This window comes from Strix uralensis, chromosome 5 (genome assembly GCF_047716275.1).
Source record: "Strix uralensis isolate ZFMK-TIS-50842 chromosome 5, bStrUra1, whole genome shotgun sequence".
NCBI lineage: Eukaryota > Metazoa > Chordata > Aves > Strigiformes > Strigidae > Strix > Strix uralensis.
Window position 1 is genome coordinate 87,778,141 of NC_133976.1, and position 143,371 is coordinate 87,921,511.

At 42.8% G+C, this 143,371-nt stretch overlaps 2 protein-coding genes across 6 annotated transcripts; one reads left to right on the forward strand and one right to left on the reverse strand.

Annotated features, from left to right (window-relative positions):
• The first annotated feature begins 3,929 nt into the window (after positions 1–3,929).
• KIAA0930 (KIAA0930 ortholog) lies at positions 3,930–88,539 on the forward strand. Of its 4 annotated transcripts, XM_074872130.1 has the most exons (12): positions 3,934–4,356; positions 42,719–42,867; positions 63,095–63,202; positions 64,511–64,588; positions 67,306–67,407; positions 67,836–67,976; positions 69,840–70,034; positions 72,215–72,377; positions 75,553–75,708; positions 78,858–79,348; positions 80,500–80,582; positions 83,196–83,829. In XM_074872130.1, exons 1-10 carry the CDS (start codon positions 4,212–4,214, stop codon positions 78,896–78,898), a joined length of 1,278 nt encoding a protein of 425 aa, XP_074728231.1. In that variant the 5' UTR covers positions 3,934–4,211; the 3' UTR covers positions 78,899–79,348; positions 80,500–80,582; positions 83,196–83,829. The 4 variants fall into 4 exon arrangements, with proteins under 4 accessions (XP_074728227.1, XP_074728229.1, XP_074728231.1 ...); XM_074872129.1 differs by having other exon boundaries at positions 78,858–80,582; XM_074872126.1 differs by lacking the exons at positions 75,553–75,708; positions 78,858–79,348; positions 80,500–80,582; positions 83,196–83,829 and adding exons at positions 87,349–87,431; positions 87,676–88,539 and having other exon boundaries at positions 3,930–4,356.
• Positions 88,540–89,383: 844 nt separating this feature from the next.
• Positions 89,384–106,603, reverse strand: NUP50 (nucleoporin 50). Of its 2 annotated transcripts, none has more exons than XM_074872131.1 (8): positions 106,144–106,551; positions 103,306–103,384; positions 102,132–102,215; positions 99,757–99,952; positions 97,876–98,538; positions 96,785–96,863; positions 95,630–95,748; positions 89,384–93,461 (listed from the first exon to the last, which is right to left on the reverse strand). In XM_074872131.1, exons 2-8 carry the CDS (start codon positions 103,372–103,374, stop codon positions 93,259–93,261), a joined length of 1,413 nt encoding a protein of 470 aa, XP_074728232.1. In that variant the 5' UTR covers positions 103,375–103,384; positions 106,144–106,551; the 3' UTR covers positions 89,384–93,258. The 2 variants fall into 2 exon arrangements, with proteins under 2 accessions (XP_074728232.1, XP_074728233.1); XM_074872132.1 differs by lacking the exon at positions 89,384–93,461 and adding an exon at positions 93,468–94,229 and having other exon boundaries at positions 106,144–106,603.
• Positions 106,604–143,371: the final 36,768 nt, after the last annotated feature.

Genomic DNA, 143,371 nt, shown 5'->3' on the forward strand with positions numbered 1-143,371 from the left:
AGTGTAGGACTCATCCATTAGAAATAGATTAAAATGCTTAGATATTCACATACTACTTGGTCTTCTTAACACGCCCTGCAGACTATCACTATTAGCTGCTGCTAAAATAAGTCTAGTGAGAAAAATATAACCTTATATAAATAACTTGCTTGACTTTTGTGTAGGCATAGTAAAGCTTGACTACTATTGACTAACTCAAAAGACACACTTCACAGCATTAAGTCAGCTGGTTATTTACAGTAAACTTGAGTTTATGTATTGTTTTAGGTTTCTGCTGTATGGAACACACATCCTAAGTTAAAAAAAAAAGTATCCAGCCTATCCATCTTGTTGATCAACAGACATACTTTACATCAAGACAGAAAATGCATTATTAGATAAGAAAACACAGGGACCTATTGTCAGGGAGCTGAGGGCCAGGGAACTGGGGGGAGACTCCCAGGTTAGCAGGACCCTTGGAGGCCACAGCACTATAAAACCTAAGCAAAGGAACAGGGTAAATCAGAGCTTAGATCAAAAGGTACCTCTGTAGTTACGAGGCAGGTTCATGACGAAACTGAGAAGCCAGCCTGCAGGTCAGGGTCCAGATCAACAGCCTCCATAACCAACACAGCTAGAACAGAACCAGAAACCATCACACCTTCACCGTAGACCAGCTAGAGCCTCAGGGCTGAGACTAAATAGAGTCCTCAGCCTGTGAGTGTGTGAAGGCCCCAGGTGAGGCTGGTCAGGGCCATTAAGGCCTATTAGTGCCCCCAGGGCCCTGATACTCATTACCCCTTTGCAAGACAGGGAATTTATTATTTTGTGTGTAATTGAGTTGGGTGAAAGCATGCATGGTAGGATAGGGCTCCTGATACCCATTATAGTGATAACACGGTGCTCAGTGTTGGTGAAGAAGACCTTTAGGAGCAATATGTAAAGACAGAATGCAATCCCTCCTCTCCATCAAGAGTTTGGCTAGACAGAGGGGTTTGTTGTTTTAAAAAGTACCATGGGATCTTTAACAACCCAAATCAATTGGCATTTCAGATTTCTAACCAATCCTAGGGGTACTGAATCAATAGCCCCTTTAAGAAAACAGACTTTATCCCTCTCTCTTCTGATCAAGAGCTGTGATCTACTAGGAGGCCCGCTTGGCTAGGGAGGCCTACGAGAAGAAAAGCTGAGGTTTTTGTCCGTGGGCCTGTTTTGATAGAAGCCACAGAAAGTTGAAGGTAGGACTAGGAACTAAGTAAGGCCAGGAGTACCATTTCATTATACACAAGGCCTGGATGGGGCAGCAGGAGGTTTGCTTAATTGCTTTTTTTTTAAGCAGGCTTTCTGGAATTTTAAGGTGAGTGTTCAGGGCTCAGCAGAGGGGCTGAACTGCTGGAGGCTCTGGAGAAACTGCTGCAGGGTTGTCTACTGGCTGGTGACAGAAGTGTCAAGTATTTCTGTGTACCCCTAACATGGTCATGGAATCAAGCAGTGATCTACCAGGGAAAAGTGCCCGATCCTTAGCTAGTACAGCATGACACGAGGTAAATGGGACCGTGAGCTCCTCTGGCAGCAGAGAGATTCCTTCCTCCTGTCTCAGGTGTCATATCTTGGCAATGTCAGGAGCAACTTGGAGGCTAACAGTACAGGACAGTCTTCAGCTGCTCTTCCCCTTTGTATACCCACGGGATAAATAACTGAAGCACGCATTTACAGGGCCAGTGTGTGACTGCAAACCTTCCTTCTCTCTGAGAAAGACAACTATCAGATTTAACAGTGGAAGAGGTGCTTAAGTACCTTGACTGTATGTGCACTCTTTCCACTGCTTTGTAAAAAACTAGGTATTTTACTAGCAAAATGCTCAAATTTGTCTCATGTCCAATTCAGCATAGGGGCCTTCCATAGCAAATCCACCCCTGTAATGGGAAATCAGTATATGGTTGTAAAGAGCATTCAGCAGGTGTCCGATTGTTAGTTCATTGGTGTCAGAAGTTGACATGAAACTGAAATTGGAAACACAGCATAAATGTCTGTTATTCTGGAGAATGATCATGCAGCATTTGAAACCTTTTCTTTCTTATGAAGCCCTAGCAAAAAGCCCAGCTCCCACATGATGTCAACTCAAGTCTTAAGTCCTCTGTCCCCTTCTCTCTTTCACACCACCACCTTCAAGGCCTGCTAAGTTTCAAATAGGACTTCAGACAGAAGAAAAGGTTGCATAAGCCTTACAGTATTTTTAGGAACTGAGAGAACATAAAGTAATATTACAAACAAAAAAAATGTTGAGCAAGTTGTTTGCGGAAGAACTGGGCGGGCTGTTTTATTGCTCTCCATCTGTGGCTTAGCTAATCCTTAATTTATGAGCTGAGGAAGGTTTGGCCGTTGTTGGTATCTGCTGGGGACAACGAGAAGCAGCAGCGGGGCTTGGGGTCCAATCTCTGCAGCACAAGCTGGCTTAGTCCCCGAGATCACCCGTTTGATTTACAGTACACCTCGCTAGCAAGGCGTGCTAATGCTAAGGGAGAGGCGACCCAGCTCTTGGGAGAGACACTTCAGGAGATGCCTTGGGTTGGGTTTTGTCACCACAGTGCTGTACATGTATGGTTACAGCTGGCGGGGAACCAGCGAGCAAGAAGGGAGCAGCAGCTCGGGAGATTTGATGTCAGGGGGCAGGCAGGAGACCTCTGCCTGCAGTGGCAAGAGTCTGGGGACAGATCTGTGGGACACAGACGGGGAAGGATGGGGAAGAAAGTGTCTAGAAAGCCTGATGGGAAAGAGAGGATTTTTAGCTGGGAGGGACGTAGGACTGCGTGGGTGCCCTGGGTGATGATTGCCAAGCGTGTGGCTCTGCTCTCCTCACAGAGCCTGCCTGCGGGTGGATTTTCTTATCTTCTGCTTGGTCTGTGGGCTCACAGACCACCCGAAATACTATTCCGCATTTTGTGCTTGGGTGTGCTTGGTTCTTCCCCCAGGGAAGGGATCTTACCCCTGTACTCGGCACTGGTGAGGCCGCCCCTCGATGAGTGGGTTCAGTTTTGGGCCCCTCACTCCAAAAAGGCCATTGAATGACTCGAGCGTGTCCAGAGAAGGGCAACGGAGCTGGTGCAGGGTCTGGAGCACAGGTCTGATGGGGAGCGGCTGAGGGAACTGGGGGGGTTTAGTCTGGAGAAGAGGAGGCTGAGGGGAGACCTCATGGCCCTCTACAACTCCCTGAAAGGAGGGTGCAGAGAGGGGGGATGAGTCTCTTGAGCCAAGGAACCAGCGCCAGGACAAGAGGGAATGGCCTCAAGCTGCGCCAGGGCAGGGTCAGACTGGCTCTTAGGAAGGATTTCTTTGCAGAAGGGGTTGTGGGCGTTGGAATGGGCTGCCCAGGGCAGCGGGGGAGTCCCCATCCCTGGAGGGGTTGAAGAGTCGGGTTGAGCCAGCGCTGAGGGATCTGGTGGAGTTGAGAACGGTCAGTGTGAGGTTAATGGTTGGACTGGAGGAGCTTCAAGGCCTTTTCCAACCGAGATGATTCTGTGAAAAGGTATTTTTCACCAAGCTAGCAGGCGAAAAGCAACACTTGTGGGTGGGAGCATGGAGGGAATGAGGTTTTACCCTGGGCATGAGGGCTCTTGGTGTCCTCAGAAGCCCAACTCATTGTATGGTTCTGGATTTTCTGACTCAGTTTATAGGTCCCAGAGGAAGTTTTGCCTTCCTACCCCACACAGCTGAAGGGGGTTTGTGCAGGGGGGAGGCAGGTCTCCAGCAGGTTCGCGTCGCAAAAGGCTCGCGTGAATGTTTTAGGCTTAGATCCATTGATTTGGGCGGGAAAACCCTGGTGAGGGACAACGGCGCTCGCGCCGCGGGGGCGGGGCCGCCGGCGCGGGGCCTCGCCCACGGCCCGCCCTGAGGGTGGGTCGTGGGCGGGGCCACGCGCCGGCGGCCCCGCCCCCGCGGCCGCTGTAGCAGGAAGCGGTGGAGCGCGGCCGGGCAGCGCCTCTGGGAACGATCGCGGCGTCCCGGGTGGGCGGCCGGTCGGTCCCGGTGAAACTTTGGTGAGGGGGAAGCGGGGAAAGATCGCGCCGCCGGCAGCGTTTCTCGTCGTTTGGCCACTGGGCGGCCCCCCGGCTCCGCCCGCCGCCGCTGCCGGGAGAGCCTGTGCGGGCGGCGGGGGCGGCGGCAGCAGCAGCGCCCGGTGCCGCGGCCGCCTCCGCGGGGCGGCCTGACATGAGATCATCGCCGGCGGCAGCATGGCCTCTGCCAGGAGCGGCGGCCGCGCCGGGCCGAGGGACGAGGAGGCCAACGGCGACCTGGACCGCTCCCTGCAGCAGATGCTGCGGGCGATAGCGGAGGAGCGGAGCCGCGCTGGCCTCCGCCAGGAGATCAGCGGCCTCGGTGAGTCGGCGCCCGGGGCCTCCCCGGCGGGGTTGTTGTGGGGGGGAGTGGGAGCGGAGCTCCCCGCTGGAAACGGGAGGACACCCCCCCCCCCCCGTACCCCCCCAACTCCTCTCCCCGGGTCAGTCCGCGGGTTCGCCGTGGGCGGGCGGGCGGCGGTGGCCTGGAAACCTGTTGTGTGCTGCCGGGCTGTGCTGCTGTCACCGGGGATGGGCCCTTTTCCCTTCCCAAGTCCCCGAGAACCGGAGGGAGCAGCTGTCTGCTCCATTGTCTGAAATGCCCTTGGAGAGAAATGGTTAGAAGGCACCACGCGCAGCGGCCGATTTATTTTTTTAAAGTATAAACTACGCATCGTGTATTTTGGAATACAAGCAGAACGAATTTTTTGTTACTTCTGCCAGCGCGTGCAATCGTATGGCTCTCAAATGATCTCTGTACATTTTTTTCCTCCTCTGACTCAGACACCTCCCTTCTCTGAGTAAATGACTTGCCGTGGTCTAGTAAGCACGTAACGTCGTGGCTCTTGGTGGTCAGTTAATTTTTTTAAATTGTGGTGGTTTTCTTTAGCGTTCTGGTTATCTCGTTTATTTACATCGCGATCGATGAAAATTTTACATGGCACATCTTTATGTGGCTTTTGGCAAAGCATATGCGTTGCAAAATGAAAGTTTGAAGTTGCAATTCAGCTGGCTTTAGGCAGCAGAGTGGTAGACAGCTCCCTTAACCCAAATTCTTTGCATCAGGAAACTCTTCTGGCTGGGCTTATGAATAGAAATCATTCATTTTTATGTGCCACACCAGAGATCGTAGACAGAAGTTTTTGATGTGAGGAACGGTTTCTACCTTATTCAAAACTTTTGTCTATCCTATGCAGGACCTGTGCTCTAAGGGGGCGAATGCTCAGAAGTCCTTGCAGGATCAGAGCTTTAAATTATGAATGCTGATGAGTAATACTTCTCTTTGTTTCTTCCATGGGGCCTTTATTAACAGCTTCTCCTTGCTCACCTCATTTCAAAGCTCCCAAAAAGTCTTCATTTCTGAGTCTTCCTTAAAAACTCAGAACGAGTTTTCATTTGAGTTTTCCTGGCATTGTGATGTGGATTGGCATGGGAAATCTCTCTGGGTTCTCTGTGTGACCTTCATGCATCACTTTGTCTGCCAGCACTTACTGTGGTCTCCCTGGAGAGGAATGGGCTCTTCCTTCTTTATTTTTGCCTTGCACATAACAAAAGTGTGTGCAAACCAAGAGAAATGATAAATCTTTCTTGTTTCTTTACGCTTTTTTTCTCATGGAATTGGATCTCCAGGCTTTACTGTAGTGTAAAAACGTTACAGGGCCAAATAAATTGTTATGGCAAAGAAACTGTAAAGAAAAGAGGAAAAAAACCCCCAAAATCTAAGTGCCTGTGAGATCGCATTCATTGAAAAGCTGTTGTCAGCTCATGTTTGGCCGTATCATGCTTGAATGAAAATAAAGACTTGCAGGAATAGAAATATTACCATCGCTTGCTTTTACTGAAACTGGAAAAGGGAGTAACTGGTGGCTGGTAAGAATGGAGAAATGCTTCCTCTCCGCTTGTGTTTGAGCACGCATCCACAGTAGCTCTTCATGAGAAGTCCTGCTGTGTAACTTTGGGATAATCGCACGAGGAATGGGACGGTGTTGCACCTCTCTTCTACCAGATGAGGACTTGAAAGGGAACTGCTTAGCTCATCGCGCTGAGGGGCTGATCCTGGCTGTGGAGATTTGCCTGGGTATGTCTGTACTTGTGTGGAAATAGGTTATACGTCACCACCGGAGTGCCTCGGATGTTCAGTTTTTATATCCAGGGAACCGAGCTGAACTTTTAGCTGCAAACGCTGCAGTTTGCCAAACTGTTATGCCTTTCCTAGTACAATGTCCTGCAGGTGGAGAAGTGTAGATCTCCCTGCCCTGGGCAGCTGCGGGTGGGATGGACTGGTGATTTTAATACAGGGAGAATCTGTTCTGTGGTGGCTGTTTCTGAGCACAGCTGTGGAATATCAGCTCCCTCTGGCACTCCCCTTGCTAATCCCCAAGCGCTGCGGTCACAGAGCAGGACCCCTCTCAGGATTAGAGGTTGCAGACCCAGAGTGCTGTAGGGACATTTAAATTGTCACAGCATTTGACCAGCTTTTTTAAATCTATACATATTATTACTGGGGAGGAACATATCAGGAAGCTTCCTTAAGGTCTAGGAGACAGGGAGTCTCTCTGTGCCATAAATCTCCATTTTTGTATATTGAAGAATTTTCTAAGATCATCATTTCATTGTGTGCTGCATGTTACCTGATGTATGACATGGTCACTTCCTGTGAATGAGCGCTCTTTTTCCTTATTCTGTGATTTATTAATAGGGAAGTAAATAGTTTACATACTTCTCTTAAGAAAAGCATTAAGCTTTGGGAGTGGTGCTCAGTAGAAATTGTAGATGAACAAATGGTTAACAGGTGGCTTAAATAGATGCATGCCTGAACTGCACTAGCAAATGCTGTTGCAGGACATGCAGCATAGTCAGAATAGCCTGGGCTATTCCGGAATACGCTGGGCACTAGCAGTACAGCAGATGGAAAGGCTTTTCCTTGAGTTCAGTACCCATGGAAGCAGTCACAATCCTGTAGGGATTTAGGTTTTGTCAGAGCTTTTGTCTGCTCCTTGTGCCTGGGTGCTGTTTCTCAAAGCAGTCCCAGTGATCCCAGCTGTGGCATGTCACCTGCTGGGCTGCAGGAGTAGCATACCCTCAGCTGGTTTTTATGAGTGGTGTTTCTTTTTTTAATGACCAAATCTTTTTCAGCTGTGTTAGCAGGTGAAACCTGCGGTGACTTTTTCTGAGTTTTCTTGAAATCAGCTGGCAGAGACTTTGTGTTGAATTCTGGGTTTTCCCCAAGTGCTGTTAACCCCTCAACAATGAAATGGGACTCACTGGGTTGTAATTTGGGTGGCCCCTCTCCTTTTCTGTATATCCTTTAAGTGAACACCTACTCTCCAGCCGAAGGAGGAAATTACTATTTTTGCTGATACTGCATTTTGGTGAGAGGAATTGCTTTATTTATTTGTCCAAAAATGTAAATCCCCTTGTGTGGGATTTTCCATATCGTTCTGTTTGTGTGATGTAGAAAATATAGCAAATCTGACATTGTGTTTCAAAATAATGACTCATGCCATGACTCCTTACCAAGCTGCTTGGGGGAAGGATGATGCCTCTCCGAGAAGAAGGATGTTAGTGTCATCCAGTTGTGCAGGCTATTACACGAGTGTCGTGTGCCAAGCTCACTCCAAAATGCCGTTTGTTAGAACATTTCTCTGGCAAAATCGTTCTCCTGGGGGAATGCCGGACTTGCTGTATGTCTCCTCAGCCAGGCTGTGCGTAAGGCTCTGAAGTTGCCTTTTTGGTCAAATCCTTGAATTCTGGGTGGAGGGTATTTTTGATTGTGCCTGAAACTACTGTGTAATGTTGTCAGATGCTTCATTTCCCTGTGTCGTCCAGTGACAAATTGCCCTGCCTAATGAAGCTTGGGTGGAGGTGTGACTTTATGCACACTGGAACTTATAATGAGTAAGAAGAAATAAATAGGTAGATGCGGATAATGTCTTGAAGCGTGGCTGATGGGTAATGGAGATGGGTAGCCAGGCAAAAGGTGGAGAAGCCTTAGGGATCCTGAGGAGCAGGCGGCTGCCCTGTGGGCTGCAGGAAATAGGGAGTAAAGCAGCAGTTGAAAACTGGTGCCACCGGGCACTGAAGGTCTGTAATGGTGGTCACAGGAGCTGGTGGAGAGGCCAGACCCTGCTGAAGGCCGATAGTCTTACCAGTACTGAAGTGGTTCTTCTGCTTGCTTTCTAGAGGAGGTGTTCTTGTATTTACTAACTGCTGATGAGGGGGGTAGAGGAGGGTGTACTCAGCACGGGGACAGCAGAAGGAGGAACGTTCATCCTGAGCTGGCGGATTGCTTGGACTTGTTTGCGCAGCAGTGCACCTCAGGGCTCGTCATGTGAGTAAAGACAGAGCGATGATTCATGTGCCAAATTGTCTTGATGAATAAATCCTGGAGATAAATAGGTCTCTAGCCTTCCTGTGAGAAGGAAAGGTGAGGTGACGTATGGTAAGTGCTCGTGTGCTTGTGTTGTGAAAATATGATGGAAACGTGAAGACCCAAGCGGGAAAACGTGGGTAGAAGGATGAAGAACGCTGGAAAAAATTTTTGGAAAGCAGAGGAGGTTAAAATGAAAAATTAAAAAGAATGAATGAATTGGATTTGAAAGTGCTAGATTCAGGCCTTCGCTCTATCGTAGTATAATAACTTTTAATTAAATTATAATATTCAAGAAGGATGTATTTGCTTCTGAAACTTTGAAGAAAGTGTAGCCACTGAGTAGGTGGAAGTGTCTGTGGAGAATTCGCTGCAGTAGAGAACTGGTTTGACAGGAGTAGCTTTCTCGGAGAAACAAAACATACTCTTCATTCATGGCCCTTCCTGGAGTTAGTTCAGTGAGTTGTCCAGTCAAAGGTGAGAAACTACAAAAGCTGGGAAGCTTTGTTTTCTTTTGATCTGTGAATAACAAGGAGGCATGGAAATGACATCTGTCCTAACAAAAACTTGAGGGACATATACAACCAAATTTGCTAACTGTGGGTAATGCCCCTGTAATGAGTTAGTTTAATATACAAATATGTTTACTTTCTTTTCATCAAAACATTTAGAAGGATTTAATTTGAGTTTAAGATACAGTATTTATTACTTGTACCATAATATTTGTACAAGTTCTTTTGTCCTATTTATAAAACGTTTTACAGTGAATGAATATGAAATATTCAATAAAAAAATGAATAGTCAAATACTGAAGAGGAAAAAAGATACTAAAGTAACTTATAAATAGTAAAATAAAAAAATGTTTATAGAGTAGCTTCCTAATCAGTATAAAAAAACCAAAAAACCAACAACATTCCAGCCAGAGAGTATTTCATCTGTATTTTTTTTCCAGGAAAAGTTCTAGAAAGTGCAAATGCAAAGCAAGATCAAAACAGATTATTTAAATCAGAGTTAAAGTAGGTACTTTGAAGTCAAAGTGATTTGACCAGCTCACCCTGGTATCGACCCTTAGATTTGTGTTGGAGAAAAATAAGCAAATAGCAAAGAAATTCCAGTGCAAAAAATGGGTATAAGGTGATTTATTTATTTTTTTTTAGAGGTAGAAGGGGAAGCTGATTTTAAAGGTGCACTTTTTTTTTTTATTTTTTTGCCTGGCATAAAAAACTGTCTGGGAGAAATTTCTGGAATCAAGTGTGCATGTAGATCTTTTGATGCGGAGCTGAGTGTGTGGATAGGAGAAACCACAGCTGGAGCTAATTCTGAGAACCAGTGAGTTTGGCCGTGGGATGGGGATGTGTTTCTGCTGGTCCAGCAGCCCTGGGAGTGGGATGGGTGGGGTGAGGGACGAGCTCGCCAGGTCCTGTGAGGGATCTGTCTTGCTTTCTATCCCAGCAAGGCCGGGAGCAGGGCTGCCCGTGCTGGAGGACCAGAGGGTGGGAGAGAGGAGCTCATGGGGCTGGGCTGGGCCTCAGCAGGTAGGACTTGTGCGAGGAGTACAGCTCCGATGGAGGGTAATTTTGGGTGGTTATATCGGGGCTGGAACAGGTAATTTGAAAACCAGGGTGCAGCACCAATTTGTAAGGTAATGTCTTGTGCTGTACGACACTAGATAGAACAAAACAGTTGAAGGTGGCTGCTGGGAAACTTCCTTTCTGGCAGGGCTGTGCTGGGTGACATGCTTTTTGGTGATGAGATTTCTTTCTGTTCGTGTCACAACAGAAGAAAAGGCTGTGGTTGTGCTCTGGTGGTGGGGACTGAGAGAATCTCCCACTGGGACTGGGAGACCTTGTGATGTTGGGATAGGATTGTGTAGGGCTACGGACAGGCAAATAACGATCTTTAATATTAAGGCTGAAGAGAAAATAACTGGTGTCAGAAGGAGTATTGAGATCTCGTGCCCTAGGATTCCATCCTGCTACTTCTGCAGTCAAGGATGGAATATTTAGGAATATCCATATAGGATCAATGTGGAAAATGGCAGTCTGGGGTAAACTCTAGGGCTGCAGCCCTCCAGGGTAAATACCTTTTTTTTTTTTTTATGGTGCTTCATTTAAAATTCCATTTTCATTGTTTATTAGAACCGTGTTCATGCTGTTGTCACTAACGGCCTGTCAGGCTTTCCATTACACACCAGTGTTTCAGGGGATTTGTAATTTGGCTGTGAAGGTTAGCTTCTGTCAGAAGCTTGACAGACATTATCCCAGATCCATAATGTAACGTGGTCTCTTTTTTGTTACAGCTTTTACATATTTTTTGAGCAGTTGGGTTATCAGTTTATTCTTTCTTTTGAATGGAGATGAAGCTTTATGGGATTTTCATGTTCGGCTCAAGAGTATACATGTTCAAATTCTAGGAGTCAGACTGGAGATGCTGAAGTAAGGAGGCAAGATTTTATTTTTTTTTTGGAAAACAACAAAAAAACACCCCCAGATCCCACCCCAACAGAAAAAAAAACCCCTTCAGAACATTGTTGCCTCAAGTAAGCAGTTTAGTTTTTAAAACGAGTGTCCTGGTTTTGGCTAGGATAGAGCTAATTTTTCTTCTTAGTAGCTAGAATAGTGCTGTTAATTTTTGGATGCTAGCAGTAGTTGGTGGATGCCCTGTTTTTTGAAAATTAGTCCCTCAGGGCTGAATTACGAATCTGTATGCCTGACAATGGGAGTAGTCAGAGTATTTTAGAACAGCCATCTCTTATGTATGTAATACATAGTTTTAGTTGATACCTTAACTGTTTGGGTTTGGTTTAGCAGTATGTTCTCTAAATCTTTAATAGGGTACTAGTTACAAATCCTTTCTGAAGTCTGAGTTCTGTTTTGAACTTTAGGATGGATGGGAAGTCTGGTTTAGGGATTAAAAAATACAGCTTACCTTTACAGTTCAGGATGGATCTTTGAGGATTTAACAGTATGTCTGGTTGGATTCTTTCCAATGAAATGGAAAATTGAATTTCCTGAAGGATGAAGCATGTTGGTCTCCCCTCTCATCATCTGTGCTCAGGATGCTGATCAATAGAAAAAGCTCAGAGGACGCAAACTTTTCAATGATTGAAATACACTGTCTCATGTTCTGGCTGCATTTTAGGAAAACCAAAACCCTGCTATTAAATAGTTAGTAATGATTGTTACATCTAGTTACCCTTGTAAACAGGCTAAGTAGGATCAGGGGAGCAGCTCACTGACATTGAAAGTATTGCTATGAGGTGAATGGTGAGGTGTAAGGAGAGAGTCTGTACAAAATCAATTCATGGTCTCAGGAGCCCACTGAATAGTGAAGCCACTTTCTTCCAGTCAGTATTCAAAAGAATGTGAAACAAGCTGCTTTTGGTCTGTTTGCAGCCCCTTGGGCTAAACAGGGTGAATGTCAGAGAATCAAGGTTGCTCTTTTTTTGTGTGTGTGATCTCAAAGAATGTATTGATTACTTTTCTTGATGCGTGAGATAAAATACAGTCAGGATACAGAAACGCCAGACAGAGCATCGTACTGCTCTTGAAGAGGCATTGTGGTAACCTGGGTGCACTTCAACAGCAGTTCTGTTGACTGAAGTTAATCAGATGCAGCAACAGTCCTGAGTAATTTTTTTCCCTGAATTCTCACTGTTTAAGGCATGCAAGGTTTTATAGGGTTTTCTGCAATCGCATTTTAGAAGCAAGGCTTTATAACTGAAGTTCCTGTCATTTTGGTTTGCCTGGTCTCAAGTACTGTAGTACTGGCTCTGTGCTAGTACTGTGCAGAAGTTGAGCCCTGAAAACAATAATATTCTTTACCTTCCTTCTCTGGGGGTTCCTCAAACATGTTTCATTAGGGGTCTCAAAGTTAAATCCCTGTGAGGTGAATGTATTGTTTTGCAGGCAGACAGCATGTTGTGACATGAAGAGTGATTCCTTTTGGGGCCCTGTCCTTCCTGCCGCCACAGAATGAGGAAGCGGCTAGTGGTGCTGGTATTTAGGCTGTATCTGGTGTTTCAAAATATTCTTTGCAGAATTTTCTTCCTTACAGCTGGATCTGTCAGAAAGTATAGCACATGGCAGGTGGGCAGCAGTCCACATTAGGACCAATTTCAAAGCATTCCAGAGTGTTTGCAGGCACAGCGGTGTGCTCGGCGTTCAGAAGTGCATTTGAGGCCACCTCATCTGTCACACTGTGCCTGGTTTCCCCCATGGGAAATTGCATCGTTGGACTTTGTCTCTCCCCTTTAGTCAGGATGTGCTCAGTGGCTCTGCCTGAGGTTGCCCCTGGTTTTGATGGTAGTGTTGGGGTGATGAAAATTTTTACGACTCAGTAGGCTGGCTTACTGGCTTGTATTAGAAATAGTGTGACCAGCAGAAGTAGGGAGGTGATAGTCCCCCTGTGCTCTGCACTGGTGAGGCCACACCTGGAGTGTTGTGTCCAGTTTTGGGCACCTCAGTACGAGAGAGATCTCGAGGTGCTGGAGCGAGTGCAGAGGAGGGCAACAAGGCTGGTGAAGGGCCTGGAGAATAAATCCTGTGAGGAGAGATTGAAGGAGCTGGGACTGTTTAGTGTGAGGAGGAGAAGGCTGAGGGGAGACCTCATCACTCTCTACAGCTCCCTGAAAGGACATTGTAGAGAGGTTGGTGCTGGTCTCTTCTCACAGGTGATTAGTGACAGAACAAGAGGGAACGGCTTTAAACTGCAACAGGGGAGGTTCAGACTGGACATTAGGGAAAAATGTTTCCCAGAAAGAGTGGTCAGAGAGTGGAATAGGCTGCCCAGGGAGGGGGTGGAGTCACCATCCCTGGGTGTGTTTAAGGGTCATTTGGGTGAGATGTTGGGGGATGTGGTGTAGGGGAGAACTTTGTAGAGTCGGGCTGATGGTTGGACTCGATGATCCCAAGGGTCTTTTCCAACTTGAATGATTCTGTGTAATAGTGACCTAGCTGTTCGTAAGCTCCGGCACAGAGGAGAGAGGCTCTGTATCGGTCGTTGCCAGAGGCTGCCTCCACACCTGGATTCTCAGTTTCAGGAAATTTGCATTAGGCATTGGTACCGCTTTATCAACCATTGGGGCTGCAGCGTGTTGGGTCTTCTGGAGGAAGATTAGCAGCACTTGGCCTTTGAGCACTTGGGTGGTGTTTCCCTTGATCAAATAGATGTGGAAGATGTATTACTCCCAATTATATTACTTCCAGAAACAGACAGTTTTAGCTCCAATCTCTGTTTGCACGTCTAACCAAGCTTGGATAAAAAGAAGTGAGTTGGAAGTTCTTGGTCCTGTCTCAGAGGGCTCCATGTGATCAGCAGGAACGTGAGAAATGGATTAAAATGCCAGTGAAGCTTGAGCTGTCTCTGCATTATGAGGCATTTGATTTAATTGCCTGGAGATGCTGAAACATCATCAAGGCGAGGGAAGGTTTTGAAATGGATTTATAGTGTTCTGCTAAAAGCTGTGAAAGATTTCACCAGAAATTTATTCCTATGGTTTTTCAGAGAAAGAATACAGGAGTTCTCAAATATCTAGTAACATTAAATTTTCAATAAGAACTATGTTCACTTTCCTGCTTTAAAGGACCTTCAGAGGTGGATTTTAAATTTCCATAGAACTCAGTGCTCCCTAATAATGGAGGTGTTTAGTGTGATTTAAGTAATCAGTCTTGAGGTGATGAATTTATTGCCTCATAAGGGTCACGTCTACTTAGTTATTGCCTGAGCTCACCTTTTCAGAAACAAAGCAGCAAGTGCATCGCTTGGCGTTAAAGCTCTGTGTAAACCCAGCGGCTTCCTAAATAATCACGATATAGCTTTTTATATACTTAATGCTTAGGAATGCTTAACTATTTTTTTTGTTTGTTTTAACGAGAAGTTTAATTCTGCCTAAATAATGAAGATCTGAATGGATGACCCATGTTTTTCATAACAAGGGTGACTAAATTCTAGTCAAAGCATCATGTGAATTGTTAGTAGGCCATATTTTATGTGAGTAAAGCAGAACTAATTTCATCCTCTTTGATCTTTGATATTACAACCATAGGTTACACTATGCTGTGCTCTTTGGTCCGACTTGTCAGGTTCGTACTGGATTGTGTTTCATAAGCAGCTTTTTCTCCTTTCAGTTAAAAAAGGAACAAAGATGTAAAGGTGTGCATGAGGTACTTTGGGGATGCAGGCACTTTAAAAATGTTCCAGGATCAGAGTAATGATTGTGAAATTGTTCAACAACTGTCAGGCTAACTCATTTGGGTTTTTATATATATAGATACACACACACGTATACATATTTAATTCAATCTTATGACAAGATAAAAGTATTTTTTTTTTATGGAAGAGTGATGCCTTCGGTACTTGTTCCAGGTTTGAGCCTAGCTGCTCCTAGAAGCCAGTGGGGAAAAAGTGGTTGTGAGCCTAACATGAAAAAGTAAAAAAGCAGGCAAAGTGTGAGATCCCAAGTACGCTGTTTGCCGCTTTTAAAATGTTGCTGGTTTGCATTTACTTCTAAATTAACGTTTCTAGGTATCTCCAATATGAAGAGATTAAAAGTTTGGACCTGCTTGGAATCCTGTCTCAAAGCTCACTCCAACGGTTTGCTCTGAGGCTTTATGGTTTGGTTTTTGTAGCTAGTACTAACGACGTAGGGTTGCACTGAGCAGGCTGCTGTCCCCTTTCTGGATGCTGTGCTATCCTCTGCACGAGAGGCAGACCGCTCCTTGCTGGAGCGTGCCCAGGAGCACCACCTTCAGCTGGTGATATTTTACTGTCGTGAAACTTTTTTCAAGTGTTGCCAGGGAATAGAAGACTGTCATCCATCTGATGGTTGCTTGAGACTTGGAGTCCTCAGTCAACCTGAGGTTTTATCGTTCAATGTTCCTTTTACTGCATGTTTCTGGCACTACAGAAGGAGGGGGAGGAATGAGTCACTTTAAACTGGAGCACAGTGGAAGTCTATAACCCTGCACACATGCACTGAAGAGGGATATACCAGCCATTAATGCTGAACTTGAGATCTGGATTTACTGTCTGCTCTTCTGTGGATTTCTTTTGTGATTTTTGGGCAAGTTGCTGGCGCTCTTTGCAACTGTGTTCCCCAGCTGGTATTGGGAAACAATAAGCTGTTACCTCAGAGGGAAAACTCTCCTGTGGTTGACAACTCTACTGATATCTTAGGGACAAAGGGTGAGTGGGAGCTGAGAGCTCTCTCTAAGCCACATCCCCGAGGAGTGGGCTGTCGTAGCCAGGGAAAGCGTGGGCCCCTCCGGCGGGGACTGACCTCTTCAGTCCTCACTGGTTTGGCAGGAAGCTTGAGCAAATGAGCATAGCAAGGAAAACGGAAGACTGACAGTTCATCTGTTGCAGTGTTAAGTGATTTAATGGCTTTGTTCCCTGTCTGAACAAAAACGATGCCTGTAAATAATATAAATGTGTTTATTAACAAAAGCTGTAAACAGAGTTGTGTGGGTTTTGGGTCAAAACTTGAATTCTGAGGTCCTTTCCAACCTGAATTATTCTGTGTACCTGCCAGAGATGACGAGAACTCCAGGTTCAAATTTTTCAATCTGTTTTGTTCTGAATGGGGCAAAAGGGGGAAAATCAAACATAGACATGTCCTTCTTCTTTCACTTTCCTGGCAAGAAACTTTTAAGATGAATCACAAGTGTTTCTTCAGCAAACTGCTGTGAAAAATGCAGCAATTAAAGGTAATGCTTACCTTGTACTGTTTGTCACTGTCTCTTAAACCTGAGGTTGAGGGCATTTTCTAACATTTTCAGAAAATGAAAGTACGGAGGGGAAATTGGAGTTTCTGTGACTGTATCTGAAACCTTTATGTGTCTCTTCAAATATAAGATCTGTGCTTCAGTGCTTTGATGATTGAATGGAAGAATATTAAGATTTATATTCTTTACTTCAAAACTCTAGTGGCAACATCAAAAGGTAGTAAACTATGCAATCAAAATTACAGGGGAGGGTGTTCGTAAGCCCAGTGGTGAGGAAAAGCAGAAAAAGATATTGCTGCCTTGTGCTTTTGCTGAGGAATTTTCTAAATGAGATCTTTCTTTCTCAACTCACGTGTTCCTACTTAAGACCTTGTAACTGTCATGAGGAAGAGGTAGTGATTTCTCAACAGATAAAGGCTCTGACTTTCTGGTCTTATAAACCGTATTTTGTAACAATTTTTCAGTCTGGAGAGAGTGACTGGTTGAAGGGGATGTGGTGCGTGGGGGAGAGACCCAGGGAGGGAGGGCGGGCAGGAGAAACAGAGCTGCAGTGTCAAACCATAGTCATGTTGCAGGTTGGAAGCAAAAAGCTAGGAAGTCTCTTAAATATTTAGTCCTATCATATTCCCTGGGCCACTTCGCTGTAGTACACCCGTGTGCAAACCTTCCAGATCTGTAGGGATTCAGAGCTGTGCAAGTCTCTTCTGTGAGGGAGAAATTGAAGTCTTGATGTTGGTTACAATGGGAAGGGATGGCATGTTTTCAGCAGCGAACGTGTTCATGGTAGGCTAAACCTTCTCTGTCTTAAGGAGTAGGGTGCTGCTGGCTTAGGGCAGTTGTTTTGGGTTCTTTCTGACTGAAGTTAGTACATCATGGATGTTACTAAAATTCCTCCTTTATTTTTTTTTCCTCCTTTCTCTCTTTTAACCAATTCTCCAGAGAGCCACTTTTTCTTGTTTTCAATTGTTCTGTTGCAGACTAAATTAAAATCTTGTGCTTTACTTTGGGCTGTCAAGGAATGATACCTTTCCTCACACATACAAGATGCCTGCAGCCCAAAAGGCTGCTGTGCTGTCCGGGGGATTGATGGGCTCCAGATCTGTGGTTCTGCAAGCTGCGTGCAGCGCCTACAGCCTGGCCTTGGACTGCTTTCCTGCCCCTTGGATGGTTTCACGGTGAAGGGATAAGCTGTTAGAGGAAACATTTTTCTTCCTTGTATGAATGTGATTTGTTTAAAGAGAGGGGCCTGCTTTTGCAGTAAGAGGTTTCACTGAGATGTGAGTGGGCAGACACTCTTCATTTTTATTTTTAGCTAAACATCTATATTTGTGATCTTAGAAGCCTGTGTTAATAATGGCAATGCTAAAGGGAGTGCTGCCTAATTAACTGAAGGATCTGGGCACTGGCAAAGCCATTCAATTTCTTGGACACAACCTTGCTTTTAGCCTGAAAATTTTAGAAAGCAACCCAAAGCGGGACTTTTAAAGGGTGTTGTGTTGGGTTTATGTGGTGGGGTTTTTGGTAGCAGGGGAGGGGGCTACAGGGGTGGCTCCTGTGAGAAGCTTCTCAAAGCTCCCTGGGCTCCAAGTTGGACCCACCTCTGGCCAAGGCTGAGCCAGTTAGTGATGGTGGTTGTGCCTCTGTGATAAGATGTTTAAGAAGGGGAACCTGGGGAGGAGGAGTTGTGAGGGAGACACCTCTGCAAACACCGAGGTCAGTGGAAGAAAGGAGGAGGAATGGGGGGAGATGTGGCGGGGCAGGGACCCCCCTCAGCCCGTGGGGAGAGGGCAGCTGTGCCCTGCGCCCGTGGAGGGCACCGGGGGAGCAGATGTCACCTGCAGCCCAGGGAGGGCCCCACACTGGAGCAGGGGGATGTGCCTGGAGAAGGCCAGGAGGGCTCTGAGGGCAGCCCGTGCTAGGGCAGTCTGTGCCTGAAGGGCTGCAGCCCGTGGCAGGGACCAATGCTGGAGCAGTTCGTGAAGAGCTGCAGCCGAGGAAACATCAGAGAAGCTCATGGAGGACTGTCTGCCGTGGGAGGGACCCACACTGGGTCAGGGGAGGAGTGTGAGGAGTCCTCCCCCTGAGGAGGAAGGAGCAGTAGAGACAATGGGTGATGAACTGGCCACAACCCCCATCCCCTGCACCACTGGGAGGTTAGAGGTAGAGAAATTGGGAGCAAAGCTGAGCCTAGGAAGAAGGGAGGGGTGGGGGGAAGGTGTTTTTTAGGACGTGGCTGTATTTCTCACTGTCCTACTCTGATTGGTAAATTAGTGGTGGTGGTAAAACTAAATGGATGTTCTTTTCTTCGTAAATAGAGTCTCTCTTTTGCCTGTGACCATAATGGCTGAGTCATCCCTCCCTGTCCTTGTCTCGATCCCTGAGTCTTTTGTGGTATTTTTCTTCCCCATCCCACCAGGGGCAGGGGCAGTGAGCCAGCATTTGTGGGGTGCTCAGTTGCCCTCTGGGCTTAAACCATGACAGACGTGGTTTTTTTAAGAGGTACCTCCTTCAGTAGATCAGTTGTCTTGCATATGTGTGTCAAGTTGGACACCCAGTTGAGAGATGCAGTGTCAAACAGTTTTGGGGTTTTTTTTTTTAAATCTTGGCTGCAAGATGGGTGAAAGTGTTGGTTGTCGGCTTCTAAAAGTGAGTGGGTTTGTGGTTTAGAAGGTAAGTGAGAATTACGGCTTCCAGGGCTAAGTTGCTGTGTGCTCGCTCGGAAAGCTGCTGCCAATGTTTCTACTTAGAACAAAGAAACTGAATTTGGAAAATACCGATGTGTGATAGTAGGCATGTGTAGGAAAGAGCTCTGCTTCCCTGCAAACTGCTGTTGTAATAATTACTCCTTCCTTCTGCCTTGACAGCATGATGCTAACTAGCAGCCCGCCACAAAGATGCGATGCTAGGGGAGGCACATACATGAAAACATCAGTAACAACCCCAGTTTAGGTAGTTTTGTAATGCTGGAGTTCTTCGAAAATGTGATTTGCTGGTTTTACCTGATCTATCACAATAGTGTCTCGGATAGTGCTTTAACAGTGCTATTTATTGTGTGAAAACAGAGACGTTGGGTGTCATAAATTTACAGGACTAGCAGTCTTTGATTGGAGTGATTGCTCTGGCAGAGAACAAAAATAGCATGTATATATAGCATTGAAAATGCACGTTTGTCCTGTTACAGACAGGTTTCTGCACCCTGACATGCTTCATAAGTGATCTTCCCATATTGGATTTAGGTCTTGGAAAGTTTGGGACTGTTGCTGGGTGGTCCTGGAAGCGGCTGTAGGGAATGTGTAACCATTTGTCCCTCTTCACGAGGTTTGAGGTGATTGCATCCAGTGGAATCAAGGTTGCCTCCATTAAGGGAGGATGGTTACACCTCCACTGAATTCCCACAGTTATGTCAGTTAGGAAACACAGAAGCTTTCTGCGTTAGGCATAACTAGGTGATTCCGCTGGTGTTATCCTAGTGAATAAATTAAACCTGTGGAAGTGATGTTTCAGGCCCTCATGAGTGAGGTTTGGGTGCAGCTTCTGGGGAACTGAACTCCTGCACACTATGAGAGGCTGAAGTACAGCAAAGCAGCTGATGACTGTTGGATGAAAATGAGTTTATTATCTCTGCGCCCTACAGTTCAATAGCAGATAACTGTATCCTGTCAATTGAGTTGACCCCTGCTATGATCAGATATTTAAAATAAACTGCCTGTAAGATGATGTCTGGATTTGGTATTTCATACTGACATATGATATTTAATTATTTCTCTCTAAATTTAACATCTAGGATTGCTCTGTCTCAGAAAATATTTCTCAAATTATTTATGGTTCAGTTTGAATTCCACTTCTTAAAAGTGGATATCTGTAGCGAGTGCACAGTAGTTCATGCTTTTAAATCCTGTGGGCTTTGATTCAGTGTTAGGTGTTAATAAAACGATGATTTCCACAGCGTATGTAGTAATAGAGGGAAGACTGACAGGAAGAGGTGTGAACTTTAAGAATACATTTTAAGAATACATTTTACAGTTGTATTTCTAGAGGAGGTTGTGTTTGTGTTCTCAGCCGTGGTGATATTCTGCAATTTTCTGCAGTGGGAGAAGAACGAGTGCAAATGGGAATGGAGAATTGAAACAAACATGGATAAGAACAGTCTCCCCCACCTTCCCCTTCTGAGTAGTACAGAAACCACCCCAAGGAAAATAAAGGAGAAAACCACAGTGCCCAGGGTCCAAGCGCTGAGGCTTCTTGATGCTTTTGTATGAGCCAGCAGTTGTTTTCCTTCGATATTCTCATTACTTGCATGAAATGAAGTAACAAATAAGCAAGAATTTAATACTTTTTTTTTCAGGATGGGAGGAACCAAAAGAGTGTCCAAATTTGAGGAAGCTCTAAAACCCCAGCCAAACTTTGTGGCTAGTGTTCAAACCCAGGCGTGTTCAGTTTATACTTTGTCACTTTTAGTGATCTTTCAAAATACTGCACAAAGATTCGTATGTCCATTGCATTTTGGCAGTCAGTATCAAATGTATTACAGCACTGCAGTGTCTGATATTATGTGGCTGTCATGTAAAAACAAGCATGCACCTTAATGTTTGTGTTGCTAAGTACAGGTATTCATATGTTTAGAACAGACTTTAGTATGAATTGCAGGATCAGCTGAGTTGTTCTCTTCACATGACTTCCACAAAAACGTTTTGGGGATTTGAACTTAAATAATACATGAACTCGTGCTCGACCTCTGCAAAGGTCATTCTGTGTTCCTCGTGTTCCTCTCAGTGGGGAAAAAACAAAGTGAAAACAAGTATGATAAAGGTGATCAAAGTGGCAGGTGGTATGTGAAGTTTAAAAAGCAGAAATCAAAATGTTCCAGAAACTGAAGTTTTCTGAGGTGACCAGAAGTACTTTAGGAAGCAGTTGAGGACATAGATAAGATGTGTTATTGGTATCTAGAATGGTGAGGTGAGTACTGGGCAGAAAATCTTAGTTTGGTAAGAAAAGAGGAAGAAAAAAACCAGAACTACAAGAGGATGCTTACCAAGTCTAGTATTTGAACCACAGCGCCCTTCCTCTCACAAGGTAACAGCTCTTCATGGGAGTTGTTTTGCTGGTTTTTAGCTGTTTTCTGTATAAGGAGGTGCTCAATTTGACCTAGAAAAAGCAATTCAGTCTTTGAAAGACCTTCTGTTTGTGTTGTGTATTGTTCTCCTTTCATTGTACATTACAGATGTGCCTAAAGCCACACTCAGGATAACTTCTGTGAATCACTTCTCTTTTGGGTGAAATCCAATAAAACAGAAAATAGTGGAAAAGAATGATTTGAATTCAGAAACAGCTGTACAAGATCTTAAGAGCAAGGAGGCAACTGAGAAACACCTTGTGTTGGTTGATTGCTCTTCAGTTCCAACGGTGTTGCTCAGGTGGGTGGGATTGTTTCCCTTGCTGATGCAGAGGGCTGTTATGAATTTAATCTCGGAAAATTAAAACACACTAAATATTGAGCTTTCCTTTTTGTTAGGGCTCTTTTTCTCTGTTACATGTTGTTGATAAAGAGGTGTTCAAACCAGCGAGCCCTGGGCTGAATTTCCTTAGTACAAAGCTGTGCAATTTCATACTATGATTGTATTTTAAGTGTTGCCTATGAGGGCTCTATTATACCCTCTTCTAGGCCTGCTAATGTGTCCTCTGGTACAAGAGCACATTTGCAATCTTGACCATCATTCCTGGCTGTGCATGAGGGTAGATTCTTACTTCTAGTCGTGCTGGTGCTCTGCAGTGAGAAGATTTGAAGATCAGGCTAGAAGAGGAGATAGTTTTGTGGAAAGGCATGTGTGTGCCCAAAAACTGGTTGCGTTAGAAACTCTGCCACTGGATTTAGCTGATTTACAAACATTGTGTTTGCAGAACAAGTTGGTATTACCTGGTTTTGGAGCTGTAATACTTCCGTAATAGTTCCTCTGTTCACTGCAGTCAAAAGAGGAAGTCAGGTGTTAAAAGTTATGAGGGAAGGGGTAGAAATCAGTGTTTTGCCCCAGAATGGTTCCATGGCACATGCTCATTTTTAATACTGTAGACTTGAAAAGGTTCAGAGAAGGGCAGCAGAGGTGCTGTGGGGATGGCTTCCACACAGGGGATGTTTAACTGGTAGGCTAGGACTTCTCAACCTGGAAAAAAGATGCTTCAGGTCTGGTGTGTGATGGAGACTTGTGAAGTGGGTGCCATGAATACAGTGTATGGGCAGTTGTTGCTTGCTATATCCTTCTGTGAAGAAAGCTGTTGCATAAATCTGGAAATTGGCATGAAAAAACCCCAACCAAACAAAAAACCCCAACCAAAACCTCACACAATGTATGGTAAAAGCTGTGGGGTTCATGGTCACAGACAGCTATGGGTTGTAAAAGCTTCCATGGGTCCCAGGAGAGCATGAACATGTGAGCAGAACAGAGAACCAGTGGGAGCAGCCACTTACGCAGGTCTCTGGCACGGAAGGAAGGTCACTGACCTGCGAGTCACTGGGGACTCTGAGGGTGCCGAGGAGAAGGGTGATGTCCTCCTGCCTTCATCATCTCTCCTCCCTGCCCATCTATGATGCCTACTGTTTGAGACAGGAAACTGGGATAGACAAACTTTGGTCTTGACTCACAGTTCTTATGTGCTGGTTGAGTATTCCTTGCAACTGAAAGGAAAATATTGTCCAAGGGATTTCCTTGTCAGGAATGCCCTGTAATAGCATTTCACTAGGTAACGGCTTAATACAGAGAGAATCAGAAATATTTCTTCATTAATATCATACTTTACAATTCTTAGTTGTCTGAATTTAGCTTCTTTGTGCTATTTCTATGCTGTTCTTGTAATAACTCCATGGAGTTACTGGATATATAACTTTGATCATTAAACCCAATGTAAGAAATTGTGCTGCGGAGTAATACTCCAGTGTTAATCCCAAGCAGCTAATAAGAGATGAGAGAAATAAGCTCTTGTGTGTCACTGTTTAATTAGCCAAGGCAGATCAAGGTACTGCCATGGAGCTGGTTTAGGAAGAGGTTAAACTGCAATTTAGTGGTGTCTTGTCAGCACACCCAAAGCGGTAGTTCTAGACAATTGATGTTGATAACTGGTGTCTAAATAGATAGTTGTTATCTTTCCTCTGTTTCCATTGCTGCTCTTAGGCTCATCTATGCTTATGCTACTTTGGAGTCATAATCTACAACACTGAGAGCATTGTTGACAAAGGATAGCTTAAAGCATGTTTTCTTTAACTACAAATTAAATATTGGAGGATTTTTGTTAATGAACTGATCTGTCTCTGTGACAGGTTGAAAATATTGCCTCATCCTGACAGATGGAATAGAGTCAAGCAGGGCTGCTAAGGGACTTAAACCAAAAGAGTTGGTGACAGGGGGAGACAACCCTCTTCTGGTGGTTTTTGACTTGATCTTTCTTCTGGAATGCTAACTTTTCCACTAAAATCTTGGATTCATGTAAAGGGCAGCATCCTGCAATCAATCCCTCCATTAATGTCATTAATGTGTTCAAGGTTTGTTTGAAGTTCATGGATTTTTAAATTTTTTTTTTAATTGGTCAACTTTGCAAAAGTTGAATCTTTAGTAATATTATGTAGGCAATCCTGAAAGTGAGGATATCTAAGTTTTCAAGCCTCTTGTGCAAACCAGGATCATTTGGGAATGCTTCTTTTTGAACTTAGTGTCTATGTGAAAGAGCTCCTCCAGAGCAGTCAGGTGCTCTGGTTATAGCTGTCTGACTCTGCTCCCCATGGTGTTACCTCCTTCTGATTAGAATCTTTTCTCTTAGAATTTAGGTGTGCAGAAGTGTTGTGCCTTTCCCCCCCTCACTTTGATACTGATGAGTTACTTAAATTTTGGGACCCTAAAATAAATGTTGAAAAAGACCCTTCGACTGCGGAGTTGTTAAGCCCTGCTCTCTGCTGTGCCCTCTACTTCATGTTCCCTCCCTGGGGAGGCTTGCGAGGCCAGAACCTCTTTCGGCTTCTTTTTTGAGCTAGAGCCACCTTTTCTGCTTTGTTTTAATCCCAAAGTACTGTATTTTCTTGTTGGAAACCTGCTGAGATCTTCCCTCTCCCAAAGAGAGTGCTGTGAATGGTGGAATTGGTCCTCGTGTCTGAGGATTTTCTCTGCCCTATGCCCTTCTCTTCTTCCCTTTCCAAAAGTCTTTGAGTCTAGTAGTAACTTTTGGGCTGAATTAAGTTCTTAAATGCACTGGACATGCATGAACTGTTTGTATCTTTGACTAGAAGTGCTCTCACTGTGTTCCTGTGCACTCAATGTAATCTAGAAAGACTGCATGGGATTATATTAATGAATCTAGAAGCTGTGGTCTGGTATAATTTCTGTCCGGATGCACAGAAAGGAGGCAGTTTCTGTGAGGAGGAGGAGGAGAAGAGGTTAAAACAGTGGGAGCTGCAGGAAGAGGCAGGTAAAGAGATTGTAGGATTTACAAATGGTTGTAAGATAACAAGACCAACTTCTTTAACTTTCGTAAAAACATTATTTAAACATGAAAGGCAAATTAACTCAAAAACCAGCACCTAACATATGAAATGAATGTAGGAATTACTTTTCTAGTGATAAAACGTTTAAATGGAATAATTACGACAACCTCTAAAAAACTTTGCTCTAGAAGTCAGGAGAACAGCTAGTTACACCTGGTAATAGTAACGTATAATTAGGTGCCTGGACTATATTTAAGCACTTTGTGCTACCTTTTTTTCTATCCTTTGTGCAAAGTATTTCTTTTGCAAAAGTCTGCAAAGAGGAGGTGGTCAGTGCTTTCGCTGTATTTGGTACATCATAGCTGATGTTAATACGTTAATAAATTAGAAATAACTGGCAGATCCACAAGCTAAATGTCTCCTTTCCGCTACCGCGGTGACGAGTCAGATGAAAGCGGCTTTGCGGAGGAACCACGCTCCGATCTCGCGGCACTGGTTGTGTCTGCTCTCCTCTTCCTGCCTGCCAGTGGCTAATTAGGAGGTGGAAAGAAAGGCCCAAAATGTGTTACAGAACTACTATAATTACATTTATTAGGAAATCTGTGTACATGTGTTAGATTAGCACCAGCTATCCTTGTCTTTAATTATTTTATTTTGGTAATTCAGTTCTGCAGCCAAGCTTCCTGTTTAATCAAGGCAGATTTACACAAAACCCTGGTGTAATGCTTGAGTATGGGAAGGCAACTGGGGCAAGGGTTTTGGTGTTCCTCTTCCTTGCCTGTAGCTGTTTCGGAGGGGGCTGTGGGCAAACAGGTTGTGTGGTGGTTGAGCTATCGGGGTCAAGGCTTTGGCAGTGCCCCTGTGGAAGAGTTTCTCGTTGTGCTTGGGTAGCCAGGCTGGTTGTCGTGATCCCATGGAGTTAGGTTTTTCCCAAGACTTACAGCAAGAGCCATAAATGTCTCTAAAACGGACTAAGGGGTGTGATAGAGGATGGCAGCGTAGGGAAATCTGCGTGATAACACTGTGTGACATCTTCCGGAAGGGAAGGGAATGCTGCTTTACCAAACCTCTCATCAGGTTTGTTTTATCCCTCCTGTGAGACGTTCCCACGGTCAGTGGCACTGAGGCCGAGGCGGGGATCGCTCGTGTGGGACGCAGAGGAGAAGGGATGGCACCCGCCAGGTCCTTCCCTTGTCTCTTGACTGGTGAGGAAGGACTGGCTTTTGGGCAATTTGGGCTTGTGGGTACTTTGTTTTTCTAGGTGGATTCTGTGGTTTGCAAAGGTGAGTTCAAGCTTCATCCTTGCCCTGCACCAGAGCCCTTGAGCAGAGTTTCTTTATTGTGCTTCTGGGTAGATGTTGTCCGTGGGCCTTCCCTGCCCTGGCCAGGCGTGGTCAGAACTGGCCCAGAGGTTCAGGTCACAGGGGGAGATGGGTACTCCTGGGAGCCTGGCCAGGGGCCGGGGAAGCAGAGGGCTCTGCAGGGAGAGGCCATGGGGAAGGGGCTGGCTGGTGACCTCCGGCTCCCATGCCCAGGGCCCGAGGCCGTGCTGGTGGCCGATGTCACCATGCTCATTTGCATGTGGAAGCCCATCAGCTGCAGCATTTCCCAGGAGCCTTTGCTCCCGGGCACACCACTGGCCGGGCCAGTGTCCCTGGGCAACAGTTGCCTGGGCTCCTGGGGTGACTCTGGAGGTGGGAGGAGGCGAGCGAAGTGGCTCTGCGGTCCCACACTCCTGGAGCTGGAGGAGCACTTCCACGTGTCTTGGGCCACCACCAGCACAGCGGCTCGTCTGCGAGTGGCCTCGGTAGCCATGCTGCGGAGGGAAGGGCAGCGGAACGGCCGCCCCAAGCAAGTCCGGTTCCAGCTCCCCACCAGGGACTGGCGGGAGGAGCGTGAGTGGGAGAGGAGCGAGGCTGCTGCTGCCGACCTCTGGGCCCCAGCGGCTCCATCGGCTGGTTCCCCGCCTGGCTTGGAGGAGCATGGGCAAGCGGGCAAGGATGGATGGCAACCCCTCGGGGAGAGCAGGAGGAGGATGCTTCTCGCTTGGGCCCCAGCGGCTCCATCGGCTGGTTCCCCACCTGGCTTGGTGGAGCATGGGCAAGTGGGCAAGGATGGCCAGCAACCCCTCAGGGAGAGCTGGTGGAGGAGGCTTCTCGCTCGTCTGCACAGACGGAACAAGCCCTGTGAAGTGGAGACAACCCCCTTGATAGAGGAAACGCCTTTTGCGGAGCCTGTTTATTCTAGCTTCGATTTTTTCTTTTTGTGTCCAGTTTTTGGATGTATGTAATTTCATCTTTTTTTTTTTAAAAATAGACAAGACTATATTTTATTTATGTGACCTGAATAGAGGAACCCTCGTTCACCTGCTGTAAAACTGTTCTTGTAGCACCTTCTGTATTCATCTGTCTGTTAAATAACCTATAAAAGCAATTTCTCAGTCAAAAGTCTGTCCAAATCTTTAAAATCAGCATTGATTAAAATGAATGTATTCATGTTAAAATCAACGTCTGGGTTGAAATCGCTATTTTTACTTTTGAAAATGTTGGGCTTTTTCATGCTCTGGGATACATTTCGAGATGCCCCCTAAGCAGCGTCATTGGGCTGTTACATCGAGCTCAGTTAAGCCCAAAACACGTCGAAGTTTCCCTGACCCGGGGGTTATCCCGGGTGCTGGGAGCCGCTTCCCGGAGCCGCGCTGGTCCCGGTTTTCCCGGAGCCGCTTCCCGGTTTTCCCGGAGCCGGGCTCATCCCGGGCACTGGGAGCCGCTTCCCGGAGCGGGGCTGGTCCCGGTTTTCCCGGAGCCGCTTCCCGGTTTTCCCGGAGCCGGGCTCATCCCGGGCACTGGGAGCTGCTTCCCGGAGCGGGGCTGGTCCCGGTTTTCCCGGCGCCGGGGACGCGGGGTGGGGCCGCCCGGCCGCTGTCCGTGGTCCTGACACGCAGCAGCCTCCCTGCTGCTCCGGGGTCACCGGAGCAGGTTTCAAGGAGGTTTTTTTAGCGCTTGGCTTTCCTACCCCTTTCCCTACCTGCATTTTTCTGAAGTGTTTTGTTCAGTGCAGAGGATCATGGTAAATTTACTTCAAACTCTTTTCTAGAACTCTCCTTATTCCTATGTCATCTGTGTTTTCTACAGCAATTCATTTACTTTTTAATGAGGTTTTTAATGTGACTTATCTCCGTGTTTGGAACGGTTTTGCCATTATTGTTATAAACATGTGTTATACCTTGAACACAGGGACAGAGAGGATTTGCAGCCTGAGCAGGGAAAGTTGTAGATGAATTGTAGGACACTGTATTGTTCCTGACTGGTGGGTCAGAGCACTGGGAAATCTTTGGTGAAAGGTGGATGCACAGATCCCAGAGGAATGTGTGTGCTCAAACATGCCAGGTCACGGCCGTTGTCTGTGAAGTTTTGGGAGGCTGGAGGGACCTGGTAGAGCTTCTGTCTAGAGGATGAGTAAAAGAATCTGATCTCAAAGAGGAGGAGATGGGGGGGGGGGGGGGAGGGGGGGGATGTTGAAAATCACCTGAAGGCTGAAGAAAAGACAGTTGTTACACTTTTAAAGGCAATTTCTATGTCTTCAGATGTTTAGTCTTTATGCTGCTGGGTGGAGCAACATCAGAAAACCCTTTGAGTTCTTCAGTATCTGCTTCTCTGTAGTGGCACTTCCTGCTGATCTTTCTGTTTACCTCCATTAGGTTCTTTAGCCTCTGAAGCTAATGAAAAAGGGGAAAGAAGCTTATGTTGGCGGACTCAAGTGGAGGAAGGCAGGCTGATTGCTTTCTCACTTTTGCTCGGGGAGAGAGGGGACAACTTCTCCCCATTCTAATTCTCTCCAGATAGTTTGATTGGTATCAAGCCACAAACTTGGTAAGAGGTCACTGACGCTGTGGGGTGACTTCCTGAATTTGTAACTGCACAGCTTTATAGCGCAGTGTGTTGGTAGGGATTTCCCTGACACCAGTATTTGCCTGACTGCAGCCAGGTTACACGCCCTTTTAGGGATTTCTTGGCTCATCCGCAGCTGTCTCTGGGTAAGCATTAGAGATCTCAGTTTTTCTTGCTGGGGTAATATTGAGTCTAATTATTTTATTAGCGTAGTGCCTTTAATTTGCTGTCTTTTCTAGAAGGTATTTCTTCCCTGTAAGCACTACTTATCTGTGAGATTACTGGCTCGGGCTTCTAGAGAACAAGTACCTGGAATTAATGTGAAAAGACATGTAGTAGATGATCAGCAGACTCCTGCTGAGGGATTTGAGAGGCTGCCAGCCCCAGCTGTGTCCACCCTGCTGTCTGCTGGAGAGGATTGCCTCTGTAGCAGAGGTTGCAGAACGGTCACTGGGTCTGTTCCTCAGGTGCTCACAGCCTGGCAGACTAAAATAAAAAAAAAAAAAAAAAGAAATCAATGTTAGTTCATGGCAATACAGGTGCTGAGGTGCAAATTCAACACCTGTTCTGCTGTCCCCACTCCAAGAGCAGTAATTTATGGTGGAAGAAGGAACTATCAGCCACAGAGGACAACCTTTGGATTTTTTTTCCTATGTATTTGGAGTTGCCTTGTGTGCATCTGTAGTGGAAAGGTGATACCTCCATGTGATCCCTCCTATCCCTGGGCTACTTGTGCTCACATTCAGGATGTGAACTTTAGTTCATCCCGGGAGAAAATTTGTGATCCAAATAGTGCACTAGGCTATTTTCAGTAGGTGCTGTGCTAGAGGAAGGCTGTGGTTTTTCTTCCATTTTGTTTCATTACACATTTTAGTCAAGAGATTCACCTAACTGCAGAATTCTAACACATAGAAGTGTTTTCCTCATGGCAATTTATTGTCCTGATACATCAGGTTTAGGAATAACTTCTTCTTTATTCCGAGTATTACAATTATCCATGTTAATATTTGGAGGAGAGAGAATTTTGTACTTAGCTTGTGGTTTATTTTTTTTTTCTTTCTCCAGCTGGGAATTCTCTTTTACAATGATTTCTGGTATTTTCTTTTTTGTATTTTAATTTGACAGAAAATTTCTGACAAATGCTTTTAGTGCTTAAACAGGACAACAATAGTGATGTGGCAGTGATGTGCATGTTAGTCATCTTGACAGCTTGACAACTGATACACTGTGAAGAAAGCTCAGTTTTTTCCTGCAGAAAGAAATGCATATGTCAAAGGTATCAAGATGTCAGATTTCCTCCACAAAAGAAAGCTGGATGGGGGAGCAGATATGGATTGAGGTTTTTAATTCGTGAAGCACAAGTGCTGGGTCTCAGTGGTAACTTTTTTTTTTCCTCCTTCTTTTCCCTTTAGCAAATCATAAGCTGTTTATCCTTACTCCATTCTTTCTTTCACTACGTGCCCAAACCACCAGCCACTCACTCAGCTGCATTTGTTTAGGTGTATTCTCTAATGGAATGAAGTTCTTGTTTCACCAGAAGCAAGAAAAGTTGGGGTCCTTGTTAGTAAAACCAGAAATATTTCATTTCTCTTGTCTGCTCAGCACATGCCGGTCAGGGAAATGCCTGGCATTTCTAAGCTACGTTGAATAATTGTTATGTATTTATGGCTTTTAATACTAAATTCTTAATACTTAATACTGAATTCTCCCTTCCTTAAGTTATTTTTCTTGCTTTGATCTTTCAGATGTTCTGAATCTTGGCGGTCTTTGGCTAAGAATAATTGATTGAAGAAATTAATTTGTTCTATGTAGTCAGAAGTATTTGTGTCAAAAAGGTGTTCAAAGCCTGCTGGTAGATTCCATATTTTCCCCCAAATGTGCAGGCACATCTGTGGTTTGGTCCATGGTCTCAGGTGATACAAATACCAGAGGAAGCTGGATGTTGGTATGCAAGGAGGGTAAATGGATGCAGTTTTCCTTTTGCAATGGGGCCACAAATCTGGGTTTTATGGGGAGAAAACCAGCAAAATGAGGTTAGGAGATTTAAGATTAGTCATGTTTCCTTTCCTTTTATTGTTTCTGTTATCTTGCTTCTTTCACTGAGGGTAAGTTACACCCAAAATAGATGTTGCTATGCACTGCGTAGCTTGCTTTGGCTACCTGGCAGGTGTTGAGGGCTCTCCCCTGCCTGTTCCCTGCTTGTTGATGATGTCATCACAGTTTGTATTTTATTCATACCCTGCTTCAAACGTGCCCAGGTAACATTCAAGCAGTGTCCAATAAAATCTCAGTATGGTTTAGATTCTGGAGCAGTTCCACATACTGAGTTTGGAAAGGAGACTTGGTTCTGGCACAGTCTCACAGCTAGAAGGCTAAAAAGAAAGAAAAAAAGAAAAAAAAGCCATGAGGGATATCCTTTGTTATCCTTTGTGACCTGAGTGTAAGGAATTTTAGATATTCAGCCTGTGAAGAGCTGGCATGTAGTTCTGGTATCACTGGTTTTGCTCGGAACGGGACGCAGGATTGACACGTGCCAGCAACCGGTGGCAGAGCCAAGGGGAGGGGTGCCGACATGGGGATGGAGTGCATTTCAGTTTCGTCTGGTTTTTTTTAGCCAGCGTAGCTTTCATTGCATGTATTATTATACCAGAATGCAGAGACCGTTAGAGAAGTACAAAGCCTTGAAAAGGAAAAACAAAGTTTAAAAAAAAGTTGTATGGGAAGGGGAAGGGGAAGAAGGGAAACCAAACACAAGCGAAAGCGTCCCTTACCCTGTTTTCCTGAGAGGAAACTGGGCAGCTTCCCAGGTAGCCAAAATAGCCTGTGATAGAAGCCAAAGCAAAAGCCCTGCATGACGCAGCCCTGGCCGTGGTGGCAGCCCTCCTTTGGGCCACCTCTTGCTTTGCTCTTAGTGCCTTCTGCATGGTTGAATGGGAAAGTCAGCTTTGAAGGTTAGCATCCAAAAGTAGATTGCTGTGGTCTTTTGTTAGCATTGCAGAGCAAAATTATAATTGCCACCTTCAGTTAGCCGTTTGCTTTAAAGCCTTTTTTTTCTCCTGAAGTGTATGAACATAAGGATTTTTAAGACATAATCCTATTCTACCAGGGTGTTTATATCTCTCTGTCCTTACTGCTTGCTACCTGTGAGTGCTCTTTTTTTTACTCCTGTTTCCTGAAAGAGCTATTTCATGCATGTCTTTTGCATTACATTTTATAAAACATTCAACACTTCTTACCTCCATCACAAGGTTAAACTAGAGTTATTTACCACCCAGTCGTCGCTCCCAGGCTCCCTGCGTGCTTGCAATGACTCACGGTCCCTTTGACGTTCCTGTTTTGTAGCCAGAGGAGGTGTATTAAATGTAATACATTTAAAAGGTTATTTTTTGCTACGTTGATAATAACTGTCCATTATTATCTTGTTGTTTTAAGTGACATAGATTTTTAAATACATAGCTGCTAGAATAGGGCTAGAATTTACACCAATTCTGGTAATGATGGTGCTTGCAGAATCTGGCATCATTTGTGGTAGGCATTGTCTTGGCTCAGTAGATCTGTTAGCATTTCCAGTAACCTTTTCCTTCTCTTGATTTAAGCCTGCATTTTCATCCCAGATGCTTTTGTTTGCATTTAAAAAAAGAAAAAATCTGTTCGTTTCTTTTTATGGAAAAAAGCTGAAAATAAATCATATTTAATGGAGAAACGCAGGGCTTTGGAAGGGGAGAAAGTATTAATTTCCAGATTCTATGTGTGAATGTATTCAGGTTTTAAAGATTCTGTGCATTTATCTACTGTCTCTTAGCTGCTTTGATGTCCTGATTTTATTCTATTTGTGGTGTGTCTTCTCAGGGAAAAGGAGACGTACAATGGGAATTTTGAAATAAAGCCAAGGGGTAGAGCAGAGGGAGATGTGTATAATATTAATAACAATAATAATGTCACTTAATAAAGTGATGCTTAGAAACCCAAGTCCTTTGCCTTTCCATGAAACTTACACTTGCTGCTTGCAGTTGCTTGGAAATGGGATCTAGATTTCTAAGTTAGATGTGCTTTTAAAATATTACCATTTCCTGTGATAAGTGCATTTTGTTGTTTTTCCAGAAGCCTATTATGTGCTCAAATTGTACTTGCTCATGTCAATATGGAAGTGGCTATCTGTAGCAAAATCACCTGGAAAATATTTTGGCTGTACACTAAAATTTCTTGTGTTTGTCCATGGTCATTGCCCTGAAAATTATATATTTATCACCTGCTACTAGTAACCATGAGCTAGTACTGCTAATCCATTCCTGTGACAACACACTTCTTCCCTGTAAGCTGCAAGAGGAATTTTATCTTCTCCTAGGACAACCCTAGCTGGCTGTTTTGCAATGTATTTTTTCCAGAAGTGGCAAAGTTAAAGTTTTGATGTGAGCAGTATCACTTTTTCTGTTATTCCCCTTGTCAAAATTAGTTCTGCATGTTATGAAATATTAAAAAAAAACCCATCACACAAAAACCCCAAACCACAACAAAACAAAAAACCCATGAACTGCTTCCCCCCCAAAAAACCTTCCAAAACTATGCCGCTCTTTTATGTCAAAATTAATGAATTGAGTCTGAGAACCTGCTGAGTTTCAGAGATTAATTCCTACAGTCATAAGATTGCTTTTTTCCCCCAAGTTATTGAGGTGAATTAGGGTAATTCCAAAGTTCTAGGAAGGACAAAAATCTCCATGTTTTAAGGTGCAGCACAGGCTCCAGCTGCTAAGCCTTAGGGTGAGACTTGGGCGTGCGGTAGGTTATCCCATACCTACCTGTTGTGAAATGGTTCTCGCTTTGTCTGAGGCTCCTGGTCACTGTTAGAGACAAGATGTGGTTCTCCATGGTCTGCCAGGCCTGCGCTGGAATGGCAATTCTCATATTTTATCCTTCATTTGTTTTCCTATGATCTCTTCGGATTCGAGATACTTTTTTGTTTTAGCTTCATTGGAAAGTATTTTTGGTCTTCAGTAAGCAAATGTTCCACATGGAGAACTGGTGGTTTATGTTACTGTTCATGGTAACAGATACTATTTTTATACCGCTGGCAAGGGGGCAAACACTTTTTAATGCTAGCACAAAAAAGTAGTATCTTTGGTGTCACTGAAAGCATTGCAGTATTACATGATATTTGCCTTGAAACATTCAAATTTCTTTCTAATTTTTTGTAATGTAGAGAAGTTGGTCACTGTCATCTTCAAGTGATTTAATTGGACCTATAGGTCCTTATCCATAGTCACTCTTCATCATGTAACTTCAGTATTTTTACCATGTCTATGCTGCTAAATTCATCATTGTCATATTTGACCTGAAAAGCTCAGAAAGTACCACTTTGAAGCCTAATTCCAATAAGTGTTGCTTGCCAAAAAGTGTAAAACATCTGCTGATTGTTGATGTCTATACTGTTGATTGTTCCTTTTTACAATTGGGGGTAATCAGTAGCATTAGAGCACCGAGAACTGATCCCTCAAGATGGAGAATTTCCTCCCCATCTTCCTGATGCAGGTAGGAGCCACGGCAATGGGTGACCAATAGTACTAAGTTTGCACCCTTACAAGCTTAGTGGGTAAATTCAGTGAATTCCAGATTTGGCCTTCAATTTATAGCTATTAAAAAGTGGGTTTCTCCAAGCCCTTTCCAGAAATACATGATGGTGAAACTACTATCTTTTCCCAAAAAAATAAGTCAGGAAAAAGAACAAAACTAGTTTTGGTTTGGTGGTTTGGATTTTTTTGGTGTGTGTGTCTTATGAGGAGGATGTTGCTCTAAGTTGTAGGCCAAAATATGTGCCATTCTTGGGACAGATTGTTCCTCTGGAAATTGTTATCCTTGTCTTCTCTTGCTGTTGGAATGCAAGCAAACACAGTCGATATTAGAAGTGTCTTCTGCGTATAATGCACCTTGTATTATTTTATGCAGACCCGTCACAAAGGAGGAAACTTTTAAATAAATGATAGAGGGATGTAAATTTTCGTTGTCTGATTCTCATCTATGTCTGTTCTATTGGATATTTTGATAACGTACATTTTGTGGCATCAAAGTTATTTGTGGATGATTCTTAGCTGGGGGGAACATGCGCTCCTAACAACCTTGGGAGATACTGGGAAAGTTCAATTTGCATGAATTATTTTCTCTCGTAGTCAGAGAGGAAGAGCTTGTTTATGATACCCAAAGTGATGCTGCGATATAAATGAACTATTTCATATTTTCCAGGGAGACAGGAAACTGGTTGTAGTTGACATGCACGCAGCGTGGAAGAAGGTAGTAAATCATGGTGACAAAGATCAACTGTCTGTGAAGTGTCTGCTGTTTAGATGTTTGGAAATTGTGCTATATTGAGACCAAAGCCTCCTGTCTTAGCATTTATGGCACAAATCTATCCCATGAAATGGAAGAGCAAGCAGCTAGGTAGAGGTATGGTTATAGTGCAGGGAATCTGTACCTCCTAAAAGCCATCTCTGTGACAGATGTCCCTTGACACATTGGCCCCAATTATATAGCCTCTGTGGATAAAAAAGAAAACCTCAGAATCTAGGCACAGTCTGTATCTAATTATATGAATGAAAATGCATCGTATTAGGGTTAGGGGACAGCCTGAGGAGGAGCATGGGGCAGTGGAGAGCCATCACTAGCAAATGTCAAATATACTTGAAAGTTATACTTTGGTCCTCAGAAAAGTTTTTACATTGTGGCATTTTCCTTCTTTTTTTTTTTTCCCCCCAGAGTGATATAATTCCATCCTTTGCAAGTAGAGGATAGGTATGTGATGTGATGTGATTGACAGGTGCTTTACAAGGATGGACCATGAAACTGCATCGCTACAACCATGGCTTGACTTTATTTACATAGAGTTGCAAAGTTAAAGCTCTGTGGTGTAGGAGGGGAAGCTGTTACTGAGTAGGGTAAACTGTGATCCTTGGAACAGAATTACATTTTATCTGCTATTGTATAATTCAGCAGAGGCCTTAAGCACAACTTCTGTTTAGTCAGCTCTGAGTCATTTCTATGTTTTAGGAAATGGAAGTTATCAGCTGAAAACGAGCTTGGTTCCTCTGAATCTCGAGTGCTTTGAACCTGATATTCATGGAATTGTTCACAGGCCTTCATGGAAGACTTGATAGTCTATTCCTGAATGTAGAAACATGTTTATCTTTCCCTCTCCACACAGACAACCGCATTTGTCTTTGATCCAAGCGACAGCTTCTGGCTCATGTTGTTTTGGGCCTTTGAGTCAATTACCTGGTGAGAACAAGCTTTAAATTTAAATTTAAGGTGTGTACTGGAAGTGCATATTGATTCTGGGGATCTTAGCAATGCCTGCCATTGAGTTGTGCTTAGAGGGGGTAATAAATGAGAGACATGATATCGTCTATTTGTAAATGAGTAAATATGGCACAGCAGCTGTAACTGGCCTTTTAACGTTGTTGACTCAATGCTTGAAGCTCAGATGTTGTCAACTCCCTTATAGATATGCTATGAAGCCAAGGTTTAAATCAATTATATAGCTTTTAAAAAGTCTAGTATGTGTGTGCAAGTTTGAAAACATGATAGAGGATATATTCTTAAAATGCCCACGGAAAGAAAGGGAAGAGCAGCAACATTTCTATTTGATTTAGACTGTTCTTCATTCAACTTCAGATGAGCTTCCATCCATCCTCCTTGTAAATTACTGTCTGTTAGTAAAGAAGCATGTATTTGTTATACAATTATTGTCTCATCTTTAATTATATTGTGCTTATCCTCTTCATATGACATTAATGGATGTGTGCATGCAACACTTGATGGAGCAGGAGAATAGTTACCTCCATTTTAGGGTGAGGAGGAGGGTTGTGTTTGTGGCAGGGTAGGGCGTTTGATCTGCGGCATCTGGCTTGTCCCTGTCACTGCTGTTACCATGATGCCTTCCTTTTCGAGCTAGAGTTCTGCCAGAAAAACTTATGTTAGAAGTATATGTTGCCTTTTCTGACAGATTTAGGACTTGCATGCTTGCAAAAGCACCCTTCTCACTGTGCTGTGTCATTAGAGCTGGCATCAGTGGTGGTGCTCCTTTCCCAGCCCCGGTATTTATGAGAGAGGAATGCGCCACATGGATGTGCTCAGAGGGTCTCTTGTTTGGTGATGTCTTCCCTCTCTGTTGCCTGCTCTTGACTTGTTGGTTGCCAGTGAACTTCTGAAAGTTTGATGAAGTCCCGTGTTTGTGTGAGGTCAAACTGAAGGGATTAAATGATGTCCTTTTATGTAGGCATGGGAGGGAGACTGAACTTTAGATGTCTAATGATCTGGCTGGCGGGCAACTATCACTGGACAGAGAACACCCATTTGGATTTTATGCAGTCATAATTATAACTTTATAATATCAAAGGTAACTTTAATCTATGTGAAGCACTTCTCATATTGTCCTTGCATATTGTACTTGGCTAAACTCAAACCAAAAATTAAATATAGCTTGAATTGCTTAGAACTCTGGTTTGCTTTCCATGCTGGGGTTCTAAAGATCTTCATAAGCATTCAATTAACCCCTGAACATCTAAGGATGCTCATTTTACAGATGACAGCACTCTGGCAGAATTGGATGAAATGAGTTTTATTATGTTTCACAGTTAAGAGTAGCTCATGGCAGGCTAGAGGAATAAAAGCATAGGAAGAAACCCTGTCTGGCTGAAATTACTGTTCCTCTAAGCTCTGAGTGGTACATGCTGCAAAACTGATTATCCGCCAAATGGGAAATCTTTTCTTCTATTCCTTTGAAGCAAAATAATATGCTGACACTTCTCTTTATCCACTGATTTTTTGGAAAGCATTAATTAAAAAAAAAAAATCACAACTCCTTATGTGGATCTGGAGTCAGTTCCCTGGAATGAATGCTCAATATAAAAAAATCTAGTAGGTAAAAAGAAAGACATCCATTACATAGCAGCTGGCATAAATCTTCTAATGAGGATGAAATCCATGTAAATGAATCATTACAGTAAATTGTTGTAATTAGGATTTATTCATGACAAAGGTCTCATAATTATATAATCAACTTTTAGTGTATTAAGATTTATAGTCTGAACTCTTAATTCCATTTTATTCATTTAGAAGCAGAATTTGCTAGGGGAGGAGTGTTTTCAGGAGGCTGTCTTGCTACATGCTCTCAACTGTAGATGGAATTGGATCCCTTTGCAAATACCATCTAGTTCTGGTGTTGCAGAAGGCTGAAATTCCCCTCTGGCAACAATAAAACTGTTAGCAGTTTAAAAGGTCTCCCCAAATACTGAAGTCAAAGCTTCAAGGGCTTTTAAGTGCGAGGTGTTTTGTTAAGGGCCTTCCAATTAACGGTAGCGTCTATGTGTGCGTGGTGGGAAAACGCCGACGGCCCAACGTGAGAGAAAGCTGCTGCCAACTCATGATTGTCCAGGCTATGAAAAAATCACCTTCTAGTTTTGATCTCGGTCCTTGCCAGGTGGATGGGAGCAGCAGCGAGTGTGAGAGCAGAGGCTCAAAGTCATCCACAGTCCAACTGCGAGCTGGGTCCGTCCACTTCTCTGGTGGGTGGCACGTGGTGGGCACGGAACTGCTCTGAGCCCTACGTGCGCGGCAGAGGCCCCGCAACAGGCTGCTGGGGCAGAGGCTGAGAAATGAAGGCTTGGTGCTCTCTTCTATTGAAAATAACAACTTTGCTGGGCTGTCAACCTGACAGTTTCAAAACCATTACCCAAAACAATTTTAAAAGCAGTTTCCAAGTGCCTTCTCGGCAAAGCTGGAAGGCTTCCAGTGAGAGGTTGTAAACCACCAAAATCACTGTGCTTTTGGGGCTCTAATAGTTGGAGGCAAGCTTGAGTGGACATACTGCATCTGACGCTCTGGCTTGGAATTGGAATAGATTTTTTTCCCCCCTCTCAAATTTTAAGAAGTCTGGATTACAATTACAAATTTTCTTGTCTCCTTTCCAAGTTAACGCTGTTTAATAGATTTTAAAGGCTAATTCTTCTTGTGTGCTGTTCCCCATCCTTCCTGCTCCTACTAAAATTTAATAAGCAGCTGTGTTGCAGTGATTTGGCTCTTTTTGGCTCCAAGAAAAGTCCTTTACCCACTGCAGTCACAACAGTGAGAACATTCTCAGGCTGGTTTTAATTACAGCAATATCTGCAAATATCCCTGAAGCTTGGAGGACGATTTTACATCTAATCTGTTGCAGGTGGGGTGTGGAATTGACGGCCATCCAACATAGCTATAAGGGTTTTTAGTTGGTTTTTTTTCCCCTGCATTATGCTGCAGTGCTGAAGTAGCCTCAGTGCCGCAGCACTGTTGTCCCCTGGTTTTCTGTTTAGCCTGATGTTGAATACATTGAACCACTTTGTCCTGCGCTCCTCAGCAAGGGGAAGAGCACACACAAAGTCCTGGTGCCTTACCCCGTTCTGCTGTTCTCCTGCCTGTATTAATGCTCTGTTCTAACCACCCATAAATCATTCAGAGGAGCAGATGAACTCCTGTGCTTTTACTGTGTAAAATGTATCTGACGGTGTAAGAAGCTCATACGACAGCTTCTCAGATTTTTGCAGGTACTGCCAGAATCTAAAAGTGGTTTAAGCCTCGTTTGTAATGCTGGGTTTAGGTAACTTGATGATTTTTGCTTTATAAGGGAAAAATATTTCCCCCCAATAGAAAAACATTCTTATATAAATTTAGAAGTGGCTTGGCTAGGGTTATTTTGTTTACTTATTTATGAAACAAAACCAAAGTGGTGTACTTCTGAACGCTAGAACTTTTTCAGAGATGATTCTTAAAGAATGTAGATTTTTTTTTTTCTTTTTCCTTTGTTTTTCCTAGAACTCCAGATGAACTCGGTGCAATCTTCTTTCCCCCTTCCCTCCCCCCTCCCCATTTAATTAAGGCTCGGAATTCAGGTACTCAAAACCCATGAGATTTAATAAGTTAGAGGCCATTAATGAATCAGGATGAATGCATTCTCTGTTTTCTACTCTTTGCTAAATCTAGAGGCGGGACTGGGTCATGGTGTCTTCGCCTGTCGCTGGTACTACTGTGAATCTTCTTAATCAAGTCGAGTTCCCTACAGCTGTAGGGATTTTTGCCTTCACTATTCCAACTGAGAGGGCTGCTCCTGAACTTCATGGCTTGAATGGTTAGGAATCAGCTTCGAATTTCCAGCCTATGTATGTGTTGGTGGGTAGTTTAGAGCCACTTGCCCTTGTGTCAGCAGTATATCCTTAAGGCTGAAGAGTTCTTTTTTTCTTCTCGGTGCTTATCTGTGAATATACTGACCGATGATAATCCTGTCTGAACACATTTGGATCCACTCCTACACGGTGAACTCTCAGCTATAGCTGTTTGCCCTAGAGTCCTGTTCACCTCTGCCCACCGGAGGGGTTTAAATAGTGCAGGTGGCCAGCATCCCGTATCTGATTTCTCCTGTGCTTGATTCCCTTTCTCCACTGGAAAAAACTGGATAGTACTTCAGTGCATTGCAAATTTTATTCACCTTAAGTTCTGTGCCACCTTAAGGAATTGAAAAGCCTTCACTGCAGCCATGCAAACAAAGCAATTGCAATGTGGCCTGGAGTTAACCTGCACTGGGAGCTAACTACTTTGGCCTTTTTCTGTTCTCTCTCAGCCTTTTCATTAATTATTTTTAATATAATCAGCTGTATACATACTTTCGAATACCATCCTGCCTGATGTTGATTAACATATTCTGTGCACGGTCCATCAGTGGAATTTCATTGTTTTTTCATTATTACTTTTGGATGTAGTTGGAGAGACCTAAGATTTTGTTTTCAATCACCCGTTTGTCTGCCTAAAAATTTGAAAGTCTAATCTCCTGCCCACCACAGTAATTAAAGATTGGAAGAAAGATTTGCCTTGCAAATATTGCACATGCGATGAAGTAGGAAAATGTGCTGATTTACGCTTGTGGATTAAAAGTTTGATTGATTGCTTTATGAAGCCCTGAAGTTAGCCACCAGTGTCTAAGAAAAATCATGTTCATTGTTATGGTACGTGTCAGCTTTCCTGGCAATTGACTGGAAAATCTTCTAAAGCTTTAATGCGGGTATTGCTGTAAAGAACTGTCACTTCTATCTCGTGCAGGATTCTTCTCTCTGCAGAGCGATTCCATCCGTGCAGCGTACGGCTGGGAGGGAAACACACCAACCTCAATTGTAGCCGAGGGCTGGAGAGTGACGTGTGTACCAACCTGGCAGGCAATGCATAGCTTTTGGGGAAAAAAGCCGCTGTAAATGATAGATGTTCTGGGGGGACGGGTTGTCAGCTGCCTGCGTGTACACACCCCCGCCCCGTCTCGCTCTCTTGTACATAACACTACCATCCATCATCTGTTTCAGGTTTTTGCTGTTTCTCGGCAATATAATTATATATTTTTTTAGTGTGTCTGTCTTCACGGGTTTTAAAACAGCTAGACTCTGGCTAACAGCTGCAGTTATCTCTCAGGAGGGTGTCAGGGAGGGGGTGCAATTACTCCATCAAGGAGCCTCCAGTAGGGACTGAGCAGCAGTGGAGAAGTTCAGCTCCCTTCTCACTAGGCACTGTAGTGGCTTCTCTCCTTGTCTGTATAAATTTTGGTCTTCAACAGTGTGCAAGTATTATGGCACAGAAGAAATGCAGCACCTTTTGCTGTTTTATTAGTTAAATGCTTTGAAGAGTTTCACAGAATGTGATGTCACTTCTACAGTGCCTCCTTTTCCTGGTGAGGCCAACTGCCATGCTGATGCTGATGTAATTTGTCTGTCTCCTTCAACAAGACTTTTTTGCATCTTCCTCTTCCCGTTTTTCCCCTTCTCCCCCAACTTTTTCTTGTTTAAATGGGATTCAGGACTTAAACGCCTTGTTTCCTTGAGGAAGAGCTGAGTTTCGCTTCTTGTCAGAGAGAGGGTGAATTAGTTGCCCCTAGACGGGTACATTTACGTTCCTGCGTATTGATTTGCCAACTGTGTGAGTTTCAAAAAGGCCAAATGCCGGGTTCTGCACTTGGGCCACAACCCCCAGCAGTGCTACAGGCTTGGGGAGGAGTGACTGGAGAGCTGCCAGTCAGAGAGGGACCTGGGGGGGTTGATTGCCAGCCAGCTGAACATGAGCCAGCAGTGTGCCCAGGTGGCCAAGAAGGCCAATGGTATCCTGGCTTGTATCAGCAATAGCATGGCCAGCAGGGACAGGGAAGGGATCTTACCCTTGTGCTCGGCCCTGCTGAGGCCGCCCCTCGATGAGTGGGTTCAGTTTTGGGCCCCTCACTCCAAAAAGGCCATTGAATGACTCGAGCGTGTCCAGAGAAGGGCAACGGAGCTGGTGCAGGGTCTGGAGCACAGGTCTGATGGGGAGCGGCTGAGGGAACTGGGGGGGTTTAGTCTGGAGAAGAGGAGGCTGAGGGGAGACCTCATGGCCCTCTACAACTCCCTGAAAGGAGGGTGCAGAGAGGGGGGATGAGTCTCTGGAGCCAAGGAACCAGCGCCAGGACAAGAGGGAATGGCCTCAAGCTGCGCCAGGGCAGGGTCAGACTGGCTCTTAGGAAGGATTTCTTTGCAGAAGGGGTTGTTGGGCGTTGGAATGGGCTGCCCAGGGCAGGGGGGGAGTCCCCATCCCTGGAGGGGTTGAAGAGTCAGGTTGAGCCAGCGCTGCGGGATCTGGTGGAGTTGAGAACGGTCGGTGTGAGGTTCATGGTTGGACTAGAGGATCTTCAAGGTCTTTTCCAACCTTGATGACTCTGTGATTTAAGGAAGGTATCGGCTACTAGTTTCTGAAGGATTGGCTACACTCCCTGAGAGCATAAATAACCCTGTTGGCGGCTGATGGCTTCATGTCATTAACTGGAGTGTATATTGGCATCACATGCCTTTGAAATTACTCCTTGAGTGCTCCTCTGATGTATTCCAGCTCACTGCACTGGCCCTGTCCTCAGTGGCATGAGCATAGCCTGGGTACACTTGTGGGCCCTGACTGCTGTTTGCTGTGCAGGAGGGCAGATGGAGTGCTAGAAGGTGTTTTTGGTTGACGGTAGCCAAAGAGGGGTTGTGAGTTCATGCTGAATGTTAGCTGTGCTGTCCACTTCACAAAAACTTACTCTTGTACAGCTCAGAGTAGTTCTGCTACAGCTGGGCTCGACGGTACCACGTGTAGCAGACTTCAGGTGTCATCTGAAGCACAGTCAAATGTGATGTGCTAATTCCACAGCTCTTATTTCTCTTTTGTTTTATGCCTTTTAGGGTGTTTCAAAGATGACCGTATTGTATTCTGGACGTGGATGTTTTCAACGTACTTTATGGAGAAATGGGCCCCCCGGCAAGACGATATGCTCTTCTATGTCCGTCGAAAACTGTCCTATGTCGGTGGTGATAGTACAGAGGGGAAAAAGGTGAGTAATGATATATTTTAACCTGGGAAATTTAAAGTAACATGGGATTTGGTGTTCTGGAGTACCTGACACATATGAAGAACTACAGACCGAGGGTAAGGAGTCTCCAGCTCTGCCCCCCACAAGAAGTTACGCAAAATTGGCCCACAGAGAAATACAGTGGTTAATGCTGTGAACAGCAGCAGGCTAAGTGAGCTTCACTGTCACCGACTTAAGGAGATCAGAGACTTTGCCTGCTTTTTTGGGAAGCTTTCATGTTGGTCAGCCTGCTTTTAGGGGGAAAGGGAGGACAGCCGTGCTGATTTTTGTTTTGCTTTTCAGTGATGATGCTTTACAGTTTGAAAGTTTAAATCTGTAGAAAGAGAGGAGTAAAGGAGGAGGAAGATGGTCACTTTGGTATTTCTAGAAGAACCCTTCCTGAGATACCAGAGCATCAGGAATGAACATCTACTGGGTACTTAGTAGCAGACTACATGCAGCCTCCAGGAGCTGGGATACAGTAGTGACAAACAGGGGAGAAATGACGCTATTCTCATAATCTACATTTCAGACAATATGCCCTCCTATAGAAGTACTGTTTCTTGAAAAAACACATGATCAGGTAGCCTAGTGCTGATGCACAGGTATTTTCCCATTAGAGATTTGAGAAACCTCTCAGCATTTCATAGCAATTTTTATCTTAGTTGGGGGAAACAGGAGCAAGAGAAATGATTGTTTTATTGGGAATTAAGGAGACAGTTGCAGAGGATCAAAAGCAGGAAGGTAAATGGAGGAAGAAAAGACTGGGATTTATTTCCTGACATAAGTAAATAGTTTACACTGTTGTTGAATCACAGATGTATGCTCATGGTGTACAGGAGAGTGTTTTTACCAGGTATACCAGGGTTCTCTGCCTTTAAACATGGTGACATAAAGGCCCATAGTTGTCAACTCACTTGAGAAAAGGATGCCAGAAGATTTTCCCACATTTTTGTTGGAGATCCAGGAAGTAGGCAGATTTATCTTCTCTCTTCCCCCCACCCCTCGAAGTTCCATCATGACAACCACTGAGAAGAAGATGGCAAAACACTGTTCTTTCTCTGTCAGAGGAGTCGTTGAAAAGTCTTTGGTCAGCAGACTTGGAGCTTTAAGGCTTTTGGAGGAAACTTTCATCCTAATCATTGTTTAAATGACTCTAAATGCATTCCTGTTTCACATCAAACAATACTGTGGTTTTGTTCAGCCTAATAAAAGCGTGGGTTGTTTAACCTCTTGTCCTTCCCAACAAGGAAGGTGAAGCTCAGAGGAAGCCTGGTTGCTTAAATTCATTCACAGACCCCAGTCAATCTCTGTTTAACTTATTAATCAGTTTAAAGTGTTTGAACCTCTCATGGAGAAGAGACAGGGAAATAAACCCTTTCATTTGCTCTCAGAGCTTTATTTAAGCCTCTAAAAGCATCATAGATAATTTTTATATTTGTGAGGGCGTCTCATAAGTGGTAGTTACTACAAAATCAGCATTAGTGAATTGCTTGCTGTAACAACTAAGATGGAGAGCGTGCCTTATAGCACACTCAGTATTTTATAACTCCCCCTTGACTGTTTGCGTTTTGCTCAGCCTCTGAGAAATGAACCTTTCCTGTGACTTTGAAGTACTTTGGATGCTTTGTGAAACTTCATAGGTTGGTGATTCTTTTGGTATCTGTGCAGCTCTCCTCCTGTTTGATTTTTGCAGTTCCAGCCCCTCTTGTATCTAATTTTTGAGTCTGTCCTGTGCAGTGAGATGCCAAACAGCTATTCTTTGAATTATGACTAGACAGGTTTTTATTTTACTTTGTAGTTTTGGCCATTCTTTCTTGAAAGGTGATGTCAAAATACCAAAATCATATCATTAAAAGGGGAAGAAGCTGGAGACTGATATTTATAGAAGCCGAATATAACTTCAGGCATCCCTGCCACCCACCAAACTGTGTGCTCATTTACATCGCCAGAGGTAGACTGGAAAGGTGGGAGAAGGGGACAGGTTCCGAATTGTTGGGTGCTGTGAAGGGCTAGAACCAGCACTGCCCTGTTGGCTGCTGCCTTGTGCCCAGGCTGCGCTGAACACTCTGGCGATGATTCCTCCCTGAAAGTGAACTAGTAGGTAATCATAGAAGTGGGATTCTTTGTAGTTTGGGTATATAGTGAAGCCAAGTTCACCGTAGTTCTTCCATGGACACTATGTATTTGCCCTGCATTTGCCTGGCTGTTGGAGGTTTTGACTGAAGAATGCTGCCAGAGATGCGTGAGGTGAATCGTTGCCCTGTGCCATCTCAGAGCATTGGTTTATATTCATGAAAATAAGATCCGCACAGCTTTGAGCACAGAAATCTTCTGTAGGGCTGATGACAACAACAAAACCGGCTTGAGCGGGGAGGAGCTGTTTGTCTGAATGCTGACAATGGTGGTGTTTGTTTTCTGAGATGATGAGCTCATGTTCACATCATTTGCATGCCGTGGTGCGATGATTCATGTCAGCGAAAAGCAAGTGTCGATTTATCAAACGGTTTTCCGGTTTTGATGGCTGCCCTGTGTGATTTAAAAGTCGTTCCTGCTTGTGGGGTTTTTTCTGTGCTTACTGGAGCTGAAGAGTGTCAGCAATAACACTTGATTTTAAGTTGAAGTGTAACAGAGGATAAGCAGAAAAAACCTGATAGGATCAAGATTAGAAGTTCTGTTCAATTTTAAGGCTGTATGAGAAGGGCTTTGGATGCAGCTTAGTTGCAACAGCTTGAAGTAATAAATCTTGCAATATGGTAGGGACGATGGTAAACTTCTCTACCTTCACAAATTTTATTTTAAAAGGCCTTTTAAATGATCTGCTTCGTAGACCCCCTGCTCTAAGCGACTTTCCATTTGCTTCTCTTTTCCACCCCAACAATTTCTAAACTGCTCGTGTATGGGTGAAACAGCAATGGTTTAATATGGTCTATGCCAGGGCAGAACTGCCATGTTGAATTCTGGGCTATATCCATTACACAGACTCTTGAATCCCAGAGAAATGCGTTCAACTCCATGTCACGATAACAATCCTGCAGCTTTTCTTGCCAAGTTTTGAAGATACTTCTTCTCTCAGTGTCTTTAAGCAAAGCCACAGACCCCACCTGTCAGGATCTGTGCAGGCAGGACATTGTGGAGCATAGCTCTTGTCAAGGTTAAGGGATTTAATGGGCTTTTTTAAGGTGGAATCCCTTTGAGTTGTCACTCTTTAGGCACTGTTAAGACTCAGAAACCCCCTTTGCTGCTGCCTCACACAGCAGCTGATCTGACCTACTGGAAAACGTAAGCCATGATCTGCACTTACAAAGGGTCCTGTACATTGCCAAAACCTACAGCTTTAAAAGACTGAAGTGGTTGGGCTTGGGATTCTGATTTTAAAATGGTATTAGATCAAGATTTAATATCTCTGTCTCTTTCCAGTGCAAAAGGTGTTTATGAAGGATTATGCTTTTACAGCAGCAAGCTTCTAATCTTTCTGTAGAGAGATGCTCTACGGAAGATGCTGGCATGGTGTTAACAGAGATAACTGCTGAGTAGGGAGACTAAGGTAAAACCTCACAGCAGAGCTAGGTTGTATTAACCCCTTCTGCCTTGCTTTGTCACCTGCAAAGGGTGCTGTATTTGTAGGGCAAAGCAATAAAAAAGATAAATTTAAGACACTGTTGGTGTATGTTCAGAGCTTGCCTTGATTTTGGAGTAGATCCTGTTTTCTTCAGCATCCTATAAGTGTGGAGGAGTAGAGTTGCTGCCAAATGCATGGGGTAGTCATTCAGGCTGTTAAGTCTTCAAAAAGCTTGAGCTACTGGTGTTGTGGCTGTAGCTTCAGAAACAGAACTGAACAGGAGCCATGGTTTACACGTTTATGTGCATCTGGACCTGTGACACAACAAATATTGGCTGGGGTGGGAGACCAGTTAGTTTCCAAAGCTAAATGACTTGAGGCACATGACTCCTACTAAAAATCACAGGATTTTCATAGCTGAATCTCTAATTCACTGTCACCATCTGTCTGGCTGGAAGATTCAACAACCTGAACTCAGCATCTAGCAGAAATGCAAGTTTAAAAAGCTTATGTTGCTGCCTCTGTTGTACCTTTCAGAGCAGTGGGGTTTTTTTGGACATTGTAAGCAAACAGGACGTCTCCAGAAGAGCTGTTTGTATGCTTCACGGCAGTCCCACATCACCTCTGAATGCAACAGAGAAATAAACGGCCAAAAAATGCATCTCTCTGGCCAAATAAATTCTCTCCTTGTACGTGGATGGTATGTGGGAACAAACAAGGATTGCAACATGTGCAAGTCAATACAGAGAGACAGCTGTTCTGCCTCAACTCTTGTGTTGTGTGAAGTTTGTGGAGGTGTTGCAGTGAGTAGGAACAGGGGCTTCTGCAGAAGAGGACAGCAGTAATGCATTGCTCTCATTTTGAAACATGGAAAAGGAATGCTGGCATTATCAGATTGATACTGTGATTTTCTGTAAGTTGCTCAACTTCTTAAATGCAAAGATTTGGCTTTTCTGTTACAATTATCCTTCTCGTAAATTCCTGTGCACTCTCATGCTATTGTGCTGATGTTTGGTTGTCCAAGTATGTGGACACAAAGTGTTACCGTAAATTCAGTCTCAAAAGAACCCTCTAAGACTTAGTTTGAAGTTTTAGAAGGCAGGCATTTATTGCAGCGCTGGATGCATGGGGGGTCACTCCACCTAACATGCACACACTAAAATGAAAGTTCATCCTTTATATACCTTAAAGACGTGAATATTCATACATTTTCCAAGAAGTCTCTGCCTTTCCACCTTTCTACAACATTTACGTAACGCTGGCGTTGCAAAACTAGACTACGCATGCGTGGGGGTCTTGGGTGGTCGCTTGGGCAGTTACCCCCCTACTCCTTTTCCCCTTTTATGGTCGTGAGTCTTTTTGAGGACAATTTCTTCTCCTTGGATGTTTCCCAGCTCTGTTGTCCAGCCAAGTTGTTCTTTCTTACCCGCCTTGTTTGAGCATTTCTGCCAGGATGTATCTATTCTCAAGGTTAGGATATCTTCTCTGTACACTTTAATGACTCAGGCCTTGTTAAATACAACATTAAACATTGTTTGGTAAAAGAATTTCTTAACATTTCCCCTCTTTGAGACTTCCAGGTATATGCAATCGGGTACGACATGACCATATAAGGTATAATGGCGTGCTTCTCTTACCATTAATTGTTACAGGCCTCAACTTGCAGGCATCAAAAGGAGCTGCTCCTTGACATCCTCTGCTCCTGGTGCATTTTTTTGCAAGACTGTCTCTGTTTCCTACGTGTGCTGTGAAAGATTGCTGGGCAGAAGTGAAGAATGCTGCCACAGGTGTGACAAGAACATCTCTTTCCACACAGAACTGGCTCTGGGTGTCTGTGACCTGGAATATACTTGTGACGTACCTGGCAGGCTAATGAGCATTCAGGGTGGAGGTATTTTCATATTCTGTCCTATTTCCAGAGTAAATTTGTGTCTGAGGCAAAGTGAGCACGCAGCTGAAATATCCTCGTGGTGTCACAGTCGGTAAACTCAGGACTTGGGAAGTGGGTGTGGGCTGCGGGGGCATTTTTAATGAATTGCTCTTTATTGCTTCCAGTCTGAAGAACTCTTCTTAAGCAGTCAAATAGGGTGACAAGAAAGCCAAGATCAGAAGGGAGTTTTTAATATGAATTGCACTGAAACACGGCAGCCCTGGCTCATGTGGCTGAGAAGCTGTTGTATTCTCTGCGACAGAGAGGAACTTCATGGGGAAGAAAAGAAGCCCAGACCTGGTTCCTTCATCTGATAGGATTGTATTGAATAATTTAGTATCGCAAATGCAGCTTATCTGAGTCACTGGGGGTTTGAGGGACAGAAGAGCACTGCTGGGCTGGGCTTTGCACCCTGGAAAAGGTAAAAGGGTCTGCTTGGAGCTCCCTGAAAGCCTCATCAGGCTAGTAGTTCAGCAGAGCACTCGGTGTGTTTGATCTGCGGGTCACAGTCAGTGTCAGCTTGCTTAGCAGTGGTATAAAAATGTCTGTTTTCAGTGTAGAAATTAATATGCAATTGAATTGAATCTCTGGAATATCATAATCAAGTTGCTAATAACACTAGTAATTAGTACTTAAATGTCTAGTCTATCCACCAGTGTCCCTTTCCCTCCCATGCCCTGCTCCATTTTCTCGTAGTAACCCAGTTTATGCTTTTCCACATTCAGCAGAAATGGTTTGAAATATGATGATTTATTAACATTCTGTAATTTATTTTCCCCATGCCTTTGTCTGCCGCCTTCGTTACTGATGCAGCACGCCTTCTCTCGTTTTGCTGACTGTATTCTGCGGGAGGCACACTGCGTGTTGCTTCAGGCACTTGTGCTTTTCTAGGGAGGACTTCAGAAAAGCTGGGAAATATTATTACAGAAATAAGGTAACAGTGAGCAACCTGTTACATCTGAAAATATTGGTGACTCTGGTCTGGGGCCATGTTAGATAATGCTTAAATAGTCACACGTCTGTCTATCCTTTCAATTTTTGAAAGCTGATTTGGCAGATTAATGGAATGTTTGAATTGGGGAATGAAAGTTGGTGCGTTTCACAGAGTACAAGTGTCAGGGAGCAGATAGGGTTATTTTGTCAGTATCTCAAATAAAGTGATTTCTTGCCTTGCTGATACTGATCAGCGTGTTTTAAATCCCAGCCTTGTCTTTCTTAGCCACAGTTACAATGGCTTTCTTGGTGCCAGAGCTATGCTGGGGGAAAACAGTTTTCACACCCTGCCTGTGTGTCTTACGATTTGCATGCTGTTGGTTTCCCCTCATTTGTTTGATGAGTGTCATCAAGCGTTCAGACTGTTCCAGTTATTTGAGCAACTTGCACTTCCCTTATTTTTAATCTTTTATATCTCTTCTGTTGTTGCTAGAATTGCGAAGACAGAATTAGACTTTTTGGGTTCTTTGCACATAGGTCATTTCAGTTACGGTTGGTTGAAGCCAACTTTTTAACCTTTTTTTTTTCCTACGGATTGGTGAAGTGCAAAGGTTACAGGAGGGTGTTTTCTCTTTGGAGAGGGAGGAGGCTGCTGTTTCTAGCTGCCAAATGATGCTGTCCCTGCACGCCTTTCACTGTTGTCTCATTAGAGAGAAATGGGGTCTGTCTGTCTTAACATTTACCATTCAGCTCAGACCTAGTCATAGTGCAAAGACTGTTCTTCCCCCAAAAGCACAGTTGAGTGGAAGGGGAGGATGCCAACGGGTTGGAGTTGGGGGATGTTTGCAGTGATGCCTCATCCTTTCTGAAAGGGGTTGGGACGATGAGCAGCGCAATTAACCTTGAATTGCAGGGGCTGGACTTCACAAATCAGAGCACTTCTCGCTCTAAGGTAAACTAAAATGTTGACTTTAGGGCAGGCTTATCTCATTAAGCCATCATCTGCAACCAGATCAATAAATGACAGGAGAAAGATTGGGTTGTAAGGAATTACAGCAGCACTGAAACCCCGGTGAATAGTGGGAATAGCTTTGCAGAACTGAATATCAAGAGGAAAAGAAATGGGAGGGCGTAAAGTCTGCCTGTGAGTTGACTGCTGGTTTTGAGCTTAGACTGCAACTGCGCTTGTTCGGTGAACAGGCAATGAGTCAGCTGGGCTGGGGGTACAGTCACCTCTGCTCTCCCCAGCCTGAGCCTTTCAGCGTCACTGCGCCAGAGTTGTATAACGAAGCGGCGCAAGATGAGAATTTTAGCATATATTGCTCAGAGGTTTGTTCAAGAAACAAAGCCCTGCCTTGCTCTCCTTCACAGGTGTATGAGGCTTTCTCCTTAAAAGCTCTTGGTTAGCACAAGAAAAAGTTCATGATCATCTTATTCCCTTAAGGATTTAAGCCCTGTTTGATTGTTAGAGGGGAGAGCAGTCAGCCTAGTCATCTTTACTCTCTTTAAAATCCCAAATTAACTGTGAAAAGAAAGCATACTTCTAGCTCTTTGCCTGATAAAAGCTAAACTTAAGTGATTGGGAACCATGCTGAACTTTATCAAATATGGTGAAATCACTGCCTGTTTTAATTTCCTTAACTAATATCAATCCTCAGGAATAAAAAAATAATAGTACATATCATGCAAATCATGCTAATGATTCTGCTTGTAATGGCTGTCTTTCTGAAATATATCTGTCCAGTTTCATAATTGCAAGTGGAGTCTTTAAGTGACAACAAAACATAAATTGAATTTTTATAATGCAGTATTTTCCTGCCCTTTGTATTTTTGTACCAAATAGAAATGTTTTATAGAACCACATGTTTTGTTGTTAGCTTCTGCAGCACTCATTACCTTATTTATAATCATTACTGTTGCTTTACATATTTCTTACATGAAGACTAATAAACCTTACAAGGTCTGTGGCTTTTAGTGATAGACTGTAAATAGGTCTATAAATTCAGCAAATTACTTTGGTCTAAAAGAAACGGTCCTGTGTGGTGAATCTTCATATTAATGAATGTTATATGTAATTATTCCTTTTTGGAATCTGATCATAGTTACAGAGGTTTGCCTAGTTTTTAAACATTGCAATCTAGACTATTGTAGATACACCAACATCAAATTTACCTTGAGGTGTGAATAAGTTACAAATTCTTGGAAAATCTTGAGGTGAAATCCCAGCTCCTCTGAGGTTGCTGAGAATTTTGCGATTCGCTTCAGTGGACAAGAATTTCATTCCCATTAAGTATAGAGGGTAAAATAAACTGAGTTGCAGAATAATTACAGAATCACAGACTGGTTTGGGTTGGAAGAGACCTTAAAAATCATCCAGTCCCACCCCCTGCCCCAGGTAGGGACACCTTCCACTAGCCCAGGTTGCCCAAAGCCCCGTCCAACCTGGCCTTGAACCCTTCCAGGGAGGGGGCAGCCACAGCTTCTCTGGGCAACCTGTGCCAGGGCCTCACCACCCTCACAGGGAACAATTTCTTCCTCATGTCTCATCTAAATCTGCCCTCTGTCAGTTTAAACCTGTTACCCCTCATCCTATCCCTACCCCCCTGATCAAGAGTCCCTCCCCCCTTTCCTGTAGCCCCTTTCAGTCCTGGGAGGCCGCTCTAAGGTCTCCCCGGAGCCTTCTCTTCTCCAGCTGAACCCCCCAACTCTCTCAGCCTGTCCTCACAGGGTGGTGCTCCAGCCCCCTGAGCATCTTCGTGGCCTCCTCTGGCCCCGCTCGAGCAGGTCCATGTCCTGCTGTTGGTGCCCCCAGAGCTGGACCCAGCACTGCAGGAGGGTCTCTCAGAGCGGAGCAGAGGGGGAGAATCCCCCCCTCGCCCTGCTGCCCACACTGCTCTGGGTGCAGCCCAGCACACAGGTGGCTTTCTGGGCTGCCAGCACACATTGCTGGCTCACAGGCAGTTTTCCATCCACTACTACTAATACAGCCAGGCCTATGGGTATGTCTGATCTCTTTGAAAAATCCCCTTCAACTCATCTTGCTTCTTTTTCTCGTCTGCTGCGAGTCCATTCCTGCACTATTCCCTGGGCCTTTCCAAAGTGCAGCTCATCTCCCCTGTCTGCCCCCAGTGTCCCTCCAGCAATGTCCCAGCCCTTTAACCTGTGTAGGCCTTTTCTATCTTTCTGGTTGCCACCAAGGCAAAAGGTAGCCAGTGCTGTGGGTGGCTCATAGCAAATGGCATCAGGGAAAAAAACGGAACTTCCCTGGCCCTTCTTCAATAACAGTAGTAAGGTGGAGGTGTCTGATTGCCAGTTGGCACGAGGATGCCATCCACGAGGCCTCTGTCACACTTGTCTGAAGTTGGCCAATGTGTTTGGAAGATGAGTAGGAGTGGGAAGGAACTCAGTTCTGCAAGTCCCATTTTCTTAAACCAGATGTTGTATTTTTTCCCCATTATATGCACCATTATGTTTTTCATGCATATGGCCAGTTTGCTCTCAAATGACATCTGTCTGGTAATTCCACATTCACGTGAGGTGATTGCTGCTGTTGTGAAGTCCTGAATACACACAAGAGATGTGAGAAAGAGGACAGGAAGGGAGAAAACATTTTACAACAAGCTCAGCTGCTTATTTAAACGAACACAGCTTCTTCAGGATAGGAAATATTGGAGCTATTCTTGGAACCTAGTCTGGATGATTTTGACTTGAATGGTTCTCTTCCATTTACAGGTAAGTGTGACAAAACAGAGTGAATTGTTTGTTTAAATTGTTTCAATTTAAAAAGCAGGTTTGCTGGTAGCCACCGGTGAACCCTCAGTTCCTGATTAGCACGGGCTGGAGTAGGAGCGGTGTCTGTTGCAGGAACACCTTTCACGTGTCGTCAGGCATCCTGCAGCTTGGGTGATGAAAGAGGATAATCCACTGCCATTCCCCAAGGCTCTTACTCCATCTAAAAACACCTTCCCATGTCCTTGCCTACAGATACACGTAGCATTTGCAGTAAATCTTCCCAGTTGAATGTGGAAGGTAAACGTCAGTGTGGTGCTGGCAGAGGGAGGGCATCAATTCTGCCTGTTGGGATGATCTGGGCTGCAGAGTTTCTCGCCTGCAGGTCATGAATGAGTAGCAGAAGTTACAGCCACTCACCATTTCTCATGCCAACAAATGGAAGAGGGAGTCCAAATGAATAGACTCTCCTGGGTAACTGCATCATGGAAGAGATGAGCAGCAGCTGCTGGGCACACAACTTGTCCCACTTGGACCTTGGAGGGAACCTCTGCAAGACACTGGAGTCTGAGATATCTTCTTGCTGCTCTGATTTATCCAGAGACGCTAGAAATTACAGTCAGCTTTTTAGATCATTTACTGCTCTTTCTGTTGGCTTGGCTGTTGATTAATATGAAGTGGTTGTGGGGAGAGAATTCTAAGTCATTAATATTGAAGGAAATTTTTAGAGAATGCATGGTTTTGTCTGTAGCTGAACTTTGCCTCTTGCACAAAACATTTACAGTTGCTTTATTGCAGGGGGCTTTGTTTCAGCTTTATAGCTAAGGTGGGTGTCGAGTTGCCATAGCTACTGGGCATCATGCTGCCTTTATGTGGGCTCCAGAGTGTGTTCCATGAGGATCAGGTGCAACTTCTGAATAATTAATAGCATCCAGGAAAAGGAAACTGGAATTTTGTTTTAGAGGGCTTTCTTCTCGTTGTCTTCCACAGTTAACTGCCAGTGAAAATTACAGTAGCCATAATCCTAAGAAGAAAGCTCCCTATGACATCTGAAAGAATCTTTTCTTTTTCATTTTAGCGCGTTGTCGCATTGTTAAATACAGTTGTTCCCTTTTAAATATTATCTTGGATATAAATATTATAGGGAAGGCTTCTAACGTAGTCTGTTGTCAGTGTCATTGTTCCTTCTGCAGCTTCTCTATGTGACAGGACTGGGGCTGCACCCTGCCCTCAGGCCTTCTCTGCATGCTCCATAATACCAGTCTTCTTTGATTTTCTTCCCATTTCATAGAGACAGGTCTGTCGATGCCGAGCGGATGAGTGAGCAGATGGATTTTCATGGGTGACTTGGTCGGATCAGTTCATGTTGTCTTATCGGGTGTATATTGTACAACGATTCTTGGCAGCCTGTTCCAAAACAGAAAAACACTGCTTCACATACAGGACTGGGTTATTGCAGCATCTCCCAGCTTGTTAAACACACGTGAGGCCAAAGTCTTTGGAGATTAGTGACCTCTGTGCCATTCGTGGTGATTTCTTGTCCTGAGAAAACACCCAATTTCTGTGCCAAAGAGTCCTGGCAGCTCCTGGGATATTGTCTTTTCCTTCTGAATTGCATCATGTTGTTGATCCCTTTTAGTACATAGGCAAGGAAGGAAGGAGTGACCTGTGTCTCGGTGGTCTGGAGGTGGAGGGTTTTGGCCCAAAGAAGCGAACGCTGTTGCGACAACAGCTCCATGCTGTAGGGAAGGTTTGGATGTCTTCTGGCAGATTTTTGGCAGGTCAGTCTCTGTGCAGCCAGCCTTGCTCCGCTGAGCTGGAGTAGGTGCTAAAGCCAGAGACATTGCAAAGATTTCAGCATTCGTCATAGATCTGTATTGCTGCAGGGTTTCAGGCAACAGTCTTACTTTCCATATTTCCTTGTTTGTTTTTTTTTTTTTAATTAATTACCTTCACCCCCTCCCCAAGAGCAAGAGGAACAGAAATCACTGCGCACAAACCCTCTTCTGGTGCTGGGTAGCTTTGGCTCAGACTGAATTTACCTTCTAATATCTCCTAATCTCAGACCTGACACCTGCTGGTAAAAATACCATAAAATATTCAGACCAGGGTAGAGTGCTCTGCATTAAATCAGGGTCATGGAACTTATTGATTAATTCTTTTAATTTTTTTTTTTTTTTCACATGCAGAAGTCAATATAACTCTTCCTTTTGCCATCACCAGTGTATTAAATTAGCTTGAAACATTTGTGAGGCTGATTCAAAACTTAGGGTTGTTACATCTTTAAAGTAAATAATATTCTGAAAATTATAAGGTTGTGTGTATGTATTTTTTTCCTTTAGTTAACACTGTTAGGAGCAAGCCTACTGGGATTTGAAGTGTTTCAGAGCTGCAGTGGAAGTAAAACATAGAAAGTGAATGCCCTTTATCATTTGCATACTAATGGAGGTCCACTTCTTTCAAAGGACCTGCATTTTTCTCTTAATGCTTTTTTCTGGACTCTTCTAAGCTTCCAGTAGCTTATTACAAACGCAGTTTGGAAGCAGCAATCAAGCTGTATCAATGACAGCCTTGGTGATGTTAGTCATGGAGGTGATGCAGAAGTCCACGAGGATATTGGGTTTTGAGAGAATCCAGTGAAGGTACTGTGTTTTCAGGGGCTGGAGAGCTGAGGTTTTGGAGTGAGAATTGATGTCTTTGGGTAGGTTGGGAAAAAATAGATTTGTTTTGGTGGCGGAAGGAGCCAAAGATGACTGTTTATGCCCCAAAGTTTGACTTGTCTAACTAGTTCTAATAAAAAGCTGCTGTAGTCACAAATTCTTTCTCTTTCACAACCATAAACTGTCTTGCTATAGTAGCACTACTGGTGCTATATGAAGTATTTCAGGTTACTTGTGTGTTGGTGTGTTCAAAGGATCCAGAGAGAAAAGAGGTTTTAATGCTCTGCCCAGCTTGGGAATATAACTAGAATTTACATTAACACTGCAGTTAAATATAATTTAAATTTTTTTGTCCTGACATTGTTTGATGGCTAGCATTTAGCACCACTTCTTTGTTGTACTTTAATTATTTTCTCTCCTTTTTTTTAAGACATCTTTCATTCCCCTAAGAGAAAAACTTATTTAACTATGATTATTTAAACAGGTAAAAATGTAATCTTTCACAGTCCAAACTTATAACTAAATGCCTTGTGCTGTGTGAAGCGTGGTGTGTGTTAATTAACTATGAGTCTGATATGAGTATCTCACCTGCACGGAGGGGCTTTTCTGATGCCCTGAATCCTGGAGAGCCAACACTTCTGCTCGGGGAGGGTCTGGATGGGCTACGTGGGTGTCTGTAACTCCTTACCTCCAGCTTCATGCTGCGGTAGTGGTGCTGCTTAAATGGAACGAGGAATCCTGACAGCTCGAGTTGCTGCCTTGTGCCAGGTTCAGGCTGTCGCAGCTACATCGGTACTGGCACCAAAGCTGTCTGGTTCCCTACTGCTGGAGGGTTAGTTGCTGGGGTGAGGGGACAGGTTGCCACACAAAAATCCCAGCTGTGTGATTAGGTGCTTAAAGAACTGCCTGTGGACTTATAAAATATCAGGTGTCCAAGAGTAAAGCATCTGGAAAATGGAGACATGTAATGCTTCTGGTAACACCAGTGTGCTCTCTTAATGTCCATCTGGGTTATACTGTTTACTTAAAGCTACTCAGTGCTGAAAAGAGATTGTTAAAGTGCAAGTAAAACAAGTGGCTGGATAACGCACAAGAAAAATGCAGAACAAACTGTGTTTGGGGGTGGATCTGAAGGACGGGGGAGGAGGACACTAGTTCCTTTGGTCAGTGAATTTAGAAAGACCGTTTAATTTGGTTAGTATTTCAGGTACCATTTTGGAATCATGCTTTTTTGCTACAGGGAAGACTAGTAAAAGGAAATACTTGGATAAATGTGAGAAAGGTACTTCTAACGTTGAAAGCCATTAGGCTTCACAGTAGTTGGATGCACTCTGATGGGGGCTTTAAAGACTGCGCTGGTGAGCACATGCTGGGAGATAATTCTGCTTTTGTAGAAGATGGACCTGTTTTTGAAAGAAACGTTTTTCTTTTGCTGATTTTCCTGATCTTTTGAACCAAACCTGTCAATCTGAAATCCTAAAAATCAATTTTCGGTCTCTGTGTTGCAGCTGGCTCTGGAGACAGGAATATTTCCTCGTTGAACTTGTATTGTGGAAAAAATCTTGAATTTTGTTCACTGCATCTTCTTCCTGTCCCTTTTCGCGTTCAGCCCCTTCACCTTTACTGTTTTGTAGTGAATGTGGTCTGGAAAAAAACCTAAAAAGTGGTGCTGCTACTAGATAGACCTGTCATCCTATTAGACTTCTTTTTAACAGACAACCAGAATCTGCTTTTTTTGGGTGGCTTCTGAATGCCAACAAAATAATGCTTCCTGTAAACCCTGTTCTTATTACCCTGTGCTTTACCTGCTGCCCAGCTGACAGCCTGGATCGATTTTGACTGTAGATTTTCTTTTCAAAGGCTTGTGCATTAAGCTGTGCAAACAAGGTGATTTTCAATTCACACGGGTTTCGTCAAACAGCTCTAATGACTTGGAAACTATATGGAATTAATGCCCTCCTGAGTGAGGGTTTTTGGGGGGGAGGACATAAATATCCCAGTGTTCATATTATTAATATCAATTTAAAAGATTGATTGTATTCTGGAAGTTTTGGGGAGCAAATAGGCAGAAAAAGTATCCAGTTTATCACAAAGATTTTAAACCTAGACTGGGATCTTAGATGGGTTTTTCTGGGTTTTGCGATAAAAATGTTCTAGCTGTCTGTAAGTGTATAACTTAACACGTGTTATATTGGCTTCCAGTAGAAGATCCTGTATGGCTTGAGTTCTTTTGTAAAGATAACCAGTCCATAATCTCTACATCTCCAAAAGGCGTATTTCTGTGAATAAAATACATCAGTGTTAATAGAGGCTTTGCTCCTTTGCACTTAGGATGTTCTTTTTGTGCAGGTAGTAACTCCTGATGACAGTTTTAAATAATGTGGGAGTAGCTGTGAGGCTGTTGTGACACAGAAGCCCCTGAAGTCCCAGAGATGGACCATTCTAGTACGTGAGAGCTGTGCAAGAAGGTAGCCAGAACATTTGCCAAGCACGGAAAAGAAAAAAGGCTGAGGAAAAGCAGGATGATGGTGGGGGTCCTGGCTGACAGGAGTGGTAAAATGAAGCTGGCCAAGGGGGAAGGGATCTAAGGTGGAGGTGTTTGTAAGGGGGTTCTGCAGGGCTCAGTGACTGGGATGATAAAATTACAGTGGATTCAGATTTGCAGAGAACATTGGTGCTTTATAAATTCTGAGGGCCTGACCATCGGACTGCCTAGCCTGATTCCTAGGAAACGTGGTTCCATTTATTAGTAGAGTTCAATACTTCAGTGCCAGGAGCACACACAGCCTTGTGAGAAGGATGGGCAAGGCACAGGGTGCAAGTTATTTAGCTTGCAGTCATGTTGCTGTGCAGAAAAACTGCAATCCTGAGGGAGTGGTGAGAGTGTGTACTCCCAGTGCTGTGCCGGTACCAGAAGGGTCCGGTACTGGTGAAATACTGAGGGAGTGGAAAAGGAGCACAAGTTCTGCAGAGGTGCCTCAGAGAGGCACGGAGACCAGGAATTTTGTCTGGTTTATCTGAAAGATTAACAAATTACAAAAACAAACAAGCCCCACAAAAACCCCCAAACAAAAAAAAAACCAAAACAACAAATAAACCCAACCAAACCAAAACTCTGAGTATTAAAGAGCCTCTTAATGCAGTGGAAATGGGCGTGACAGGAACCAGAGGCTGGCAAAAGGAAAGCAGCTGAATGAAATGAAGTGGCACACTTTCAGCCAAGAGGGTGATTAATCATTGGAACGAGTTCTCAAAATAAGGTATTTTCCCAGGCACTGTCTAGTCAAATGTGATTAACAGGCTTTTGTGAAGAAGTAACAGGGTAAAATGTCTGTGACACGTAGGAGGTCAGCCTAGCTGATGTAATTCTCCTTTACAGCCTTAGCTCAGTAACGCCAGGAAAACTTTAGAAAGGTGGCGTAAGAGATTTCAGCTTGCTGAAACTAGACGGGTCATCATCATCACTTGAAAGAGGGAAATATCCAGCTTGGCTTTTGGATTTCACTGGGAATAAATAATTAGTATTTACATAGTTCTTTCTATTAATAAATTTTCATGCTTGCAAGGCGGCACATCTAATCTAAAGCCAGATAAACAAGCGTAGAGGTGAGGCATGGCCAAGTGAATCAGCAGCAGACCTGGAAAAAGCCCCAGTGTCTCCTGTATCCCTGGCTGAGACAGGCTTGTTTTCTTGGGAGGACTCAGCTGTCTGAAATCCAGCGTGTTCTCCAGTTCAGATCATTTCTTAACTCTGCAAGGCCAAACATGACAACATGAATTAAGCCTCAAATATCACAAAACAGTGTTCTGATGAAGAGCGTGAGGTATACTGAGAAACTATATTTTGTGGTTTTTTATTTATATATATTGTCTTATAAATGTCGTATATATATATAAATAATTAGGTTCACATTTACTCAGTGATTTCTGTGTAAATATAAGGCAGGTGTTTCTCTTCATTTAGGAAGCGCTGCGCTCAGCACTGGCGATACTGACTTACCTAAACTCACGTAATGGTTTGTTACTGGGAACTCATTGAGATTTTGACAACGCTCCTATTTGATGTCTGAGCACCTTGAGGTCAGAACAGTGAACATGTCGGTCTCCTGTTTCCCATGCTGTCAATCCCAAATGCCTACATTCACTTGGAGTGATTCGCTTAAGTGTAAAAGGGAAAAAAAAATCACCCCTTGATTTTCGGGTTGGGACTTAAATGGAGAAAACCCCTTGGTGACAGCTATGGTAGCTACTTCCACAGTATTTATGTGATGTTAGAACTGCAGTTCTTTTGCACATAAGGAGCCTGAGTAATGGGGCTTTCTGAGGCTTCAGGTCTTGATTTTATGTTCTTGGCATATATGCTGTTTGCACATAGTACCAGGAAGACAAGCGTAGAGATGCTGAGCAAGCTTCCTTGGGATATGGACAAATTAGGTCAGCCTGCTAAGAGATTTAGACTGCTGATTTTAAATAATAGTGATTAAGATCTATAGAACGGTGAAAATTTGTGTTTAAAGTTCTTTGTGTGGGGTTTTTTAATTTTATATTTTTTTAATGATTGATTTAGATGCTTCCTTTATTGGCTAACGCTGCCTGCAGGGTCTGAGTGGAGTCAGCCCCAATCTCTCCTACATCCTTGGCCCTGCCTGAGTCTCCACGGCGTGCCAGCGACGGCGGGATCGTTTGCTACGAGTTGAACCGAGCCTGTTGATTTATTTCACGTAATATCGCGTGGCCACCTTCACATCAAGCACCGTGACAGTAGAGGGTAGCTGAGATTAATCTGTGAGCTACAGCACTTGCAGGGGAAATTGAGCCCCTGGAAAGTGCTGTTTGTTTTGACCAACCCAGATTTAGCACTTTGCTTTATGCTGAGATGCCTTACGGATGCTTTTTTGCTATTTCTGGATGAATTGTTTAGAAATGAGTAACAGAGATGTTGCAGTTAAATAGAGGTGTTTCTGAGATAAGGGGTGAGATATTTTGTTTTTGTAAGTGACTTGTAATTTGGGTGCCTGCACCACAAAGCACGTTACCAGTCAGATGGGGAGCGGTGCTGCTCCTTATAGCACCCTGGCGAGGGCTCGTTGTGTTTTATAAAGTGAATCCTTCGCTGGTGTGGAAAGTAAAGCATCCAAAACCTCAGGCTGCTGCAGCAAACGTTGGCTTCTTGGTGTAACTGCTGCCCCAGTGCTGGGTAGAGCTGGTTTGTTCACCTGACGTTCACCAGCGACACTTACTTGGGCATGAGTAGGAGCTGCAAAACACACCCAGCAGATGCCATCGCCGGGGAGAGCATTTGGAAGCCCATTTTCTGTCTTTCTGAGGTTTTCTTTCTGTTGCTTCTGGCTGCTGACAGCTCCTTTTTCTCTAGGAAGAGGTCGGCCCTGCCCTGCCTGGTTTGACCTGTTGAACAGAGATCTATACCCTGTGCAGTTTATTGCCTGGCAAAAAATTGAATTCCTTAAACTCCCTAAATTCATTTCTTTTGGTATACAGCGTGGCTTGAGCACTTGGCTCAGGCAACAGCCAGGGCAGTGATTCATGGTGACCCGCCATGCCCTAACCCACAGGTTGTACCGCTTGGGATTCTTACCCTAAATTAGTGTATAGGGTAAAAGTGATTAAAGAAAGGCACTTTTTCTGTCTGTGACAGGGTTGGGAGGCGTTCTGTGGAAGAGCTGTTGTGCAACGGCTTTGTAATTGCTGGGGAGTAGTAGTTCAGTGTGTGAATTAATTTCACCAGCAGAAAAAATTAGTGGCTGACTTCTGCAAAGGGAGGTTTAAACTTTATCATTGAGAGATGATTAAAATCTGCCTGGACTAAAATAGAGGCTCCGCAGATACGGAGGAAGAAGAGACTGAGGTGGTTTCTGTTGAGCACATGGTCTTGCTTACCCTGGTGTGTGTTTTCCTTCTCTTTCCTTCAGAAACAGGATGGCTTTTGTTTCACAGGGTAGTTCTGGAATCTTGAGACTGTGATGGTTCTGTGCTTTCAGGCACAAAAGTGCAAGTATCACCTTTGTTTGTTTGGAGATAAATTTAAAATAGATTAAGACATGAGCAGCTGAGGGAAATAGTTTTTTACAGTAACTCTCATTAGTTTGTGTGATGATATTGCTAATAGAAAAATTCATGGTTAGGAGCTTCAGAAGAAATAAAATAAATTATATGATGTGTGAATCTATAGGCATTTTAAAAAGATATTCGTAAGTTAAAAAATGAGTGCTAAAAACCAATCCATTTGTCTTTCGTAGTATCTGATGATAGTGTCAATCCTGAAATATTGTACTGTTTCACTCTTCTTCACTGTATTTTGGCGTTGTAGCTTAACAAATGTAGCTGAATGTAGCTGAAATAAATGCACAGTGACTATAAGACCTAATCTTGCTCCATTTGATTTCATTCACATATTCTGACTTCTATGACAATCTGTTTTCTAACAAATCAGCTCTACCCTTCTTTCTCTGCCCCGTCCAAAGCAAAAAAAGGTTCATGAATTGCCCTGTTTACAGCTGTGTCCACTGGTCACAGTATTCCAAATATTTCTTAAACATCTGTTAAGGTATGTTACTGTGTTAACAAAAAAAGATATTTGACAAACAAAGAGAAACAAGTGCTTTTCCAGGTATTCTGTCAAGACAGTGGTAGCTTTGACGTCTGTTAAGTGTGCTACTTGTCACCCTGTTTTTTATCACACACCAGTTCAGAGATTAAGCTGTGCTGCAGATACTTTTTTTTTAAGTGTCAAACTACTGTTCAACTCTGTGTACTACATCAAGTCAAGTTTTATAGTTATCTCAGTTGTTTCAATTTGTTAGCATTGGTAGAGTTGTTTCTGCATTCTGAGATTATTTGAGATTTTTCATTTGCTTGTGTTTAGTACAGCTGAAAATCACACATGTGGTTGGGTCCAATCAGTGCTGTCAACATGAAACCTTTAGGAGAGGGGTTACCAAAATGTCATCTGTGAGGCATTAATTAGTGGACTTCATCTTCCCAGAAACTCCCACCCCAGTGGGGAACAAGCAGCAGCTCCCTGCTAGACAGTGTTGAGCATTGGTCTGGTGACGTGTTTGATTCCGAGGGATTGTATTAAGAGAAATACATATGTGTGTGTATCCCTGATTTTATTAATTTCATTTTTGCTAAAACATACCTGTTATAAGGAATATATAAAGCTGCTGAGATTGCCCTGCACACACCTGCCTTTCTCACCTATTCTTCATGTGCTGTGTCCCCCCAGCTTCACTTCTGTACAGAGCCTTCCACGATCAGCAGAAGCTGATCTTGACAGAAAAATACAGCAGGAAGCTACACAACAGGCAGCTTCTGGTGTCAGTTTTATGGATGCATATAGGTCATATTTTTCAAGGAGATGTGATATTTTCTTAGCAGGTTGAAGTTGAAGTTTACCGGAGAGATTCTAAGAAGCTTCCTGGCCTGGGAGACCCCGACATTGACTGGGAAGAGAGCGTCTACTTGAACCTCATCCTACAGAAGGTAACGGTGATGCTTATCTAAATTTCATGGGCTATTTATTCTGGAGAGGTTTCAGGGAAGGCTTTGATCTGTCCCCTTCCCTCCCTAGCTTGGGGGATTTGAACACTTCTGAAGGATAGAAAGAAAACATGGTTTTAATTTTGCCTTTCAGAATCTAAATGAACATAAACTGAGATGTTTATTATTTTTCAGTAGAATCCTAATAGCTTTCCTTGAAAAAAATTTAAATATATATCTAGTGAAGCTGGGCTGAATTTTATCCTCTGTAACAAAGTTTTACAAAATGGAAGGCTTTGTCAAGTTTAATAGTTTTTGAGAGTGAATGTGGCTGTTAGTCAAGCAATTAGAGTTCACAATACTGGTACAGCTGGGAGAGGGAGCTGCTAAGTAGAAATGAGGTGAAGGTGTTGTGTACTGCACTGGGAGTTTGCTGCTCTTGACATCAGAACTTTAGTAAAACGTTTTTTTTTTGGTTGGTGGAAACATGAAGCTAGCACAAATTATTTCTTTAATCAACTCATAGGTTGTTTAGTTATTGCATATGTTACATTGGTGCTTAGGAAAGCTGAACGTTACTATAGTCATTTGAGATCCCTTAAGTTTTGTTGATGATGATCTCTGAATGAGAGACTGCTGGCTTATTGCACACATCCTGGAAAATAAATTGTTTTCATTCTCTCTCCTTCCTCCCCAAAGTCTCGTTGCAGAACTTCTCTGCAGAGAGCAGTTTCTGCCTTTATTTGATGCTGAATAAAACCAGACTCTGCTTGCTACAGTCAGAATTCAGAGATGCTGTTACAGCTGGATATTGCTGTCCAGAACTGTCACGCTTGCTCCTTACAAGTTTTTTCAGGTTATTTGGCAGGCTGCGTTAATGGTTTCTGACCTCTCTAACGTGTTGCTTCTGCTCATTAGTGTTTCTATTTCTCTCTTTCCGAAGGGAGGATATCTTTTCCATTTCTACCTTAAAATGTGCTTGTGTGTGTGTGTGCCATGCTTATTCCCCCAGCTGACCAGTAAGCTAGTGTGAAACAATATTGACAGGAGGATTTTTACCCATAGGTTGAGCGCCTCAGCAAGCATCTGTGCAAAAGATTTCAGCATCTCTGAGATAATAAACAAATACCAGCTTGAAAATTGTAGTTTCAGCACAGTAAAGAGAATAAAGAAAACAGCAATACTGAAACATCTTACTTTCTAGCCAGACAGCTAGAAAAATTAAGATGGAATGTGTTCTGCTTCATGCACGTGAATGTTTTGTTTTTCTAACTCTAAATCTTTATTTCTCTGTCTGGTACCCGGTTTCAGCTGGATTATGTGGTGACATGTGCTGTGTGCACGCGCTCCGATGGAGGAGATATTCACATTCACAAAAAGAAATCTCAGGTGAGATTACCCTGTTATTACTCTGGATAAGAGGATGGCATCCAGTATTATCTAATCCTAAAGACTGTATCAAAACCAGGGCAGTGGTTCTCAGGCTGTTCTCTGACAGATGCACCCTTGTGAAGCATCTCAAATCTTTGTCTAGTGACATTTCCTGCCATTCATCTCAATGTGAGATCTAAATGTCCTTTATAGCCCCTCTCAAAAAATTTTAAAATCTCTGCATGCTTTTGTGATTTCTATCTTTGCCTACTGGATGTGAGTGGGGGGGTGCTGAGGGGGGAGTATGCCCAATCTGAGGGTAAACCTGAAATGGTATGAGACCTGAGTTATAAGAAGCCTTCAGGGAAAATCTGTAATGTAGGGCTATTAAATGGTAGACAACTTACTGATTACCAATTTATCTTTTTATTGTTTTCTCTGCTAAACTGCCTATTCCTTCCATCTCCACCCCAAAGGCTTTTATCATTTGCTCATGTGCAGCATTCAGTTAATCTCGGCTTTAGCGCAGTGGAAGAGACTGAATAATAAGCATGGAGGACATGGGAACAAGAAACCCCAGACTTCTTCACTCAGTTTCCAGCAGATCTTGCAACAACTTCTCCTAGTTGGCAGAAATGCTGCTTTAAAACACCCCTGTTGCTTTTAAAAGGCTGTTTCTCTGAGGCATTTCCATTCATTTAGCTCATTCAGCTGCTTGCATGGCTTTACCTACAATAAACCAATGCTCTTTAATCCTTTAATTTTGTTTTACCATTTTAAAACAGTTGTTGCTTTGCTTGCAAACAAAACTAGCAACGCTGATTACTGTATTTGTAATTTGCATTAGTTAGGTGCATAATTCCCTTCTTCTGGTGCTGAGACAACACATTACACCACTGATGCAAGCCTTTTATTTCTCATTGCTTTTTCCACTGTTTATTGTCCAAATTTCACCCCCAGTTAACTTCTGCAAAATTCTTTTGAGAAAAATCTGTATTACTTGCAGATTTGAGAACTGGGAAGATGAGGGACCTGCCCTCACCACGTGTGAACAGTGTTCAGAATCAGGAGGGGGGTTTCTGTTCCTCCTTCCTAGAGGCTCGCACCATGGGACTGCTTATAAATTCTTCTTTGTCTCCCCTTTTCTAGGAGAAACACCTTAAAACTTACCAATGCATACTAATAACATTTCAACATCATGAAGCTGATCTATGGAGAGAGAGAGAGAGGGCAATTCTATATACCCTGGAAAGCAGCAGGGCATTTCATTGTAACGTGCACCAGTGAGGCTCTTAGTTTTAAACAAACAAAAGCCAGCTTTTTTGGATCTGTATTACTGCCCTGATGGTTCTTGCTTTACCTTATTTCTGGTTTTTGTATACATTATCCTGTCAGTGTGCAGCCAGGTGTTGAATAGGTAGACCTATGACAAAGCCACTGTGTTCATACCGGTAGAGTACCTGAGGCACAAAACCAGTGTAAAAAAGGCCGACTTTCCCCTAAATTATTTTGCAGTCTACGTTGATTCTCTGCTGGCTTGACAGTAAGATCTCTACAAACTGTGTTTTCCTCAGGTGTGTCTGACTGGAGATGAGTTTGAGGGGTTTTTTTTTGCTTTACAGTGGATGGCATGAAAACAAGGATGCCTGGAAGATGTCCTTGTTTCAGGCGTCGGTGCAAGTGCCATCTTTGAGGAGTCTCGTTACTTCCCACTGCTGTTTCTTGTCATGAAGCAACCTTTCTTTTTAATAATCTGTATTTAAATGTGCATGTAAGCTTCATAAGTACAAATAAGGAAAAGCAACCCTCTCATGAATATCTAATACCCTCCCTTAGTCATGTTTCACGTTGAATGGTTTGTAGCAGGAGTATCACCAGCCTGACAATCTGGGCAGATTCAGAGCTTTCACCACATTCACAGAGGGCTAAGATTTGGCAAGGTTCTTTAATTCAAAGCTTTGTTTGTGAACAGAGGTGGAAGCAAAGAAGGCTGCTTGGTATGAATTCTTCTCCCTCCTTACCTGTTTGCTAATCTTGTTGGAATGATAAAATCTAAAGCCTTTAGCTATTTAAAGAGAGGTTGTTTTGAGGAGTGAAGTGACCAAAGGAGTTCAGGAACTGCTTCAGAGGGAGGAGCGTGCAAGAGGAAGCACAGTGGGTAGAGACAGAAACAGAAGCAGAAGATGAGGATGAGAAATGAAGTGCTTGTCCTCCTGAGGGCCGTGCTTCCCTTTACTGAGTGATGTTGATCTTACCCTGGTACTAAGCAAACAATAACAATGAAATTAACTGTACAAGCAAATAGTTAGGTCAGCTACTCCGGGGTAACTTTCTTGCTGTGTGTGCTTTTACTTTGCAACGCATTGCAGTGACTTAAAGGCAGCTCAAGGTGGTTCTCTCTGTCAGTGAAAAGGAGGATACCTTAGCTGTAGCACACGGTGGTGAGAGGTCAGGAGCACACAGGGACATTTACTGTGGAGCAACTAGTATTTGATAACTTGCATGTGAAAACTCAAGGATTTCACAAGTGGTGTCGTCATTGCAGAATGGGCTGTAGTCAGAAACCAGCTCAGCTTTGCCAGCAGGGTATCTCGAGCCTAAGTGAAAATGTTGGCTGGCTGAGCAGTGTTGGACTGTGGTGTTTTGGTCTTGCTTGCCTTGTATTCAGTGCGTCCGTTCCTGAGCGCATTTAACTGAGAAGATGTATTTTATTTTTTTTCCCATATATTTCTCAGCAAGTGTTTGCATCTCCTAGCAAACACCCCATGGACAGCAAAGGAGAGGAGTCAAAGATCAGCTACCCCAACATATTCTTCATGATTGACAGTTTTGAAGAGGTGAGTTCCTTGTTGCAGCAGCAGTTTTGTCCTATTCTAGTCTTATGTCCTGATTAGCCTTGTACCTTTTGAAGTAATCTTCTTGGCTAATTGAGGGTTATCTTCTAGTAGATTTTATTTTATTTGACCTTTCTCTTTCTTTAATGTTTGAAATCTGAGCTTAAAGCTGGATTTTGGCATCTGTCTTTACAATGGGCTAAAACAAGACAGGCTGATGTGAGAGCTGCTTATCTCAGCACGTGATTTGCAGTGTGCACTGCCTGAAGTCTGGTTTTTTGAAAGGCTGAGGTGGAGCTTACAGCTCCCTTGCTTTCTGCCATTTACATTGAAACTGCCTTGGGCCTGAGGAGAGTCGTGGGAATCCAAATATATTTAAACTTCAACAGCTGCAGTTTGCCTTGAAGTGTTTCATCTTGCACCTTTGGCAGGTTTTCAGTGACATGACTGTGGGAGAAGGAGAAATGGTCTGCGTGGAGCTGGTGGCCAGTGACAAAAGCAACACCTTCCAAGGGGTGATTTTTCAGGGGTCCATCCGCTATGAAGCACTCAAGAAGGTCTATGACAACAGGGTAAGGTGCTTCTGAAAAACAGCATCCTTTGCAACCACAATACTCTGACACAGTTTTTCTTTGCTGCTGAGGCTGTGAGCTCTTTGTCTGGTTAGATCATCTGCATCATAGTCTGTCTTTTTTTGGCTTTGAAAGTTACCTGAAAGCTAATGCTTTTGGCTCAGACAGCTGAGAGGATTCAGATCAGGATAGGTTGCTCTGGTGTTTGCCAAAAGGAGTGACACAGAAATGGATCTGAATAACAGAGTTTTGGGAGCCTCTTCATTTTCTTGAAAGGTCATAGATATTTCTAGTTATGTCAGAGAAAGCATGTTTTGCAGGGAGACCTTAAACTCCAATAACTACTTTGCTGTATGTAAAACATGTTTTTCTTCAGTGTGTGTTGTACTCACAGCCATTTTCAAAAGACCACTGTAGTTTCACTGCCCCAGAAAGAAGCTTTCTTTGATTTCCTCCAGAAACACAAAATGCCAGTGCTTTCAGCCTCAAATTCAGTACTTAGTGCTGAAGTCAAGAGTGTGCAAGAGCCAATAAACTTCTCAAACAGTTTGTTGTGAAGAGAGTCCTGAGAAGTTTTAAAAAAACGAAAAAAAATCCCCACAGTATCTACTGTGACTGTAAACTTCCTTTCCCTTTGTTCCTACCCTTGTCAGGAGAGGTCCTGAACAATTTCCCTTCTCCTTGTTTTAAATGTGAGTAGTTATACTCTTTTAGCAGTTTTTTGAGAGACCATGAAACTGAAATTGTTCTTCTGTCCCACAATTATTGTATGTCTCACACAATCAGCAGGTGGGTTATTAAAATACATGGGAATGCAGAGTCACTGAAGACAACGTAAGAAAAAAGCCCTGCGGTGGAAAACCAACATTTGATCTTGTAGAGTCACCTCATAGCCTAGGAAATGTCCTGTTTGACCACACAGCTATTTTACATTGTTTTGGTAGATGAAATAAAATTGTTAGCACTTCAAATACTCAATTATGGCTGAAGGCAAAACTTGAAATTTGGCTGGACAGAAGCAATCTCTCTGCTTTTGAAGGTTATGTCATTTCAGCTGTGTCTGTAATAATTCTTAGTACAATAAGAGTTGTGTTACAGGATGAGCATCTTGGCCCTTTCAGGTGATAAAACTGCTGAAAGTTGTGATAAACCACTTAAATTTATGGCTAAGTCCTACTTACTTCACTTGGCAAAACCTTGACTGTTTTCATATTGGTCTGTTCCTTTTTTCAGTTCTCAGTTCAGTTTTCAGTTCAGTTGTGTTAACTGGAAATTGAGCCCTCCTGTCTGTTGATTGGGTTCAAAAGCTGTCAGGGTTTTGCGGTGAGCAATGCAATCCAGGTTAGTTGTGCGTGGGGGCTGTTTCTTTTTCCTTTGGCCTTGACAGTGTGGACACACAAGTGTCCGAGCTGACTTGCCACATAGTGCCAGAATTGTGCAGTGTGCTTTGTCAGTTTGAAGCATCTCGTGTGTGTGTGTGTCTGCTGCTTTTTGGACTCAACAAGTGTCCCTGTACAGGCTGTGTGGAGTTGTGCACGTGCCTGCTCATGCTCTGCTGTGCCACGTTGTGTGGGTCTGGATAAAAACCGTTTGTTTTATCTCAGCGTGTCACTGGGGTAACTCTGCCTTTTGGATAGCTGAAGGAGTTGATTCTTCTCTGAGCCTCTGTTTTTGTATCTGTAAAATTGCTTCTCTTTTGGACATCGCTTCACATTGTGGCTTTAAATGCTTCTTAAGAATCAAGATCATTGTCCACTATGGTTTTGACTTATTCTGAGATAACTGCTTTCAGAGAACGCTAGTTTTTTGAAATATGGAGATGATATTACATGATTTTTTCTCTCCTGTCTTGATGCGTTGTAGGTGAGTGTTGCAGCTAAGATGGCTCAAAGAATGTCTTTTGGCTTTTATAAATATAACAACATGGAGTTTGTCCGAATGAAAGGGCCACAAGGGAAAGGACACGCAGAGATGGCAGTGAGTAGAGTTTCTACTGGTGACACTTCGCCATATGGGACAGAAGAAGATTCAAATCCAGACTCCCCAGTGCATGAGAGAGTAAGTAGCAGACAGAAATAGTGACCTACGGTTAAGCATGGACACATTTTATTCCAAAGCCAGTGGACGGACTGAAGCTGGGATTATCCCACATCAAGGTTCTGAACTTAGATTTGCTTGTGGAGATTTTGATTATACTCAGTATATGCAGATGGATTTTTAGCACAGTTTCCCTTGAGCAAATACTGAATAGAGATGACTGGATGATTCATACTTGTGGAGGTGTGTTTTGTTGAAGCGACAGCAGTGTTGATGCCAGGGAAAATGATGATTCTGCCTGTTTTCTATGAAAATTAATAGATTCCATTTCTGTACAAGATGGGATTTACCTAGAAACGTGGAATTTGTATATTATGTAGGGTGCTTGCTAAACCTCACAGGAAACGATACTGCTGGGAGATTTTGCCACTGAGGAATAGTGCCAACGTGAAGCCTGTAATATTAAAGCAAAGATTATGACTCTAGATGCAGTACCATATTTATGCATATGCTTAATTTTAATGCAAATGCAGTAAAATACCAATAGAATCAGTCCATAGGTGCTGATTTGTCCCTTACTCAGTCCTCAGCCTTGTTTTCCTTTAAGGCATTTTACCTAGTTAATGGGGATTAGGCAACACGTCTTCAAAATACCCGCCCAGATGTGTCCTGACCTGGGCTGGGAAGTTCCTGAGGGATTCCAGTCTGGTTTCCTGTGTAACGTAGCTAATCCGTGTAGTTCAAAGGTCTGCAGGACTGCTTCTAAAGGTCTCCATGCAAGCTGTGTGACTTTTGTTTCTGGCTTCCTAAAAGGCAGAATGAGCTGCCAGCAGAGAGCTGGTTAACTGCTTGTGCTTGCTCTCAACAATAGAGATACAGCCTGGAGAAATCAGGCCTAGAGGGACTTCCTGATCTTTTGGCTCCCAGACTTCCAGTGTCAACTGGAAACTGTCAAAATAGATAAGGTATTATCATTGCTTTTTGGTAATGGTTTTAATGGCGCTTTGTCTGTTTCTGGTTTTCCCTCCAGGTGTGGTATGAAATGGCTGCAGTATTAAAAATAGAGACAAGCACAAATCAGAGCTCAAGTGCACTAAAAATGGATCAGCTGAGCGGTAGAATGCTTCTGCTGGCTTGGCTTTTAACATTAACGATAGAGGGACAACACAGAGTGTTTCTGCAGTGCAACATCATCCTCACTCACATGTCACCTCCCTCCCTATTTGTATGGACAGATATGAGCAATATCAGGTGTCATCTCGGGGAGAGTTATGGGATTGTTAAATTAACTGTGTGAAGAAGGAAGGGTGAGAGAGAAATTGCTCATCTCCATTAGCAAAGCAGTTATCCCTATTTTTTTCCATTTGAAATGAAACTATTAAAATATTACTGGCAAAACCACCAGATAAGCACTGGATTTCAATTCTTTCTGAAAGAGATACGGTTGACTATAACTGTGGTTTACTCAAGAGCAACTACTGCTCTGAAGGAAAGATGTCTCTATAGCTTTGTCCTGAACCTGTGTTTTACCGTAGACAATTATATCCTTGTATTTGTCATCACTTAGACTAATCAAATCATCAGGGGCATCTCAAATTGGTTTTTCCCATCCTATATTGAAATATGATATACATGTAATTATATGTTGACTTCACTTTTGCGTCAGCATCTTGAGTTAAGTAGTTGCCTTGTGACCCTGCTTCACAGAGACACTGTGACCTTTCACAGTGATCCCACGTGCATCCTTCTAAGCAGGGAGACTACCACCTCCTGTTTGCCAAAGAAATTAAGATGCACAATTTTAGCGTGTCCAATACCATACTTTCTTAGCCTATTAAGTATTCTGAATTTCAACATGTGAAAATAAGATTCACGTTCTTGCTACCTAAATTATTAGTTTGTTCCCTTATGACTAGAAATCCTTCTTAAAAGTGATCAGCTGAGGAGAGAGTTTTTTCATTATTCACATAACAGTTGAGGGTGATGATGTATCAAAATATTTTCATCTTGATGAACGTCTTGAAGCTGAGATGACTGTTCAGTTGACATTCTCTGTCCACTCTGATAAAACTTAGCGCTAAGGACCAGTCACGATTCTGATTTTTACACATGTGGCTGCCAAGTGGCACATATTTGAGACTGATTATTTCTTACTAGAAGCACAGAACTTTTCTCTGACATTTCTTCTGTTTCCCTTTCAGGTCACTTCTTTCAGTACACCGCCAACCCCAGAACGCAACAATCGCCCATCCTTTTTCTCCCCATCCCTCAAGAGAAAAGTGCCCCGAAATCGAATCGCTGAGATGAAAAAATCCCACTCGGCAAATGACAGTGAGGAGTTCTTCAGAGATGATGATGGCGGAGGTGAGAGAAGTAATGTCAGCTAAACAGACTGGTCTGGGGAGGGCACAGAGCTATGGAGAGGGATCCCAATACTGCATTTTCCAAAAGGTTTGCAGCGTGAAAAACCTAGCTCCACAGAAAGTCCAACGCTAGTGCCCCTCTGAAAATGTGGCTGAATCACAGGCTTAGCACTTTTTGAAGGCTGGAGACCAGCAATTCCTACATATGTTTACAACTTACCGCCCCCTTTCATATAGACCCATTTGAGAAAAACTTGATCAGGAAAGATCCTCCCCCTTTGGCAGATGCCACATTCTCAGGTGGCACTTTCCCAGATACCACAATGTCACAATGTCCTGGAGCACAGGTCTGATGGGGAGCGGCTGAGGGAACTGGGGGGGTTTAGTCTGGAGAAGAGGAGGCTGAGGGGAGACCTCATGGCCCTCTACAACTCCCTGAAAGGAGGGTGCAGAGAGGGGGGATGAGTCTCTTGACCCAAGGAACCAGCGCCAGGACAAGAGGGAATGGCCTCAAGCTGCGCCAGGGCAGGGTCATACTGGCTCTTAGGAAGGATTTCTTTGCAGAAGGGGTTGTTGGGCGTTGGAATGGGCTGCCCAGGGCAGGGGGGGAGTCCCCATCCCTGGAGGGGTTGAAGAGTCGGGTTGAGCCATCGCTGAGGGATCTGGTGGAGTTGGGAACGGTCAGTGTGAGGTTCATGGTTGGACTGGAGGAGCTTCAAGGGCTTTTCCAATCGAGATGATTCTGGGATTCTGGGGTCAAGCTCTCATGGACATGTTCTCTGAATTCCCTGATTTGATTCAGAGTTGGTTAAAGTTGGTGAAAAGTCATCTACTTCCAACCGGCTTTGGATCAGTTCTGAACTCTCTAAAAAGAAAATCTAATGAATATGTTCATATAATGGTTTAATGCCTTGCGGAACTCTTCATTTGAATTCTAATTACTCGGTATGAAACAACCAACAAGATGAAAACTTGAGTCCGATTCAGAAGATAGTGTATAAATCCAGTCATACTACAGTTTTGTTAGGCAGGAAACTCACAAATATCAAAGTCCAAACTGCTTTTCATGTGCTTAAAAACAATCCAGTAGAAAACCCCAAAAATCTAACTGTCTTTTGGCATGCTAATAGATAAACACAAAGGTAATTTCCACGTCACAAGTTCTGTTTGTAGTAGTGAGAATATTACCGGTACTGGATCGGCTTAGCTAATGAGGATTTGCACGTTAAAAAACAAGCTTAAGTGATAATATTTCATTCAAATTCTGTGCAGCTTAAACTGGTTGTAACTAATTCAGTGTTCCATCAATAGAAACCTTTCCTCATCTCTTTTTCCTTAGTTTGCCTCGTTAGAACGCCTGTTATTTCAAATGAGAAGTGTTTTAGCGTGTTTTCCTAGGCAAAGGGTAGGGCCTGGGTCAATTCCTTCCTAGTGTGGGGAGGGCGAGGAGGGCAGCCTTTGATATCTTCCTCCCGGAGATTGCTCAGGGTAGAGTGGAGTTCAAGGCATTCATCTGGCAGCCCTCATTGGTGGTGGTAGCCTCTGCTCAGTATTGTTTTGCAGGGTCTAGTCCTAGCTTGCTTAATCATAATGTTGAACATTCTTATTATTTTCATTTTCTTTTCCTTCTAATATATTTATAGAAGCAAACAAATTGCAGGTTTTCCAGACGTTTCATAGCATGCATTATAAAATACCAAGAAGTGTGGTTTCACTTAGTTCTAAATGTTTTGACCTTATTGTTCCTGGTCCTAAAAATAGAGGAATATTTTAACAGCTTATGCTAGGAAGTTTAATGTATTCAAAGATGAGATTTCTACAAGGAGAAGTAACTAAAATGAGATTTCTTTACCAATTTCAGAAACCTGAGTGTCCTACTTGCTCAGGAGCTGCTGTGATGTTGGAATCCTTGTTTCAGAGTGGGAAAGCTGACTTCACCCAGTGATGGGGTTTCGTAGAAGCGGGGATGTTCTGGGGCATCTTGGCTTCATGGGTGGAGGATAGTCCATCATCTAAAGATCAGCAGTGGCCTTGGCCTGGCCACAGCCTTACCCGCAGTGCAGACAGATCTGTTGTGGCCCCTGAGGGCCCACTTCACTTGCTTTTACTGTGTGTGGGCATGACACAGCAGAAAAATTGTACTTATTCCAGCTACTGGAGTCAGGTCCTTCTGACCTGATCACCACAGTGCTCTTGGTAATGCGTGGGGCGAAGGAATGGACTGCTTGGCTATACACATTTTCAGGGAAGGAGGGAAAACAAGATACAGATTTTTTTATTTTGTTTTTTTTCCTCCCTCATTGTTATACATATTGCTAGAGTAGCTGTCGCTACATATTTGCTAGGGCCTCTTTGGCCCATATTAGAACCCACTTTTAAACAAATGAGTCCAAGAGCTTGGATTGCTCTGGATAAGAATTGTTGTGTTCACTTAAACATCTGCTTTTAGCACTGTGGGACAGGGCTGAGTTTTACAGGGGACTGGAGGGAAGGTTTAGAAACACAAAAAATATATGGCATGTGCATTCCTGGCTGTGGGAGAGACCTGGAGCTATAAAAACCTCCTCTAACCTACAGTGGATCCGGCATCCTTTTGTTTTAAAAGTTATTTGTGGACCTCTATAAACTAATTATGGGAAGAATGGCACTGCTGAAGGGCCCCAGGTTTGGCTTGGGGGATGCATGGAAATCTGCAGTAAATTGGCTTATTAACACTGACTCTCCCCCTGTCTTGTAGACGTCAATTTTCTTCATGAGATACAATTTTCCTTCTGTTAGACTTGTGAATTTCTGCATGAGTAACTACTTAGTTGCAAGGATATTCTATTATTTATATGTGAGGGAAGGCTGGGTTAGGATTCTGTTTGTGCAGCGTGGTAGCAAAGGCTTCATTCCCTCTCCTGGCTGGTCTGTTAGTGGATAATGGTTTACTGCTGCTGCCAGCTGCTGATATAATTCACTGGCTTCAATGTAAACGGTGAATTCTATGCTGGGCAAGATCTGAGTAATTTAAAAAAAAAAATAAAAAAAGTAACAATAGTGACCCGCATGTGATTTCTCTCTAGACAATGAATAATAGGCTTTTCTTTTTTTGGCTTTCAGAAGCTTTAATTGGGTCTTCCAGTAAAACACAGAAAGTACAATCCCTTTAAGCTTGCTGTCTTCTGCCTTTACAGATCTGCACAACACGACAAATCTGAGGTCGCGGTCCTTGTCTGGAACAGGACGCTCTCTGGTGGGCTCGTGGCTGAAGCTGAACAGAACAGATGAAAACTTTCTACTCTATGCACACTTAACTTACATCACTTTGCCATTGCATCGAATTTTAACAGGTGAATTTTAACATGTATTACGCATGACGTTCCCAGACAGCCTTCTGCGTTGGGGGATTTTGCTGTTAAGAGAGGAACAAGTATTTCTGTGTAAAGGATCATCACTTCACAGACCTCATTTGCTGACTGTAGCAGCAAATCAGTGTGAATAAGTGGAATGGTGTCAGCCTGTTCTCTGGCTCTGGGCCAGTTTTGCATGGTGATGATTCAAACAGGTTGGTAGTTTGTACTAACAAACATCCAGAGGAACACTAGTTGCCTGAATACTGGAATATAAAGCTTGTCCATCTCATGAGTGCAAGGCAACTCATTGTAAGCCCATCCACTGACAGCAGTAGTTGGAGCAGAGACCTGTGACTGGGAAGGTTACAGAAAGGCAGCTCAGGAATTTGGAGTGACCTCATTTGCCAGTTTTGACTCTTAGATTTCATTTCCATGAAAGTTCCTTGGACTGATCTGAGTGCCCATACTAATGCCCCTAAGTCTGTCAGGTGCCCAGTGTCTTTAACTAGACATATGGATGTTAGCGTGTCATTCCATGAATAAGCAGAGGCCCCCACACTGTTGGTCTAGCAATGCCAATCACTACATTGACTATGGCCAACTCTAGCTGGGCTAGGGTAGCACAATAAGTTGGGTTTTACAATCTGCAGGCAGTAATGTTTTGATTTTTCATCCAGATAACTCTTACCTGCCTACATATACAGGTGGACTAGAGAAAACAACTGGTCTGTTTGAACTCTATCCATCAGCCAGCCTGCTAGCCTGTCAGGGACACAGCCTGCAGGATGAGGGACTCTGGAGATACTTCTGAAAACTGAGAAAGCAGCGGTGGTTAAGGGTTCTCTCCTCTGTCTAAATGTAGTGGTGACTTCTTTCGTACAGATGTTGGCAGTGGCTACTACTGAAAATACACATTGACCACCTTCAGGCAGAAAGGAAGTTTGATCCAGCTGCAGAGCAGTATCTCAGGAAAAACTATTGTTGAAATCCAAAATCTAGACTGGAATGAAGTGGCGATCCCACTGCAATGTAAAGTCCTGTCTCTAACCTTGAGGAAGTAACAGTTCTAAGGCTCTTCCAAAGAACTTAATCTTCTTCCTTCTCTTCCCATCCAGCAGATGGGATGACTCTTGAATGGGTTTGTCTGTTGTGGGCTTTTGATCAGTGCCTGCTTTTTCTGAAGAGGGAACACACTTGAAAACAAAACCAATCTATCACACAGTGGTTATTCCGAGACCATTCCTGAAAGGAAAGCTAAAAGGAAAGGAAAGGAGTTAGAAAATCTGTTGTTAAACAGGTTAATCTGCTGCTGAAAGAAGATGAGAAGATAGTATGGGTCTTAATGTCATTGGTTGTATTATGCTAGTGTACTAGTAATAGCTGCAGTCTTGTCCTCATTTGCAGGCTGGGATCTCAGAGCCTGTTGCAAAAGTAGGTTGGCTCTTACTCTGCAGAGAAGGAAATCATAGCCTGTAAGGTAGAAGTGGAAATTATACTTAGCAAAGAGGTGTTTCTGCATTTGCCTTTTCACTGTATGTAGAGACTTATTTCAATTTAGAATTACAGATTCCAGTAAAAATGGATCCTCTGTAATTAAGGGTGGATTTTAAACAGTGTTTCAGCACAATACATAATTACTCCTTGTGATAATTATGTCGATAATCTTACAGCTAGTTAGCTGGCGTTATCAAGCTCACACTCTCACCACAGGCATTTTGGAGTTCACAGTAGACGTATTGTTCCTGCTGGCATTTAATACTTGCTCAAGTGGGTGGCGTAAATGCCTCCATGCTCAAATATTTGCTTTGAGCTTGAACATCCTTTCTGAGACTTAATTTGTTTAACATAAGGTTGCAGGAATCGGTGTATATATATTGAGATGCACAGAAATAGGACAGGAAATGTCTGGGCTGTAAGGCAGAATTTTAATCTGCAGTTTTTCACTACCTGCGTTTGCTTTAGGTTGGCGCGTGGCGTGGAGCCCGTTTCCAGTGCCTTTTTGTAATTAATGCATTTGCGCCAGAAGCAGCTTTCCAGCAAGCAGGAGCGTTGCACGTGGGGCAGGGTGAAGTGGGAAGGATACTCATCTCCCTTGGGTAGTTCAGGAAGCCCGTACTAAGAAATTAAAAACCCAGTGATAGCAATCAAAGTACATTTTAAAATGTCTGGAGTTATACATATTGATAAGACTTCCTTTGCTCTGAGCCTTTTCTCCACGCTAGATAATCGCAGTTCTCTCAGCCTTTCCTCCTATGTCAGAGGCTCCAATCCCTTAATCATCTTTGCAGCCCTTCACAGGACTCGCTTCGCTGTGTTTCATTCTTTACAAGTGTGGCTAGAGCCCTCTGGAGCTGTGGATCAATTTTTACACACGTCATCCTCTTTGTGCAGCTGTATGTGATCAGCCTCTTAATTAAATGTGTGCTCCTTTTCCCCATGTTCTTTATTCTCTGCGTAGCCTTGGAAAGGACGTAGCGGCCCAGTTTTCAGATATTTCTACGTATGGCCATGACAGCATGCTGGGTTGGCTGTCTACGTTTGGAAAGATGTCCATGATTATGACAGATATGTTACAGGTTCATATTCTGTCATGTTTGGACAATATGGAACTGAGGGGCCAACAAAAGGAGCTTTTTTTGTGGCAGCCTTTTGGGTGCAGAAGTGTAGACTTCAGGCTGTGGAATGGATGAAATGGTTGAATTGCTTACGCCCGCATCTTCAAGCTAAAAGTCTCTTTGAGGGTCTTGGGAAGGGTGTGTTTCTCTTTGAGAAGGGGAAGACTCTTGGCATCTCCTGTAATGGCACTTCCACTGGATTCTCTGGAAGACGATGCCACTCCCTGTCTGACACATGTTGCTTCATCCCCCAGTAAATGATACTTCGTAGATCAGCCATCCCCTCTCTGGGATGGGATGTATTTGTGGCTTACCATCTCTCACCTAGGACGCAGCTGGGGAGGAATTAAATTGGACTTTAATAGGCAAAGTTGCATACTCGTCGTGTTTTAAATTCCTTTAGCAGTGAAACAGGGGGATGGTGCTGCAGTCCACAGTTGCATCTCTGGTTCTTCATGCTTTCTGGTACTGTGGCTACTTTCAGGAGCCTCCTAAGTTTGCTGTATCTCTTTGTTTCTCTCCCTTGCCCAGATATCCTGGAAGTGCGGCAGAAACCAATTCTGATGACATAGCAGAGAGCGGGCACTGCCTTGGAGCCTTGTTGCCAAGTGCCTAACCACAGCGGTTTTCTGTGCTAACACTACCATCTAGTGTCAGGAACATAAACCTCCGCAGGAAAAAGGGAAGTCCAAGAATACCAGCCGATCAAAAGTGCCTCTTTCTTCCTTCCTCTGCTGTCATACACCGTATGCCCACTTGCAGTACATCACTTGAGTGTTTCTGACTGGAAGAGGACTTTCAGCAAGATAAAACGAGAAGGGGCTGTGTTTAAAACGAGTCAACGCTTCATGGACAGTTTGTTACTGTGTTTACTTTATAACTAAGAAACCAACAATATGTACAGAATGTGTTAAACTTTATATTCTTTGAGAGAAACAACCAGAGAATTTCGTAATGATGTACTAATGAACGTCGTTCCATAGACTCTCGCCCATACACTCTCCGCGTCGGTTTGGCTTAACGTGTGTGTGAGCATGTGTGCGTGCGTGTGGGGATTGAGGGGAGAGAGAATAATTTCCTAGTGAGGGAGGAAAAGGGAAAAGATGCTACAAAGATACGTCGCCATTTTGGTACATGCAGCGGGGTCAGGTCAGAGCTTAAAAGAGGCTGAAAATGTTCCCATTTGTTCGTTTGTCAGTGTTAGGACAGGTGAACTCTGCTGACAGATTTCTGTATCTACCAAAGAACAGCAACGTTTTCATCCTCAAGAACTGGCTAAGAAAATGAGCCAGTGAAAAGAAGGCTAAAATGTGCTGCTATAGTAAAGCCGAGGTTCATATCCAGAACTAATGCTGCTTATCTCTCTGTTAGCTGAGTCGATACAAGTTTGAGTCTAAAGTGGAAAAACAGGAGACCATAATCGGTCTCCAAACCCTAAAAACCTTACCAATACCCAACATCCTCCTGCATGCACTGGAATTCAGAGGACGTAGGGTTGTCCTTGTGGTAGCGTTTGTAGCCAAGGAGGCCATGAGAGCTGGTTAATGGTGGGGCAGCTTGCCCGGATTCTTCGTCTCCTGGTGGTGTTTCGCTGTACTGTTACATGCCGAAGCACATTGTTTTCTTGAAAGACAAAAGACTGAAATATAACTCTGCTCTGAAAAGTGACTAAAAATTGCATAGTGGGGGAGGGGGGGGGTGTCTGAAAATGGTGTGTCAGGAGCTCTCAGGAAAAAAGCTTTATGTTTACAGCCAAAATGCAGCTTTCTCTAAATAGCAAAACTCTGCTGTCCTTGCCATTGAAAGCTAAAGGATTGAATACTGACACTACTGCAGTCTGGTTCACTTTTTTGATGCGGGACCCAGTCAATACTTCAGTTTATTTGTGACAGCATAAGTAGCACAGCAATGGGTGGGGAAGCGTGTCGCTTAGAGCATGTGAGACTCCATTACATGCACAACGGGAGAGCAAAGATGCCATTTTTGTCACTTTTCAGACTCTGAGCACCTCAACACCGTTGCCACCATTACCAGATGGCACGTGCTCTGAGCCTGGACCTTTGTCTCCCTCATACCCAGCTTTTCCCAAAGTGCTTTGTTGTTATTCTCTCAACAGCATCTGATGACTTAACCTCTCAAATAGGACTTTCTGATTTTTTTTTTTTTTCCTCAGGCCAGGTTCCATGGGAATAGCTTCACCTCAGCATAAAGGTAGACTAACTTTATCATTGAGCCCAACATGGTGAATCCAGCATGGTAAGGAGGTCTCTTTTTTTTTTTTTTTTTTTTTTTTTTGAGGCTAGGCCTGGAAGTAGTCACCTTAGCATGGAGAGCGATGGCGTTTCTCACGTGAATGACAGGGATGGCTGACCAGTTTTTTAGTTCGTTTCAGACGTGTCGCAGCAGCGTTAGGAAAACGTTCCCTTTGTCATTACCAGCACAGCAGCTTTTTCACGTTGCAGCCTTTGAACTTTGCTCCACGGGAGCCTGTGGTTGTGGATGTGAGGGTGTTCACACAGTCTGACCTGAGGTGTGTGAGCTGGGTGCCTAGGCTTCCTTCCTGAGCCGGGGGGAGAGCTGGTGTCCTGAATCAGCAGCTGAAGTGCCCTCTCAAAGAACTTGCCAGGCAGCCTGGGTGGTTACCCAAGATCCCCAGGCAGTGTGCCTGGTGTCAGTCAGTACAAATATTCTCCCTATGCCCGTGCTGAGAGCTGAACCACTCTGCAGCCAGAAGACCAGCCCTGTTCTGAACCCTCTCAAGATGCACCTAATTCTGCATTTTTACTGCTGGGCTGGGCAAATCAGTGCTTGGTTTTCCTTTAAACATTCACTAGGAAGGGAAGGGAGAGAGGATTAATATTTGTACTACTAGTGACAACTGCTACCTTTCCTCAAACAGCCAGAGGAATAACACACGTGAAAAGGAAACGTATCCAGATCGGAACCCGAGTAGTAGGTGCCTGAATAATTCTCAGTCGATGGTAATTTGTAACGCTTTCTTGGTATCGTGTATTACCTTTAGGTAGCTTAATGTCATGTGATCTGAAAGACTGAGCAAATCTTGCTGTGAAAGATTTCAGAGCAAGTGAAGAACGATTCTAAACTAGTACATTAGTACATAAAGGCGACGTTACAGAAAGTGCAGGTCAGATCCCACATCTATTATGCAGGAGATATTGTCTGCTTTGTTACGCCTACGTGGGTGGATTTTTGATGTCTAGTTTTTGAAGGGTTGCGATGTAAATGTCCTAAAAAAAGTCAGGTTTTTTTCTTGTATCTTGCTAGTGGATGTGCTTACAGGTACGTTAAGACTCACCTTTTTTAGTAGAAAGGGGCTATAGGTATGCCCAGATGGACATCCGTAGAAAACAGAGGTCAAAAAGTCTACTGAATGTCAATAATGCTTTTCAAAAACAGGTAGATGTGCCAGATTCTCGGTTCTTCCTCCTCTAAACAACTGGCTTAGACTTCTTATGTATAGCCCCTGGTTCCTACTTTCTGTTATCAAGTGGGGGAAAACAAATTACATGTTTTGTTCTGCTTTTAAACAAACCTGGAAAATCACTGTCCTCGTATCGGCAGATTGCCAGGGAAGATGATCAAGGTTTTTCTTGGGTCAGGGTGGCACAGCTGGGCCCTGAGCATGCTATTGCACTAGACCAAAAAAGAAAAGGGAATGTTAATAGGAACCTCTCACCCTTTTGATTTGGAGAGGTTTTTAATTCTGTAGCTCCGAAGCAGGAAACCATTTTGAGTCTCTGTTGGGCCATTTAAATAATTGCTGAGGAGCAAACGGGCGTGTTCTGCCTGCTGTGAAGGCTGCGTGGCTGTCCATGTCTTAACTGTTGGAGCACAGTGGTTTTCATTAGTGATGTCAATGCTTGAGAATGTAACATGGTTAACAAATTCGGGAGGCTTTGCAGAACAGCTTTATTTACAGAATCCCACCGTACGTCGTTCCTCGGTTCACTTCTTCCATCCCTCTGCCCGTTTGCTCCCTCTGGAGATGGAGGCTCACTGCTTGAACTCTCCACAGATGGTGTATATTGGTAGATGTCAAATGCAAGATGTAAATCTTTTCACCCTTAACAGGTTTTTCACTGCTATCAATTTAACAAGTAAAAAGCCTCTGTTTTTTAAAGAAAGCTCTTAAATCAATTATTTTGTATTAGCAGATGATGGCTCTGCCTTAGAGACCACCACGTATGTGAAACTGCGTTCTCTTGTTGTCAGCCAGCACAGGGTGGGTTTCAAGTCTCCTTTTAAAAGAAGAAGCCATTTTTGGAAACGCCACAAATCTTTCATCTGTCTTGGCCAATGCAGTTTGTGTGGGTTCACGTTCCTTCTCTTTTTATTCTCCTGGTCTTCACTGTTTACAAGGCTTGAGCGTGGTGGGCTCTGGATCACCGTTACTCACTTTTCCATTTCTGGGCACGGTGTGTTTTCCAGAAAAGAGAGTTATTTGCACAGGTGACTTTTTGCAGTAAAACAGTTTTCCCAAAGTATGTTCTCACATCAAGTTTTAATTTAGATAGTGAAGTCCTTGGCTCTGCAGACAGATTTCTTCCGGCAGACCCTGATGTACAGAATCCCATCTGGTCACTGAAGTTCTGTGTGGATGTGGAGTCCACATAAATAGCCTACACTTTCAGACTATTGACCTGCTTCTTGCCAGTCATTAGTTTTTCCCTTTTCAGATGATTGCTTGTCCTGTATTTTGTAGTCTGAAGCTTCCCCTTATTAAGGATAGATGTAAGATAAAATCTTCAGAAGTGCCTAAGCCCTGTTGTTATCCAGTGGGGTTTAAGAACAAATTTTTATTTAGGAAATGAATAAAGTAGTCTTAAATTCTATCTGTGTTGTGTGTAGCAGCGTCAAGAAATGACAAGTTTACAGTTCCTGGAAGAACTGGCCGTCTCCTACAGACTCGCCCTTTGCGTTGGAAAGACTCTCCAAAGGTTGTGGCTGAAAGCTCTGGAAAATGGATTTGTTGTGATCACAGCAGTCGGGTATCTGTGAATGCCTTATCTTGTTTTGTGAGGTATGACTGGAAGTGTGTGGCGCTGGTGTGTAGAAATTCTGTGTCAAAAATAGGTGCGGTAGAATCCAGTTAAAGGCATTGTGAAATAAGTAGCTTTTACACCAAACCTTAAACAAAAGAGTATTTTACATCAGAATGTAGCTGTTTGGATGTTTGGTCAAGATCATAACAAGTCTGCAAGCAGGTTATAATGTTGAACGTTCTCTCTGTAAATATATAAATATTCTCAGCCTAATTTTGTCAGACTAACACATGTTGCATGGTTTGGGGTTTTTTTGCCTCATTGATCATCAGTGTTGATTTAAAAGGTGATGGGTTGAAAATCATGCTGGCACTGTACTGAGCCCTTTGAACAAAGAGCAAGGAGAACCTTTGTGCACCAAAAATGAAGTTGACTTTGCATATGGCAGCAGCGAAGAAAGTGTTGGACTCTGCAGCCAATAAACAGACCTCTTAAACGACCATGAATTCTGTTAATAGTGTTTTCTCTCTACTCCAGTGGTGTTTGAGTTCGAAGGTGTTCCTTCCTGGTGGCAAGCATCAGTGGCGGGGTAACGCTCCGTGGCACTCATGGTGAGCATCGCCAGAGAGATGCCCATGAGGCCAAGGAGCCTCTTCACTCGTCGTTCTTATTCCACTCTGAGCAAAGCCCAACTTCTGACTCTGCTTGCTGAATCTTTCAGTGATCAGCCTCTTGACAGCTTGGCCATCGTACGAGGAGGAAGAAGGTAAAAGTCAATGTACTCCTGAATTTATTTTAAAAGGATTTTTGTTTCTTCCTTTAGATGCTAGCATTTAAAAAAAACCAAAAAAAACCCAAAAAACAACAAACCCAAAAAAGGCCTTCTAAACTGCTCTGTGTTTTAAACTTAATTAGGTAGTTAACATTTAGGTTTGTGCAGTGTATCATACTGACAGACTGAGGGCTGTAATAATTTCTTCCTGATAAATTCAGGAAGAACTTCAATATGGGTTTGTGCAATGTTGTAAAACTGAGATTGCCCTTTAGCCCTTAACTCCCTACTCTGCCTTAAATTGTGTGTCCTGACGTTGAGTTTGGTTTGGTTTAAAGACCTACAAGGCACTGCATCCTCCCTCTCCACCTGATTTTTGTGACTGACGTTCCACAGTAGGCTCCTTCAGGGGATTTTTCTATCTAAATTAGTTAACATTGGTTTGGTGAGTGTTTCATTTTACCAACTATAGGTAGGAGTTGACATGCTGATGATGCCGTTTCAAAGCATCCCAGACCAGGACTGTTTTACGTACCCGTGTGTGGTGTAACAACATCTGTGCTAAGCCACGCACGATCGCTTGGAGATGTGTGGTATGTTCGGCAAAATTAAAAAACAGCTTAGGAAGGAGAACGGGGTGTTTCAGTTCTTTATATGGATATTTGAGCAGATTGTTGGCAGGGGTGTTCTGTGCGTGCACATGCAACTGGGCAGGAATCTTAACTGGCTGGGAAATAGTAAAATATGGCTTGCTTAGGAACAAACAGTGTGATTTTCCTTGAATGCTTTAAATGGAAAGCTGCTGAAAGCAGCCAGAGTGGAGAAAGCATTATTTAAAACAGTACAAAAAGCAAAGAGCAGCATAAGCTTAGAAATCACGGTAATAAACCTCACCCATTCCGTCTTTCAGGAGTTTGTGACAGGAAAAGGTGTGCTGGTTCTGGTGTGTTTTTTTAATCCAAATGTCTGGGGGACAGAAGACTGCCACGTACATCTTTGAAAAGCTTTCACAACTAATGAATTCATTTAGTGAACATGCTATAAGAAAAATATTCTTTTAACGGTGTGGCAATGTATCTTGTTCAGTAGAGTCCCTGCTTTGGGGAGCCAAGTTAACTCATGTCCTTTTGTCCTGGAGTGTTGTCTTGTCTGTCCTCATCTGGAGGGATGCTCCCAAGAAATACCATAATACTGCTTGGCACACAAGTTTATCATCAAAGCTCTGATTTCACAAAGTAAAATCACACTTTGGAGATTGAAGAAAAACCACGTGTCTTTGCTAGCAAATAGTTACTTGTGCACTCCTGATACTTGTAATTAAAAGTTTGCAGAAAGCAAAGGAGTAAAAAGCAGGAAGAGTGTGGGTCTGATTTTCCATTAACAGTGTAGGTGAGAATCTGGGAGTAGCAGGTGCTACTCAGTAAAGAAAACGTATGAAAATACCTCAAGGAAAATACGAGTTAATTCAAGTTCTGTCCCCAGCTTGGTTCCTCACAGCAGTAAGGATCTCATGGTGGGAAATAAGTCGTTTATGATTAGTTAAGCCAGAAGACTCTTCCCCAAGCCAAGATGGCCTCTCCTAGTAGAGTTAATACTGATTGACGTGGTGGTATGAAAACTAAGGTAGATGATCCATTTTCTTATTCAGACAAGATGGAAGCGTTTGTGTGCACAAATTGGATTTATTGCTCTGTGAGGAGCATTGATTTCTTCCCTCTACTGCCCTTCCACTGCAGAAGATAAAATTGCCCAACCACATAGTTGTCATTGTACCTGCATGCAACGTATACCCTGTGGAACCTACCCAAAAAGCATGGGTTTTTTTTCAGCAAAACATCCCTGTAGGAGCAGGGGATGAACGTGAAGGGTAGGAGAGGACAAGGAGCCCATTAAGCAAAGCAGACTGGGGTGGCTGCTGCTGAAGATGCTGCTGCTCTTACATGGATGAACTTTAGGCAATAACATAAATTTGTGAATAATAAGCATGCGGGTAGTTAACTCACACGGTCCTGAATTCACTGCAGAGAAATTAGTTAAAAGAAGATGGGAATAAACAGTTTTAAAACCCTATTGAAATGAATGGAGCTGGCTGATAATTTTCCAAGAGACCAAGTCACCCCTGCACAGCTCAGTGGAGACCACCTACATTTTGAAAAAGCTTTGTCTCGAAGTGTCAGTTCCAGCTGCTTTAATGTTTTCCCTGTTATCTGTTTATGCCAACGTTCAGTTGATTCTGGTGATTCATAACTTGAGCAATCACATGTTGTGAAATACTAACCCATGCTCTTCCGCCTCCCACCTTCCCCCCTCAGAAAGGGTGGTTTTGTTTATGGTTCTGCTTTTCCTGCTGGAGCAATACTGTGAGGAAATCCAGCAAAAGCAGTTTCCTAGTCTACAGACTCTTTAAAGTCTCAGATTCAGCCTTTAATTCAGATGCAACCACTGTGGTCAACAAAACCCCGTGTCACTTAGAGAATGCCTTAAGCCTGCCCTAAGTCTAGAGGCGTTTCTTTGCAGCTGAAGGACAAGAAGGTTGGCAGCACCCACTGCTCCCTCCCCACTCATCACTGCGAGTGTTGTGCTTTCAAAACGAGAGTGGTAGATGTAGCATCAAGGAGCAAGGAAGGTTATTATGCAAGCAAGATTTCTGAACGAGGTGCTTCCTGGCAAGTACCCCCATGGTTAACCAGCCCAGCACGTAAGGAGTAGATCAGCATAGGTGATTCGATACAGTAGTCACTTTTGACTTCACAGAATCATCTCGGTTGGAAAAGCCCTTGAAGCTCCTCCAGTCCAACCATGAACCTCACCCTGACCGTTCTCAACTCCACCAGATCCCTCAGCGCTGGCTCAACCCGACTCTTCAACCCCTCCAGGGATGGGGACTCCCCCCCTGCCCTGGGCAGCCCATTCCAACGCCCAACAACCCCTTCTGCAAAGAAATACTTCCTAAGAGCCAGTCTGACCCTGCCCTGGCGCAGCTTGAGGCCATTCCCTCTTGTCCTGGCGCTGGTTCCTTGGCTCCAGAGACTCATCCCCCCTCTCTGCACCCTCCTTTCAGGTAGTTGTAGAGGGCCATGAGGTCTCCCCTCAGCCTCCTCTTCTCCAGACTAAACCCCCCCAGTTCCCTCAGCCGCTCCCCATCAGACCTGTGCTCCAGAACTTCATTGTAAAGGTAAGGAAACACTTATTTCATAAACCACCAAAGTAATTACATTTGGTGTATGATCTACTGTTTTCTCTTCAGTGTTTAGAAATTTGCTTTTTACAATGGAGAAACCATCTGCAAGTTTTCGCTGGAACTGCAGTCAACAGAATGACCATTTGCAGGTAAAAAGAATGCCCCGAGCACCCACCCAGGGTGTTATGTCATCTGTGATATAAGGTAGTAAACCAAAGTCAGAGACTTTTTTTACTCGGCGGTACTGCCTGAGCAGGCAACTCTCTTCGTATCTTTGAAGCCTCTGCAGAGATGATCCATTTCTGTGCTACCTCTCAGTAAAGGTTATGATGTTCCTCATAGCAATACCTGCTAAACTGATGATTATGAATATTTATTTTAATACTTATTCAGGATGCTCAGATGCAAATCAGAATTTATAAACGAGTACGATGCCTTAAAAAAATGAGCGGTACTGCCCCAACAGCAGTCTGGATTAAGTGGATGGATGACTACTTCAAACCATGTGAATTCTTCTGCTACCTCTTTACTCATCTTGTGCAGCCTTTGGGTCTTGCGTGCCGCCCGTCCCATGTTTCCTGCTGGTCTGTCAGCTGGGGGAGCTCAGGGTCACGTACTGGAACTTGAGGTAGCTCAGGGGTTTGTCATCCAGCCGTCACCTGTTGAATATCCAAAGAAGTTCGTTGCTAAAATTAAACTGTAGTTGTGTTGTCTGTCTTGTGACCTTTCTGTGAAGCAAGTATTTTACCAAAGCAAGCTGTTTACCACACTTGGACCCTGAAGTCCTTCACGGCTTCTAATGTTATGCATAGCTAAGGCACATTACTCCAAAGTTACTCAGCTGGCTGTTGCTCTTCCTCTGGCTTTCCCCTTGGTCTTTAGCAGGAGCTTGATTAAACCAGGTAACCCGTCTGTCGACGCATTGTTTGGAGCATGATTAAAGTTTGTCACCTTATCTATTTTTCTAGCCAACAACATGGCCTTTAGGTTATACTTGGTGTGCGTTTCAGGTGAATCAGTTCTGACTTTTCCGTACCACTCGGTTGCTGTAACAAGTCCGCTGTGAGGGGGATTTTCCTCCTGGATTAGGGCAGAGGCCGATTTTGATTAACGCAGACTGTTCTTAGAGCGTTGCATTTTCTTAGTCTGGGTGTTCAGGACTCGCTGTCTTCTGCACTGTTACTTTTGCTCCTTCCTGCTGTGCAAGTGGTAACACGTTTGCTGACTGGCAAAGCGTTAAGCACTGGAGGTCCCAGACTGCCCCAGCCTGAAACGAATGAGCAGCTTGTTTCTGCTCTTGAGAACTGTTACTTTGCTTTTTTCTTTATGGCTGCCAAAAGTAAGCAGTGCTGGCTGTCTTCTTAAGAAGGAAGAAATATCCAAAATGTGGACTAATGCCAACAGCCCAAGTGCATGGAGTTGTTTTGGGGGGTTTTACAGGTTTTTTAAAAAAAAAAAGCACTGGGCAATTTGGGTAGAAACATGGCGCTCTACTGACAGCGACTGCATCGTTAGGCTCTTGGTTCTCCCCGATCATCGTAACTGTCAGGGTGATGACGGGGCATCTCTAGGTAAGTCTTTGCGAACCAACAGCCGTATCCTCAGCAGGGAGTAGCTCCCGTTTGTGGGTGTGAGGTGGATGGCTCCAGAATTACACCCAGAGTTAAGGTGGGGCTTAGCAGCATGGGGAGGATGATCTACACTTGCCAGGACAAGTTTGATCTTATTGTTAATTTTTTTTTCTTTTTTCCTATTTGCCAAACGGTCACAAACCAATGAAGCGAAGAATCACTTTGTGGCCTGGCTTTAGGATAGGACTTTTAGGCTAGATCTAAACTAAGTTCTACACAGGTAACTAACTTTTGCTCTTTAATCTTTTAGTATTGGAGTGGAAAGAGTGTGAGAGGTTGATCTCTACAGGCACTCTCATAGCTTTTCTCTCCAGTCAAGGGTTCAGCTCACTGCCCTGGCAAGAAGAAAGCACTGGCGCTTGCTTAGCAAGGCGGGATTTTCTGGGCAGGAGTTCACCTGCAAGCAACCCACTGTCAAATCCATTTTATTAATACAGCGTTAAACAGTCAAAGGGACACACGCGAGACACTTCTCTCCCATTCATTTATTCACATTTTCCATGGGTTTTTGTACACTTCCTCAATGCATTAGAACTAATGAAAACATCGTTACGTGACAAGTTATGTGAAACTTAAGTATCCAATTCAGAGCAGTTTGAAATCTATTAACAAGTAACAAATCATCACATTCAGCATTTTCATTGGATTTATACTAGCTCATGCCACTTTGAATCGTTTAATGTCAGTTAATTTCTGCACACAGGCACCAGCTACGAAATTTTAGCATATGCAAATAAGTTAAGGCATCAGAAAGAAAGTCTTTAAGGACATTGTAAATGTTACAGTGCTGCAAAGGGAGCTGAACTGAAGTTCTTAATAGGAAAGCGTACCTCCTAATTGGTTTATTTTCTACAACATGTTCATTTGAACTGTAAACTTCATTTAAACTTTCACATCCATCAACCCAAAGGGATTACAGGAACATGGTTGTGCTCCCAAATAGATAACTTTAAGTACATTAGCAAAAAAAAATACCCAAACCTTTGCATATAGCGAATTAATATTTTATAATAAAATTCAAACCAACTGTAATAATCTCCCTTGCAGATGATTCAGAGAATTAAACAAAGCAGAGATCTTGGTTTTCTGGTTTAGGGAGTGGGGAGGTAAGAGGGGAAGATTTCTAAGCAGCTGAAAACTTTAAAATTACAGCAGAAGGAAGAAGGTGTGATCCATAAGACACTCCAACACCTACATACAGCTGAAAGAGTGAAGGCATTAACTTAAATTAGGGAGGAAACTTGCATCTTTAACCTCAGGTACCTGAGAGCCACCTGTTAAATACAGTAAGTATCTACCAAGATACAGGAATGCCTCATCCAAGTCAGAATTCTGGTCAAAATTCCTTCTTGGTGCAGCACGTGCCCCTCTGTCAGGAAGGCAGTAGTACGTTGGTTTCTACGCTCGCCACTAACCTTTGCTTTTAACTCATTTTAGGCCTTTATTTCTATGTAATCATCTCTGGCCTTTTACAGTATTTGCATATTTTCATATTTCTTACAAGAAACTGAAGCATCATCAAAAATGTGTTTTTATAACAGTACTGGAGCAGGGTTGTGCTTTATAACTTAATACTCAAGTGAAATGTGTGTGACTTGACTTCTCCTGCCTCGTCGTCCAGATAATTGCAGGGTCACTATGAACAATGCCGATGAAAAGATTTGCAGTAACATTTTTCCCTATTCTTGTTCTGGCAACTTTCCCTGTGTAAAATGTTTAAAATCGTACGTTTATGCCTATATTTGACATTCTAATTAAGATGACATTCCAAATATATACCTTCCCCTAGCTTGACTGATAAATACACAACGCTGCTGAAGAATTAAGGTGTCTCATCTCAATTAGTCTTTCCCGCAGCTAATAGGATATTACTTGCTACCATGGATAGTGCAAGGCTTAGTTTTTCCAGCACAGTTTATTATTATTCTACTTATTTTTCCTTACACCGTGCTCAGCTCAGCATGTCCACCCCTGAAGACACGCCAGAGACGCACGAGCCATTCGTCATGTTTTAGAGCTGGGCCGAGCACGTGCCTGTGGAACCCCAAGGCTGCCTCACCTGGGAGGCAAATCCTAAGGATAATTAAAAACTTCAGTTTGTCTCTGACTTGTTTTAAGTGAATTGGTCCCTGTTCTGGTGGATGAGGGAACAGTTACACATCCATCAGCTTTGGGAAGGAGACAAACGCAAACCCAAGAGCACGGATACAATCTGTACGGAGTTAACAAAGCCACCTGCCACGCTCCAGCCCGTCAGCCCTTGCTGCGTGGAGACACGCTGAAGACACCACAGTCAAAAGACAAATGCAAAATTAACCTTGGACATGGAACCTGAGCCTCTAATAAACTTGCAGGCAAGGTTCTGCTTTTCATTCATACACAATTAACACGCATGCCTTCAGCTTTTGGCCTCCAATTTAAGTATCAGCAAGACTTTTTAAAACTAACAAAAAAAGAACGTTATTTTGAGGAAAGTAATGTCACTTTTAATGGTTAAGTACTGAGCCAATGCAAAAAAAAAGAAAAAAAGGCACCAGTTTATATTTCAAATAATATTTGAAATGGTATCTGAGCTCCCTTTACACTTAAAAATGCAATTCCTGTGACCTCAGTGTAGCTGAAATGTGAGCAAAGGCCTTTGTTTTTGAACTTTGGTCAAAAGAGCTATAGATCCTATAAAGTTTTTCCTCCTTTTATGTAAGAGGGGGAAAAAAAAAAAAGGCCATAACCTGAATTGTGCAGTGAATTAGGCCTCAAGGCAGCTGCCTCCCCCCCACTGAGAGCAGTGGGGAGCAGGTACAACATGCTGCATCTAATCAAAGGGTGGTGCTGCTGCTTCTCCACCCCAGGGGTGCCACTAGGGTGGGTACCCAGGTCCCTGGCAGAATTGCATCACGCTGCTTTCTTTAAAAAAAGGGGGATTTTTCCTCTGTGCTGCGTTAGCCAGAGGCAGGTCAGGACATTCCTTCCACCTCCCCAGAGCTGGTCAGCGTGCCAGGTCTGAGAGCAGTTCAAGTTTACTAGTAACATCTAGCTCTAGGATAGCTTCCCAGGCTGGAAGTGAAGCAGAAAAACAATTATTAGGGGAGGAGTTTCCAGCAAACAACACTTGAAAAAAGAAAATGATTCAATAACCAAACAAGGTCTGATAAAGTTGAGATGGAAACTGAGAACAGAATGATCTGATCCACAAATTATTGCCACATGGTTAATTTTAATGCAGCTGAAAACTAAGTTATAGATTAACCCAGTGCTCCCTACTCACCCCAGAAAGCTTGTCCTAAAGCTGCAAACTACTGCTTTACTTAATGTAATGCAGTAAAGCACTGTTCTTTTAGCACATGGGAAAAATAATTCCACACACACACACACATTTATGCATGTATTCTCGGTAATGGCCAGAGGCAATATAAAGGTCTATAAAAATCCTGAAATTTGTGAAAAGAGCTAGCTATCTTCAGAAAAGTCCTAGTAGCAAGACATACGACATTTCCAACTCTGCCTCTGCTGGGTTTGAGTTTTAGCCCGAGGGAGTAGGGAAGAAGAGCTCCGAGGGACCGGAATGGCAGTGCAACCCTCTGCCTGACTCGTCAGGAGTCAGCCAACGCCAGCTGCGGTCGTGGTCCAAGATTAAACAGTCTTCCAGTTGTCTGCTTGTACTATTGCACATCATTAGCTTGTTGCTACAGTAAGAACAGAACTGACAGTTCTTCTCTAAGAAACACTATTGTCAACAAGACTACGCAAGCAAATTTTCTCTTAAATAGCTGGAGAGGTAGTCTCCAAGTCCCAAAAGCACACGAGTCTGTAAGACTTAAAACACAGTACAATATACACTAGCAGTGGTGGGTACATTGGTGTCACCAAGTTTGAAAAATTAAGTCTCACCAGAATACGACAGACCAATGAAAATTAAAAATCCGGAGCCTAGAAACAGTTTCGACAGTTCAACACCACCCTCCCTTCTCCAAACAGGAGGCTGTTGCATTGCAGTGCAGTCTGTGAGGAAGCTCTGGTACCAGATTTTTGTACTCTGATTTCAGTCCATTCAGTCAAATCAGTGTCAAAAACATACACTTTGATTTAAATCATTAAGTGCTTTATCCAGAAGAGGTCCCACATTTAGATGTTGACAAATGAGGGAGCACAGTCCAACACTTGTGTTCTATTAAAGCTTTTATTAGCTAGTTTAGCTTTTCCTCACAGAATTTTTCCAGAATTCCTCTAACAGTTCTTAATATCAGAGTAAAGAGTTAAGTGTTCAAGTGAAGTTAATGGAAGAAAAAAAAAAAAGAGCAGCAGCAGTTTGGCAAGAATTCCTCAAAAATCACTGACTGCAACTTATTTAAGCCTCCTTTTTCTCCAGTAAGATTTTGTGCAACTCATCTGCATCCTCACTTGTTTTCACCCTTATTAACATAGTGACAGGAACAGCTGGATTCTTCTCATCAATCGGGGGGTTTGGAACACAAACTATAAGAACGTTGTTTTTTCCGGTTCTCGTACACGGCATCTTAGGTGGAATGAGAACATTCAACAGGATGTTTCCTGCGTGTGAGGAGGAAAAAAAAAAAAATACAGTTAGCAGTTTTTCAGCTTTTACTGCGATACAGATGTTAGTATACTTACTAAATAGGGATTTAAGTTTGTGTTTGGAAGGAAGGCACTTCACAAGTGTCAGATATACTTGTCTTATTCTTCTCTAAGCATCTGCTCATGGCCACCGTTCTCAAAGATTTCTTTCCTCATTAGGAATGAGGAAATATCTGAAAATGCTGTGTCCTCCCTTTTTAAAGGGAGGAATCTGAGGAGTATCAAATGATAGTAGGGACACACAGGAAAAAGGGGAAGGGGACAAGAGAGAAGCAGCCAATGAGGAATCCAGTCACAGCGCTTAGTTCACGCTCACGCAAGTTACTTGTTCGGACCGTCAAGCGCAGCTCGCAAGCAGAAACAAAACGTTAGCTTCAACACACGTACAGACACGTTAATCCAAAATCGGACAAACTATGGTAGAAGCAGCACTTCGTGTCCTCAGATCATACAACACATCTGCTGTGGTCTGCCACCGGGTTACGAACAGCAGCAGCTCTACGTCAACTCAAACTGTGTCGCCAGTTTGAGAGCTTTGGGATTAGTGGTCTATTAAAACAGTTGCAAACAAACTCCAATCTGCTTCCACGGAAGATGCACACGTTTTGTAAACCTGGTAAATAGTTCAGAACACGGGAGTAGTATTTAGGGAAAAGTCAGTCTTCGCCTTCCTTTCCAGTTCAGTTTTTCAACACAGTGAGATTTTAGGAAAGGATTATAGCACTGTGTGAAGACAGCAAAAAGGAAAGTGCGCGTCACTACGACTGCAGCAGCTTCTAGAAACCGAGGCTTGGAAACACCAAGCTGAAATGTCTTAGTGTATGAGATGAAGAAAAAGGAAAGATTTCCTAATACGTCACCTCGGATGAAGGTAGAGGGAATGTGAGTCAACATCATGAAAATTAGCATCAGCTGAGTGAAAACCAAGACTTGTGTTAAAGAGTAGGTAACTTGGAGAAAGCAAGTTTTCATCTGCTCTGTTCTACACATTCAAATCCCCATGGAAATGCTGAAAGCACCAACAACTCCACCATCCATCTGCCTTCAGTTTTACTGCTAAGAACTGCCCAGATCTCCACTGAAAGAAGTTAGTGATTTAGATGTCACTAGCACCGCAGTCCCAATCTCACCAGGTATTTGAAAACTGCCCCTAAGGCGCCTGCAGAGACTTCACACAGACTTGCTAGAGCGCATTATGAACGGCAAGTGAGATGCGAGGTACCGAGGGCCCACGCTGCAGCATGGCTTTAGTCCTCAGCTCTTCTATAAGCATAATATTTATCCTGTTTCATGGAAGTTGTCAAGTGCAGGTCAACCCTGCGTGCAAGGTTGTTGAAATCAGGTACTGAAGTGTAGCCTCACCAATGAATATCAACATTTGATCTGTAGTTTGAGTGTGTAAACGCTCTTCAGCCAGAACATTACACCTTAAAAACCTGAACACATCCCCAACTTCTAAAAGCAGACAAACAGTTGGGTGTTTTTCTCTTTAATGAGCTGCATGTGTTAACGTTCATCTCAAAAGATATTCTGAGGAACTATCACACTATGGGTTACTCTAATTCTGTAGAGTCAACCTACCACTTGTGATCCACCTGAAGGTCCAACAGCTGGACCTCAGCACACGTTCTAAGAGCAGCACATAGAGCAAAATCCTGCAGGCCTGGCCTACAGAATCCTCCCCTTCACCTCAGGTACCACGGACATCTGCCTGCAGGGCCAGGTGTTTACAAACTGGGGCTGAACGGCAGACAAAGGACAGCTGGCCCACATCTTGGCACAAAAATCTGTTCCTCTTCATTTATCACACCTGATACATGTGTACTTCTCACTGTGGATCTTAAGCCACACTTCAAAGTCACTCAACGAGTCAGGGATGGAGAAAAGCTATAAAAAAAATACACAAACCTACACCAGAATTCTTTACTCCCTTGCACTGCGCCACGTGCACTATTTTGTAACAGTCGTTAGAGGCAGCCACTTCCTTGTTCAATACTTGAAATGACTCAAAAACAGTAGAAAGGCTTTCACTGATCGTGTCTGTTACACTGTGTAACAAAAAAATCCTAATGCTTAGCAGGGAATTTCACATCAAGACTTGCTACTAGAAGAAAGGTACTTACCTAAATTGGTGTCTGCTCGGACTAGGAGTTGAGTTTTTTCATTTCCTGCTGGTTTTAAGTGTAATGTTCCTACGCCTTTCTCTTTAAATTCATTATCCTTTTTGTAGAACAGTTTGCACCTGTGCAAAAAAAACCCCCACACTTGTTTGTAGAGATTAAACACAAATACACACAGACTATACATCTTACAGTAAGCCAATAGTTTAACAATAATCAGGAGTTAACGGGCTGTGAGTAGCATTGATCTTTATTCTTCTTGACCTTGTTTCATGTGCTAACAGAGAGTACTTCCAGTTCAGAAAGTTAATTATTTCTTTCAGTATTGAAGTGACAAGCATATAACTTTCAGGGAAAAGTAAAATGCACAGCAACCTGTACTCAGGGTCTCCAAGGAGTAGTAACTGTAAGCTACTGTTTAAAACCATTAATTACAAACCCGTAAGAACTTGCTGTATCTTTCTGAAGTTATAATAGGACTCTCACGTAAAATTTAAAAACATTTTGAAGTGAAGCTCTAATAAACCTAATGCCGTTCATCATAAATTAGCACATACCTTCTCTCAGATAAAGGAAATGACTTTTTGTAGAGGGACAAATTCTGTGCTGTGTTAAGCAGACAAGCAATTACTTGGACTACTGAACAGGCTTTGAAAAACTGCTTCTAGCAGAGTTGGTCTCATTGTGAACTTGAAAGTACAACTTGTTCACTCCTTCATACAACAATCAGCATTTTCCAACCCAAGAGTCTTATTCTGGCTATGCAAACAGCTGAGCACCTGACTGCTTTTTCAGAAGTACAGTATGTTATTTCTGTGGTACAAGCCCTACAGTTTGAACTTACAAAACCTGATGAAGGCAGAAACATCATCTTCACTTGTAAAACACTGATCACAAGTAGAACACAAACTAGCTACTAGTGCTGTGCCCAAGGCACACAGGAATTTTAGGAAGATCTTACACAGTTTTGTCTGTAATTACTTTTTTACAAGTGAAACTTCACATTCTATATGGCCTCCTAACAAGCTTTAAGTAGGAAGTCAAGAACTTAGACATCATTAATTATGCACTGCAGTGGTGAAGAATAGCAATATGCAGGTATGAATTTTATTCTCCAAATTATAATTCTATTCGCTCTTCCAAGTTAAAGTCACTTACTTCTTTGAATAGAAAGCATCATCCTCTTTTATTTCATTAACAATGACTTTTGGGGGCTCTTCTTCGTCCTCTTCTCCTCCTTTAATTAAAAAGTTTTAATACATTAATGTTGTCAGCATGTAATCTGGAAGGTAGTTCTGGCATTGTACTAGAACTAGCATATGCATGCTGTATTGGACATACACACGTGTGGCCTGTCAGGGATTGTCAAAACATGTTTAAATCAATGTGGGCTCTGAAGGAGCTTCAGCTACAGAGAAGTCTTAATTTCTTTTCATTCAGCCACACCCCTCAAGACAACTTTATGCTCATCTTCCATTTAAATGGGATGAAAATACCCAACCCCCAACAATCAAAACCAAAAAATAGAAAGCTTAACAAGTCAAACTTAAGTCAAAACCTTCTCTCAGGGGCAAAAGAGTTACAACATTTCAAAGAACAGTCTCCACACACGGGTCCAAGTAAAGCCTAACAAATACTTCTGACAGCCAGGTTTAATTTGGGGGAAGGGAGTTAGTTGCAGGAATGGCAGCCAAGAGACAGTGGCAGGATTGTGCCTTTCCAGTCCCTCAGCTGCTAGGATTTCTATCAGCTTACTGTACCCAGCTTAAGGAAATAGCAGAGTAAAACTGTCAGGCAGTCTGTAATTTTTTAGTCCTTACAATCTATTAAGAAGGATGTATGAAATTGTTCTCTATCTTACGCATTTTACTGAGGGGATCTCTTGATAAACCCATTGGGAAAAGCAGCAGGGTTGAAATGTCCTGCAGGCTCAAAGATGAACACACCAGTTGCTTTAAATTTCATCATTTCAAGTCTTGCATTCAGCTACAGAATTGCATTCTATTACAGAAAGTATAAATCTGACAGAAATACATAGGTTTTGATCACCATATACTTTTAGTGTTACTTTAAGAGTATGCAAGACCGAGGTATTTTCAGGTTAGCGGTGCAGTTTTGTACTTTCGAATTCAAGAACAATTATCATCTAGTTCAATTTAGTATTATTTCATCTTGGCAGTATTCTTAAGTCACACACATTCACAGCTTACCATTAAAAAAAAAAAATCATCATTTTGAACAGAACTTACCTTTATCATCGCCATTGCCGCTTTCTGTCTGAGCTTCCAATACATTGGTGGATACTGCAGTGACAGACTTAGCCTGGTTTGCATCTTTTCCAAACAAACCTGAATTCCCAGGAGAAAATGAGAAACTACTAAGTGTTCCTGAACCAAGGGAACCCAAAACAGAACTGTCGACACTCTTGCCAAAATTAAATGAGACGGTGGACGTAACTCCTAACGACGGGTCTTTTTTTTCTGACGCAGCTTCAGGTTTTTTGTCCGAGGTATCCTCGCTTTTGTTGTTGGTAAACAAAAATGTTGATCCTTGCTGTAGCTTTGAATTACCAAATGTAGAAGCAGACTGAGAGCCAGGTGTCTTGTTGCTTTCATTTTCAGAGCCGCTATCGCTACTGCTTCCGTGTTGCTGTTCAATATTTGCTAAATACTTCTCATAGTCTCTAAAGATGGGTGTCAGGTCACATAGTGGGTTTGTGTTGACGTGCTTAACTATCCAGTCACGCACAGAACAGTTTAAAGCTGCTAACTGTTTGTGGTAAACACTAGAGCTACAAACTTTACTCTGAGTGTATCCAGATGAGGACGGTTGACTGCCACCATTAGCTTTTGGGCTCGCAGCCTTTTTCTCAGTAAATGCAGTAGTAGTAGGGCCATTTGACATTGTGGATCCTATTAGAAGAAAAAACATGGTTCAGAACATTTCTAGAAGGCAGAGTTCTCATGAAAGCCTGACTAATGTTCTCAGTATTTCTGTATCAAATCACTCATTCTTGCTCAGTGATGTACCTTCTCTCAGATCACAACACCGTGTGCAAGTAAACAGACAACGCTGTGAAACAGACCTAAGCTGAGAAAAGGAAGTTAGCTCAGGGATAGACAAAGTAGATAGAGCACAGAGTTCTATAAAAAAAAAATCCACAGAAATCTTGTACAGAGCAACATTAAAAAAAGAAAAGGTTTGTATTTCACCAAAACCTCTAAAATCTTAATTCAAGCTTTACCAAGCTGTAACAGTTATTAAAACAAAATATTTAGTTATCTCGTGCTACGTATGCTTTAAAAAACTCTGAATGCAGTAGCCCAAGATTTTGCACATTTGAGTGGCTTCCGTACAAAAACCACAATAAGCACATTAAGAAAATCCTCATTAAATATTTAAGTTTCTCTTCATTTAGTTAAGCTCACTGAAATCTATGTTACTCTAAACTTCACACTCCACCATTTCTATTCAGCGGCATGCCGACTCTAAAACACTGTGGCATGGTCAACATTTCTGCCTCTAATACTCAGGGACTACTAAAGCGTAAGTGGCTAAAATATTTGAAATGTCTTAAAATCTAGGTGTAAATTTAACAGATAAAATTCTAGACAGACTTTGCAATGTAAGATGCACAGAGGAAAAAAGGTTAAGACTTTAGCTATGCAGCATATATTTACCATGAACTGCAAAAAATACAGAATCAAGACCTTAAAAAACATTACACAAAGAAACTGCAGTCCTACTAAATGGACATTTTCCATTAGCTTGGGGTTTTTTAAATAAATTCAGAGAATTGGGCAATTATTTAACTGGAACATGTTATCAGCTGTTCTATACTATTCAGAGTGTCTTGTACCAATGTCTTCCATTCCCATTTGTGCCCATAAAGCTTTTACCTCCAGTATTAGATCTAATATGAATTTAGTTTCCACCTTTAAACTGCAGGCGTTTGATAACTTGCCCCTCCAGCAGTCTAAAAATCTTTTTAAGAAATCTTACAAAGAGGAATAAAGTCTCAAAACCTTAAAGCAGAACCAGAGCATTGTTTGAATTTGTTTTTTCATTAAAATAACCCTACAGATTTTATGGCTGAATTTGATAAATATGTACGCTTATTTAAAACTTACCAAATGCTGATTGTGTTTCGGAGGTGGTCTTTAAACTGCTGAAAGAAGGAGTGCTAGAGACACTACTGCTTCCATTAGACAGCCCATCTAAAGACTTTATTCCTGCACCATTACCAAATCCGCTGAAGCCACCTCCTCCTTTTCCAGAAGGCAATATAAAGCCTTTAAACCCTTTAAAAGCTCCTCCACTTTCAGACTGGGGGGAGAGAGGGGAGAAAAAAAAAAAAAAAGTAAGAGAGAGACAACCAGTTACATCTCCTCCACAAAAATCCTATCCCCACCTGATATTCCATTTATTTTACCCTGGTTCAGCGTGTCATTTGGTGCGTTATTCTAAGTCAGCTATGTAAACAAAGTTAATAGCTTCCTCATGACACACATTGCTACTATTTTTAAAGGACTCAGATGGTTGGTATGAAAATAAACTAGATCTAGGAAGTGGATCCACAAAAGTTGTTCAGAGCAGCGGATGTGTTTGACTACCTATTTAGACATTCATAGCATCTTGTTTTCTTTAAATAATTACATGGCAGTATATAATCGCAGACTGATTTTCAGCAACTTTTCGCATTTACAACTACAATTAAGAGCCCAACACTTCAAGCCACTCCTCAGAACAGCATAATCTGTAGTCACCTATGTAACATTTAAGTGATTTCCCCAAAATATTGCAGTGGGACTGATGGGAGAAGCAAAGACTGTACCTGATGAGATGGTATCTGTGCTTTCTGCAGCCTTTTCATTACCTAGTTCTCAACACTATCTTTACAACTGTAGTATTTTATGGTATAGTTTCTTATGTGTTTTTAAAAGATACAATGTGATTAACACACAAATAGGCACTGCCACTTTTAGGTACTATATATGATGTCTTCTGAGGTAACGAGCACTCATTACTGGAAGGGGACTTTCAACATCTCTGGAAAGCCATCAGAGGAAAAGGAGAATTGCTTCCCAGTTTCATCTGCTTTTACCACTGAAGACATCGCAAATCACCCATTTTAGGTTCTATTCCAGTATCTGGCCTGGTGGGTACGGGCTCTTTTTGTTTCCCTTTGTGCTTTACCTTTTCCAGCGCAGTCCCCTGTTCCTCATTTCTAGGTAGCTATTTTTATTCTGTCTCTCTTTGATCATCCTACCTCTCTCTCTCTGGACATTCCAGTTAAACTGCAGTCTTTCTCTTTCTCTTTGCAGCATTCTGCTTGCTCCATTTAGGGACATACATCAATATATTTCAAATTTACGTTTTGGTAAGTATGTCACAGGTTTCTTCCACAACCTCAGGTGTCCTTCCATCTCTTCTGCTTTTTAGCCTTTGCCCAGCCTATCCTATCCTAGCTCTTCCTCCAGCTTTGATCTCCAGCAGCAGACTCCCAGCCTATTTGTTCTCCCATCATCTGGTCCCCTTTCTCAGCCGGGTCTGTTTTTCCTATTCCATTTGCCCCAAATCCCTCCTGTTCAAATTGTGGTTTATTTTTTGCACCACCCCTTCCCAGTACAATCCTTTAATTAACTGCATCCTCTACCACATTTGTGGCTAAAACTACTATAGGCCAAAGTGGGATTAAAGCAGCTTCCTCATTTACATTGCTTGGACAGCAGAAGATCAAAAGCACAGGAGAAAACTATCCAGCCCCTAACTGTGCCTAGGCCCATCCAATCCAAAAACGATTTGAGTGAGGAACAGTTTCTGGATTATTTCTCACACGGCACATGCCCTGTTCAGTGTTTCATAGGAAGATATATATGACAAAGCATCTGTCAGGAATTTCTGAAAGGACTACAGTTTGGTTGGACTGGGTTAATGCTTTCACAGGGACCAAACCTGTAACAGAGGCCAACTTCCTTTCAGTTTTCAATTTGTTATTACAAAGAGTAGGTGGGACTAAAGCTCTTCACAGGGGGGAAAAAAGTAACAGCATTCTTCACAAAAGACACGGTTTTCCTTCTCAGAACAGCTTTTCCTTATTTAGCCTCTGAGACATCCCCCAGCCCTCCAGTATGGATAACTAATAACTTCCAATTTCCAGGCCTCCCATCTCTGCAAAGAATGAAACTGGAGCAGTTTGAGTGTTATTTTACCCAGCTGTAGATGACATTGTGTCTGAAACACTCTGCATTTATACTTTCAAAATACACACCTCTCTTCACACAGTCAATACTACTATTACCCATTTTTCATTCTAGCCTTATTCTTGCTAGGGAACAGGAAGTGAAAATTAATTTGCACGTATGAGCTGACTAGTTGTATATACCTTCTAAATGATAGCTTTATGAAGTATTATTACAAGCCCAAATAAGTAAAAACCTGAGCACAGATGTCATATTTTGCAATCGAGTCAAACTACAGCACTAATGCTCAGTGATCACATTACCTCTGATCCAACATTTCGGCGCTTTGCTTTTTTAATAGCTCTGTTCTTCAGGACTTCTTCGCTAGCTACTGAAAACGTTCCCACCTTTAAGAGGAAGATATGGAATCATTAGTGACATTTTCAGAATGCCTAAGTCCATCATAGTCTGAAGAGATAGCCACTGAAAGTTTTTGAACACAGCTGTAACACTGCTCCTAACAAATAAGGGAATAAGTAAAAAACCACCTAGAAAATATAGTACTGTGATTAGCTCGCCAGCTACTTGGACATTAGTTGATACTTTCAGAACTCTCTTGTTCTGCATGACATTTCTCTTTATGCAATCGCAATTTTATGACGACAAATAATTCAAGAATTTTTTTACTTTTAATAAAGCTGTAAGGTATCTTTGCTGAAGGTAATCTGTCAGTATTGCACTGTTACAAACAACCTTTGGTTTGGAGAAGGTACACTGAGATGTAGGCTCTAAGTCCTGCAGTTTGCTGCAATTCAAGTATTAGCAAAGGCAGCTAATGATTAATTACCACCCTGTAATAAATGAGGAAATCAAGTTTTCTTATATTCAAATTTCTGAAAGAACACTGTTCTTTCAGGCCTAAACTTTTAATACTCTTAGCAGCACAGAAGCTAGCACAGTTTGTTTAGAGCCAGAAGTATGAGAAACTAAACGTGAAAATCTCTTTTTACAATCAGATGAAACATATCACTTGACTGCTTAATTCCTCTGGCTGTGTAGGGACATTCAGCTAAGCCCTCCAAATTAACATATTTCTGAAATTAACTATTACTGACCTTTAAAAAAAAAAAAAAAGGACAAGACACAAAGAGAATTTATCTCAAGAAATCGAAACTGTTTTTCTTGTGAGCTCAGTAAATACCCATCACTCATTGGAAGAGTTCAAAAGCATTACGCATTTTAACAAGCCTGGGGTTCCCTTTAGAAATATAAAGTTCCTTTCCCCTGTGCTACTGATGTCATTTTAACTGTTAAAAACTGCTTTGCCATATGGTTTGCATATATCAGAAGCTTTATAAAATAAAAAAAACCCCCACATATATAAAATTATCCTTAATTGCTACACTTTTAACCAATTTTACCATAGATTTTACCCACAAGATAAACAGCACATGTAAATAACTACCCTACTACCTGCAGGGGTGGGGGGGATCTTACCTCCTCAGCTTCATCCTCCTGATCCCAGTTTCTGTCAGTCAGTTCCTTCTCTGCAATTCTCTTTGCCATTTTTCCACACCTGTGTGGAAAAAAAAAATAGAATCAATTGCACAGAAATTAAATTCTAAGCAACAATGATCTTCAATTTGTATTACTTAGAACAAATAATGGGAATCGAGTTAATATAAAAGTAGGTCAAAATTGGAATGAGAGTTGAAAACCAAGTGTTTCTAACAACTGTTGTGGCAACAACAATCAACAGCACTTGAGGCTAAAGTTGTGGTGATAAGCCTTATTTGATCTTAAATTTAAGCAACAATAGAAACATGCAGTTCAATTATGGGATAATTTTTCTGCAGCAGCAATGCTGGCTAGGGCAATTCCTTTCAGTCCCATAACCCATATACCTGGTCATCACTCACTCTTGAAGGGCTACAAAAAACCAAAAAGATGGAAAAGAGATCTGGTTAAAACATGCCATATTCCACTCCACCTTGCCTCAGGATACCCATATAAGCAGCAAGAGAAAAGTAAGTTGCTTTATAGCATCTAAAATAAAATATCCATGAGGACCTACTGAAGCAACTGGACAGAAAACTTGGGAGGGAATAAAGACAAAGCTCTCCTACAAAAACCAGGATCCATAGAATACTACTAATTAGAAATCTGAAACTTTCTGTTACAAATAAATTATTTTTCCTCCAAAGGAGACATAAAGCATATGATGGATTTTAGAGCAACTACTGTAAGCAGCTGATCATCATTTTGCTAGTTATCTCTGCCACACAAAGGAAAATCATGTAAAGGAATGTCTGTAAGTTCTAACTTTGGAGTTCTATTTTACTAAAGTACCAACTGATCAGCTCTGTGCAAAACCAAAGAATGAAAGACTTGGCAAGCAATCCCACTACTCAAATTTTATATGAAAAAAAGTTTTTTTACCAACTATATCATCTGACACTAAATATGAAAACTTTTCAAAGAGGTAGTTTTGTAGCAATTTAAGTCTTAAGCGAGCACAAAAATTAGAATTCTTCAAAAAAACCCCTCTTAGGTTTGTGATTAAGACCTGGCCAGATAAAAAAACCCCACAAATAGTTGAATTTCAGAGCTGAAAATTATGACAAAACATGGTTACAGAACATCTTGTTTAGCCAACGAAATATTTTAAAACAGAACAGTAAATCCAGCTGCACAGCAGTCTCTCAGAGATCAGATGTCAAAGTAATGAATTTTGGTCTGACACACTTCACAAATAAGGTATTAGGATCTTTTGGAAGTACAGTAACAAAAGGTTATTTTGTGTAAACACTTTAAAACTCCCTAATCCACACCATCCTGAAAGTAGAGGCCCTACCATGCCCTGCCCGATTCTCTGGGGAACTATTTAAAACTAACCCATTGAAAAAGACATGAAAAGTACTGATTTTCAAGTCATATTGGCTCCCCAGTCCAGTCTCCCACAAGGGGTATACAACCACTTGCAACCAGAGGAAGACAAGATCGCATCTTTTCGGCAGCACCCACAGCTCAGGGACTAGTAAAACCTAGAATTAAACCTCCGGATTCCACGGAAGATCAAGTTACCACTCTTAACCCACCCACTGAAGCATGACAAGCACATTCACGAGAAAGCCTGTTCTTCACTAACACAAGAAGGGTAAAGCTGTTGGCCTTGGCTCCGGGTTCTTTGCACCGACCCGTGTTTACACGGTTTCTCTGCCTCAGTACTGGAAACAGGATCTAACACAGATGAATTCAGGAGAATCCCAAACACGTTTTCTAACCTGTGAAACAAGCAGCAACGCAAACCCACCCCTATCCGATATTCAGAACCTTCAAGAAGTTTTAGTAGCAAATGTTCTGATGGGAGTATTTTGAGAAACAGCTCTTTAATTTACCCCCCCCCCAATACAGATGTTTTGTTGAACTACTGAAATCCACTTAGTAACCCCAGCTGCCCTACTTAACGCAGCAGCTCGAGAACAAGACTCAAGTTAACATTTGCATGCCACAAATATCACCTCTTTACCACAAGGCTACAAAACTCGCGCTATTGGAGCGCCCAACCTCAAATCAGGCGGCAAAAGAAGTCACCGGTGTCTCCTATCGCGCCTTGCACGAGTCGGCGGGCGCGGAGCAGCGCGGGGCGGAGCGGGGCCCTGCCGCGGCCAGGGCGCTGCGCGGAAGCCAGCTCGGCAGCTGCCCCGCCGTTCTCCTTTCTGCATAAAAGCTTCGGTTTCGGCGCAGGCTCTTTCGGTTTAACACACCGAGTCCCGCTCGCTGCCTTTCCGAAGGCCCAGCAGCAGCCCCCCGTAATATCCCCCCCGCCCCGTTACAGAGTCGTCCCGCGTTTTCTAAACAACGGGATGTATTTCTGCCCCCCCCCCCCGCAGCTCCCCAAAATGCCATCGCCCCCCACCATCGCGAACCAGAGGTTCCAAGGGTGAATCCCCCTCCCTCCTCGGCATGCCCCGGCCTCGCTGTCCTCCTCTTCCAGGCCCGCGGAGGGGGGGGGGTGTGGGGGGTGTGCGTGTGTTTCTCCGGGGAAGGCAATGCCAGCGCCCGGCCACGGAGGCCTGCGGGGAAACAGCCGCCGCGGTGGGACGCGCACACGGCCGGCCAGCCGCCGCGGGGGAGGCTCCAGCTCGTCCGGAACGGGCACCATCTCCCTCCGGGGACCATCTCCCTCAGGGGACACCGGCCCGCCCGCGCCCCGCCTGCGCCGACCGCCGGCCTCGGCCCTGCCCCGCCGTGTCCCCCGTCCCCCAGCCCACACACGCACCAGGGCGGGCGATCCCGGGAACGGCAGCGAGGGAGCGGAGAGCTGGTACTTACCCTCAGGGGCGCGGGGCAGGGCCGCGGGGGGGGGCTGCGGAGCTGAGGCGGCGGCGGCGGGCGGGAGGCGGAGTCTGGTCACAGGCTGCCCGGGCCCGGAGCCCGCTCACCATCCCCCGGCCGGGCCTTCTACCTCAGGGACTAATAACCGGCGTCGCTTATCGCAGTGTCAGGCCGCCGCCATTTTGTCCCTCCTGAAAGACGGCGAAAAAAATAGGGCTTTTTTAAAAAAAAAAAAGAAAAAGAAAAAGAGAGAGAAGCGCCGTCCACCGCGGGCCCCGCGGCCGCTTGCACCGCGCATGCGCGTCTGCCGCCGCCGGCGCTGCGGGGAGGGGCGGAGCCCGCCGCCCGTCACGTGTTTCGCCGCGGCCCAATGGGCGGGCTTGCCTCGCCAACGACCGGCGGCGCCGCGCACGCGCCCTGCGGCAGGGCCGGGTCTCGCGCCGGCCGTTTGAATGTTCGTCACGTGGCTGGGACTGTCGTTCCCCCCCTCACACTTTCCCGCCGCGGGAGCCGTTACCACCACCACCACCGGCGGCGGGCGGGGAGGGGGGCGGCGGGTTTCACGGCTCCTATTTAAGCCGCGCGTAGCCGTAGAGCGGTGTCCGAGCCACGCGTGGCCGGGCGCGCCCCGCACTACCGGGAGCTGCCTGCCCCGCCCCGCCGGGCGCGGCTGCCGCTGACTCACGGGGCTGGGCCGGCTCCGGCCTGGCTTGGGGCGGGAGGGGCCGTTGTTCGCCAGGCCCCGTGCCGGAGTGGCCTATGGAGCCTTGGCTCGCTGGCTGCCTCGATGGTAGCCTTTTCTCCCTGTGGTATCGTAGTAGGTGGGAGTGGTGGTAGCGTGAGGCGGCTGAAGTGCTCTGCTGTAGTTACGGGCTGAAAACAGGCCCAAGCGGTTCTGCCTCGGGGACTACCTTAGAGCAGGAATGGTAAAAAGGCAATCAGTAAATCTTAAAGCTGTGGGTTTTGTGCCCTCTCTGAAGTGCTAGCTTACAGCTAAGACTTCTGGTGCTAAGATTGCAGGCTGAAACCCCTTGACCTAAAATTAAAAAAAAAAAAAAACAGGTAAGAAATTATGTTTATAAAGAGGTTGCTCTTCTAAAGCTTATAAATTCGTTAAATAAGGGAGGGGGAACCCTCTTACAGTAGATATAAGGCACTAATTTATTTTTTTTATATCTAGGACCCTAATATTCCCAAAGTGTCCACCTATATCCCTGTTTGTGTTACCTAGTTTTAACCTTCAAACAATGTATTTTCATCGTATGTTTTTCTTCTTTCTGAAATGTACAAATATTTTGAACCATCTTCAGGTAATAATTTGGAAAACTCATTTTGCCTGCCCTCCTGGGATTTCAGATACACTATTTTAAAGTGTGTTTCACTGCATAATGATGGCATAAACCGGTGCTAATGCTTTGAATTTAAATGTTTCCTAAGTATGGTGTGTGGCTTACTGTCAGAAATAGGGCTGTCACAGTGCCATTAAAGTTTTTCTTTAACTGGCACACAGCTAGTTTAGATCCCATCAGTGACTCCATGTGTTTTTAATACTTCCTTTAATCCAGGAACACAAAAAACATTCTCCTTCAGCCTTTTGTTGCTTTGTCTCTCTGGCAGCCCTTTTGAAAAGTTCTCTTAATATAAAATCCTTGAAATACCCCTATTACCTGTGGTAATATCCCACCTGTACTTGCTCTCCTGCAGGCTAATAGTTGAAGGTTATCCTTTCCCAGAGTTTGGCTGCCTTCTAGTTTGCCCCTTCATAGGTGCAATAAGTCAGAGATGCAGCCTTTAAAGAGGATTTTTAAAATAATTGCTCTTTGCCTCTCTTAGCACAATGGGCAAAGCTCCGTTACTAACAAACACTAGGACCCTATTGTCCGAGCACGCCAGAAGATTTATAGATTTTTTTTTTTTTTTTAAATCTGCGCTCCTGGATTTTTCTGTCTTAAGCCGTGGAAGTTTCTCCCGGAATTTCATGTCATTTGGCTTGTTCAGCCCCAAAACCTCAAAGTTGCTTCCTTCTGCAGGCAAGCTCCCTTCAGCCCCTGCTTAGAGAGCTTTTTTCCCTCTGTAATTTTTAAAGACTGACTTGGTGCTAGTATTTCCTGCTTGCTTTCCACTCGACCTCTCTGACTTGCGGTAAGAATGCCTTTCCTTCTGGCTCTCACAACTGTTGTGCTCAGCCCTTCTCTGCCCTCTGCGGTTGCTGGGGGCTGTTAATGACTGCTGTGTTTGTCCCCCTCCCAGCATCCTTGCACTCTGCACACAAGTTATTTTTTTAAGGCCAGGCAGATAGCAGTACAAGGAGTAGATAGCCCTAATCAAGCATGATTTGCATAAGCAGGCAGAAACATTCCATGTTCTCCCCATGAGTTCTGGATCACATGGCCAATTCTCATCCCTCCCAAAGAAGACACACTTTTTAATTGCCATTCCCCGAATTACTCTGAAGCTCAGTGTAATACAAAACGAGAAGGGTGTCTGTGGGTGAGGTCGGCTATTTACCAGATATTTCACCTTATCTGTGCTCAAAAATGATGAGGTGAGAATGAAACTATAGAGAGAGATGATAAAGTGGTCAGTGGAGCTAAGTTTTATGTCTGCAGGTGCTATCAGGCAGGCATGGCTGCAGGAATAGAAAAAAGCAAATGGAAGAAAGCAAAGAGCCTCAGGTGTTCAGAGAATTCTGCAGTTTTTAACTAGTTTTTAACCTGTCCTGTCTTTGTCACACTGTTTCCCCATTCCTTCTTTCATATTTTCTTCAGCTCAATCCCTTCTCCTGTGCAGTGCTCCTCCATACAGTCACTACTGACTTTTTTTTTCCCTGTCTCCTTCTCTCCCACATAAAACCACTTGCTTTCTCACTATTCCTTTGTTTTACACGCCATTTCTCTATCCTGTGCTCTTCTGAAGCACACTGCTTGCAAAGCTCCGCAGGGTTAGTATTCTTTGAGCAGTGCCTGCCACGCAGAGGAGCCCCATTCTTGGGTTGGGTTTTCAAAGACAAAACATAAAAGTGACTAAAAGGAGGATGCTGCAAAACACAGTTTACAGGAATTTAGTTAAAAAGGAAGTTTTAGAAAAGGAGTTTAGTTAAAAAGGAAGTTTTAGAAAAGGAGTTTAGTTAAAAAGGAAGTTTTAGAAAAGGAGTTTAGTTAAAAAGGAAGTTTTGGAAGGCATTTTCTTGAGGTCTTTGATGGTCATGTTAGAACAGGATGATCTTACTTTTATGTCATCTCATAATATGAAAACAGAGGTTAAACTTGAAATACTACAGTCAGACAGTGCCAAACACTTAGAGGTGGTTCAGAAGTGCAACTGGCCGGTAGAAATTCCTCCTAGTGGAAGGCAGTGACTTAGCTGATGCAGCTGAAAAAAGTTTTAAGAATAAGCCCATAACTTCATAAATCCCAGAAAGAAAATGAAAAGTGTTTTGCCTCAGAAATAAAAGGAACAGACCCTCTACAAACGCGAAGTGTGGAATAACTGGTAGTACAGAGGCTGGCTGGGGAGGCCTGGGAATTTATTGCAGACCACAAGTGCTGTTTTACAATGTTCTAAGAGGAATTAAGGCTTGGAAGTTTACTAATGAGTCAAATAATTACAAGCCCTCAGGTGGAATACGTTGTCCAAATTCGGGCAGTAAGCTTTCAGATGGATGCAAATTATCCACATGTGCTGAGAAAAGATTGTAACAGTGAAGAACAGATGACTGACAAAGCAAAGTCAAAATAATTGTCGGTTGGATGAAGAAAAGTGAAGATTTGGGGAGTAAAGGGTGATTTGCCCTCCAATATGTAGCAGGTTGTTAGAAAAGTAATAAAACTTCCTTTATGTGAATTGAAGGGATGCGTAAGTGGTAATAGACTTTCTAGCCAGAGAAAGTAGAAGTTCTGTAAGAAGTAGTAGAAATTCTGTAAGAACAATTAAATATTGTTACAGGCTAGCAAGGAAAAAATCAGTAGATACTCATTATTAGAACTTCTAATTGCAGGTTAATGACAAATATCTTTCAGTTACATCTTGTATAATTTCTGGAGGTCTTGTCCAGCATTATCCTTCTACTGTATTTAGTTAGGAATTTCAAGGTGCCGTGAGGATATACAGGTCCACCTCCAGGCCGATCTGGTTGCAAAGCAAAGCGATGTGTGTGATGAACATAATAACTGTCAGAAGCAAAATGCCTATGCAAATCTTAAAAAATGAACAAATTTACCAAAATATATCTGCTGCTGTTTCACAAAGAACATAGTGATTAAGAAAGGCATGGGAACATGCAGCATTTTCATACAAAATAACAAATTTCTGTGGACAACCCCCATGTGATTTATGCAAACCGTAGCTTTATTGCTGTATTATCTTCCTACTTGCTTCTGGTTTTCTGTTAATTTTCTTCCAGTACTCTGTGTTCTCTGAGTCAGGGACCTGGAAGGCTTATTTACAGGCGCAGTCTCACAGTGGCATTCACAGTGCTTCTTAAATAGATACATACATTATCGGTTTAGTTTATAAAGTTTTTAAGATAGACAGCGTTTTTCTTAGTTTTGTATAGCACCCAGCACATTGGAATCCAGACAGAAGTACTCGTGTCTGTGTAATAAACACAAGAAAAAGTATTCACAAGAGGAATATTCTCCGCTATGCATATTCTTTAGGGCAGCTTTTTAACACTTTTTAACATTTTTTAATGTGGCGCTGCACAGGATGCCATTTTCTCACAAGTGACGCTACAGGTTGAAGTTCGCCTTTACTGAACTCACGTGTCTTAAAGATTAGAGCATAAATTGGAGCAGAAGAAAACTGGGAAGAGTTGATATTTTGGCACAGATGTATAAATAGTATTTTTCTATTCCTGTAAATCAGTCATTTTGACTGCATTTTCAGTAATGGTTTTGTGTGAGTCTCTTGCTGGGTCCCAACTTCTGATACCCTGAGCGCTTAAAAACTGCCGACAGAGATAGTGGCCTGGCCCAAAACAAGGCATTTGATGTCTCTAGTCAGCTTTTAAACATTCATTTATGAATACATTTTGCCTGGTTTCTATATATACTCATCTTGTAGTACAGTATCATAGTCAATTACAGAAAAATACAAAGCTATCTATTTCTACATAACTTTTAGTGTAAATTGAGTCATCTCTGCTTTATGAAACTTTGCTGTTGTCACAGTTCATGAATGTTATATACCATTTTCTTCCCAGAGTGCTTTCTTGTACCAGGTCTTGAAATATTACCGCCTGATGTGTAATGCATTTTTCATTGGATGCGAGAGCACTAAATTTAGGTGTTGAATCACAGTGCTAACACGTTTGAGCAGTCTTAAACTCAGTAGGCCTGTTCAAAGGTGTGGGGGTTAAGAGGCTCAGGGTCTTACTTTGAGAGACCCTGAACTGAAGTGAGCTCAGTGTTTGTTGTCCACAGAGTCCACTATGTGCAGATCAATGTCTGCTAAAATGATCGCTGTAGTTAGACCTCACTGTAAACTGGCTATATGTGTGTGTAGAGTTTACTTAAGCTGTTAAGTAAAAGTAAAAGCTTAAGTACTTAATCCTCTTTTTTTTAAAAAAAAAAAAAAAGCCGCTGATATTGGGAGTTTCCTTTTTAGGCTCTAGCACTACATTTGTTTATATGCTTCTTCTGGGAAGTAAATAATAAAACTAAATAAGCTTATGGGTTTGCTCACAGCTTGTTTAGCCTTACAACTCTGTACAATACTCTTGTTGAAACTTAGTAGACCGGATTCAAGATATAATATACTTTCGAGAAAAGAGATGAGCGTGTCAGAGACCTTTCAGTCCTTTATATAGTGAATTAAGTCACTTGATTTTCATGGGAATGGCAGCCTGTGTATCCATTTGTAGAACTGGCCCAAGACTTCCCCCGGTACAGTGCAAGATATCTGTATCATCCTGGTTGGATGTAAGTCAGACATGACTCCCATGCTTTTGTCATCACTGATTATTTTCCAGCGTGAGAAACCAAAGTACAGTACATGAAAATACTTTGTGCAGGCCTGGGGAGCTGGATTTCCACATCAGCATCCATTGATACTGATGTTCACAGTCCCTAAGCCCACGCAGTTCTCTTGCAATCAGAGTATCTCACTAGAACAGCTTCAAAATCCTTCCCTTTCAGTATTGCAACAGTCTAAGATCAGTCTCTACCTCCAGCATCACCCCTCTGGGGCAGCCCAGCTCTGCCAGATTGCATCTGGTCGCTCTCTGGCAGGTAGGAGCTGGCTCCAGGCTCCCAGTGAGCAGAAAGGCAGCGGCGGAGTGTTTGGGGGGTGCCTGTGCTCCAGCCTTGGGTGCCAGCTGGGCCACCGGGTCCCTCTGCCAGCTGGCACAAGCAAGAGCAACCCCATGACTCCCACGTGCGCCGCGGACGCGGGGAACCGTAACCTGCCCTTAGCAGATTTTGGCACGGGAGAAATTCTGGCCCGTGAAGTGTTTGAGCTAAGTCACCAAAAAGCACAAGGAGGCAGATAGAGTCTTAGTGATGCAGGAAAACTTCCCCAGAGAGTTTGTTTGGGAAGCGTTCAGACTGGTTTAAGTCAAAACACCAACTCCAAACATGCGCTGGAGAAATAGGGATTCACCCCAAGGCTTGCAGTTGAGCTCTTTGTTCAGCCAGGTTAAACCAAGCTTCTGGTTTGCAGCTCCGCTAGAGCTGTGCAAAATTCTAGAAAATACTATATAGTGTCTTGTTCCAGCAGCAAAAATAATCATCAGAAATAACTCAATGAGACAAGAATAAAGTCACTCAGAGACAGGGGTTTGCATCCAACGCCGTCTTCGGCCTGAATGCTGAAAATAAAGATTGTAATTTTGTCTCAGGAGGGGGCAGAGAACATGTAAAGAGGAACTGAAAGACAAATCCAGCGTTGCCCTCGCAAGACACATTCGATTTAAATTGAAAAGGTCACTGCCCACATCATTGCATCACCCACCATGCCAGGTCCGTTAAGGGGATGAGGCTTTGACAGGTCGCCTGTTTTTACCAAGGGTGAGGCATTTCAGGTGTAGTTTGCTGAAAAAAACCCACGAAGTTGAATACAGATATCATGCTGAAATGTAATAAACAGGAAAAGAAAAAAAATGCCTTTTAAAAAAATACATTTCTTATTAAAGCAGATAAACATTTTCTCTACTCTTTGCACATTTTATCATTCCAGAAATGTAGCTTTTTAAATTGCTTTACCTGTCAGCTCTTATTCATTGTAACTAAAGCACTGCTAGTGCTTAAGAAAAGGTCCATTTATAAAATGTTCTTTCAATAAGGCATTTTCAGGGGTCACTTAGGAGGATTCTAGGCATTTCCTCATTCTGTTTTTTATGCTTGTGTGGTTGGACATTGTTGCCTGGAAGGTTTCTGAGGAATTCCTAGCAAATATTTTAATTGGATATGTGTCTTTTAGGTTGCATAAGGCCTCCTGATCTACATTATGCAGAAGACTTGATGATTGGAAATATTCAGCACTGTGTGATAATACAGGCGTTAACACCTACATTGCTGTTGGCAGGTAACGAACTCGGTGTTGATCCAGGGTTAGAGTGTCATTACAGGTTTTCCTCTTGTCATTGTCTGTTTTGCAGTGTTTACTTGATCCACTGTTAAAACCCCCAGTACCTCAAAATAGCTGTTAAAAGGCTTTGTTTGCTTGGCTGTTTTTTTTTCTAGTCCAAAAATTATAACAGAGGGAATTAAAGGAACACCTCCCAGCAGGGAATTGGATTTGCTAAAATGTCACCGCCAATCTCTTAATTAGCCCCTCAGAATACCATGTTGTCTCTTGGTCCTCAGTGAGAAAGAATATGAGTGGAAATGAAATGGAGTTTATTCTTAAATAACAAAACTAAATAACTCCTAAAGAACAGAAGTCACAATTGCAAAGTCAGGGGTTGTGAGAGATCTTTTACAAAAGCTGCGTTTCGAAATACTGACTGACTTAGAAATTTGAAAGTTGATGAAAAAAATGAGAATGAAATATAATTCTTAGGAAAGGATTCATGTTTACATTAAAAATAACCTGTACTTACGCAGGATTATCCAAACTTTTCTATTAATATGGCTAAGAAATAGGAAAATTTCTTCTAGTGGTCTGTAAAATGTGTTGACTCCAGCTGTTTATCTCAATTCCCTATTAATTTATATAAATTAGGCCTGAAACCTCTTTCCTGTGTTTTAAATTTTTTTTTATTTTTTTGCAATTCTGCTAAAACCAAGGTGCCTTAAACACAGCTGTTCTCCCCAGTGAGGAAGATGTTTGAGAATGTATGAGAATTCACCTTTTTTATAATACTCTTGGAGGGAATGAGCACAACTGTCATTCCTGTTGTCCCCTAATAGGACTGTCCCTGCTCTAGACTATTTCTAATGTGTTGCGCCCATCTCCAGTGCTACCAAGTACCAAAGATGGCTGTCTAGGCTAGTTAGCACATTTTTGGAGGTTTCTAAGGGCTGATGTGTAAGGCATGTTCATCACTGGGCATCAAAGAGCTCTGGAAGACATAACACCCTTTTCCCCAAGGAGGTAGAGCCCTACAACATCTTAAAGAGGGTCAGTACAGTAGAGGAGCTATGTGAATTATTAATAGCTCTTTCCCTAAAATATTCTAAAAATTAAAATTTCATATTAACTTGAAAAATTTTTGTTGGCAAAGAAAGGCCAATATTACAAATAGTCGAGGACCAGTGGACATGCTTTGGCGAAATGAAATTAAATGTTTCCATTCATTTTTTCATGTGTTTCAATAGTTGTTTTAAAAAAATGGGAAAAAGAAAAAAAAAAAAGGATTTTTCTGCACTCTTCCCTATATTGGGGAGGGGGTCAAATTTCCATAAAATATTCCTCAACTAATGTGCAATCACTGAATTCTATACAATGGAGTTGTCCAAAGAATACACAGTTGACCAGGTCAAAGTCAAAATTCAAAGTCCGGGCTATATCTGTTCAGTTTGGTTTCTGCTACCTCACTTAGAAAAATGTCTGTGAAAAGAAATTTCTTTGATGCAGTTTTCAAGATTCTTCTGTATGTTATTAGAACTCTACTTCATCATCATTGTAATAGTAATTACTCACTTCAAAGTGGGGTCATTAGCCCTAATTAATATTTACAAACAGACCGGTATTAAGGTGAATCGTGTTCTGAAAGAGTGGAATATTTTGTCACAGTAACATATCTCAGCAATCCCAAAGTGCTTACAGCACTCTTCTGCTCAGTCTTAGCTGCAAAATAGGTCAAGACTGTCAATTTTTCTCGTTCTCTGACTGTAATGTAAATTCTGCTCTACCAGAGTTCAAACAAAAGATTAGTTTGTACCAAGTTTGCAGATCTTTGCAGCAGTCATTGTCTTAATTTAAAAAAATACTAATTACTTGAGCTATTTTTCACATGTAAGCTTTTTCTCATTTTACAAACAGATGTCATAGTTTTGGCTGCATCTCCGTAAAGTTTTAGGAAGCCAGCAGGTTTATTAACATTTTCTATATTTGTAGAAAAAAATGTCCTTATGAATATCAAGTTATGTTATTATTTACATATGATATTTTGTAGAAATACAGTGCCTAATTCTACCCACGGTGAGACTGTGGGCATGTTACAAGAGCCTAGCTGTAGAGAAGCATTATTTCTGCCTTTCAGTGTCCAGATGGCCAGAATGTTTGTGGGGGATTTTTTTATTGTTGTTGTTGCTTTCCATCATCTCTGTTGGAAATATAAGAGTTGTTATTCTAAGCCTATAGTCATTGTTAGAAAAATGAAATTCCATCTGCTATTGACTGAAGGAAGCTGGGGGAAAATCAACAGAAAACCCCATTTGCTGGGCAGCATTTGTTGCCAGTTCTGAGCCAAAAAACTCAAGCCACTGTGCATGAAGAACTCTGGATAGCTGGTGATCTAACCTGGTGGTCAACAAGGCAGATGCACATTTATATATTATAAATCTTTTATTTGTTTGCGTGATTTTTATTGTGTCCTAGTTCCTAACCACAAAACTTCTAAAGGTTTTTGTAAAGTGACAGCAAGCGTACAGACTTTTTAAACAGACTTTGTATATTCATTTAGGTAGAGACATGCTAAATTGAGAGTAGACTTCTGAATACATAAAAATATCTTAGCTCTCATGGGCCAAACTTCCAGAAGCCTCAAATACTTTGCAATTAGTTCAGTAGAAGTTGTTGGACTGTTAATATTTTTCATTAAATATGGCCTTACTCTCATGATGCTGGGTGCGTATTTGGGGAGACTGACAAAACTCGGTGGAGGGAGAATGGCAATGATTCCTTTTGCTGGTCCATTTCTCTGTGAATACCTTTCACAACAACATTTTTGTCTTACGTAACATAGCTAGTCCTGTTCCTAGCCCTGCTTGTCCTTAGCCAGTCTTTTCCTAATGTCCCTTGGCTACAACAGTCTGTAAGGCTGACTTCCTGAAACTCTTATGTCAACACTGTTTCTGATGCTCGGCTTTTTGCAGATTACATACATTTTCTAAATCTTCCTGATCTTCAGTCACTTAATGATGCTACTGTTAAATTGCGTCTTTGTATTTTAGGTGCTTTTCTAAATCATTGAAGACCTCTATAGAGATCTTAGGGATGTTTCAGCACTTGGGCACCTGATGGGACTCAGTTGTCAGTCTCACACCCCTAGTAAGCGGGTGGTTGATGGACCTTGTACCCTTCTCCTCCTGTACGTCTGAGAACTCTAAACCTTTAAGATAGTTAACAGTCTAACAGCCTCTTTCCTTCTTCCACTCTTTCATCTGCCACACCGTTGTTCTTTGCTACCAACTCATCTTTCCCTAGCAAGATTCCTGGTGAATCCAAGCTCACAGAGGGCCAGCTGTATATTCTGCGTTCCCAGCATAGGCTGGTGTTAATGAAAGGTCAGAGGAAGAGGTATGCTCTTGAACGCCCTTAACCAGTGCCCTTCACCCCAGTAGGCTTCCTCAAAAGCAGTTTAGATTGTGGCCCGCATATGAAAATTGACTGATCAGAGAGGTCCAGGCATAATACATTACATTTTGCTGTTCTTCATACCTAGTCCACATGGAATAAATGGAGGCCCCTTATTCTGTCTTTTGCTTTGCTCACCAAGGTGAGGGTCCCTTCGCTCCATCTTATGCCACAGGGGCTCCACCTGGTTATAAACCTAATTCATGTGGTGATGAACAGGTCTGTGAAAGTGGCTGGTGCCACTCGCTGAGGTTGCCTGAGCCAGAGGAAGCCGTTCCCCTTGTGGTTGGGCTCTCTCTTGTTGCTGTAAATAAGATTAATATTCTCAAGAATTAACGGTCTGGGCCTCTGCCTGTGCTCTGTGTGCGTGAGCTCTTGTTGATTCTAAGTTCTCATAGACGGTGTAATTTAGCCAGTGGAGGCCAGAGACTGACTTCAGTTACCCTGGAGCAGGCACCTTATGGCTGGCCAACTCAGTAGCTTCCTAGATATCCCTAGCTACTGTCGACTGGGACCTGGGGGTGTTGATTGCCAGCTGGCTGAACAGGAGCCAGCAGTGTGCCCAGGTGGCCAAGAAGGCCAATGGCATCCTGGCTTGTGTCAGTGGCCAGCAGGGACAGGGAAGGGATCTTATCCCTGGACTCAGCACTGGTGAGGCCGCCCCTCGATGGCTGGGTTCAGTTTTGGGCCCCTCACTCCAAAAAGGCCATTGAATGACTCGAGCGTGTCCAGAGAAGGGCAACGGAGCTGGTGCAGGGTCTGGAGCACAGGTCTGATGGGGAGCGGCTGAGGGACCTGGGGGGGTTTAGTCTGGAGAAGAGGAGGCTGAGGGGAGACCTCATGGCCCTCTCCAACTCCCTGAAAGGAGGGTGCAGAGAGGGGGGATGAGTCTCTTGAGCCAAGGAACAAGCACCAGGACAAGAGGGAATGGCCTCAAGCTGCGCCAGGGCAGGGTCAGACTGACTCTTAGGAAGTATTTCTTTGCAGAAGGGGTTGTTGGGCGTTGGAATGGGCTGCCCAGGGCAGGGGGGGAGTCCCCATCCCTGGAGGGGTTGAAGAGTTGGGTTGAGCCAGCGCTGAGGGATCTGGTGGAGTTGAGAATGGTCAGTGTGAGGTTCATGGTTGGACTGGAGGATCTTCAAGGTCTTTTCCAACCGAGATGATTCTGTGATTGTGACTGTATCTCTATTTGATTGTGCTGCAGCCTTGTAGACAAAGTGCACGTATAATCACCTGCCTGTAGACCCCAAGATTTACGTCTTCATCTGAAAACTGAACCCTGCCCCTAGCCTCTCTGTTACAGTCTTTCAGAACAGGCTTCAAGATAAGTGTCTGGAATTTGACACAGTGGAAACCCTCATTCTTCACCTAATGTTGGCAGGAAGCAATTTACGGTCCTTCTGCTGTTTGCTATAGAATCTCTTCCGCGAGAGACCAGGCTTGCCTGGTCTGTTTAAAAAGCAGGCCCTTTTCCTGCCTCCCTTTGCTCCATGATAGAGGTTATATGCCTGCAAACACTCTGAGCATGCACAAATTTGGGGGTTTTGTCTTGCTTGACTTGGATCTCTCTCTCTCTCCCAAGGTAATGGAACAGCCCACAGTAAGGGAAAATACAAGCCAGAAAGTGGCACCTACCATCTGCAGCGCTAGTTACAGTTTTGGGGTCTTCTAGAAAATTTGTAGCCTTGCCTGTTTCTGGACTTTTAACAAACTGGTTACAGTCTGCCTTCAGCTTCAGCGTGTTGGTGTGCTATTGACCATAACTGCAAAAAGCCACGCAGCTTTTGAAATGTATTAAAACTCAAAGGTTATTTTATCTTATCATTGTACTAATTCAAAACACCGTTTAGTCCAGAGGACCTGAGTGAATATAAGAATAAGACAAGTTAAAACACCAAGTCAGTTATATAAGTGATTGTTTCTGATGTATCTCTTAACTTTGATTTATTTTTTAAAATTCTTTTTCCCCAGAAATCAAGGGTAGACATAATGCTATTTTTCCCTAAGGAACTGTATTTTTGCTTTTAATAGATTATAAAAGAAGCTGTTGAACAAAGTAATATATAGGGAAAGTGTATTACTGAGCTTAAGGGATATCTAAGAAATGAATTTGGGATTTTCAGTCAGTGTTAAGGAAGACCTCTTCCAAAGCTGCGACAGCAAGAATAAATAGCTTAAAAGAAGCTGACAAGCTTTAAAAAACTGAGCTGTTAAGCTTTTTACAATTGAAGCCTTAAAACTAAACTTCTTCATGATAGTCAATATTTGTCTATCGTCTGAGAATAACACGTTTCTCCCCCAGTAAGCTACGTACCCTATCAACAGGATCAGCCCCAGAGCCAGAATCAAACCAAACACTGTTAAGACTCACTTATAATAAGGTAGAGGGAACAAATTAAACTTTTTTTTGGGGGGGGAAAAAAAATCACTGAAAGAATCAGTGAGAGATTTGGAAGTTAGAGGAGTCTAGAGATAACGTTTCTTCTGGAGTACATGAAGGTTCTCAGGAACCATGGGTATCAGATGTGGCCTCTGCATTGGTGTGCAGTCCGCTTTTGATTTATCCATGGGTGGATTATCCAGGTTTCTGGATAATTTGTGCTGCAGATATGCAACACTCCTGCTTATGAGGCACGTTGCAATTAAAAGCCGTGTATTTTCATATTTTTGTTGCACTATCTGTGCCTATCACCTGATGTACATAGGTGCCATGTCAGCTGTGTTTTGCTCTACCCTGTGCAAAGGTGTGCTGTCTAACAACCAGTTCTGATGAGTTAACAAACACGGAGCTGGAAGGGAGAAAAAGAGAAGTAGTTTGCTAAGAGAGACATCTCTTAGCATGGTTTGTTTAGGTTGGTTTTTTACAGCAATTAGTATTATTCAGTACTTCATATATTTAGGCACAGTGACAGTTGATTTAATTTACAGCCATGAGTGCTTGAGACTCCTGCAAATCATGATCCATGGGATGCAAAAATGAGAAACATATAAAAAAAAAAATCTTTGAGTAAGATTTTCCATTTTTCAAATGGATTTAAAGCCACAACATTCTTTGTACATCAGATTCACTGATAAGTACTTCAACGAGACTTCAGATTGACAGAAACTGCGGTTGGTCCCTGCAAATCCAAAAGTAGTAGAAAGATGCAGAAGGCAGGCTGGCTGGTTCAACACTAGCCACTAGGAAACACGTTCCACAGGCAGTGCCTCTGTGCTGGTGCTGCCCTTCTCTTTTGGAAGCAATGCCTCAACTTAGCATTTAAAATCAGTGGATTCGTCTGATCTCAGGTCTTCAGCTGCCACCAACACCGCTCTTTGTACCTGCTAGGTATTGCTAAGAGTAAAGTCACCGCTCAAGAGACAACCAAGCACACTTTTGCTAAGAAATCCTGAGGGGACAAAAAAAAAAGGCAAGGAGAAAATGAATTATTTTAATTTTTAGAGCAGGATTTGAATAGTGTACAGTAAGAAGGGCTTGAGTCTCTGATGGAATGAGGAAAAAGCCAAGTGTGCCGAGGTTATCATCCACTTTGTGTGCTGAATGAAGTGGGTTCCTGTTGGAAATTGATCTAAAAATGCTGTCAAATATAAGGGAAACTGGAAAACATTTCTTAACAGACATGCAGGCTATCCATAGTACACAGCAACTGTCCTGTGATGCATGACAGCTGTTTTCTGCGAGGCAGTGAACTTGAAGGTGGTATGGAGGACACTGGGAGGCACATGCTTTTGTGGATAGTGTCTGCTGGTTTATAGCTACACAGTACACCACGTAGATAGACTAGTATGGACATGTCCTTTCAGCTGATAAAAACCCGTCTAACTGTCAAGAAATATGTGATAAAATATTTATACGTGCTGTTTCTTGACGATATTACTGTACCTGCTGTCCAAGAGGAACAATCTTCAATTCTGTTTTATAGTAAAATTGTTTACATTCATCTTATTTTTGAGGCCGAGCAATGTTTCATATTGCATACTTTCATGCTTCTTTTTTGCAGGGCTTTTTATGCTATGTTTACATAGAGAATAATGTTTGTTCTGAATTCTGTAGCTAAGGCTGTTTTGTTATGATGAAACAGACGTTGCTTTATACCTAGAAATAATAGTGTGTCTGTGATGTAGGCAGCCCAAGATTTATAAGGTCCTTAAATACTCATTTTCTTGCTTTTAAGTATTTGGCTTTTCTAAATGAGGTGATAGATAACTCTGTTGTTCACACAGATATAAGGGGAGGGATCTGAACCAGTGCTCTGCACTTCAGTACAGTTTTTTTATCTGCATTTCACCTGACTGCAAAGATCTCTGTGCATTTGGAAAATGTGCATTTGTGCTATTAACTTGTTTTGTGATATGCCTGCATAAATGCAGAAATTTCAGCAAATGTAAACGCATCACACTATATATAACCTCCCTGGATTTGTTTTTAATGGATAATGCCTTTTTGGCTTTGTCTTTTTTTAGGAAGTCTCTCAGTTACCAAAGAAGGGAAATAAAATCACCTTTATCAGATCTTGATATGTCCTTTTTTTTTTTTTTTTTTAAGTAAATTAATTTTATTTATAAGTTTATAATGGACATATTTCCTAATATTTTTCAAAGTGCAGAAAATGTTTTAAAACATTTTTATCCATGCTTGGGAAACTAGCTCCTCTAGGCATCATTATCCAGATACAGTCCTGTTTTATAGTATGATACACTGTGATATCAATAGATAGATAGAAGATCAGACACAATAGATTAATAAAGGAAGAAGAATTGTAATATACCTTAACTTTGGAAAGATATTAAGCTTCCAGAACACTCTCCAGTTGTCACGGTGCTGAAGATTCATGCCGGCTGTTTGGGGTTTTTATTAAATCTCTGTGAGTGCTTGGGATACCCATATGATCTCTGGAATAGTTCTCATACATGTTAAATAATGGAAAAACTCACCTGTGGGACTGGAAGCCCATTTTTTGAAAAACTCCTGGAGTTTTTTTGCTAAGAGAGCAAGGGAAAATCTGTCTCTGTAGTCATTACAGAAAGAAATCATTTTGTCTTTAATTGTTACACTTAACAGGGAGAAACTTCACACACCTTTAGGGGTGAATCTTATTTTAAACTGATGACAGACTATGGTCCCACACCCATCCAGTATTCATTGTTCTAAATGCTCCTCATTTACACGTGAGGATCTTGCCAGTAGTGCACAATACTGCTTTAAATGAAGTCACTGATGAAAAAGATGGTGAAAAAAATCTTCTTGATCTCACTGTGAGTGGACTTGGGTCTCCAATTGTCTGCAAAAAATCCTCAATAGTTTCCTTTAAGTGTTGTGTATTGTCTTCAAATATAGCTGACAGGTGATATTTTAAGGAGATTTAGTTGAGGTGGGGTGGGGGCAGAGTTGAAAGGAGGTGTTTCTAAATTGATGGGAAAGAAGAAAAGATTTCAGTGTTTCATTGTGATAATCGTTTAATGACTCAATAGTGGGGTTTCACAGTTGGTAGAAGCACCGTCCTTCATCTTCCCAACAGCTATGGTAATTTTCTGTTCCTTCTTTCAAGCTGAGGAGGCAAGGAGGTTAAAACAGGACTTCAGAAAGGATGTTTCCAGCTAATGCAGAGGTTACATATTATCGGTGCTACCCCTGTAACACCAGTTTTCCTTAGCATCTCTTCAACCAAGTAATGGTTTAGCCCAGCGTTGCTTCATTTAGATCGTTAGGTCGCAGACTGAAATGTTGTCCTATTTTTAAAAAAACCCAACACAACGAAGTACAAAATGTTGGTCACAAAATAATGAGGAAAGATCATTCATCCTGATCTTTCTCTGATACAGTTCTTTTCTGGGAGCTTGTTGCAAGAAGACATTTAACATCTTGTCTGTCTGCAGCTAACCTTACGAGTCCTGTTGAATAAGACGGGCTATAGTTTTATAAACACTTAAACCGGTACCGCTGCCAGGAAAAGAGAAAGTAGTCCTACTATCCATTCCCAGTTCATGCTGTTGTTTCCTCTGTGTTGGCAGATGTTTTCTGTAGCTGAGGTTAGAGAACTGATTTGGATTAATACTAACTGTTATATTTCTTTGCCAGAACGGTTTCCACTTCAGTGAGTTCCCTGATCAGGTTCACCAGCTGGCTGCAGAAACAATTCTGTCAGCTCAAGGGAACAGCAGCACAAAGACCAGAATAAAGCTCTAAATTGAAGTTATTTTTGTTTAGTAGCAACCCTGGTTAGCTGCTACAGGATGTTATGAATCCACAGATTCCAGCTGGACGACTCACAGAGGCTGCGTGTTAACTTGCTTTGGTGGGTGCAGTGGAGATGATTGCCTGGCTTGGGTTGGATAGGTCACGGCGGTTGTGCACTCTGCTCCCAGTGCTCCACAGCACCGAAGGGGTCTCACAGGTGCCTGTCTGTCACAGGTGCCCGTCTGTCACACATACAGGTGTCACCAACGAGAACCTGCCTCTGTCACTGTCCTCAGTGACCACATCAGCACCCTCCAGAGCAAGGACCACAGCTTGTCCCCAATACCCGCAGTGTTTTTCTCTGTGCATTTTCTCAGAAGATTTCTTTTTTCTGAATTTGTGGAGAGCAATGAATTAAGGAAGGACGCAGGATGGAGAATTTTAGAACTCCCCCAGCCTCACTGAAATCCTTTTATTCCAGTTTTATTTGTGTTACAGGAGGAAGAAGCACATCACATAGAATAATCCACAAAGTATTCAAAAATTTCTTTTATGGAAGAGGCTAAACAAAGTCAGGAGATAATACAGTTTTCGGTGTGACATGACTGCAAGCAGACCCAGCTTATGCTACCTTGTTTATTATAATTTTTGTCCTGCAGAACTTTCCTCTAAAAACTGAAAACAATTATAGCGACTCCAGAAAATAAGCAGAGGAACAACATAGGACACGAGTCAATTGCACATACGATTTTTTCCAGGGACACAGTAGTTCAGACTAATCAAGGTAAAACAGATGGAGCACAACCTTGATATGCATTTTGCTTCTAGTATTAAGTCCCACAGAGCTAGACATAACTGAAATCTTCAGTAAGGTAGCAGCAGAACAAATTCTTGACAACATTTGCAAGAGCTATGTCAGATCACATGGACAACGGTCAAGCCAGGAGGGATAAAATAGCTTTTTCATCAATGAGCTCTTTGTTTTTTTGTTTTTTTTGTTTTTTTTCTGAAAAGTTTAATATGAAACAAAAAGGTCATACTTTCAGTCTGAGTATTGCCGATTTCAAAGGAAGGAAAATGTTAACAGATGTGGCACGATCTGTATACTATAACACAATAGTTTTGAAAGAAATATTTATATTGAGGATGTTACTAGTCTCCACAAGATTGTGGCCAGGGCTGTCGCAGGCTCCCCCACCAGCTACCCCAGCCCCCAGGGAGCCACCAGCCAGCGTCCTGCCTGGCCACTCGGCACCTTTCAGGGCCCGGATGCGGAGTTGGAAGCATCTCAAGCGCTGAGACAGGCGACCAAGTTAAGATGGAGGGGCAAAAAAAAAAGAAGTCATTAAGAAAAGTGAGAGCGAGGCAGCGCATTTTCCAGCAGGATTTGGAAAGATTATAATGAGGCAAGGAATAAATGATTCAGCGAGAAAGCTGAACACAGGGCAAACCTTTGTGGCTGTGACTATTGCCTTGAAAGGAAAAGAAACGAGACAGCAGCTCGTGGGCTTCTGGCACAGGCTGATGGCAGGCTCCAAGGTGTGAGAGGGCGGCAGTGAACACGCTGGGTCAAGGGCCTTTCCTGCCCTCCTTGCCCTGGGGTCCCCACCAGCCCCGCTGCGGCTCTTGAGGATGGACGTGAAGATCCTGGAGCTTGTTGGCAGCTCCTGATGTGAAGGGGGTGTAAAGTTATGCGAAACATGAAGGCTACAGAAAGACTTTGAATTAGATTGTGAGGACAGTACAGATAATGTTGCAAGGGAGATACAGAAAAAGTTGCAAAGATGAATGTTTGGTTGTGGTTACATATTTATAACTGAATCCTTTTTCAAAGCCAACAGAATAGATGTTTAATATTTAGCTGTGGTTCTTCAAAGCCTCCAGACTGCCTTTTGTTTCCTCCTTTAGGGAAGCTAGAAAGATATTGAACTCCATTATCAATATTTTTTGCATCTTCCTATGCTCAGGACAAGTGTCCTTGAAAGGGCAGCAGTTTTGGATTTGCTGATTGTCATGTAGACAAGGATGTTTTCAAAATAAAGGCACACAATCCATTTGTAAATCTTCCTGAATATATGAAAGTCTAATCAGGCTGACTCAGACAGCCAAACTATGGCATATCTCATTTGAATTCTCTCTTCCCCCAGGCCTTGTCTACAAGAAATATGCATACATTGTATTGTAAGTAGAAAACATGAATGATAACAATACTCAGCCCTGGTGGAGTTCTGAATGTATCTTAGTTTTAAATGCATCTGAGCATTTACCTTTTTCATATACTGGATGTAGCTGTAACAGCCCTATATAATGCCTTTTTTTGTTGCCAACAATGTAGTCCTGAAGCAACACAACCTTCCACTGCCCCATTTTTCCTTACTGTTAGTAGTTGATGGTATTTTCCACAGTAAACTACATGTTTCTTGATTTGGTAGATGAATAGTGATCTTGCATACCCTACTCGTGTGAGTAGTTCCTCCTTACAGGAGGGGTCCTGTTCAGTACCCACCACACACATCATCACTGCTCTGCTCTGTGATTGTTGCATACAACTTGTTGTCACTGTGGGCCTTTTTTCCCCTTTACTGAGCACTGCTCTTTTCTAAATTCATTAGCATAAGGTAGTTTCTTAATTTGGCATGTGATAACCCAAGGAACCAACAGGTAGTCATGAAAAAGTTAATAGTTTAATTTACTTCTTTGTCAGACACATCACCGTGCTTGGTGTATTTTGTACTACCATGGCTGGGTGATGGCTGAGGTGAACATTTTATGTCTCTTTTGGGATTTGTTGGTTTGTTGGGTTTTTTTTTTTGTTTCACTACGCTGACTTTAAAAGGCAGTCTGTTGCTCTTTCTCTTATTCAAAAGTTCTCCTGTTTGCCCTCCCAAAGAATGGGGAGAGATTTGACATCTCTGAAATATTTATTGGATGGGAAAACATTGATGCTAAATTTAGTAAGATATATGTTTTGATTGTTATCTTGGCAAGTAAAAGTCATTCGAGTACTGCTTTGCGAACTTCTCTGTGCTTGTTTGTCTCTTAGAAAGGAGATACCATTGCAAATTTCCATTGTAGAAAAGAGATGACAAAAAGTTTGACATGCTATCGTTATGTAAAAGAATACCAGCTCATGCCATGTTACTGGAAATTTCTGCACTCCTAAGAGTAACCTTTTCCTTACCATCAGATGTTTAAACCAGATGTAAAATATGAGGGAGTTTATATCATGTACTCTCACAAAACGTGCTGTATCACCTTTCTTAAAAAACATAATTGAGTAACTGGATCTTTCCACTACAGTGAGTTCATTTAACACCAGCCAGGAAGAAAGTCTTTGCTTTGCTTGGTTTGCAGCCATTGCATTTGTGTTTTTATCTTAATAAACGGGAGCTGCGCTATGAATAGACTTCATCTGAATTAGAGATAATTAAGATAAGGTCGGCTGCAAGATCTGTCACCTTTGTCCATCATCCACAGCAATGAGGCCACTTTTGCTGCACAGTAGATATGATGTGATTCCATTGCCTCTCCCCAAGAGAGGAGAGATGCTTTTCTGGTAGCTGAGCTAGTTGAAGATTCATTACAGTGTGTATAATTAATGAGTGTCAGCAATGAGACACATAATAAACCTCAGAGTTTGTCAGAAAAAAAGAAAAGGCATTTTTGGAAAATAACTTTGGAATAAATGTTAAAATGAGGACTCTAAGGGGATCAACATTTAAGGGGGCTACATTTGATGTCTGAGTTACTTGAAACTGCAATTTGCTTTTGTCAGGATCAAATATTCCAAGAAAATGGTACTCAGAGCTATTGTACAAGATATTTTCTAAGTCCTTGTGATTCAAGTATAGAAGAAATGTCAGGAAACATTATGATTTGTTCTCATCTTTTATTTTATTTTTCAAAATCCAAGATTATAAAGCCTTCATTTCACGTCTAGAAATACTTGAAGTAATATGCTCTTCAGGGGGGAAACAGACTGAACAGCAGTTAAGCTATTATTTTCACTAAACCAAATAATAGGCTTTAATAAAAAGCCTCTTCCTAGCTGTATTGGCCATTATTAACATGTCTACATCAGTCCTGTAATATTCTTATTTCTAAAGGACTCTTGATGCTGCTTTTTCCTCAGGAGAGAGTGGAAATCTATACGTTAATAACAGTGCTTATGGCTGACTGACCCACCAGTTGTGCCTGTCTGCAGAAAGCTGCATTTTGTAGGGCCAGCTGCTTTTTATGACACAAGGAGGAAGACGTCCCTGACAGCTGATGCACTTTTGGTCACCTGAGTTTGGTCAGTCATCCCTGTGTAAAGTGCACGGCAACTTTAATAAGCTTGCTAAAAATATTGTGTACAATGCACTTGGGACGGCAGACGCTTTGAATTTTCTGTGTATTTGTGAAGATTAAAGGAGAGTTTAATACTAACCAAAGGGGTCATTACTGCTGGGGGGTCATCTGTATTGAACCACAGCTGAAATATATACTGAATATTTTGAAGGCAAACCCTTTCATTTTGTTTAACGCTGCCGTCTCCACACATCGCTGTAACAAGGAGGCCAGGACTTTGGGTGTTAAAAGTGTAGAGCCCTCTGATTCTCTTCCTCTCTGAGTTCACCATCCTGCAGATCAGAAAACCTCCAGAGCTTGTGCTCAAGTGCCCAACAGCTTCTTTAAACCAACGTATTTAATCTTTATAGCTGGAAGAGAACAGAACACAGGAGAAAGGCGTTTTAATGCACTAAAAGAGCTACATGCCTGTCTTTCTTACCCTAAGGCCTTTGCCCTGTGGTATGGAGTCACAGAAATTTTGTTTCTTCAGATCCTACAGTAGAATCAATGCTCTTTATTCTCTGTGGAATTTCTTTAGGGAGATTATTTCAGTCTATCTTCATTTTTTAACTGTTGCCGTTCTTCTGGATCACTTTGCTCCCAGCTTGGCAAAACCAGCTGTGTTAACATTGCTTGTAGCCTGTCACAGGCTGAGATTATTACATATATTACTCCACTGTCAGGACTTGATCTTATTTCAGTAGTTACTACTTTCTCCTTAGGAATTCTTTTCAGCTAGATCTTTCTCCAGACCAGGCCTAGAGTGCAGTCTCAAAACTATTGACATGGCAGTAACCTCTAAAACTGATGAAGGCAGCATTGGGAGGAATAGAACAGGAGTAAATACTGATCTCTTAGTCATCAAATCTACCATTTCCAGAAAAGAAATGTATTTAGTCATGTCTTGAAAGCAGCATCTTCTAAGGTAAGCGCAAAGATCTTTCAGTGATCCTCCGCTCTGTTTAGCAGGAGGCTGCTTATTTGAAGGCATTGAATAGTTTAAGTCAGCTTTCTAGCCAATCTGTCATTAATTAAATGAGCATGCAAATATATTAAAGATTCTGATTACCTTATATGATACAGTATCACAATAACCGATATTTAAAAATTAACTTTCTGTCTTTGCAGCCTATGCAAACTTCAAGGTTATTGATTAACCTGGTTCTTACTCCGTTACCGGTAGCTGAGTGCCAGTGAGAAAGGACTACTCAGAGGTTCCATTATGGTTTGATAAACGCCCTGTCTCAAGGCAAGGTGTTTCTTCCAGAAAGCTATTTATGACATTTTTTTCCCTTAAGGAAATATCCCGTAATAAACTGCTGAAAAATGTTATATTTTTGCAGCAAATGTGAAATTTTCAAAGTCATTGGCAGTGTGCCTCATCAGTCCACAAGCAGGTTTGAAAGCCACAGGGAGTTTTGTGTAGGGAATATGTTTCCTATCAATGCAAATTTCACGAGTCCAAATGCAAGAAAAATTTCCATAGTTGTGAGTTTTTTACGTGTCGTACTGTACCACCACTGAGCTACGTGAATTTTTTTTTTTTTTTTTTCTTTCTTGTGGAGTAACAGATCTAGTTAAGGAAACCCAGGTCTTGGCTCTGAAACTGCGAACAAACGACGTGATCACAACTTTTCAGTCATCATCTTAGAGGCCAAAGCTGTAAGTGGACAGGCTAGGGCTTGTGTCTTCATCAGTTGCTAACTATATTGTGGCTATTCCTGCTAGCTTTTGGCTAGCTCAAGGAGCATCTTTCCAGTACACAAGCTGTTGTATGGTGTCTTGGCCGTTTCATCATCTGAAATTGTGGTGGGCATTTTTCTACCTGGAAATAAGTAATCCAGTGGCCATCTGTGTTCCTATACAGAGATTAAGCGACAATATAATCATGACATGAAATGTATGAAATGCTGCTTTCTTTCTATTTGTCCTGTCCTGAAAGGTTTAAAGACAAGATTTTCAATGTAGGATTGCCAATTTTCTGGGTATTCCTTTGATAGAAAGTATCCGCAGCCTAGCTCACAGCTGAGTCCTTTGCCTGTGTAGTAAAGTGCACAGATTTATGGGTTACATTATGTTGTCTCTTAACAGAGGAAAGTTATTTTCCCCTGTCTGAAAAACAAGCACATTTGTTTTAGAAAGCCCAGAGTCTCTCACTTCATATTCTCAGTATAACTGTGCTGTAAGTGCCCTTATGAAATAGGATCTTCCCTCAAACACAACACGAATTTCCCAAGTAAACTTTTAATTTCCTTAATTAACCAAACAAAAGCAAATCCACTGGTCAAAGAACAGCCGTTTTCTGCAGCTTTTCGCACAACTGCTGTGGGAGCAGATGCAAAGAATGATTTAAGTATCCCATTACTATAATTCAATTTTTTTCTATTACCACTTTTCTGTAATACTGTGTACTGATAATCATGTTACTTCATTAAAGAGAGGTTCAACTTATTTCTTTCAGCAAGTTGGTAAGATATTTAGAGCAGATTAATTTTGTGCTATTAGCACTTGGGTGGAAGGATTTGCTACAAGGAGTATGTGCCATGGCAACTCCTGTAGCATAGCGTAAAGTAGGTGGGCTAACCTCTAAAATAAAAACCACTTCCTTCAAGAAACCACACGGCAATGTGTGAAGGAGACCCTTTCCATCCTTGTGGTGGGATGGTGGAAAGGATGAAATTATAATTGTAATGTGCTGTCCCACACATCCAGGTTTTTCTGGCTCCCAGCAGATACTTTACTTACTGAAGGCCCCTGTGACACCTCAAAGTGGGTGCTACAGGGTGTTTTTTTAGGGCAGATCATCAGAGCTGCTTGCATATGGCGGTATCTCTGTGGCTATGGTGTATCAACCTTTCCCACTGGAGAGACTTCTTCCAAACTTTTATGTTAATACCCTAAAGGTGAAAAAGCATTTAGATCGCCTCGTTTCTTTTAGTATTCACTGTTTTTCTAGAATAAGGGGAACCAGCAAGAGAGGATTGCGTGCCGGAGTCTGCCAGAGAGCCTGAATCCTCAGCTGCGAGGTGCCTTCCAGGGGCCGTCCGAGTTCTTCCATTCAGCCAGATATTCTCATAAATTTTATATAGTCTCCCAACCTGTGCGCTGATGGCACATCAAATTTTCATGAGACTAGAACCGTGGGTAACACTAATAACCAGTGTTAGTTGCAATGTTAAAGCTCTAAATTCTGCGAAACCTTAGATACGGTTCTGACCATACCAACACAAGCTTGCAAACCCTATTCCAAAGGTATTGGAGGAGCTGTGGAACCTACAGGCTCCAGAATAGGTTTGTGTGTTGGGATTTATTTGCCAAATAACTAGTGTTCAGCTGCATACTGAAAGACTGAAAGTGGTCTTGTGCCAAAGATGATTTGGAAGCCAACCGATCAATAAACGGTGCTCAGGTAAACGCTTGTACCTAGTCATTTATTGCCTTCAGACGTTGGCGATAAGGAACGTTCTAATAAGTTCTCAATGTCATAGCCTCCAGGAAAGAAAACAATAGGCTGAGTTCATCGCTGGTGTAACTGTAGTTAAATTTGCCTTTTGCAGTTATTTAGAACGTCTTTTAGGGAACAGCAAATTGGGTCTGGCATTGCATTTGTTCAAAGACTATGTATGAGTAAGCCTTTATTTCTATCTGTCCTCTAAAGCCTCCTGAAAAATTGGCATGGAGTATCAGGGGTATTAAATCATTAAATCTATTTCTAAACACATTACATCTATTTCTATAAGCTTTCCTCAATTCCTGTTTGTTTGTTTTTAATTTGAGTCCAAATTGAGATCCGGAATTTAATTTCTGGATCTCTTTTTTCTTTCAGCAAATAATGATACTGAAGTTATGCTGGGAAACAAGTTGCAGTTTTATCAAAGCAATTTTGTCTGCTTCTAAACCCATGTTAACTAGAGCTTTGAAAAATATTTCTGGCAGGTCATTTACCTTTAGTCTGTCAGAATTTTCTTCAAAAATATGTTGTGGTACTTTTGCCTGTTTGTTAACCAAAATTGTTTAACTCCTTTTTTCAAATCAATGACAAATCAAGGGTCACTTGACAGTTGCTTGTTCCAGTGGCATCCTTGATTGCCTTTTGTGATGTGTATTAAGCAGCCCAGGTCAGTATTACATTATTTTTGCTCTCTTAGTGGACTATTGCAACTCTTATGGAAAAGTGGAAGAAAATGAGATTTCAAGGGAACAAAATGAATCCTGATTTCAGTACATGTTCCTAAAATACCTCTGATATTTTTTCACAACTTGCTGGTAATAAACACTACTAGTACAATCACTCCTGGAAGGTGAAAGATAGAAAAGCAAATCCAAAGTTTTCATCCACATATAAATGTAAATTCAATCCTAACCAATGTCAGTTATCGCGTGATTAATCCTTGTCCAAACTGATAAAACCAGTGGGCCTTCAGTCTTTTGATTTTATTGTTATACTGTATTTAAGCCCTATTTCTTTCCTTTAATCAGCTAAAAGTATTATGAAGAATATATTACAGCAAGGTATCATTTCCTCTTAGTAGGCACTGAAAAAAAATGAATCTGAAGCTGGGCAAGTGTATTCTGAAAATCAGGATTTTGACATGGCCAATACACATTGGGAAGGATGAACTTTTAAATACACAACAGTGAGACAGTAATTCTTTTTCAGATAGTACAACACCCAGTGATGACAATGGTAGTCTTTGCACTGATTTCAATATTCAGTGAGTTGAATCTCCTGAACAGCACTTTTTTAACTCATAAAAGTGTCCTCCTGACATGTCTTTCCTGTACAGATTTCCTCCTGTCTTTACAGTGTGTTATAGCTATCCAAACTTGGGATAGTATTTGAAATCCTGTTGATGTTTTTGGGGGGTTTTGCACTTTTGGGTTGGTTGGTTTGTTTTAATCTTGTTACACTTCTCTGTGTTGTTTTAGTCCTCACTGATAAACTCATTTATTTAAAAAAGTTTAAACTTTGTTTTGAGACTCTAGCTTTTAGGTTGTTGTTATATGCATAAAGACAACAGTTGATCTGAATCACTGAAGATATACTGAAAAAGGATTTAAAGGCAGTAAGGAGCTAAGGTCAGCGAGGCCATAAATAATTACATCTTGAGTTTACTGGAAAGGGGCACGTTTCGTGTAATCACAGATAGTATGGTTTGGTCACATTCACTCTTTTGTTAGCAAGTTCTCTATGAATGGAAATGAAAATTGACATTGATAGGAAAAAAAAGTTTTTCTAGAAAGCTCTTTCTGATGTTCCAGTGCAGTGTCAAATGTTGATTAACATTACATACTTTGTAAAAAATACGTATTACTATCTGACAAAACCACCTCTTTAAACCAACCAAGACATTTTCTGCTACTAGGATAACGTCTTTTAATCACCTTCTTAGAAATTTTAGGATGTTGTTTAATGAGCTTTAAAGGAGCAAGCCTGCAGTCCTGACCCTCCACAACTCCAATCAACACCCTGTGCTTGCTCCCTCAGTGCACCAAAAATGACCCACGGATCCATCAGTTTGGTGTTTCTGTAGTATCAGAGCAAAAAGTGGATTTAGATCTATCTCTGTTTTAACTCTTTCTGCCATAATGTAGTCAAATATCCTGGCTGGTTATGGGCAAAGATGCTCAACTTTTAACTTTGTGAGAAAAGAAGTCGGGCTTCTGCCATTTTTTGGTGGTCCAACTTTCTCTGCAAAGCCCAAGCAGGGACAGGAACGAGCCATGTGGGAGACCTTGCACCTACAGCACCACCTGTTCATGCTGAATTGGTTCGGGATGAGAAAAGCCCTTGCTCTTCATTGGAAAAAAAGGCTGAAGGCCAGTCTATCTCTCTCCTTCACATGCTCGTGATAGTGTTGCTGATGCTTGAGATACCTCTGTATACTTCCTCCCCTTGAAAGCACTGTGTATTTGTGGCCCGTTCTGTGACACCGTGGAGGGCTTCTCCTAAAAAGAGAATGGGTGTCACTTAAAAGAAAAAGGCACTGTTGTGGGAAAACAACAAAACCAATTTCTGAGAATTAAGCAGCATATCAAAAACCATGTAGTTCTTGGCTTAAATTGTTCAGCACGGTCTTATATTCTTCCGAGCAGTTCAGAAGGGAGCTATTTCCTCCTTGTTTTCTAAGTCTGAGCCCCTAAAGATCAGGTAACGGATGAGAATAAAAACATTTTGAAGAGAAGAGGTTTACAATGGGATCATTGTCAGATTGGCACCTCCAGGGCTCTACCGGGGGCCATTGTCATGCCTGTTTCCTTTCTGCTAATGAGTGGATCCTGGTTCTCACTGAGGTATAGTGAGAGATCACTGTTGCTACCCAAGAGCTAGCAGTGGCTCATCTTTCTTGTCAGCCTCCCTGTACTCACTGTGACAAAGTGAAAGGCTTTGGAAAAACCAGACTCATTCAGTGTAATTGAACTAAATGGATAATAGGACACTTATTAGAGCATTAAACAGAAGAATACTCTTTGCCGGCTTTTGCAAAGACTACAGCTCTTTGTCATTTTATAATAGACATTCACTTAGGAGTCTATTCTTTTTTGTCTGCATTGGGATTTTTAAGATATCTAACTCCCATCAATATTAATGGGAGTTGTGCAAGTAAACCCTGGGAATTCAGAAAAATAAGAAAATGAGACCTTTGTGTTTCTAGGAAAAATGCAGCCAAAAGCCTAGAATAACTCCGAGTCTGTAATTGTTTCTATTATGGGACTATCTTGGAGGTGAAAAAGAGCTCAAATTATAAATAAAAGCCAACCACGTAAGGACAAATTCTACAGTCCCAACTTAGCCTAGATAGTAATTTGCCCTTCAAACAACCTAAGTCTGTCCAGTTATCTCTGCTTTTTGTGGAGTAAAAAGGAACTCAGAATAAAGCAGTACGATCCTCCTGCTTCCCAGTCTGAAACCTTCATACAGGGTTATCCCCGTGCCCTGCTGGCGTCTGTCGGAAAGATACTTTTCAACATGAGGAATCGGGGGTGTGTTTTAATTCAGTGTTTTGATTTGAAAATGCTGGTTGTGATGGTGTGCCCCCCCCAGCCTGACCTTTATTTCCCATATTGCTGTTGGGGTGATAACCACCAGCGGCAGTCGTAACAGGTGCGTCTGGTGGAGATGGCTGCATCCAGCTGAAAGTTGATTTGGGGGAGACAGGTAACACCACAGTAGCTAAGGGTTAATCTGAGCATTCACCAAGCAAAATACAGCTGGTATGCGACTATAAGTCAATCATCTCACTCCATAAAGAGTGGACAGCCCAGGGCCCCTTGAGCTCTCCTGCACGGCAGCGGGCTGCACGCCAGGATCTCCCCTTGAGTAGGGACACCTCTCAGGGTTACTCCTTGGGGTTGAGAGAATCCTTTTCATGTCAGATACTTGATAAGTGAATTGGGGATAAGGGCGCTGAAACCTCGAAATCTTAGCGAAGTGCTATAAAGGATTGATTGCACATATAGAATCCTTTAGACATAAACCACTGACCAAGTCTGGGACTAAGTCTGGATCCAGCTGTACCTCCCCTCTGAGAAGGAGTTTAGAACACAGGGGGGTCCTTTCTGAACCCCGTGATTCAACGGGAGGGTCTCCCTGATAGTTTTGCCTGACCCTGTCCTCTATGCAGTAAATAATCAAGTGCACCTTGCCATCGAATCTTGTTAAACCACTGTCACATTTACGATCAAACTTCGTTAAAGCACTCTTTTATGTCAAGAAACATATCGCTGCTTCTCTCTTATGAGTGAAGTGCATTACTCCATCTGCCACACTGGTAAGGCTGGTAATTTCACCTTTCCAGTTCAGCTCTCCATAGATCCAGCTATACTCAGTTTGCAGCTTATTGGTGTCTTTTATCCTCAAAATGCTTTGCAAATTTTAAACCAGATTATCTTGTCATTTAATCAATGCTTTGGCATAACACACAGCTAAGTGTGAAATCATTAGACTTCACAGCACTTGTAAATTAGATAAAACCAGGAAGAGATGATTACGTGTTAGCATTTATCTCATGGAGAAGTATTTCAGCTGGACGTGGCTGTTAATATCAAAACTTATGTGATGAGACCAACCTTGCAGCAAAAGAATCCCAACTTCTAGTGTTTTTTCACCCTGCCATTTCTCTTGTTTTACAGGTGGAGAAACTGAGGGAGGAATATGGCTGTAAATTGCTCTAGTCTAGAAAGTGAGTGGAAGCCAGGAGCAGAATTAACATTCAGTCACCACTGCTGCCCTTCACTAAAGCATCTCTCAGTCTTGTTTCTTGCGAACCCAGCTGGCAATTAAAATGAAAGTATTGGAGTGAAGAAGGAACCGGAGAGAAAGGACAGGTAGGGCAGTTCTGCTTTGTCTTTTTATTAATACATGGAAAAACAGAGAGATTTGCCCAGTATAGAGTGCAGCCTGACCCTGTTTTCTCTCCTCACGTAGTTGCTACAGTTAGCTGAAGAAATGTCCTATTTGTCCCTCATGGTTTCCTTATTAAGTTGGTATAGTGCCTCGTGCCTTGCTTCACACTTACAAAGGAGTAGGAATTTTCCCCCCCAAGGTATTTTTTCCGCAGGGAGCACTACACACCTGCTCACAGCTGCGGGGAAACTTCAGTCCTCTGGGGTCACCTGTGGCTCTGCTAATGGTGAGAACAGAACCAGGTTTCTTCAGGCAGTGCCTTAGTTTTTCTATTAGCTGCTTACACCTGTCACAAATAAGCAAGGCCTGGTTTTGAAAAAATAGATTGCTTAGGGAAGCAGATAACTATACATGTAACAGGCCCAATTCCCATCTCATTTACCTTTATGTAATCAGAAACAAACTCCTCTAATGCAGAACAGAGTTCCATCAAAGTAGAGCCAAGCTGATAGCAGAAATCAACCTGTTACATTTGGGGATCCTCTATTATGTTTTCTTAAAGACAGGAGGTTGCCTAATAAAACTGCTACTGTGTAACTGAAAATGATGTTTCAGGAAGGCTTTCAGCGACGTGGCTGTCCCTTTCCATTTACCGGGTGTTTGTACCGAGGTCTTTTGAACCCTGAAATAACCCTCTCCATTTTTTTTTCCTAACTAGGAACATTTCGGTTGCCTTCCACTAGATGGCTACACGGAAAGCAGTTTTGCAGGGAGCAGAGGCATGCAGCCCTTAACGTCTGAGTAAAACTTATTTGGTATTCTTTTCTTTTTCTTTCTTTTCTTGTTCAGTCTATGTCATTCAGCTGAGCTTCCCAAGCCAAAAACCCCTGTTCAGTGTGGGTTGGAGAAAGTCACTGCCTTGGAGGAGCCTGCAGCAAATCAAACGAGATGATCCCTTTGATCCTGGTTTCATTCAGCACCACTTTGCACACCAAGGCCACGCTCAAACTGTACGTCCCCACCAGGAGATTGAAGGAATATCCTGAGTGTTCCACTCTAAACCGAGGCATAGCCTTGCACAGGTGATGCCCTGCAGGGTGTTTGGCCATCGGGCCACAGCAATTAATACCAGATCTTTGCCTGGCTTGATCACCCGCAGCACCACTGTGATCCAGAGCAGCTGTGGGCACGTGAGTTTCTTTTCCCCAGATTAGCCAGAGCACCTTATTCCAGCTTTCCACCGGCTGTAGGAGGACAGAGAGTACCTGGTCCAGTATAAAAGCCTCCTAGGACCCCCCTCTCATCACTGTTTTCTGAACATATATAAAGTGGGAGAGTGAACTTACACCAGCTCAGCATTTTGAATTACATGGCAGTGGTAGTTTTAGTCTTGGAGTAGAAGCCCCAAGCTACTGCCTTGCTGTTATTTCTCTTTTTCTGCAACCAGCTTAACTCTAAGGGTGTGGATATGAGATAGGCTTAACTGGGACCAGTGACATGTGGCAGGTAAGACTTCTGTTGTTTCTTTTAGCCAACAGCTGTGCGTGGAAAATTTCTCCTCATTATAACAACTTGTTAGGGTTTTATTGTTGTGTTTTTCCTTATTAGGCTGCAGCACATGAAGGAAGTATCATTATTTGCATTTTATAAATTGGGAAATGGAAGCATTTCTCAGTGAGGTGACTTCCTCAAAGCTTTTCAGCCTGTTTGTGGCAGACCTGGGAAGAGCAGAGGTTAAAGTCCCACAAATTCTCAAAGAGTTGGGGAAGTGGGGGGAACAACCTGCAACGTCCTGGGGCTTTGGTGTGGGGGTTTGGCTAGACAGAGTGTTGTAGCTAAAGTTAGTGGGAAAAATTCCTACTGACTTCTTCACTTGTGCAGCTCGGGACTCAAACATGCAGACACCCTAGAGAATGCAGACACCTTTTTTTTAAAGCCCTATTTGTACCTGAACTTCATGTTGAATCTGGAACTTACTCTTGAAAAAGCTAAGGATGAACATAGTAACCCCAAAATAAATTCATCTAGAGCAATGGATGCTGTATTGTAAACAAAAAATATTGTGAAAGAATGGAAAAATCCTGCTTCATCTTTATGACCCACTCTTTCTACATTTCGTGTAATAGTTTAAATCAAAACAATCAGATATAAGTCCATATATGAAAGTTATACTTGCTTATCAGTCTTAATTCTGCTTTATGTTAACCAAGGTTTGGCCGTATCATGGGGCATGACTCTCCTTTGTCTGTTGACTTTTCTAGCTGCAACAGCAGGGCTCAAACTCTCCTCGCAACCCCAATTTTTAGTAGGTTTTGTGAATTTATTCCTCCTCCCCCAATATATCTTTCTACTCTGCACTTTCTGCATCTCTGAATATTACTATTTCTATTGTGTTTTAAGGTATGAGTCTCAGTCAGGATATAATCCTCTGTGTTCTTTTGCTGTAAATTAGTACAGTATTTTGTGTGGGAACATATGTAGGTGTAGAGATAGAAATAGTCATCTTTAAAGTTCACAAAATGAGTGTAAGTCAGTCAGACTTTTCTACAGTTTAATTTTAAAATATTTATGAAGGACAACCTGCTGTTTTTCTCGCAGCCTCAATTATGCTGTGTGGGAATATAGTTCTACTGTGCCAGTGGTTTCTGATATATCCATTGCTTTAATGAAACTCTATTCTGCAGCTCGCATACAGCTGGGGAATAAGGGTGAGAACAGAGAAGTGCCTGCTGCATCGCGCAGTTCTGTGCGCTGTACGAAATTCTGTATATTGGAAACTTGCGCTCGCAGTTAAGGTAGTTCTTGCACAAATTCTAATTTGTGTTCATATTCTATCAGGGGCCGTGATTTAGCCCAGCCAGCACGTGTCTTGGGGTGGAGAATGGTGAGGCTGTGGTAGGAGGGGGCCAAACCTGGACTGGTGCGTGCACAAGTGACGGGGAGCACCCACACTTCAACACCTGTATTTCTCCCCCAATTTACCAGCATGTCTGAGACTTGCTGCTGCTCTTGCTATCGCTTCACCGAACACACTCTTCTAGCCCACCAGTACAGCGTCAGGATCTCAACTCCCTACGTTTACCCTAGTTTATCTTTTTGGACTTGTCAACAACCAAGAACTCTGCATGGTCAACCCCTGCATTACTCTGTACAGCCTGCCATTTAAGAACATCTTTTATGTAACTCCTAGGGCAGCCCTCTCCCTACTGCAAGGATACTTTTTCTTAGAATATGAATTGATATCTCTCTTTTGGAACCAAGTGTGGAAAACAATACACCGGTTGTATTTCATGTGTAAGTCAAAGTCAATATTTCAAGGAATAATGATGTTTATGGGTGGGATTCTCAGTTTCCACTCAGTAACATTTTGAAGAATGAGGTAGTAGAATCAACATATTAATTGTGGCATCTGTAGCATTTGTAAATGTTAGCCCTAGGGACCTCAGTCATAGTTGCAAGGCACCACATAAACACATAGGATTAACTGAGTCCCGCTCAAGCTCTTGCCCATGTCATGAAGTTCATCTCTCCAACAACTATGGGTTCTCCAGTTCTTTCACTTAGAAGAATGTTCAGGGGTTTTGTTGAGTAAACTGTTTCTGTGTATGCTGGATAAGACAGTAAACAGGAGGTGAAGATGAAGGGGCCATAAAGCGAGGGGGTGTTACTGGAGGACAGAGGGTTGTAGCTTGGGAGACTTGGCTTTTGTTCCTAGCTTGCTTAGTCCATCTGTTGAACTTTGGAAATCACTGCACCTTGCTTTGCCTCAGCTGCTCCATCTATGTGCACCCATCTCTTAAGCCACTTCAAAACTGGGTAATGATAGTATAAGCATGAGTTGTTAATGCTGAACACAGACAGTGATGCCACTAAACTCTAAACATTTTGTTCACCTTACCAGTTCCTCTCAGAATTACTGGCATGGTAAATCTATTTATCCCATGACTAACTTGCAATAACTTGAACTGAAGCATGTATAAATTGTTACTTTTTCATCTCTGGCTCCCAAAGATGCTAAATGCACAATAACTATACCTACATTTCAGATCAATATTGATCAGCAAGGACAAGGCTAGGAGCTGAACTGCTCTTGTCCATTACGCAGAGACAGTAACTAGAATGAAAACGCAGCTTTAAATAAACCAGCGCCCAGACAAAAGCTTTCTTTCTGGGTGTAAGTCTTAATTGTGTTGAGTAGAGGAGCTGAGCGGCCCTGTGCATCCCTGCCAGAGGAGTCTTCCCAGGCTGGCGTGGAGGGCGAGGTGCTCCGAGCTGCACTGCTGACTCCCATGGATGGGAGCCAAGAGAAGCACCTGCACTAATTCTTGCTAATTGCCTCCTAGCAGGCACCCGCTCTGCATGGGCTGCTCAGGAAGAACCAGCTTCAAAAGTCAGCTCTACTGGAGGAAAAAAAAAAAATTTAAAAATCATCAGCAATTAGGAGATGGTCACCCAGACATGAAATTTGTATTCACTCACGAACAGTAGTCACAGTCAGATTCCCCGCAACCTCTCTTCACTTCACATACATTCACAGGCAATAGAGAGGCTAATCAAAGCTTGTTGCTCTGACAGTGATTTTTCTACTGCCTGTATGTTTTCTTCATTGCACACAGGAGGCTGCTGTGGGAGAAACATGAATGCAATCAGTAGCTGCACAAAGTATAGCGGGGAATACTGCCAGGGCAGCCAGTTTTCTCTTCACGTGTTGCAGCTCTGTGAGCAGAATCGTAATCTGCATGTACGCACGGGGAAAAAAACCCCAACGACAAAACCTACAGTGATAAAATAATGGAGCTCGCAAAAGCCAGAAAATTCAGAGCTCACACTGGCAATCCTGCACTCCCTGTGCAGCGCAGAGAGCCAAACTATCTCAGCTAATGTAAAGGGATTTCAGCGACACGACGAAGTTCAAATACTCTTTCAACAGATACTTGCTGTTTAGAGAACCTCCACCCAAATGCTTGCCTGCTGATTAGTTAAATTTGACAAGCAGCTTTCATTCCTGTTTCTGTATTGCTTTTCATCAGCTTAGTGTATATCCCTCGTGTTACTTTACTGTTGTGTTTTGATAACTTCATTTCTTTTAGCCTGCCTAGTCTCCTTGTTCTGCTTCCAAGTGCTCAGTTTCCCAAATTCCTTTCCAATCCATCTTGCAGCATTAGCGAAATGCTTTCGTTTCCATAGGACTCTGCTGCTCTGTGTTCACTGTTGTTGTATGCAGGAGCCTCTGAACAGCTTCTCTGTTGTATCAGTTGCTGAAGCCTAGGATGCTTATTCTGTACCCAAGAGAGGGGAAAACAGAAATGGGTGGAATTTTTCAAGTCTTCTGAAAAAGTTTAGTTTGAATATCACTCTTATGCGATTTTGTCCTAATTTATCTGAGACTGTAAGTTCCACTTTTGCTTATTTCTGATGTTACTAATTCTCAACATGGGCAGCAGCAAAGCTGATAATGTGCAGTTTGATTAGAAACCAGAACTCTACAATAAAATCTGTAGCTTATCATGTTCAGAGATATGGTAAGATAAGATAAGGTAAATTGTAAAGTTTAAAGACTTGATTCCTGTTTAAGTCTGTTTGAATTGGAACATCTCTGCTATTGTGTGCAGGCAGCTGGATGAGCTTTGCCTGTCCACATTTAGATATCTACATTTTCTACGGACTAGGTGTATGGTTGGGATTCCCCATCCAGTCAACAGCAAGAAAGCAACATTGCTAAAGCACATTGACTCATGTAATGTAGATGTCTAAACCAAATTTTGCACTGTGAGTGTCTGTTTCTCTCCATTGCCCTGAAGGGATCCACCAGATCAGGCAAAGAAGTCAATATTAAACCTCTACAGCCTGGGCAGAAGAGTTCTGCCTTTTGGTGCCCACAAAGCACGAGCTGCACCATTTTTTGGCACGAGTCCCTCACTGTGCATTTCCTTGACAGCTGTTTTTTTCGTGAGTGCCTCTTACAACCTGTTGGGCACCATTGGAGGACTGTCTTTTTCATTAGGAAGTGTAAGATGTAAGATTTATTTACCTTTTTTCTAACTTCATAGTGAAATAAAGCTATGGTGGAAGACCATAAAACAAATAAAGAGAATTCAATATTTAATATCTTTCATCCTACTGGGTGAAAGTTATTCACAAGGTTTAGAGGCAAGAATATAATTATTCCAGTTGCCACGTACCCAGCAGCGTGCAATTCTGTGATTTGATCCAAGATCAAGTTCCCAGAATAGATGAACATTTGTGGATTAACACACAGACATGCAGACACACACACGCTACAAAGGCTAGAGCTCTGCAAATAACTTGTTTCCTTCTCAAAGTGCCAGCAAACTATGAAAAATAATACTTTGGAGTAAAAGAAATCAAAACAATGTTAATGCCAAGATGTTGCTAATTGTCTTCCAAGTTAAGAGGAGATATTTTAGTCAAAGCCATATAAACGTTTGCAAGTAACTTCACATTTTCATGATTAAATTTACTTCCAACAAAACAGTAAAACAGGTCTGAACTGATTAAAAGAAATTCTATTAGGAATTTGTTTTGACTAAAACAACTTAATTGTAATCAGCACTTCAGTCAACGTGAACTTTTGTTTCTTAAATGAAAGAATTAGTAAAAATAATCTGCTCTGTTCAGGTTGTAATCGAATTGCAAAACACAACTTGGAGAGATCTAAACACAGAAAAGGAAATGCAAATAGCAGCTAGAGGTAAAGGAGGGCAAGGAAAACTGAGTTTGGATTTTATACCCAGGGAAGGATTAAAAAAACTTGTAGTAAATGTGCTCGTTTCTCTACTTTCACCTTGGCACATCTTACTATCGCCCTCCAATTACCGCAGCACGTGAACAAGCGCTGTGTGTGCAAGGTAGGGATTGAGCTGTGTTTACCTCAAGCAGTAGCCTGGGATATTAATTAGTCTGAGGATCCCCAAGCATCAGCTGAGGAGCTTACAGGCCTCCTTTATGGGAGCAAAACCAAAACCCTTGCTGAGGGAGGTGACCTCCCCTGGCCTGTTTCCCATGACGGGCCAGAAAGCTTTCCTGAAAGCCCTCACGTGTTTCATCTTTCCCCAATGAGGCAACGGTTATGGAAATTGGCCAAAGTCATCACTGGCTCGCTGGAGAAAGGTTTGTCCCATGAGGTTGCTTACAGGAGGTGAGGGGGCGCGTAGGCGATGGCGCTCCCAGGCCATCGTAAGGTGTGCCCTCAAATCACAGCCCTCATTACTCTGCTTGGCTTTAGTTGCGGGTGCAGGTTCATCTGCTCAAGATTGATGAGGCACTCACTCCTAACAAAGAAACAGTTCAGGGGATGCACTTTCTACCAATGTGTATGCTAGATAAATTAATTAATGCCTTTCATACCCCTCTTCTCTTTCTGGGGGGAGGAGACTTAAAGGAAG

Bases quoted from the DNA above. Each gene is read 5' to 3' on its own strand.
- NUP50 (XM_074872131.1), bottom strand. From the start codon at position 103,374: ATGGCAAAGAGAATTGCAGAGAAGGAACTGACTGACAGAAACTGGGAT. The intron at 98,539-99,756 runs GTAAGTTTTAAA...TTCTTCTAATAG, and splicing joins CGAAACACAATCAGCATTTG to GATCCACAATGTCAAATGGC. The intron at 95,749-96,784 runs GTAAGTGACTTT...TTTTTTGCACAG, and splicing joins GATGCTTTCTATTCAAAGAA to GTGCAAACTGTTCTACAAAA.
- KIAA0930 (XM_074872126.1), top strand. From the start codon at position 4,212: ATGGCCTCTGCCAGGAGCGGCGGCCGCGCCGGGCCGAGGGACGAGGAG. The intron at 64,589-67,305 runs GTGAGATTACCC...TATATTTCTCAG, and splicing joins TTCACAAAAAGAAATCTCAG to CAAGTGTTTGCATCTCCTAG. The intron at 67,408-67,835 runs GTGAGTTCCTTG...CACCTTTGGCAG, and splicing joins TGATTGACAGTTTTGAAGAG to GTTTTCAGTGACATGACTGT.